Source organism: Crinia signifera, chromosome 6, assembly GCF_055691185.1.
Source record: "Crinia signifera chromosome 6, ASM5569118v1, whole genome shotgun sequence".
NCBI classification, from domain to species: Eukaryota; Metazoa; Chordata; class Amphibia; order Anura; family Myobatrachidae; genus Crinia; species Crinia signifera.
The window spans coordinates 240481470-240625648 of record NC_139222.1 but is presented as its reverse complement, the minus strand read 5'-3'; the positions used below and the strand labels follow the sequence as shown (position 1 = coordinate 240625648).

The 144179-nt window shown below is 44.7% G+C and overlaps 1 protein-coding gene across 5 annotated transcripts; it reads left to right on the top strand.

The window, feature by feature from the left end:
- Nucleotides 1–46154: 46154 nt before the first annotated feature.
- On the top strand, nucleotides 46155–128675 carry FGFR2 (fibroblast growth factor receptor 2). Of its 5 annotated transcripts, none has more exons than XM_083149175.1 (18): nucleotides 46155–46675; nucleotides 73909–74121; nucleotides 83887–84153; nucleotides 84614–84691; nucleotides 85314–85483; nucleotides 94705–94828; nucleotides 104950–105140; nucleotides 108360–108507; nucleotides 113149–113355; nucleotides 117320–117470; nucleotides 118303–118424; nucleotides 119672–119782; nucleotides 120153–120343; nucleotides 122572–122694; nucleotides 123814–123884; nucleotides 124716–124853; nucleotides 127159–127264; nucleotides 127405–128675. In XM_083149175.1, exons 2-18 carry the CDS (start codon nucleotides 73959–73961, stop codon nucleotides 127570–127572), a joined length of 2529 nt encoding a protein of 842 aa, XP_083005301.1. In that variant the 5' UTR covers nucleotides 46155–46675; nucleotides 73909–73958; the 3' UTR covers nucleotides 127573–128675. The 5 variants fall into 5 exon arrangements, with proteins under 5 accessions (XP_083005301.1, XP_083005302.1, XP_083005299.1 ...); XM_083149176.1 differs by having other exon boundaries at nucleotides 46156–46675; nucleotides 84611–84691; nucleotides 113149–113348; nucleotides 117319–117470; XM_083149173.1 differs by having other exon boundaries at nucleotides 46156–46675; nucleotides 84611–84691.
- The last annotated feature ends 15504 nt before the right edge of the window (nucleotides 128676–144179 follow it).

The following is a 144179-nucleotide window of genomic DNA, read 5'->3' as shown; positions in this document are numbered from 1 at the left end:
TCGCACAAGTGACCCGGCGCTTGGGACACATCTCTCGCACAAGTGACCCGGCGTTAGGGACACATCTCTCGCACAAGTGACCCGGCGTTTGGGACACATCTCTCGCACAAGTGACCCGGCGCTTGGGACACATCTCTCGCACAAGTGACCCGGCGCTTGGGACACATCTCTCGCACAAGTGACCCAGCACTTGGGACACATCTCTCGCACAAGTGACCTGGTGCTTGGGAGACTTCTCTCACACAAGTGACCCGGCGCTTGGGACACATCTCTCGCACAAGTGACCCGGCGCTTGGGACACATCTCTCGCACAAGTGACCCGGCGTTTGGGACACATCTCTCGCACAAGTGACCCGGCGTTTGGGACACATCTCTTGCACAAGTGACCCAGCGCTTGGGACACATCTCTCGCACAAGTGACCCGGCGCTTGGGACACATCTCTCGCACAAGTGACCCAGCACTTTGGACACATCTCTCGCATAAGTGACCCGGCGCTTGGGACACATCTCTCGCACAAGTGACCCGGCGCATGGGATACATCTCTCGCACAAGTGACTCGGCGCATGGGATACATCTCTCGCACAAGTGACCCGGCGCTTGGGACACATCTCTCGCACAAGTGACCCGGCGCTTTGGACACATCTCTCGCAGAAGTGACCCGGCGCTTGGGACACATCTCTCGCACAAGTGACCCGGCGCTTGGGACACATCTCTCGCACAAGTGACCCGGCGCTTGGGACACATCTCTTGCACAAGTGACCCGGCGCTTGGGACACATCTCTCGCACAAGTGACCCGGGGCTTGGGACACATCTCTCACACAAGTGACCCGGCGCTTGGGACACATCTCTCGCACAAGTGAACCGGCGCTTGGGACACATCTCTCGCACAAGTGACCCAGCACTTGGGACACATCTCTCGCACAAGTGACCTGGTGCTTGGGAGACGTCTCTCACACAAGTGACCCGGCGCTTGGGACACATCTCTCGCACAAGTGACCCAGCACTTGGGACACATCTCTCGCACAAGTGACCTGGTGCTTGGGAGACTTCTCTCACACAAGTGACCCGGCGCTTGGGACACATCTCTCGCACAAGTGACCCGGCGCTTGGGACACATCTCTCGCACAAGTGACCCAGCACTTGGGACACATCTCTCGCACAAGTGACCTGGTGCTTGGGAGACTTCTCTCACACAAGTGACCCAGCGCTTGGGACACATCTCTCGCACAAGTGACCCGGCGCTTGGGACACATCTCTCGCACAAGTGACCCAGCATTTGGGACACATCTCTCGCACAAGTGACCCGGCATTTGGGACACATCTCTCGCACAAGTGACCCGGCGCTTGGGACACATCTCTCGCACAAGTGACCCGGCGCTTGGGACACATCTCTCGCACAAGTGACCCGGCGTTTGGGACACATCTCTCGCACAAGTGACCCGGCGCTTGGGACACATCTCTCGCACAAGTGACCCGGCGCTTGGGACACATCTCTCGCACAAGTGACCCAGCGCTTTGGACACATCTCTCGCATAAGTGACCCGGCGCTTGGGACACATCTCTCGCACAAGTGACCAGGCGCTTGGGACCGGTTTTCTAGACTTTCATTTGTTTTACGTTTCGTAAATCTCTTCATCTGGTTTTCATGTGAGCCAACTGCATAAATTCCGGATGTAAAATGCTAATCCACCAGCGGCTCCTACATTAAACACAAACTCTTACAGCTTCAAACCCCAGCAGCTTTTTAAGGTTTGCACTATCCAAACAGGCAATGATCAAACGCACATAACCTAGAGCCTCAAACTTTTTTCCTTGTTATTCTTCATTTTTCGTAAAGTCCAGCAATTTACTGGCTGCTGATGGAGTCATCGGGTTTCACAATGCGGTAGTATTCCACCAAATTGTCCTGGTATTGCTTCATGTATGGGGCCTGAACAAGTAGCATACGCAGTACAAAAAATGAGTTTGGAACCAGTTTGACAAAACAATGTATTGCTTTGCTGCAGCCTATGTAGCATCTGTGTAATGTGCCTTTTAGTGCCTCAAGTCAAATGAAAAGTTCATGTAGTGAAACATAATACAACTGCTGTCATTGACAGGGGGGACGGAAAATACCCACTGTTGTGAAATCTCCAGAGATGGCCTCACACTATAAAGACAGCAGACAAGTCATGATGTGGATGGTACTGAACAAAGGACTATGGGAGTTATTCTGGTTCACTCGCAAAGGCAAATTCCTTCTCAAATGGACAAAACCATGTGCACTGCAGGTGGGGCAGATGTAACTTGTGCAGAGAGAATTAGATTTGGGTGGTTTTTTTTTCAAAGTGAGATCTATATTGCAGTGTAAAAATAAAGCAGTCAGTATTTTCCCTGCACAGAAACAAAATAACTCCCCCAAATTATGTAACATCTGCCCCACCTGCAGTGCACATGATTTTGCCCATTTTGAGAACCATTTTGTACTGCGAACAGATCCAGACAAGGGGCCTTATTCTGATTCACACCTTCTGGCAAATTCCTTCTTAGATGGACAAAACGTGTACTGCAGGGGGGCAGATGTAAAATGTGCAGAGAGAATTAGATTTGGATGAGTTATTCGCCTATATATATATATATATAGTCACGTTGCTGGTGATTCGGATGATGCACTCTGGGGGTTATTTTGGTTCACTCTTTCTGACAAATTCCTTCTTAGATGGACAAAACCATGTGCACTGCAGGTGGGGCAGATGTTACTTGTGTAGAGAGAATTAGATTTGGGTGAGTTATTTTGTTTCTGTGCAGGGTAAATACTGGCTGCTTTATTTTTACACTGCAATATAGATCTCACTTTAAAGTAAAACCCCACCCAAATCTAATTCTCTCTGCACAAGTAACATCTACCCCACCTGCAGTGCACATGGTTTTGTCCATCTAAGAAGAATTTTGCCAGAAGGAGTGAACCAGAATAAGGCCCTAGGTGCTTAGATTTGGCAGCAGAAAGATATTCCTGGATATTATATGAAAATATTGGTGTATAAGGATCAGTCCAGGTACTTTGTAACTGCCCCTGGGTGATTTTGCTATCCATCTACTATTTATGTATTGGGTGTATAATGTTTTGTGGTCTCTTTTTTTATATAAATGTAGGATGTTTTACTACTGTAAAGGTGCATACACATGATGTGATTTTGGCTTACAATTTTGACAATATTTTAAAAATCATAATTAATGTCAGCCAAAATCGCAGTGTTTGTACTGCTTGCAATCATTATGCGCTGACCGCGCAAGGTCACTATCGCAAGTAAAAATAGAGTGGAAAGCAAGACTACAGCGATAGGCCAAATCGCACATTGGACCTTCTTCAGGTCCATTGGCTAGTGGCGCTTTTTCGCACAGGGACCGATGTTTCTTCTATACGCATGCGGCATGTGCTTGTTGCGTGCCGCCACAAGAAGAGATTGTGGGTGGGGGCAGAGAGGGGTGTGAGGCGACGGGCTGCCCCATTACCATATGGAAACGCCCAGTGTTCTCATGGTAATGAGGCATGACGGACAGGTGGGGGGCGGGCAGCTGACATCACCAGATGTCAGCTGCCCCCCTACTTCCCCCCGAGCAGACACGCATCTGTAAGGTTGCTCTGAGGCAACCTTACATAAGCGTGAGCCTTCGCCATCATTTGATGGCTGTCAATCAGGCAGCATGTGCCCATGCAAATTAAAAATTTGCCGAAGATGCTTGCTGCGGGGGTTTGCACATGCGCATTATCACCTATGCACATGCGCAGACCCCCACCATCGGGGACGAGGATGAATTTGGACAGCTCTCAATTTGCCCCTATGTCAGCTGCAAATGGTATGCCTGGAAAGCGTTGTACATGTTTTTTTTGTCTGCGTGCCCTGCATGTTTATTGATGCACCCTGACTGAACCAAATTTATTTTCCTGTGTGGGACCTCCCGTTACAGTATGGTAGGTGGCCTACTTTATGGCTGTCCTTGTGGCCACCCCCCCCCCCCCCCCCCCCCCCCCCCACGTGCAATGTGTGTTTCATTTGGGGCCTAATTCTAGTTCACTCTTAGAGGAAAATTCCTTCTCAAATGGACAAAACCATGTGCACTGCAGGTGGGGCAGATGTAACTTGTGCAGAGAAAGTTAGATTTGGGTGGGGTTTTTCTTCAAAGTGAGATCTATATTGCAGTGTAAAAATAAAGCAGTCAGTATTTTCCCTGCACAGAAACAAAATAACTCACCCAAATCTAATTCTATCTGCACCTGTTACATCTGCCCTGCAGTGCACATGGTTTTGTCCATCTGAGAAGGAATTTGCCTCTAAGAGTGAACAAGAATAAGGCCCTTGGTCCCATGGACCTCTGCCAATGGGGGAGGGGGGGTGTGGTCGCGGGAGAAGACCAGCATTCTGGGAGGCTTGCCCCTCTTTCCGGGGGGCAGGGAGGGGGACCCGGTTTACGGGACCATCAGTATGGTCAGTCTTTACTGCCCATGTGCTGGAAATGTGTGCAAATCTGAATCTCCCATGGCTGCTTGTGATGAGTTCTGCAGCACGTGCAGTGCCTAAGTACGCAAGATACGCTCCGCAGGAAGGCCTGTGTTCCACTCTACCTGAGCCCCATTGTCATACAGTATTAATCAGTAAGGTGACAGAAAAATATGCTTTGTATATACAGTATTACTTTTGTATCAATGAGTATGCGTATCTTGCAAAGTCATATTGTAACGTTTATTACTTCTAAAAAACATCACCGAACCCCGAAATGGAGAAGAAATAGGTGACTGGCTCCCCTAGATTAGGCAGGTACAAATGAATGGCAGAATCCTGAACAATGTAAATGTAATTATGTTCTGCAGCTGTGATATCTGAGCTCATAATTATCCTGCCACAGTGTCAGAGGCATCAGACTGTGAACGTAATGAAGTCAGCGATTATGATGTCAGAATCATTATAAAAGCCTCTTTCAGGATTACATAAACAGGAGTATACCAAGCGGGGTTTTTTTAATTTGCAAATGTTTTCAGAGGAAAATGTGAGAAAAAGTATATTTTTCCTAGCTGAAAGTGAGCATGGAATTGTGAGGATACTTTGGTACAAGGGTCTTCATTGTGCCGGGTTTAGTAAATCACTGACGAACGAGACTGTTTGCTAATGTAACTATTCAGGCTACACATCTGACTGGATCTTCCCTACACAACAATAGGTGGAGTGCTTTTTATTGAGGTCATTTACAGTATATACTGAGTTTAGTGATTGCACAGTATATCATATGTATGATCAGGTCACTTGTATAAGGTAGGCAGTGGTGTAGCTAGGTTCCACGGTGCCCGGAGCAAGGGCATGTTTCGCGCCCCCCCCCCCTGATTTGTAGTAGGTGGGACCCTTGCGTGGCGAAAAGGGGCACAGCCTAACATTATACCACGCACCGTAATGCCCATTGCACATTTTAGCTAACTTTGTAATACCCATTACACATAAAGACACATGCCATAATGCCCATTACACATAAGGCCACACATGATGCCCATGATTGGTGGTGTGGGTGGGGGAGTGGTGGGTGCCGAGTTACTGCAGTTATCAGAGGGGCAGATGTGGGGTAGGTGCAGGTATGGGAGCATAATACAGACACAGCTGTGGTAATGGAGAGGCTAGAGCAGTGGTCTCCAACTTTATTTGAGTGTGAGCTACTCGAGATAAAAAAAAAAAAAGACAAAAAAAACCCTCCCGGAGAGCTACTAAAATGTATCCAATACTATGCCGCACACCATAATGCCCCTACACAATATGCTGCACAGTGTAATGCCCCTGCACAATATCCTGCACACATTATGCTACACCACAATGCCAACCACAGTAAAACTTCTAATAAATTGCAAATTACCTTCTTAGTGGCAGGGGTCAATACTCGTTGCCCAGGAGTCAATACTCATTGCACAGGGGTTAATGTCCATTGCCAGGGGTTAATGTTCATTGTCAGGGGTTAATGTTCATTGCCAAGGGGTTAATGTTAGTTGCCAAGGGGTTATGTCTGTTGCCAGGGGTTAATGCTTGTTGCCAAGGGGTTATGTCCATTGCCATGCCTCCCCTTCCCAGTCCCCCCAGTGATGGGAGGCTTGCTGACACTAACCGCGTCGGGCTGACACCCAGCCTCTGACACTCACCGCACAGGGATGGCCACTCCAGGCTGCCGGGAGACATTGTACTGCGGCGGTCTGGCCAATACCCAGCCACTGACACTGTGTGGGGCTGGCCGCTCCAGACTGCCGGGAGCTAGTGTGCTGTGGCTGCCAGGAGGATACTCTGCGCGGGGCAGGGTCTGGCTGCTCCATGCCCCCTTCGCCCTCCTCTGTATCTGCGCCTGAGGGAGCACACAGCGCTGCAGTGCTGTGTTTCCTGTCAGACGCTAGAGGTCAAATATGACCTCCAGCGTCTGTCTCCTCGGAAGTGAGGAGTGTGTGTGCACTGTGCAGGGGAAGGCGGCAGGCAACGGACACACAGGAGGGCGGGCGGACGGATGGACACACGGGAGGGCGCAGGAGGGCACAGTGGTAGAAGGCTGCCCTGGGGAGCGGGCGAGCAGGGCGGGGGAGCCGGTGGCAGAGCTCCGGCGCCAGGTGACATGTCTGCGCCCGGAGCATGTGCTCCACCGGCTCCACCCTAGCTACGCCTCTGAAGGTAGGGATGTGCACCGGCTACTTTCGCATTTTGGGTTTTGAGTTCTGATTACCTTCAGGTTTTGAGTTCTAATGGGTTTTGTCAAAACACCCCCTAAACGTTTGGGTTTTAATCGCACAATTTTTTTTTTTTTAGTTGCTCCTACGCTATATTAACCTCAATAACATTCATTTCCACTCATTTCCAGTCTATTCTGAACACCTCACAAAATAGTTTTTAGGGCAAAAGGTTGCACCGAGGTAGCTGGATGACTGTGATAAGCCACACAAGTGTATGGCACAAACACGCGGCTCATCTAGGAGTGGCACTGCAGCTGCAGACAGGATGGCAGTTTAAAAAACCAAGCCCCAAAAAGACCCCTATCTGGCTTAATCGTGTTTACCACCAGCCGAGGAGCAGTGGGAGATTCGTGCAGCAATGCAATAGCTGCACTGCGGAGCTGCAAAGGAGTGGAACCTACTGACCAGATATAACCAGGCGACGACCAGTCAAGGAGCAGTGGGTGATTCGTGCAGCACTGTTGTTCTGCAAGTGTGTATCTGTTTTTGTCAGTTTAATATCCAATAAGACCACTATCTGGCTTGATCTTGTTTACCACCAGCCTAGGAGCAGTGGGCGATTCGTGCAGCAATTAATGATTTTCAGCAGTGGGATTGGTCAGCTCTGTGATTATTACCACTTGAGCGCAAACAGTTGTATGTGATTAAAGACGACTCCACTTATCTCACATATCAATGACTCTCAGCAGTGGGATTAATGAATGGTAATGCAAGATGGAATTGTCCTTGGGCCCTCCCACCCACCCTTATGTTGCGGAAATAGGACATGCCCACTTTAACAAACCAAACATTTCAGCGACAGCACCTACAAAACTGTGGCTGAAATGATTGGTTTGTTTGGGCCCCCAGACAAAAAAAAAATTCATATGTCCCTGTATAAACTGGCTCTACAGAGACAAGATGTCATCATCACTCGTCATCCTCCTCCTCTGATTTCTCGCCCCCCTTCAGTGTGTACTTCCTCATCCTCACAGATTATCAATTCGCTGGACTCCACAATCACAGGTCCCATTATAATCTCTGGAGGCAATTCCTGGTCTTCATTGAATAATTGATCATTCATTTTTATAAACATCATCTTCTCCACATTTTGTGGAAGCAACCTCCTTTGCCGCTCACTGATCCGGTTCCCCGCTGCACTAAAAACTCTTTCTGAGTACACACTGGAGGGGGGACAACTCAGGTAAAATAGAGCCAGTTTGTACAGGGGCTTCCAAACTGCCTTTTTTCCTGCCACTACAGATAAGGACTGTCTGACATCTCTACTTGGATGCTGTCAGCAAAGTAATCCCCCACCATTTTTTCAATGGTGACAGCATCCAATGCAGCAACAGTAGATATGTCAGCAATCGTTGGCAGGTCCTTTAGTCAGGACCAGATGTCCAAACTCCCTCCTGCCTGCCCTGCATCCCCGCCAACGAGTTGTGGGGGAAATCGCAGCTGTTTCCTCGCAGCCACATTTGTAGGAGAAAATGAAGGAGGAGCTGTGGCGGTGTCACAGTCCCCTTTAGATGACAATCTCCTGACCAACAGGTCTTTGCACCTTTGTAGACTTGTGTCCGCCGGAAACAGCGACACAACATACACTTTAAACCGAGGATCGAGCACGGTGGCCACAATGTATTCCTCTGACTTTAACAGACTGACCACCCTCGTGTCCTGGCAAAGCGTATGGAGGGCTTCATCCACAAGAGCTACATGCTTTGCGGAATCGCAGTGCTTTAGCTCCTCCTTCACTTTCTCCAGCTGCTTCTGCAACATCCTGATCAGGGGAATCACCTGACTCAAGCTGGCAGTGTCGGAACTGACTTCACGTGTGGCAAGTTCAAATGGCTGGAGAATCTTGCACAACATGGATATCAGCCACCACAGCCGCTCCTCTGCCTATGTTGTAGGTGGCCGTGTAGGCTTGAATTACCTTTTGCTGCTCCTCCATCCTCTGCAGCATATAGAGGGTGGAGTTCCAGTGCATCACCACCTCTTGTTTAAGCTGATGGCAGGGCAGGTTGAGGAGTTTTTGCTGCCACTCCAGCCTTCGGCAGGCAGTGGCAGAATGCCGAAAGTGTACGGAAATTTTGCAGCCACATGCATCTCCTGCACACTCCTGTCACTTCTGATTAAATGCTGGACCACCAAATTTATTGTGTGGGCAAAACATGGCACGTGCTGGAAATTGCCCATGTGTAATGCCCGCACAATGTTACTGGTGTAGTCCGACACCACAAATCCCCAGGAGAGTCTACTGGGGGGGAGGGGGGGTGGGTGGTAAGCCACTGGGAGATGATTTCCCTCAGTTTCTCAAAGAGGTTGTTGGCATTGTGCCTTTGCCTGAAACCGGTGATACACAGCGTAGCTTGCCTTGGAAAGAGCTGGCGTGCAGGAGATGCTGCTGCGGAAGGCGATGCATCTAACCAGTGGGCTGTCACAGTCATATAGTCCTTAGTTTCCTCTGATCCCCTTGTACACAAGTGGACAGTGGGTACAGTCGCATTTTTCAGGGCACTGAGGACACTTTTTCTGACATCTCTGTATCGGGTATCGCCTGCCTAGTGAAGTGGAATCCAGAGGGGATTTGGTACCGGGGACACAATACCTCCATCAACCATCTAAATCCCACTCCACTGATGGCGGACACCGGACGCAGGTCTAACACCAACATAACTGTCAAGGCCGCAGTTATCGACTTTGCCATAGGATGACTGCTGTCGTATTTCGTCCTCATGGCAAGCGACTGTTGGATGGTCAATTGCTTAGTGAAAGACGTAGCGGTCTTACGACGTCCCATCTGGGATGATGACCGACTCCCAGCAGCAACAGCAGCAGCAGCAGTAGTAGGGTTAGCGTTGCAGGATCCTCCGGAGGAATCCCTGATAGAAGAGGAGTCACTCATGCAGGTGACATGGCCTGCAGCACTCCCCCCAATCCGGATCGAGGAGGAAATTGATGAGGAGGGAGGGTTGGCTTCCTCTGTATGGGTGGAAAGGGGGAAGGGTCCACAGACCTTTTGTTGTCCAGGGCCCCCACAGACCTTAATCCGGCCCTGCTGCATATACTTATCCCTGTTTTGATGAATGTGTATATTTGCGCATAAGACAGAACATGACTGACTGTATGTTTGCTACCAGTCCTCGGGTGGGATGCTCTAACATCCGCCGCCCCTTACTGCCCCCCCCCCCTGCCGGCTACCGCTTCGACGCTTATTGCATATGCGATTAGTAAAGCAAAGGACAGCTTCTTGCATTAAGACCTGTCCTTTGCAATGCGGTGCCGTCCCTGGACTTCCAGGTCTGTGCATTTGCAGAGTAACAATGCCGGCTGCGGGGCATGCTAGGAGGGATCTGTATTGTATCCCTCACACAGCGCTGCGGAGAGAAGCCCATAGGCTTCTATAGGGTATGAGCTGGCAATATCCTCCGCATTGCTGACTTGGCGTGCGGGAATTAGAGCATGCAAAAATGTGGGAAAACTCAGTTAATGGGGTTTTTACTGCATTTTTGCTTTAGAGCATCTTCCCCTTATTAGCGGTGAGCAGATCCGGAAACAAGGTCAGGCAAAGGGGACACCCAATGCACCAAATTGCCATATCCCCACCCATCTGCCCATCCGCCTGGATTCCTGGCAGGGAACCTACTCTAAAACACTCGGGTAACCCCCCTGGGCCCCGTCATCTGTCTGGCTAGCCATACTAATGAGTTTAGTGACATCACACAACACAGCGAACCACATATTGCACAATGCTGAGCCCTCCTATCTGCCATACCCTATTATATTGCATACTGAATATTACCTGTTTTATGTTTTTATAATAATAAATTACACATTCAATATGCAATGTAATAAAAAATCATCTGGTCAAGGGGGCCCCAGAGATATCAGTGGGTCACAAGCTTTCTGTTACTGCCGCTGGCTGTGAGTACATGCACCAATCTGATACTAGTGTATGTCCAAATATATACGCGTCCATATAGGGGGCTATTAATATAAACATACAATTTGATGGGTGATAAAAAGCACTGAGCTAGATTGTCTGCCCATTTTGTGATCGTATAATAATCTAAAAACCTATTTGTGGTCTCATGCATGTTTACATTGCTCTTTTCCATTGTATTAGCATCTACCACCTCTGCTGAGAGGCTTTTCCCCTTGTCCACTACTCTTTTACTGTAAAGTGATTTTCCTCAATTTTCCCCTCAGCACATGTCCTCTTGTTCTAATACTTCTCTTCCTTTGAAGAATGCTTCCTTCCTGGATCTCGTTAAAACCTTTGATATATTGGAATTTTCTATCATGTCCTCAAGGCATGCATTACCCGCACTGAACTTGCCTACATGCCCCCTTTGCACCCCAATTCTATTTCTTTGGTAGTAAGTGTGGTAGTAACTAATATGAGTATCCAGTCAACTAATGCAGAGGTTCATGTGGGTGAAAGCGGAAGCCTGTGCTGGCCCTTGATTTTACGCCAGCCACAGACAAATCTGCCCTTGCACCATCCTCATGCTACCATAGGTGCGTTCTGTATTATCATAGTCGCTAGGAATACAAGGGGAGATGTAGGAACCATAGATAAAAGAGTGAAGAAGAGCCGGTGCAGAAGACCATGGCAACCAATCAACTCTAAAGTAACATTTATCAATTCCATTCTATAAAATTCTACGTAGCAGCTGATTGGTTGCCTGGACAACTTCTCCACTGGTTAGCATCTCCTCTTGTCACTGCTTCATACATCTCCCCCTCAGTGAACAAATTGCCTGACATTATTTATCTGGATATATCCATCTGAATAAACCAAGCTAATAATTTGACAAACTGAAAAACCGCTCATCATAAATCAATGAAACAAAGTGCAGTATTGTGGATGATTTTGATAATTAGAACTTTATCCTGAATAAAATGTTATTTAAGCTATTACATTTGGTAGTGGTACCCTGTATACATTTTCCATCTCTGCGGATGAGATGATAAAAGGGCACCTGCAACCTAGACACTCTTGTAAGACTGATATAATTGGGTAGTGGGCTACACAACTGCACTTATGTCTGAATAACCGACACCTCACAATGTACAAAGCAGCCCATCCAGGCTGGAGCTGTCCCTTCCTGGCAGGACCCCCATCTTTCATGTCCAATCTCTGCGGTTCCCAGGGAGAGAGGGAGAGGATTAATTGTGTATTGTCTTGGTCCTGATGGCGTAATCCTGTGTGTGTGTGTACAGAGGCGGGAGGATAGGCCTGGAACAAAGGAATGGTTGGGACGGTTTTAGAGCCTCTCAGCGCTGCCTGGGAGATGCTTTGCGTTAAAGCTTCTATCAAGAAAAACACTTTGGCACACGAAATGTCAATGCTGTGAGGCTGGAGCCAGAGCCACAGAAACCTTGAGAACATCCGTTCAAGCACAATATAACTAACCCGTCCTGAAAGAAAAGCTGTTCTCTCTGAATTGCATTCACCCTTCCACTGCCAGAGGGCCCAGCGGAGAAGTGATACTTTCAGAACCCCCTGGCAGGGGGAAAATTACGCTCATCCAACACTTATCACCTCCAGGCACACCGTGTGTTTCTTCAAAGAGGACCCTATAAAATAAACCAATGGCTGTAATTACTTAAATCAATTAATGCTGTAATTGCAGGGAGAGGAAATAAAATAACAGACCCCCATTCATAAGTATTCTAATTTTGTTAAACAGTAAATAAGCGTAGACATTTTTCAAGTCATTTTTAAACATGACTTGTTCCAATATTATTTTTGTGCGTTTGATCCTCACGAAGTATAAACTGCAATATTTTAAATAAGTTTCAGAATCGGATTGGTTGCTATAGACAACTCCTCCGCATGTCTTAGAATCTTTAGTAAATCTCCCTCTTTATGTGTTCTTGTCACCGAGATACAAAGGAGGCAGCAATTTGGGGGATGAGCCAGTTTTCAGCCCATCTAGTCACCATGGTGGTAGCAATTTTCGTGGATGAGCCAGTAAACAACCATCTATTCAGCAGGAATTTATGAAAACACTATTATATTATATAATACATGTTGCTACTGTATTACTAGGCATAACTGTGCATGACAATTACATCTGAATTACATACATAATAAAAGAAGTACAAATATAAATATTAACCCCTTCCTGACAGAGCTAGTTTTTGCGTTCCTGACAGAGCCATTTTTTTCAAATCTGACATGTCTCACTTAAGTGGGGATAACTTTTTTTTGCTTTTACTTATCCCAGTGATTTTGAGATTGTTTTTTCGTGACACATTGTACTTCAAATTAGTGGTAAATTTGGGTCGATACAGTCTGTGTTTTTTTGTGAAAAATACCAAAATGTCGTGAAAAAATGGAAAATTTAGCGATTTGCAAAATGTTAAATTTTCTGCTTGTGAGACAAATAATCATACCACTCAAAATAGTTAATAACTAACATAGACCATATGTCTACTTTATGTTTCCATCATTATTTCAACTTCCTTTTAATTTTTTGGGACACTAGGAGGCTTACAATATGAATAGCAAATTCTCAAATTTTCAAGAAAATTTCAAACACTGATTTTTTTAGGGACCAGTTCAGTTCTGATGTGACTTTGAGGGACTTGTATGTGAGACACCCCCATAAATGATGCCATTTCAAAAACTGCACCCCTCACAGTATTCAAAACAGCATTTTGGAAGTTTGTTAACCCTTTAGGTGTTTCACAGGAATTAAAACAAAGTGTAGGTGAAATTTCAAAATTTCATTTTTTTTGCAGATTTGCAATTTTAATACATTTTTCTAAGGAACACAGTACATTTTACTAGAGAAATGTGACTAAAAATTGATTCCCCCAATTCTTTTGTTTTCAAAAATATCCTATATGTGGCCCTAGTGTGCACGTTGACCAAACCACAGGCTTCATAATAGAAGGAGCACCTACTTGATTTTGGAGCCTCCTTTTTATGAGATTATTTTTTAGGCACCATGTAGGTTTCTAGGCACCATAAGATGCTAAAATTTAGGAACCCCCCCACAAGTTACCCCATTTTGCAAACTACACCCCTCAGGGAATTCATCTAGGGGTATAGTGTACATTTCAAACCCCCAGGGGTTTCACCAATTGTGGTACAACTGGGCAGTGAAAATGAAAAATTACATTTTTTACACAAAAATGCAGTTCTGGCTCAAAATTTTTCATTTTCACAAGGAATGAAGGAGACAAAGCACCCCAAAATCTGTGCCCCAATTTCTCCCGAGTACGGCAATGCCTCACATGTGACCAAAAAATACCAGTTGGGTGCATGGCAGGACTCAGAAGGGAAGGAGTGATTTTTGGATTTTGCAGCTCAGATTCTGGTGGAATTTTGGTGGGTGCTATGTCGCATTAGCAAGACCCCCCAAGCACCAATACAGTGGAACCCCCCCACAAGTGACCCCATTTTGCAAACTACACCCCTCAGGGAATTCATCTAGGGGTATAGTGTACATTTCAAACCCCCAGGGGTTTCACCAATTTTGATACAAGTGGGCAGTGAACATGAAAAATTACATTTTTTTACACAAAAATGCAGTTCTGGCTCAAAATTTTTCATTTTCAGAAGGTATGAAGGAGAAAAAGCACCCCAAAATCTGTGCCCCAATTTCTCCCGAGTACGGCAATGCCTCACATGTGAACAAAAAATACCAGTTGGGTGCATGGCAGGACTCAGAAGGGAAGGAGTGATTTTTGGATTTTGCAGCACAGATTTTGGTGGAATGAATGGTGGGTGCTATGTTGCACCAATACAGTGGAACCCCCCCACAAGTGACCCCATTTTGCAAACTACACCCCTCAGGGAATTCATCTAGGGGTATAGTGTACATTTCAAACCCCCAGGGGTTTCACCAATTTTGATACAAGTGGGCAGTGAACATGAAAAATTACATTTTTTTACACAAAAATGCAGTTCTGGCTCAAAATTTTTCATTTTCAGAAGGTATGAAGGAGAAAAAGCACCCCAAAATCTGTGCCCCAATTTCTCCCGAGTACGGCAATGCCTCACATGTGACCAAAAAATACCAGTTGGGTGCATGGCAGGACTCAGAAGGGAAGGAGTGATTTTTGGATTTTGCAGCTCAGATTCTGGTGGAATTTTGGTGGGTGCTATGTCGCATTAGCAAGACCCCCAAAGCACCAATACAGTGGAACCCCCCCACAAGTGACCCCATTTTGCAAACTACACCCCTCAGGGAATTCATCTAGGGGTATAGTGTACATTTCAAACCCCCAGGGGTTTCACCAATTTTGATACAAGTGGGCAGTGAACATGAAAAATTACATTTTTTTACACAAAAATGCAGTTCTGGCTCAAAATTTTTCATTTTCAGAAGGTATGAAGGAGAAAAAGCACCCCAAAATCTGTGCCCCAATTTCTCCCGAGTACGGCAATGCCTCACATGTGAACAAAAAATACCAGTTGGGTGCATGGCAGGACTCAGAAGGGAAGGAGTGATTTTTGGATTTTGCAGCACAGATTTTGGTGGAATGAATGGTGGGTGCTATGTTGCACCAATACAGTGGAACCCCCCCACAAGTCACCCCATTTTGCAAACTACACCCCTCAGGGAATTCATCTAGGGGTATAGTGTACATTTCAAACCCCCAGGGGTTTCACCAATTGTGGTACAACTGGGCAGTGAAAATGAAAAATTACATTTTTTACACAAAAATGCAGTTCTGGCTCAAAATTTTTCATTTTCACAAGGAATGAAGGAGACAAAGCACCCCAAAATCTGTGCCCCAATTTCTCCCGAGTACGGCAATGCCTCACATGTGACCAAAAAATACCAGTTGGGTGCATGGCAGGACTCAGAAGGGAAGGAGTGATTTTTGGATTTTGCAGCTCAGATTCTGGTGGAATTTTGGTGGGTGCTATGTCGCATTAGCAAGACCCCCCAAGCACCAATACAGTGGAACCCCCCCACAAGTGACCCCATTTTGCAAACTACACCCCTCAGGGAATTCATCTAGGGGTATAGTGTACATTTCAAACCCCCAGGGGTTTCACCAATTTTGATACAAGTGGGCAGTGAACATGAAAAATTACATTTTTTTACACAAAAATGCAGTTCTGGCTCAAAATTTTTCATTTTCAGAAGGTATGAAGGAGAAAAAGCACCCCAAAATCTGTGCCCCAATTTCTCCCGAGTACGGCAATGCCTCACATGTGAACAAAAAATACCAGTTGGGTGCATGGCAGGACTCAGAAGGGAAGGAGTGATTTTTGGATTTTGCAGCACAGATTTTGGTGGAATGAATGGTGGGTGCTATGTTGCACCAATACAGTGGAACCCCCCCACAAGTGACCCCATTTTGCAAACTACACCCCTCAGGGAATTCATCTAGGGGTATAGTGTACATTTCAAACCCCCAGGGGTTTCACCAATTTTGATACAAGTGGGCAGTGAACATGAAAAATTACATTTTTTTACACAAAAATGCAGTTCTGGCTCAAAATTTTTCATTTTCAGAAGGTATGAAGGAGAAAAAGCACCCCAAAATCTGTGCCCCAATTTCTCCCGAGTACGGCAATGCCTCACATGTGACCAAAAAATACCAGTTGGGTGCATGGCAGGACTCAGAAGGGAAGGAGTGATTTTTGGATTTTGCAGCTCAGATTCTGGTGGAATTTTGGTGGGTGCTATGTCGCATTAGCAAGACCCCCAAAGCACCAATACAGTGGAACCCCCCCACAAGTGACCCCATTTTGCAAACTACACCCCTCAGGGAATTCATCTAGGGGTATAGTGTACATTTCAAACCCCCAGGGGTTTCACCAATTTTGATACAAGTGGGCAGTGAACATGAAAAATTACATTTTTTTACACAAAAATGCAGTTCTGGCTCAAAATATTTCATTTTCAGAAGGTATGAAGGAGAAAAAGCACCCCAAAATCTGTGCCCCAATTTCTCCCGAGTACGGCAATGCCTCACATGTGACCAAAAAATACCAGTTGGGTGCATGGCAGGACTCAGAAGGGAAGGAGTGATTTTTGGATTTTGCAGCTCAGATTCTGGTGGAATTTTGGTGGGTGCTATGTCGCATTAGCAAGACCCCCCAAGCACCAATACAGTGGAACCCCCCCACAAGTGACCCCATTTTGCAAACTACACCCCTCAGGGAATTCATCTAGGGGTATAGTGTACATTTCAAACCCCCAGGGGTTTCACCAATTTTGATACAAGTGGGCAGTGAACATGAAAAATTACATTTTTTTACACAAAAATGCAGTTCTGGCTCAAAATTTTTCATTTTCAGAAGGTATGAAGGAGAAAAAGCACCCCAAAATCTGTGCCCCAATTTCTCCCGAGTACGGCAATGCCTCACATGTGACCAAAAAATACCAGTTGGGTGCATGGCAGGACTCAGAAGGGAAGGAGTGATTTTTGGATTTTGCAGCTCAGATTCTGGTGGAATTTTGGTGGGTGCTATGTCGCATTAGCAAGACCCCCAAAGCACCAATACAGTGGAACCCCCCCACAAGTGACCCCATTTTGCAAACTACACCCCTCAGGGAATTCATCTAGGGGTATAGTGTACATTTCAAACCCCCAGGGGTTTCACCAATTTTGATACAAGTGGGCAGTGAACATGAAAAATTACATTTTTTTACACAAAAATGCAGTTCTGGCTCAAAATATTTCATTTTCAGAAGGTATGAAGGAGAAAAAGCACCCCAAAATCTGTGCCCCAATTTCTCCCGAGTACGGCAATGCCTCACATGTGACCAAAAAATACCAGTTGGGTGCATGGCAGGACTCAGAAGGGAAGGAGTGATTTTTGGATTTTGCAGCTCAGATTCTGGTGGAATTTTGGTGGGTGCTATGTCGCATTAGCAAGACCCCCAAAGCACCAATACAGTGGAACCCCCCCACAAGTGACCCCATTTTGCAAACTACACCCCTCAGGGAATTCATCTAGGGGTATAGTGTACATTTCAAACCCCCAGGGGTTTCACCAATTTTGATACAAGTGGGCAGTGAACATGAAAAATTAAATTATTTTACACAAAAATGCAGTTCTGGCTCAAAATTTTTCATTTTCAGAAGGTATGAAGGAGAAAAAGCACCCCAAAATCTGTGCCCCAATTTCTCCCGAGTACGGCAATGCCTCACATGTGACCAAAAAATACCAGTTGGGTGCATGGCAGGACTCAGAAGGGAAGGAGTGATTTTTGGATTTTGCAGCTCAGATTTTGGTGGAATGAATGGTGGGTGCTATGTTGCACCAATACAGTGGAACCCCCCCACAAGTCACCCCATTTTGCAAAGTACACCCCTCAGGGAATTCATCTAGGGGTATAGTGTACATTTCAAACCCCCAGGGGTTTCACCAATTTTGATACAAGTGGGCAGTGAAAATGAAAAATTACATTTTTTTACACAAAAATGCAGTTCTGGCTCAAAATTTTTCATTTTCAGAAGGAATGAAGGAGACAAAGCACCCCAAAATCTGTGCCCCAATTTCTCCCGAGTACGGCAATGCCTCATGTGTGACCAAAAAGTGGCAGGACTCAGAAGGGAAGGAGTGATATTTGGATTTTGCAGCACAAATTCTGGTGGAATGATGGTGGGTGCTATGTCGCATTAGCAAGACCCCCAAAGCACCAATACAGTGGAACCCCCCCACATGTGACCCCATTTTGCAAACTACACCCCTCAGGGAATTCATCTAGGGGTATAGTGTACATTTCAAACCCCCAGGGGTTTCACCAATTTTGATAAAACTGGGCAGTGAACATGAAAAATTACATTTTTTTACACAAAAATGCAGTTCTGGCTCAAAATTTTTCATTTTCACAAGTAATGAAGGAGACAAAGCACCCCAAAATCTGTGCCCCAATTTCTCCCGAGTACGGCAATGCCTCACATGTGACCAAAAAATACCAGTTGGGTGCATGGCAGGACTCAGAAGGGAAGGAGTGATTTTTGGATTTTGCGGCTCAGATTCTGGTGGAATGAATGGTGGGTGCTATGTGGCATTAGCAAGACCCCCGAAGCACGGTGAAATTATGAACCTAATATTCCATAGATGTGTGGTATATTTTAAAACACTCCTTTATACATAGGCCGGGTTTGTCGGGGCAAGTGTCACACTGGAAAATAGTTTGCTTTCTTATTCCCTTTTTATAGCAAACTTTGCACCTTTTTTGTGTCCTGCCCTTTTTTCCAGTGGAGGGGATTTCATCAGGAAAATGCTGCCCTGGTACAATACGGGGGCCAGTACTAGAAGTACTGGGGCCCTCTGCCTGCTGGTTCCCAAATATTAGGCCCTTTATGACTTCCTCTTGAAAGTGCATAAATGTCCCCCTCTGGCCGGTAGAACGGAATAGCACGTAAGCGTTATACAGTGCCATCTGGATGATATACACGGCCACCTTCTTGTACCAGATTTTTGTTTTCCGCAGGGCACTGTACGGCTTCAGTACCTGATCTGAAAGATCCACTCCGCCCATGTACCTATTGTAATCCAGGATACAATTAGGTTTTGAGGTGTGGGTACTGGTACCTCGTACAGGGACGGAGGTGGTACTGTCTCCGTGAATTGTTGTCAGTATAAGGACATCCCTCTTGTCCTTATATTTGACCAACAACATATTTTCGTTGCATATTCCCCTGCTTTCACCCCTTCTCATTACTTGGGCAATGTGCGTTTTTGGGAGGCCTCTTTGGTTCTTGCGCACAGTACCGCAAGCTGCTGTACCTCTTGAACCAAGGGCCTTAAACAGGGGGATGCTAGTGTAAAAGTTATCCACATAGAGGTGATAACCTTTATCCAGGAAGGGGTGCACTAAATCCCAGACAATTTTCCCACTAACACCTACGAGGGAGGGGGGGCATTCTGGCGGTTCAATTCTTGAATCCTTCCCTTCATAAACCCTAAACCTGTGGGTGTACCCTGAGGTGCTTTCACACAGTTTATACATTTTTATGCCATACCTTGCCCTCTTACTGGGAAGGTACTGGCGGAATTTAACCCTTCCTTTAAAATGTATAAGGGACTCGTCGATACAAATAAATTTTTCAGGGATGTACACCTCTTCAAATTTGGCACTGAAATGATCAATGACCGGCCTGACTTTGAATAGCCGGTCAAAGGTGGGATCATCTCTGGGTGGGCACTGTGCATTATCGGTGTAATGTATAAATTTAAGAATTGTCTCAAATCGAGTCCGGGTCATGGCCATACGGTAAAATGGAGTACTGTACAGAACATCTGTACTCCAATATTGCCTAATTTCTGGCTTTTTTACTATGCCCATATGAAACACCAGACCCCAAAACGTCATCATCTCTACTGCATCTACAGGGGTCCACCTAGCAAATGATGACGTGGGGTTTTGAGCAATAAACTGCTGGGCATATAAATTAGTTTGGTCCACCATTAAATTTACAAAATCATCAGAGAAAAATAATTTGAAAAAGTCAATTTCTCTGAGACCTGTGGAATCAAATTGGATTCCTGGCATGGCCAAAAACTCAGGAACCTGGGGCTCAAAATTGTCTGGTGGTGGGGTCCATACGAGATCAATTGTTGGGGGGGGGGGTCTCAGCTGCTCTACGGGGGCGTCTTTGAGGGGGTCCCTCATCATCAGAGGAGGAAGAGGAGCTTAAGGCGAATCCTTCAAATTCCCCGCTTGCATCACTGGCTGTGTCAGAGTCAGAAGCAAGCAGGGCATATGCCTCCTCCGCTGAATACATTCTTCTGGATGACTGGGATGACATTTGGGAGGACATTTGGGAGGACATTTGGGATGCCATTTTTATTTTTGTGTTACTGGTAGTGAAATGTTTCAACACGTGTATAGTGTAGGGGGGGGTACAAACTTTATTTCAACCCGGGGGATATGTAGTGTGTATGTAGTGCAGAAAAAAAAAAAATACTTTATACCAATAAAAAAAAATAAAAAATGAAGGGGTTAAAAATAAAAAATTGAAGGGGTTAAAAAAAAAAAAAAAAAAAGGTCCTGCGCCAAAAATTGAGCACAGATGTTGGTCAGTAACGTCTGTCACTGAACAGCGCTCAAAGGCAACAGGAATTTGATCAAAAAAAAAAAAAAAATAGATCAACCCTGTGCCGAAAAAGCTGATCAGTGATGTACGTCACTGATCAGCGCACAGTGGCCACAGGACACCCACAAAATCACAGTGTGTGTAAAAAAAAAATTAAAAAAAGACCCCACAGCACTCACAAAAAAAAAAAAAGGTGATCAGTGATGCGACACTGATTACCAGTGAGGTGCAGCAGGTGCACAACCTTTGGTGCAACTGACAGTGCAACTGACAGGTATATATAAAAAAAAAAAAACCTCTGCACCCCCAAAAAAGTTGCTGATCACCTCAGATATAGTGATCAGCACAAAAGGCGGGGGCAGCAGACACAAAATTTAGCACTCTCTGTCACTCTCTATCACTCTCTGTCACTCTCTGTCACTCTCTGTCACTATCTCTCACTATCTCTCACTATCTCTCACTATCTCTCACTATCTCTCACTATCTATCACTCTAGGACACTAAAAAACCTGCACCCCCAAAAAGGGGGGGTAGCAGACACAAAATATACACTCTCTATCACTCTCTGTCACTATCTCTCTCTATCTCTCACTATCTCTCACTATCTATCACTATCTATCACTATCTATCACTCTATGACACTACAGCAGCAGCACTGACAGGTATATCTATATATAAAAAAAAACCTGCGCCCCCAAAAAGTTGCTGATCAGTTAATTTATACTGATCAGCACAAAAGGAGGGGGCAGCAGTCAGTTATATAAAAAATATATAGCACAATCTGTCACTATCTCTCTCTATCTCTCTCTCTCTATCTCTCTATAACTATCACACTGCAGCAGCACAAAATATAGCACTCTGTCACTAGGCCTCTCTATCTATCTCTCTCTCTCTATCTCTCTCTATCTCTCTATCTCTCTCTCTCTATCTATAACTATATCACACTGCAGCAGCACAAAATATAGCACTCTCTGACACTATCTCTCTCTCTATCTCTCTCTATCTCTCTCTATCTCTCTATCTCTCTCTATCTATCTCTCTATCTAGCTATTACACTGCAGCAGCACAATTTCACAGCACAGGAAGGCACAAGTAGCAACAGGATCCAGGAAGCATCCAGCACACTACTAGGCACAGATCAAGCAGTGATCAAGCAGTGATGAAGCAGTGATCAGGTAAGTATGGAGCAAGGATCAGGTCAGTATATGGCGGCAGGTGGGCACGGTGACCGCACTGCACGCTATTCCAGACCGGAATGGCGTCTGCAGTGCAGTCACCGTTAGTTTAAACCCCCCTCCATGGCTGTGATTGGTCCGTCGGTCCGACTGACCAATCACGGCCTTTGGGGGCGGGCGGGGTGAGGTGGGGTGACACCAGTGTCACCCTTACACCCCGCGGTGATTGGTGCTGTACTTTACAGCACCAATCACCTCCGATCCCGTGTCACCGGCGAACGTTATTCGCCGGTGACACAGGAAAACGCTGTAATTGGCTGTTCACACTGAACAGCCAATCACAGCGATCGCCGACGGGGGGGCGGCATCGCAGCCCCCCCTGGGCATGCACGGACATGTCTGCTGTCAGGGACAGCAGACATGTTGAAACTGTCACCGCGTCTATAGACGCGGTGACAGTTTAAATCCATGACGTACATTTACGCCATGTGTCGGGAAGTGCTTCCCGACCATGACGTAAATGTACGTCAAATGTCGGAAAGGGGTTAACTGGTTTATAACATGAGATTAGCAAAGTGTGTTAGCTATTTTGGCCCAACTTTTACCTCTTTGCAAGCTTGCAGTAAGTATGGGTAAGGCTGGAACCACTCACTGCGCCACTTCACCAGTTTATGGAATTAACTTTTCTCACAGACACAGGTATTACTGGATTGCCAAGTGTTGTCGTGTAATCTTTACTGTAGGAAAAAAAAACCCTCTTCTTATAGGATCCGGACTATTTGTCTACAGCAAAAAGATAGACAACCATTAGGTCGAGACCATTAGTTCGACAAGCAAAAAGGTCGACATGCAAACAGGTCGACATGCAAAAAGGTCGACAGTGTCTAGGTTGACAGTCAAAAGGTCGACATGGTTTTGTTTTAGCCGACATGTGCCGACAGGCGGTATTTCACGCCCTACCATCCACTAGGGCATGGTGGGAGAATAAAATAGTGTGCCGAGCGCAGCGAGGCGCCGTGCCCGAAGCATTGCGAGCAATGCGGTTAACTTCAAACTGTGTCCATGACAACTGTGTTGACATTTGGGTAAAAAAACAGTGAAAAACCCCATGTCGACCTTTTCACTGTCGACCTAATGGTAGTGTCGACCTTTTTGCATGTCAACCTTTTTCCATGTTGACCTTTTTCTATGTCGACCTTTTTACACGTTGACCTTTTTGCTTGTCGACCTAGTGGTTGTCTATGTTTTTGCTGTAGATCTCTTGTCCCGCTTCCCTTCTTATATGGGAATAAGAAAACTGTGGTGAAGACATGGGCTGGGGACCTTATTCAGGTCCGTTCGCTGTGGTTGCTTGTTCGCACGGGGACCGATGTTTTGTTATTGCACATGCGCAGAAATGTATGTGCATGCGCCAGATGTGTGCGTCCATGGTGAACAATCTGTTCGCTGGGTGCACGCATCCATCCTTGCATGTGGAGGGGGGGGGGGACTGGGCCATTAGCATATGGGAACACCCAGCGTTTCATGGGTGTTCTCATGCTAATAGCTGGTGACGTGGGTGCAGGGGGCGGGCAGCTGACATCACCAGGCGCATGGATTGGCTGGAATTAATCACGTGACCGGCAGAACCGGCTTAAAAGGGAACTCAGAAGAACTTAGCGGTATGTCTTGAGAAAGGAATTTTTAATTAAAAACTCATAGCGCCTGGATACAAATAACCCCCTAGTTTTTGTATCACCAGATGTCAGCTGCCGCCCACTTCCCCCCGAGCGTCCACGCATATAATAAGTGTCTTTAGAGTCATTTTTATATTGTGTGCGCCTTCGCCATCATTCGATGGTCGACGACCATCGAATGATGGGGGTGGATACCGCAAGGATGCGAATGGATGTTACTGTGTAACATCCGTTCGCAAGCCCTGCGTGCGAATCCACCTTGAAAATGGGTGGCTGTCGGCCACCATTCGCAAGGCAGAGTTTGGTTGACTCGCAAGGGTGCGAATTCGCATCCAAACGAGATCTACCATAATAACCCCCCTAGATGTAGTCAACACTCTCAGGAGGGTGATGCCCTAACATTGCCGGGTACCTCCTTCTTTATAATAATGCACAAACATATGTGACTATTAATGCGATAACAGCTGTCCTTTGTGATGTGGCTCCGTCGTGGGTGGGATCCGTGACCCATAGGCCTCTCCCCCCCGGAGCAGGACCCCGGCGTGTTGGCATTAGTGGATGCTGTAAAAATCCTGAAAACTGGGTTTTTACGGCATTTTCGCTTTAGTGCATCCCACTATATTTGCACTGTTAATATTAGAAGCCCGACATATAGGGGGAAATTTACTAAAGGAAATTTGTAAAAAATAGGTGTAAAAATAGGTGTATTTGTATCCAGAAATACACTTATTTTTGACATTTTCTATCCCGAAAATACGGCAATTTGTAGTCGTATTGATGTGCTATCTATACGAATACGAATTGCCGTATTTTCGGGATAGTAAATTTCAAAAATAAGAAAAAAAATTCTGGATACAAATACACCTATTTTTTACAAATTTCCTTTAGTAAATTTCCCCCATAGTGACATCATAGCAGTTGGTGAAAGTGCAGCTATGACCTACACAGTGCACACTATTTTGTGAATGCAGCCAAGCAATCCTTTAACTACTGTAGGAACCAGTATGAACAAGTTGTCCCAAAGCTTTTGTTCAAACCAAATTAGAGCTAATCTCATCCCGAAGTACAGTCATGAGCTTCATGCTGAAAACATGCTTTGCAATATTTGAAAAACAGCAAACTAATGGTGCAGGTAAAGTGTTTACAACACTGTATTGTGTTATTTTATGATCAGAGGCGTAACTAGAACTTTGTGGGCCCCATAGCAGAATTTATAATGGGGCCCCCCCCCTGCCCACATTATGCGACCCACCTCAGTGCCCGCCATTACACAACACAACGCAATGCCCATTACGCAACACAACGCAGTGGCCATTACACATTTTTGCGACACACTGCAACGCCCATTACACAATATGCAACACACCGTAATGCCCATTACGCAACACAACGCAGTGGCCATTACACATTATGTGACCCACCACAGTGCCCGACCCGCCATTACACATTATGCGACCCACATATGCAGAAAAATACAGTAATAAAATATATTGCCCAGTTCACCAGATATATTAGATGATGTTTTTTTAGGGGTCCTCACTCCGGATGATGGATCTAGACTCCAGATCCCTTTGCACGTGCGTCCACAGGCCCACTCCAGGCAGCAGGCAAAGGCAGTGTCCCTGACTCCCCCCTCCTGAGTCTCTCCCTAGCGCAGCCAGTGGTGTAGCTAGGTGCCACGGCGCCCGGAGCAAGGGCATGTTTCGCGCCCCCCCAATTTGTAGTAGGTGAGGCTCCTGCTCCGTGAAAAGTGGGCATGGCCCAACATTATACCACACACCGTAATGCCCATTGCACATTTTAGCGAACTTTGTAATACCCATTACACATAATGCCACAGCCATAACGCCAATTACACATAAGGCCACACATGATGCCAATTGCATACTATAGAACACACCATAATGCCCGTCGCATACTAACACACCGTAATGCCCATCGCATACTAACACACCGCAATGCCCATTGCACACTATTTAACAAACCGTAATGCCCATTACACATTTAACACATAAGTGCCACTTACCTACATGCTTGATGCCAGGGGCTTCATGCTTAATGCCAAGGGGAACTGAAATTGATCGTTGCCAAGGGGGACTGAAATTGAGCGTTGCCAAGGGGGACTGAAATTGAGCGTTGCCAAGGGGGACTGAAATGTGCTTGCAGGGAGGGAAGGTGTGAGTAAATGATAGTGCAGAACAGGGTGGGTGAGATAGTGCAGGGTGGCTGGGTGGGACACACACACTAGTGCACAGCAGGGTGGGTGGGTGGGTGGGACACACACTAGTGCACAGCAGGGTGGGTGGGACACACTAGTGCACAGCAGGGTGGGTGGGACACACACACTAGTGCACAGCAGGGTGGGTGGGACACACACACTAGTGCACAGCAGGGTGGGTGGGACACACACTAGTGCAGGGTGGGTGGGACACACACTAGTGCAGGGTGGGTGGGGGACACACACTAGTGCAGGGTGGGTGGGGGACACACACTAGTGCTGGGTGGGTGGGGGACACACACTAGTGCTGGGTGGGTGGGGGACACACACTAGTGCTGGGTGGGTGGGGGACACACACTAGTGCTGGGTGGGTGGGGGACACACACTAGTGCTGGGTGGGTGGGTGGGGGACACACACTAGTTCAGGGTGGGTGGGGGACACACACTAGTGCAGGGTGGGTGGGACACACACACTAGTGCAGGGTGGGTGGGACACACACACTAGTGCAGGGTGGGTGGGACACACACACTAGTGCAGGGTGGGTGGGACACACACACTAGTGCAGGGTGGGTGGGACACACACACTAGTGCAGGGTGGGTGGGACACACACACTAGTGCAGGGTGGGTGGGACACACACACTAGTGCAGGGTGGGTGGGACACACACACTAGTGCAGGGTGGGTGGGTGGGACACACACACTAGTGCAGGGTGGGTGGGTGGGACACACACACTAGTGCAGGGTGGGTGGGACACACACACTAGTGCAGGGTGGGTGGGACACACACACTAGTGCAGGGTGGGTGGGTGGGACACACACTAGTGCAGGGTGGGTGGGTGGGACACACACACTAGTGCAGGGTGGGTGGGACACACACACTAGTGCAGGGTGGGTGGGTGGGTGGGTGGGACACACACACTAGTGCAGGGTGGGTGGGTGGGTGGGACACACACACTAGTGCTGGGTGGGTGGGACACACACACTAGTGCAGGGTGGGTGGGTGGGTGGGACACACACACTAGTGCAGGGTGGGTGGGTGGGTGGGACACACACTAGTGCAGGGTGGATGGGTGGGACACACACACTAGTGCAGGGTGGGTGGGTGGGACACACACACTAGTGCAGGGTGGGTGGGACACACACACTAGTGCAGGGTGGGTGGGACACACTAATGCAGAGATTATTAGCAGCAGCAGCAGCGGCGGTGCATTCCGCGAACCCGCTCCCAGCTCCCCACTGTGCACGGTCAGGTGCTGCTATTTAAGTCACATCTCCCCCTGGACCGCGCTAGCCAATAGGTGCTCGCGGTCCAGCAGCCAATCAACTGGTGGCTGCTGGACCGCGAGTGTCTATTGGCTAGCGCGGTCCAGCGGGAGATGTGACTTTTAAATATACCACGTCTCCTGGACGCCAGCAGCAGCAGCAGACCCGCGGGATGATGACGCTACATCTCGCGGGTCAAAGTGCACGGCGGCGACGGCGGCGTCGTCCTCCCCCCTGCCTGCCTTCTCAAGTTCTCCCCCGGCCAGCCCAGCATAGAGCAGCACACTGCACAGGCAAGCCCAGGGGGGGCCTGCTTAATGGCGGCTCTGTATATTGGCGGTCACGGTGTGCAGGGGAGTGCTTGCTTGCTGTCCATGGGGCCCGGGCCCCCCCACCCGCCGGGCCCCATAGCAGCTGCACCCCCTGCACCCACGGTAGTTCCGCCACTGTTTATGATCCTGCCCTAATTGTCTAGTGACAGTGTTCTATAACCTAATGTGATCGTATTATCACACATAATTACAGGGCTTTTGCATTTGTTTGTAATTCATCTGAAACCTAACTATGGGCAGCCATCTGGGAATAGGCAGGCAGTGTTCCATTGACATGCTAATGAATTGCATTTGCACTACTCTATTAATTCAAGAGCAAAAAGAGCCTGTGGAAAAAAGGTGGGTGTATTACATGTCTGTTTTTCTCGTCTTACACTCTACTAGTCATATCTGTTATCAAAGTAGGGATGGTCATATTTTGGATTGTTATAGGAACGCCAAATTTCAACTTCTAAAAATATTTGGCAAATAATGGGTCTGATGTAAGTTCGCAATCAAAGCAAAAAAACATGCAACTGTGCAACATCTGGCAATCTGGGCAATCTTGCTGCGCGGAGATGCTGAAGCATCCTAAAGGCCCCCATACATTTGTCTGACTTGTCCTAAGGACTAGTTGGACCTGATTGTCCTGGCAGCTCCCCGGGAGGGGTCACACGCGATTAGGCACTTCATGTGGGGCAGTACAGACGGTGTAATGGTTAGCATTACTGCATCACAGCGCTGAGGTCATGGGTTCGATTCTCTAACTGTGCAGAGTTTGTATATTCTCCCCGTACTTGCGTGGGTTTCCGCCGGGTACTCCGGTTCCTTCCCACAATCCCAAAATATACTGGTAGGTTATTTGGCTCCTAACAAAATTAACCCTAGAATGACTGTGTGTGCGTGTACATGTCGTAGGGAATATAGATTGTAAGCTCCACTGGGGCAGGGACTGATGTGAATGTTCAACTATACTCTGTAAAGCGCTGCGGAATATGTATGTGCTATATAAGAAACTGTTAATAAATAAATAAATGTGCCATGTTTTGCATGTGATTTATCACATGCAACTACTGGGGAGCTGCAGGCGGAGGGAGCAGGGGAGCGGTGGATGCTGGCGATGGGACCAGTGAGCGGGGGACGTCAGCGGACAGCACAATGGGAGCAGCTCTGATGAGTAGCCAAATAAATGGTGGCACACCGCCACCAGGGACCGGTCCACCATCCAATGTCCACCGCATGTGCTGAAAGCCATTTCCAGACGCTGTCAAAGAAATCAGGTTTGTGGTACCCTCCTCCATCACAATAATATAGAATAGAATAGAATTCCTTTATTCGTCTCACAATGGAGAAATTTACAATTGTTACAGCAAGGTTCAAGTACAGATAAGGGTGAAAATAGCAAATAAGATAAGAAGTCCAAACAATATAAATCTAGAATCTAAAGGTGCCCACACACTAGAAAGATCTGCGATCATAAGATGTGCGCATAAATTAGCCTTCAAATCTTTTGTCCGATCTGGACAAAAGATTTCAGGCAAGCGCACATCTTTACCAAAGATTTTTCTAGATCCCGTGTGCGTTCCTATGGATCTTTTGTTAAATCTTCTGATCTTTTGTGCAGCACGTAAGATTAGAAGATTTAGCAAAAGATCCACGGGAGCGAGCATCGGCCGATTTTCAACCGATTTTCGACCGATTATTGGTAAATATCGGCCGATATATCGGCCGATTTATCGAAAATCGGCCCAAAAATCGTTCTAGTGTGTGGGCACCTTAAGAACATGTAGGTCTCTACAGACCATGACAGTTGTACATTCTGATTGCAGCAGGTAGAAAAGACCTGCGGTACCTCTCCATTGAGCATCGAGGGTGAAGCAACCTATCACTGAAAGTGCTACACAGATCCGTCAAAATATTTTTGAGAGGGTGTGAAGCATTATCCAATAATGATGTTATCTTGCTGATCATTCTCCTCTCACCCACAATCTCTACAGAATCCAAAGGCATTCCTAGGACAGAACTGGCCTTCCTTACCAGCTTGTTAAGTCTCTTATTGTCGGCTGTTGAAACACTGCTGCCCCAGCAGACCACTCCGTAGAATATGGCTGATGCCACTACACAGTCAAAGAAGGTCTTCAGGAGCGCTCCCTGTACTCCAAAGGACCTCAGTCTCCTCAACAGATAAAGTCTACTCTGCCCTTTCCTATACAAAGCAGCAGAATTATCAGACCAGTCCAGTTTATTGTTAAGGTGAAAACCCAGATACTTGTAAGTTCTTACGATCTCAAGATCCATTCCCTGAATACTCACAGGAGTTGGGGGGGTATGCTGACGTTTCCTGAAATCAACTACCAACTCCCTAGTCTTCCTCGTATTGAGTTGAAGATGGTTCCCCTGACACCAAGTAGCAAAGTTCTGCACAAGTTCTCTGTACTCCCTATCTTCGTCATCTACAATAAGGCCCACAATAGCAGAGTCATCAGAGAACTTTTGTAGATGACAGGTTGATGAATTATATGTGAAATCTGCAGTGTAGAGGGTAAAGAGAAATGGTGCCAAAACCGTTCCTTGAGGTGCCCCTGTACTACAAATAATAGTATCAGAATGGCACTCGCTGGTCCTCACATACTGTGGGCGGTTAGTAAGGTAATCCAGGATCTAGGTGGTTAGATGATGATCCACCCCAGAGTTGACCAGTTTTTCCCCCAGAAGCATGGGCTGGATGGTGTTAAAAGCACTGGAGAAGTCAAAGAACATTATTCTCACGGTGGCCCCAGCCCTCTCCAGATGAGGTAGGGATCTCTGCATTAAATATATGACAGCGTCATCCACACCAATTCCCGGCTGATAAGCAAACTGCAATGGGTCCATAGAAGTTCTCACCAGGGGTCGAAGATAGCCTAGGACCAACCTCTCCAGGGACTTTATCAGCTGAGATGTCAGCGCAACCGGCCTATAGTCATTGAAGTCCTTGGAACGTGATGACTTTGGCACAGGTACCACACATGAGGTTTTCCACAGCTTTGGTACTCTCCTTTGCTCCAGACTTAGATTAAAGAGGGTTGCCACTATCCCACACAGCTGCCCAGCACAGGACTTAAGTGCTCGTGAACTGATACCATCTGGACCCTCAGCCTTCCTTACATTACACCTACTTAGTTCTCTCCTCACCTGATTTGTTGTAAAGGACAGGGTGGAGGCGATAGGGATAGTAGAGCTATGCCCTGGCTTGGGTGATTGAGGACACCGCTGTTGATGATGACAGTTAACCGGGGTTGAAGTGACAGCCTGATCAAATCTGTTAAAAAAATTGTTCAGATCATTCACCCACTTGAAATCCTCCTTAGGCTGGGATACCACATCTTTGAACCCGGAAATGGTTTTTAGATCACTCCATACTCCCCTAACATTCTTAAGCTGGAGCTGCTCCTCCATCCTCCTTCTATAGCTCACCTTACCCTCCCTAATCTTCCCCCTCAATTCCCTCTGCACAGATCTCAGCTCCTCCTTATTGCCTGACTTAAAAGCCCTCTTTTTATCTTTGAGAAGAGCCTTTATACCAGGGTTAATCCAGGGTTTATTATTAGAGTAGCACCGTACTGTTTTTACCGGCACAGTGTTTTCCACGCAAAAGTTAATATAGCCTGTAACACAATCCGTTAGACCATTGATGTCCTCCCCATGGGAGTCAATGAACACATCCCATGCAGTAGAATCAAAACAGTCCTTCAGGGCCTCCTCTGACTCCTCAGACCATCTTTTCACAGTACGTGTAGACACTGGCTGCCTGTTAACAATAGGCACATACACCGGTTGGATGTGTACCATGTTGTGATCAGATCTACCCAGTGGAGGAAGAGATGATTAACTGTATGCCTCCTTAATGTTGGCATATAGTAAGTCCAAAATTTTATTGTCCCTGGTGTTACAAGTGACGTACTGAGTAAATGTTGGCAAAGTGGCGGCAAGAGAGGCATGATTAAAGTCCCCCGAGATCAGAAGAAGGGCATTTGGGTACTGAGTCTGCAACTTGCTTACAGTAGTATTAATCACGTCACATAGGGTGAAGGCATCCAGGAGCTTGATCATCTTCTGTACAGTCCAGACCTGTCACCTGGGACTTCTTTGTGTCTCAGAAATCAGGTTCAAGATGCATGAGATTCATTTTAAGTCACCGCAAGCTGCAGTGGAGAACTCATCCAGCACGTAGAAGACATACTTGTTTGGGACTGGTCCACCTGCTTCACCAAGTGGTTGAACTGATGTAACTTTGCAAAGACTCTTTTGGTGAATACGCTGAAAAAAATATAATGTTCCCTTTTCATGTCAATAAAATGATTTTGGTGAAGCTGGATACTTATTGCACACCCCTGGTATAGTAATGTGGCTGCTGCAATTTATTCACATTACTAAAGGTATATCAGCACTTCAGTCAGTACACAGTAATAAACAGCCATCAATTAAGGCCCCCATACACTATGCGATTTGGTCCCGATTTCACCCGATTCAGATGGATCGGGCAGTGAAATCGGGCCAAATCGCAGGTATAAACACCTGGTCCGACCCAATGCGTGGTCCCATGCGCATTCAGTCAGAGTCGGGAGGTCGGACCGGCTGCACATAAGATTTGCTAAATCTTATGTGCAGCCGGGCAGGGGACACAGAGGCGGCGGATGCTGGCGAGGGAAATGGGCAGGGGGAACCGGAGCAGGGAGCTGTCAATGCTCCGTCCGGTGGAGGGAACAGGGGGGGCGGGGGACACTTCTAGTAGCGCAGAGGCAGCTGACGCTGCGGGGGACACAGGCGGCAGCAACGTAGAGGCGGGCAGGGGGAGCCGGGAGCTGTCAGCGCTGGAGAAAAAAAAAAGCCCATACAATGAATGGGCAGACTGTGATTAACTGAAGGCCCCCATACACTATACGATTTGGGCACGATTTCACCCGATTCGGATGAATCGGGCCATGAAATCGGCCCAAATCGCATGGTTTGACAGCCCCCCCGATCCGATGCGCGGTCCCGTGCGCATCGGATCGGAGTCGGGCAGTCGGACCGGCTGCACATAAGATTTCCTAAATCTTATGTGCAGCCTCCGGGCGGGGGACGCCAGAGCCAGGCAGGGGGAGAGCGGGCAGCGTCAGCGGTGACAGACGCTGGGGAGGGCGATGCTGGAGAGCCGGGCTGGGGACACAGGCAGCAGCGGGCGGGGGTGGACGCCGGTGAACGGAGCTGGCCGGGCGCAGCATGACCGGGGACGGGGAGAACGCTGCAAGAAAAAAAAAAAAAACCATTACAAATGAATTGGAAGCCAGTGATTGGCTGAGAGAGCTCTCTCAGCCAATCAGCAATTGGCTGAGAGAGCTCTCAGCCAATCACTGGCTTCCAATTCATTTGTAATGTTTTTTTTTTTACTTGCAGCGTTCTCCCCGTCCCCGGTCATGCTGCGCCCGGCCAGCTCCGTTCACCGGCGTCCACCCCCGCCCGCTGCTGCCTGGGTCCCCAGCCCGGCTCTCCAGCGCTTCCCCCCCCCCCCACCGCCCGCTGCCTATTTGACAGCTACAATGCCCGGCTCCCCCCTGTTGCTCCCCAGTGTCCCTCACCCCGCTCTCCCCCTGCAGCTCCCCGGGAGTTTTATATGATAAATCGCATGGCGATTTATCATATGCACAACTTGGCACATCAAGTGCCTTATCATGATGGAAACCTCCCGGGGAGCTGCCGGGGAAATCGGGTCCGACTTGTCCCTAGGACAAGTCGGGCTAATGTATGGGGGGCCTGAGCGCTCTCTCAGCCAGTCAGCAATTGGCTGAGAGAGCGCTCAGCCAATCACAGGCCGCCCATTCATTGTATGGGCTTTTTTTTTTCCAGCGCTGACAGCTCCCGCTCCCCCTGCCCACCTCTATGTTACTGCCCCCTCTGTGTCACTGTCCCCCGCAGCGTCCGCTGCCTCTGGGCTACTAGCAGCGCCCCCCAGCCACCTCGCAGCGTCCTCCACCCGCCAACTGGATGTCCCTTGCCCCCCTGCTCCCTCCACATTGCAGCTCCCCGGGAATTGCAAATGATACATCGCATGCGATGTATCATTTGCAAAACATGGCACATCAGTGCCTAATCGTGTGTCCCCCTCCCGGGGAGCTGCAGGGGGAAATCAGGTCCGACTTGTCCTTAGGACAAGTCGGACTAATGTATGGGGCCTTTAGAGCTTTTAAAGTGAAAGGCAATCATTGTGCATCAGCTTGTTTTAAAGGTGCATACACACTGTACAATTTTTTTGACCAATTTCGTTCATTTCAGCCATTAGATCTTGAATAAAAAACTTACTTTGACAAGGTGAATGCACAATGGCCCTTATGCTGGTTGACTCGCAAAGTAGCGGTATGTCATTTGCAAACTTGTGCAAATGCCCCCTGATCGCCCCCCCCCCCCCCCCAAGCGCCTCGGATGCTATGCAAGGATCCAAAGGTGCCCGCATAGAAGCCCTGCACATGCGCATAAGCGAAGTGCAGAGCTTCACCATCTAACTCCCCGTACGAACGTAGGGATGAGTTTGCTAATCAGAATCAGGGCCAATGTTCTTCAACACTAAAAGTAGACCACGGGAAGGGCTAGGTACTTGTGCATTTTCTGAATTGTAAATATGCATCACCAATAGTATAAAAAAATGTGTTCCCAAAACCATTGAGGAGGTGCACACTAATTGGTCAATAATGTCCGCAGTGTGTCATTTTTTTCTACTGACCTGACCTTATGGCAAGCGTACTGATCATGTATAGCATGAGAATGTAAATTGAGATGACTAGGTTACTGCAGTTTAAATAGTGGTACATTGTTAACTGCTGAGGTATCAAACCTGCCAATCACTCAGTATTTAACGTCATGCCACATTACAGGACACGACTTTTATGAAAACAGTTATTTGGCGTGAGCCGATAACGACCCCTTACCCAGGCTTGCATTTATAAAGAAACCCTTTACTTTTCCCATGAATGCTTTGGCAGCACTGAACTGTGTGCTGCCATGCCAATAAAGATTATCTGGATTTAAAATAAAAGCATTTAACAAAAATGGCTATTGACAAAATGTTGCTGCTGTCACATTTGGGGCCAACAGCATTTTTTCACTGACTAGAAATGTCATCCTGGTTTTGCTTGACAGTAAACAAATGCAGTCAGTTTCAGCTGGGGCTTGTATCTTTCATAATTGATATGATTAGACTAAGTGCAAATATAATCCGTGCAATATGATGGTTCACTCCCAAACTGCAGAGTAAGTTTTGTTAGGCCTTTAGAACTCCCACCCGAGTGATGGACAAATACTCACTTGTAGCCCCCAGCTCCCCAGTATTTTTTTTATTTTTTTGTAGCACAATGCCCCCCCCCCCCCTCCCCCCATAACTTCTTCAATGGAAGAGAAAAAGGCTAACATTAAGTGCTAACATTAGCCCGAAGCAGCCACCAACTTCCCCATCGCATGACCTCTTCCACAAGAAAAAGAGGTCATGCAGCGCCTGATATTAGTGGTAGAGGAACAGGAAGCCAGTACCATGAGGTCTCCCTTAGTTATTATTATTATTATTTTATTTATAAGGCGCCACAAGTGTTTCGCAGCGCCGTACAGAGGAACAGTACAGGGAGACAAAACTTTGCATAACATTGAATAAATAACAAAAGTAGAGTACAAATAAAGAGCACCACAGTTCAATACACATTACAGCTTAAATATAAGTAGTGAGGACTCAATTAACATACAACTAGAGGCTTGAGGCCAATGATGGAGATGAGTATGCAGACGAAGATGGTCACAGAGTGTTTGGGTATAGGAGAGTTGTGAGTGACATGGGAAGAGAAGTGGGCTTTGTCAACAGGAGGGAAGAGGGCCCTGCTCGGAGGAGCTTACAATCTAGTAGGAAGGGGAGACAGACAGATTACAAGAGGTGCAAGCAAGTGGGTGGTGGCTAGATAGCAGGATGTAAACAGGCAAGGGGTAGGAGAACCAGCTAGTTTATGCAGGACTAGTTTATGCAGTGGAAGGGTACGCTTTGATGAATAGGGGAGTTTTCAGTGCCCGTTTGAACCTTTGCAAGGTCGAGGAGAGTCTAATGGAGCGAGGGAGTGCGTTCCACTGAAGGGGTGCAGCACGGGCAAAGTCCTGTACTCTAGCATGGGAAGCAGTGATCAGGGTGGAGGAAAGACGACGTCGGCCAACCGTAGAGGCCGGGAGGGTGTATGAATGGAGATGAGGTTAGAGATATATGGAGCAATGGAATTAGAGATGGCCCCCTTAGATGACTCTCCACCGCTGTGTGCAACAACAAAAAAAGCACAATACTCAGCAAAACCATTTTGCACTGCAGGTGGAGCTGATGTAACATGCTCAGAGACATTTACATTTGGGTGGCGTATATTTTTTCTGTGCAGGGTAAATACTGGCTGCTTTATTTTTACACTGCAATTTAGATTTTTTTTAACTCACCCAACACAAATCTAAATCTCTCTGCACATGTTTTGCCCAGTTGTGTTTTTTGCTTTGCTAAAAAGCCTGAATTAGGCCCTGTGATTCCTCCTCGCAGTTTTCACTTTTGCCCAAAATTGGCCACACGTTGTGTTGTTCAGATCAGTAACCCATTTGGCCAGTTCAGGACTACAGTAAAGCACTGTTCGTAGATGGTTACATAGGCAAACTCGGGGGGAGGTTCTGGTTGTCTGGAAACCCCCCTCTATTTGGCTTATGCGATAAATTATGACAATAGCACTGGTATATAATATCATCAGTAGAGCTGCCGCCACAGCATGCAGTGTAAGGGACAGAGCAGAGCTGCTGCACATGCCTAGTGTACCAGCTTCTTCTACCACATTTACTGTATTTGTGGATCTGAACTCTCAAACATCGCAATGGACCAGAGAGCAGCTGCCAGGAGGAAGAGACAGGAGCCTTACCATGAAGTGGGAGATTGTGAGCATATAAAGTGCAGTACTGGTTCTGTTATGTTTATGTATTTATTTATTATGATGTTTAACCTTTTCCAGACCACTTATGTTATTTAAATGTTGGAAACAGCTTATAATATAGACCATTTGTACTGTCAAATATTAATACTGTACTCCATACAGTATACAGTGTATAAAAGACCAATTTTCTGAGCTGTTACCGCTCCCTCAGACTCACGTACTTACTCCAATGTGCTGCATAGTGGGAGATTTTGGATTCCATTTGGAAACCCCCCTCTAAAAATCCTGTGTTTGCCACTGGGTTATACAGAGGCAAGGTAGTAAAGAATCCAAATGTTTAGTATAAAATAATATTAGCGCACGTGCATGTTTTGGGGTCTAAGCAGTGCACTCAGTTTGGTATTGAAGTATGCGCACACAGTAACCCTTTCATTGTATTCATTCTACAAGTATTTATTTGTTAGCCCATGCTGAAGTGACAGGACTGAAATTGTAAATTAAATGACATTAAATCTAGCTATTAGGTTCTAGTATTTGATAATAAAAAAGCGGTTGGGCCAATTACTGAAATCACAGGGTCCATGTATACAGCCAGTTAATGACCGTAGACATATACTGTTGCATTCATTTTTCAGACAGCCTGATCAAAATCCAATCAATCCCCAAAGGATTTTGACCAGGCAAAAGGACTTTCTGAGCAGCTTAACGCCCTGTCTGTCTCGCATGCAGTCTCTGACTGTGAAGATAACTGGCTTTAGACACTGCCGTTTCAGACATCTGCCGTGGAGCCTTTAATCTTCTCATACTGAGCATATCATAATGTACATGGTCTGCTGTGATTTGCAGCTGCTCCGCTCTGTATGCAAACCTATACTTTATACCGTTATGATACAGCGGAAGAACTTACAGGTTCTACTTGCCAGAATATAAATTAGGGTCTGCGTGACCTCACAGCACAACTTGTATAAAACAGTGAAAATGTAACCAACGCCAAATGAATGCTTCCTTGTAGTAACAGGCAGAGGGGACATACATTCTGATATCTCATATCCACTGGGTATGGTTAAAAACTGGACAGGACAATACCCCCGGACCGAACATCAAACTCTGCATTTCGGAGCTTGTAGTGTCCGGTCCAGGGCGTGTCCTGTCCGGGGGGGGCTGCCTGTGACACCTGTCACTAGACAGAGGAGGAGGGAGAGAATAAAGCCTCCCTGTATGGTCCGGGAATTTAGCAAAATCCGGACGGTCCAGACCACACGGGGAGACTGTAATCTCCCCTTCCCCATGTCCCTGTTTAAAGCTATCACATGGACCCCCCCCAGACAGGGCACCACAAGCTCCGGACTGCAGAATTTGATGTCCAGTCTGGCGGTCCGGGGTCTTGTCCGGGTCCGGTTTTTACATAGTGCCATATCATATCACTGTCTCTGAGCACCTCTGGGAAGGGTGCAGCAATATACAGCGGGATCCATAATAAATAACAGGTAAAGCAGTAATAATGCAGAAGAAATTAGCTGAATAATAAATATTACATAACTCATATATCAACATATCTCAAATTCTTGGGGTAAAAACCGGACCCGGACAAAACCCCGGAATGCTGAACTGGACATCAAACTCTGCATTCCAGAGCTTCTAGTGTCGGGTCCGGGGGGGTAGGGGGGGGGGGAGGTGTCCTGTCTGGGGGTGTCCTGTCCAGGGGGCTGCCTGTGACAGCTGTCACCAGGGAGGGGAGAAGGGGTATAATAATAAATCCTTCCTGTATGGTCCGGGCATGTAGCAAAAACCGGAATGGTCCAGACCACATGAGGAGGCTTCCCTTTCCCCATGTCCCTTGTGAAAGCTATCACAGGCATCCCCCCCGGACAAGACACCCCCCAGGCCAGGGGCGCTGGAACGTTTTTAGGTTGGGGGGGGCAAGATATAATCTCATTTTGGCGCCCCCTAAATTGCTATATGTTACCCCCGGGCACTATACACACTGGCAGCGGCATATACACGTGGGCATTATACACAGGGCAGCGGCATATATGCATGGGCATTATACACAGGGCAGCGGCATATATGCGTGGGCATTATACACAAGGCAGCGGCATTTACGTATGGGCATTATACACAGGGCAGCGGCATATACACGTGGGCATTATACATCGGGCAGAGGCATATACATGTGGCCAGAGACACCAGGACTGACATTAATCCAGGGGTTGTCATTTACTCGGAAAAAGTGGAAAAAGTGGCAGTGTCACCCCCAAACAGATTTATGTGATTATGTCTGATTATGATAATCAGACATAATTACATAAACCTGTCTGGGTGTGAATCCAGGGGTAAATGACAACCCCTGGATCTGTCAGTCACTGGGGAAGGGAGGGTGAGAGGAGCTGCTTCAAGGGCTTGTCCTGAAGCTGCTTCAAGGCAGTGGCGTAACTTGAATTTTTGCACCCCCAGCCAAAAAAGTCTCTGACTTGGGGTGGGTGGGGGGGGAGTCCTATATTGCACACATATACATAGCACATCACACACACATACACAACTCACCAGTCACACATACACAACTCACAAGTCCCACATACATAGTGCAGTATATCACACACGCATAAATGATAAATAATCCTCCATACAGACCTTTGTCATTTGAAAAAATGAATGCAGCCGAACACAGCCCCCGCACTTACAGTACGTCCTGACTCCTGCTCACCTCGCACTCTGAGACACTCGGCGGCAGCTGTCAGTCAAGGCTCCGGGTCCATGCGCTGCTGCTGCATGCGGTTCCTTCCCGCCTATGTGGATGTGGCTCCGGCACCCCCTGCTCTGTGTATGCCTCACCTCAGTCACATTCGGCGCCTGGGTCATGCAACGTGGAGGGGAAGGATAGCTCTTTCCTTACAGGAGCCGGGGTGTCAGGGTGCGGGCGCTCTGCCTCACACTCCCGGCTGCCGCGGGGGCTGCGACATGATTGTTAAGCCACTGCTTCAAGGGCTTCTCCTGCTTTACTCTGCTGGGGGGAGAGCGGAGGAGGCTGGTGGCCTGTTGGGGGAAGGCGCGGTGCGGATGCTCCCTGGGAGCCCTCAACGGCTGCCTGTGACACTCGCCGCGCGGGACTGGGCTGCTGGGAGCTCATACACTGGCACCTGTACTGCACTGGATGCGAGATGAGTCTCCCGGCCGACTCACAATTAACTGACAAGGGGGGCGCCGCGCTGCACTCCGGGAGTTCCGCCACTGATCAGTAATATAGGTGGACGGGCGGGAGGCTGGATCAAGCTTAATCAGCCCACCGCCCGCCCGCCTATATTACTGATTAATCAGCCGCCCGCCCGCACAGCTGCTTTAGCGCCTCAGAAATTTTGGGGGGGGCAAGCTGCCCCCTCGCCCCCCCCGTTCCGGCGCCACTGCCCCAGGCGGAACACACACACTACAAGATCCGCAATGCAGAGCTTGATGTCCGGTCCGGCATTCCCGGGTCTTGTCCAGGTCCAGTTTTTACTAATGTGGGGTACACACCAGGACAATTTGGCCCAAAATGAGCCAATTTAGATACAATCTCGACCGATTTTATGCATATTGCCCATGTTTTGGGCCATTTCACTGCCGTTCTGATGCGATCCCGATCTGATGCACGGCCCCTGCAGCAGGTAGGATCTGAGAAACGACCATTGAAGTGGGTGCGGGTCGCGATCGGATCACGATCATATCAGATGCAGTTTCTAAACGGGACGCGGAATAAGAGCCCGAAGCGTGGCGAGCGGCCGCGGAATACTTGTAAAGTAATCCGTGTGCGCTCGCCACGCTTCGGGCTCGGTGGCTCGCCACACTATCTAAAATCAACTCCACGCCGACGTGGATTGTGGGGGTATGAAAAGGTCGGAGGAGGCGTACCGCCGCCCCTCGCGGGCTCGCCGCGCTTCGGGTTGGCGTTGATAGTGGGGGTGGCGTTGACAATGGGGGTGCACTTATCATTGTAAGCACCCATTAGGGTGCTTGTACAATGAAAAATCGCATCGCATGCCGCTATATTGCATGCGATGCAATTGCATAAGATGCACTGCGATCAAAATCGGGGGCGCCGTGCTAGGAAACCCACTAGTACCCACTGTTGACATAACGAGTGCATTCCTTTTTTGGCTACGGGAGACACAACCTGTATTTATTATTGTGTCGAAACTTATACCAAGTAAATAATACCTGTAACCATTTAATAAATCCTGCTAGTATGTATAATATATATATATGTTACTACAGGTCCATACACACTGGGTGATTTTTGCACCCCTGACCATCCATCTGATCTATAAGCAGGTGCATCCATACTGTCCACTGTGCACTAGTTTGCCACTTTCTCATATTGAAATCAGCACATACATGATGCATATGTACAGGCTGGTGTATGTCATACAGCCCAATGCAGACGCTGAAGGGATCTTTTGTACCAGTCTGCTCTGTATTCACAACCAAGCTGTACATCACTGTTGAACACAATGTCTACTGTCACCCCGATAATGTAAACAGGTCTGTAGGGGAGATCACAGTGCATATTGTGTCTAGAAACATCCTTGGTTCCATCCCAAGATAAATAAACTGTGTGGGGATCATCTCCCGTGCTATTTCCGCCACTGTATTTGTGGGCGCCCTATACGTCTCCCCACAGCTTCACTTCCTGTGTTTATTATTGGTAAAGTGGTTCTAAATGTTCTTTGTGCAAATGATATAAATATGTCTCTCTTGTGGGATAAAGCTGCAGCTTTTTCTGTGCTTCAGCCTATAATACTAGAATAACTAAGGAGCAGACGGTCGTTTATTTGAAATATTTAGTTGCAAACAGCGTTGCCAAAGAGTAATGAAAGAAAATGTTTGCATTATTCTAGGTGTTGGACAGGGAATATAATATTTCAGTGACTGCAGATAGGAGTAACTGTAGATCTGTAGGGTGGCAGCAATTGGGATTATTTTACCGTCTTGACAGTAAACACTTATTCGATTAGCAGTAATAGAGATCATAGTAACAGATAAGGATCTTGTGTAACAATAAGTAGGTCAGTGGGGACCTGGAGGCGAGGCGCTCTCCTGCTGATTAGCGCTAGATGCATCTCTGAATATTAACCAGAAGTAAGTGCTAAGACGTGTCAGAACAATGGTGGTTTTATTTCATCTGTACTCCCTGCACTTTAGCAGAAGAATAAAGGACAATGATTTGACGTAAGAGTGTGTTGCATCATTTACACTTATAGTATTTGTAGTATCCCTTATTAATTGTTCTATAGGCACATTATTTGTGACCGGTATGGGGCTTACTATAAAAAATGGGTGTGACTGTAATACAGAAAACGGGTTTTCCTGTATAATTATACATGCCTATAATTTACTAAACTGTATATAAAAAAAGTGTTCTAAACCTTCCATATACTACTACTACTAGTAGTAGTGCTCCTCATAGTGCCTGTAATGGTAGATTAACAATCATAGCTGTGTGTACTGTCATTGGCTACACTTTTTACATACACATTAAAGCAGTACTGTATGTCCATATCTAGGATTTGTAATAAGAAAAAATAAGTTATATCAGGATATTCCAGTTTCCAATATATGTGTACAATTCACTGGGACATATTACTATACTAATGGACAGGTCTGCATTATCTGCAACAAACCCCAAAGCACATACAGGTTGAGTATCCCTTATCCAAAATGCTCAGGACCAGGAGAATTTTGGATAGCGGATTATTCCGTATTTCGGAATATTTTAATATTTCAATGATGTATTTTGAGGTATCTTGCATTTATGCTGTAAAAACACAACAAACACATGAAATACACACAAATAAATATTATTTGTTCAAAAAACAAGGTTTCAAAACATGAAACAAAGTTTATGTACTATCTCAGGCACTGAATTTAAATGTCAAGCAATGACTGTCTTGCACATATATAGTGCCAGTTACATATCATGTCCTCAGTAGTGCCAGTTACATACTTTATCATGTCCTCAGTAGTGCCAGTTACATATCATGTCCTCAGTAGTGCCAGTTACATACTTTATCATGTCCTCAGTAGTGCCAGTTACATACTTTATCATGTCCTCAGTAGTGCCAGTTACATATCATGTCCTCAGTAGTGCTGTTACAGATGTCCCAGTAGTGCCAGTTACATATCATGTCCTCAGTAGTGCTGTTACAGATGTCCCAGTAGTGCCAGTTACATATCATGTCCTCAGTACTGCTGTTACAGATGTCCCAGTAGTGCCAGTTACATATCATGTCCTCAGTACTGCTGTTACAGATGTCCCAGTAGTGCCAGTTACATATCATGTCCTCAGTAGTGCCAGTTACATACTTTATCATGTCCTCAGTAGTGCCAGTTACATATCATGTCCTCAGTAATGCTGTTACAGATGTCCCCAGTAGTGGCAGTTACATATCATGTCCTCGGTAGTGCCGTTACAGATGTCCCCAGTAGTGGCAGTTACATATCATGTCCTCGGTAGTGCTGTTACAGATGGCCCCCGTAGTGGCAGTTACATATCATGTCCTCGGTAGAGCTGTTACAGATGTCCCCAGTAGTGGCAGTTACATATCATGTCCTCAGTAGTGCTGTTACAGATGTCCTCAGTAGTGCTGTTACAGATGTCCCCAGTAGTGCCAGTTACATATCATGTCCTCAGTAGTGCTGTTACAGATGTCCCAGTAGTGCCAGTTACATATCATGTCCTCAGTAATGCTGTTACAGATGTCCCCAGTAGTGCCAGTTACATATCATGTCCTCGGTAGTGCTGTTACAGATGTCCCCAGTAGTGCCAGTTACATATCATGTCCTCAGTAGTGCTGTTACAGATGTCCCAGTAGTGCCAGTTACATATCATGTCCTCAGTAATGCTGTTACAGATGTCCCCAGTAGTGCCAGTTACATATCATGTCCTCGGTAGTGCTGTTACAGATGTCCCCAGTAGTGCCAGTTACATATCATGTCCTCGGTAGTGCTGTTACAGATGTCCCCAGTAGTGGCAGTTACATATCATGTCCTCGGTAGAGCTGTTACAGATGTCCCCAGTAGTGGCAGTTACATATTATGTCCTCAGTAGTGCTGTTACAGATGTCCCCAGTAGTGGCTGTTACATATCATGTCCTCAGTAGTGCTGTTACAGATGTCCTCAGTAGTGCTGTTACAGATGTCCCCAGTAGTGGCAGTTACATATCATGTCCTCAGTAGTGCTGTTACAGATGTCCCCAGTAGTGACAGTTACATATCATGTCCTCAGTAGTGCTGTTACAGATGTCCCCAGTAGTGGTAGTTACATATCATGTCCTCAGTAGTGCTGTTACAGATGTCCTCAGTAGTGCTGTTACAGATGTCCCCAGTAGTGCCAGTTACATATCATGTCCTCAGTAGTGCCAGTTACATATCATGTCCCCAGTAGTGCCAGTTACAGATGTCCCCAGTAGTGCCAGTTACATATCATGTCCTCAGTAATGCTCTTACAGATGTCCCCAGTAGTGCTGTTACAGATGTCCCCAGTAGTGCCAGTTACATATCATGTCCCCAGTAGTGCTGTTACAGATGTCCTCAGTAGTGCCAGTTACAGATGTCCACAGTAGTGCTGTTACAGATGTCCCCAGTAGTGCTAGTTACATATCATGTCCTCAGTAGTGCCAGATACATATCATGTCCTCAGTAGTGCCAGTTACATATCATGTCCTCAGTAGTGCTGTTACAGATGTCCTCAGTAGTGCTGTTACAGATGTCCCCAGTAGTGGCAGTTACATATCATGTCCTCAGTAGTGCCAGTTACATATCATGTCCCCAGTAGTGCCAGTTACAGATGTCCCCAGTAGTGCCAGTTACATATCATGTCCTCAGTAATGCTGTTACAGATGTCCCCAGTAGTGCTGTTACAGATGTCCCCAGTAGTGCCAGTTACATATCATGTCCCCAGTAGTGCTGTTACAGATGTCCTCAGTAGTGCCAGTTACAGGTGTACACAGTAGTGCTGTTACAGATGTCCCCAGTAGTGCCAGTTACATATCATGTCCTCAGTAGTGCCAGATACATATCATGTCCTCGGTAGTGCCAGTTACATATCATGTCCTCAGTAGTGCCAGATACATATCATGTCCTCAGTAGTGCCAGTTACATATCATGTCCTCAGTAGTGCTGTTACAGATGTCCTCAGTAGTGCTGTTACAGATGTCCCCAGTAGTGGCAGTTACATATCATGTCCTCAGTAGTGCCAGTTACATATCATGTCCCCAGTAGTGCCAGTTACAGATGTCCCCAGTAGTGCCAGTTACATATCATGTCCTCAGTAATGCTCTTACAGATGTCCCCAGTAGTGCCAGTTACATATCATGTCCTCAGTAATGCTCTTACAGATGTCCCCAGTAGTGCTGTTACAGATGTCCTCAGTAGTGCCAGTTACAGATGTCCACAGTAGTGCTGTTACAGATGTCCCCAGTAGTGCTAGTTACATATCATGTCCTCAGTAGTGCCAGATACATATCATGTCCTCAGTAGTGCCAGTTACATATCATGTCCTCAGTAGTGCTGTTACAGATGTCCTCAGTAGTGCTGTTACAGATGTCCCCAGTAGTGGCAGTTACATATCATGTCCTCAGTAGTGCCAGTTACATATCATGTCCCCAGTAGTGCCAGTTACAGATGTCCCCAGTAGTGCCAGTTACATATCATGTCCTCAGTAATGCTCTTACAGATGTCCCCAGTAGTGCTGTTACAGATGTCCCCAGTAGTGGCAGTTACATATCATGTCCTCAGTAGTGCCAGTTACATATCATGTCCCCAGTAGTGCCAGTTACAGATGTCCCCAGTAGTGCCAGTTACATATCATGTCCTCAGTAATGCTCTTACAGATGTCCCCAGTAGTGCTGTTACAGATGTCCCCAGTAGTGCCAGTTACATATCATGTCCCCAGTAGTGCTGTTACAGATGTCCTCAGTAGTGCCAGTTACAGGTGTACACAGTAGTGCTGTTACAGATGTCCCCAGTAGTGCCAGTTACATATCATGTCCTCAGTAGTGCCAGATACATATCATGTCCTCGGTAGTGCCAGTTACATATCATGTCCTCAGTAGTGCTGGTACAGATGTCCACAGTAAGTTTTTAGCAAAAATATAATATATTTTTTTTTTCACTTTCTGGAATGTATGGTTTTCAGAATACTTTGGATAACGGATATTCGGATAAGGGATACTCAACCTGTAGTAACAAAGTTGTTGAGGTTGAAAAAAGACATAAGTCCATCAAGTTTAACCTATAAGATGGTGTAAATGACCTGGAAGAGGTCATATTATAACAGATACCCAATGACCCATAATGGTTATCCTATTTACAGCTGAGTAAAAAAAACAAACGTGACATATTTCAACCTGATAATAAGCCACCCTCTTTGCACTCAATAAGTAGGCAAGTGATAATAAAAGGACATGGCAGGTATTGGCTATCCTGACGTCACTGGTGACATCAGCATCCTTTACCTACAGCTAGCTTATACCTTCCTCACATGCAGAGTGCAGGGGGAGCTGGAGGAAAGAGACGGAGAGAGAGAGCCAGAGCGCACATAGCATAGTAATTCCAATACAAACACCCCATCTCTCTCCTCTATGCGCTGCTGTGAGCCAAACCCTGCCGCTGGGAGGGGAGCAGGGAACCGGCCACGGGAGGGGAGGGGGGGAGGCCGCTGCTTGTGAAATGCAGAGGACAGGAGATGCAATTGGACAAGGGGAGGACTAGAAGTTCAGGTTTCAGACAGAGGGGAGTGCCCAGGGAGGAGGCAGGGGCTGGGAGTAAGGGGGGAGGGAAGAAGTCAGATACACTTTCCATTGCTTTCTATACAGGGGACTGCACTGCTTGCACCTAATGTTCACTTGGAGACCTCTCTGTCTGTGTGTCCCTGCTGGAGATCTAGTACTCAGTGCATTACTGCTGCTGCTGCTCTGAGGATGCTGCTTGGACTGTGGGTGACTGAGCATTAGAAGTTTGGATTGTTACAGAACAGAGACATCCACAGGGAGAGAACACAGGACTCCTGTAGACTTCACTTATTCACTGTGGATGGGGGTGATCTGGCTGCTTCCCCTCTTGTGCCCCACACTCCCCGGCTGCTGCTGCTGATGGGCCCTGGTGTAGGAGGATTGCGCACACCGGGCTGCTCTTCCCTTCTGTCCGTGTACTGGAGGTGCTGAGAGACGGGATTACTGCTGGAGACTGCTGGAACTGAACTTGGGAATCTGTCCCCAGAGGGTTACTGAGACCTCTGTGTTGTGTCCTGCCAGGCACACGCCTGCTGCAAGACAGGGGGATCCTCTTACAGCACAGGCTTTCCAGGTAATGCGCATCTGCGCCTCCCATGTGCGCAATTACCCCATCAGCGGGGAGCTGCGGTGCGCAACTTCTCTGCTGCTAGTGGCTTCATGCCATTGATTCAGCATGTATGTGTCCAAGGGTGGTAGGACCTTACCTGCTTTAATACAATCTCAGATCTTCATAATGACCTGTTTTAGGGACTCCACTGGTTTATGCGGGGCAATAGGGTACCGTTTATAGAATTTATTTTGGTACATTTCATTGTATTTCTCCCGTGTATGAGGCTGGGCAGTGACAGTCCTACGTGGCTGTGGCTTGTTCCCTACCTGTGCGTAATCTGCATCTGTCTGGTACACGTGGGTGATAGAAGTGTAATTGCTGAATAGTGGAACAATGGCAAAGGGAGGTCCTGCAATGTCCTACTACTAATAGGACTCCACTTTTGTGCTCATGGTTTGTCTTTTGTGTATTGTTATCCTATGGCTGCAAGTGTTTCTGTTATGGGATTACCTATAAAACCATCAACAACGTTTACCAGGAAGGGTGCTGCTGCAGCACCTCTTGGGTTTTCCTCCTCCCATCACCAGTTCTTATGTTATGAGATGTCACTCTATAAATTATATCAATTGTCCTATAGAAATTCCAACTTTTTTTTTTTTCTTTTTTTCTTTTATTGGTTTTGTGATCCGGTTTCTCAGGTGTGATCATTCCTCACCTACCTGTGTGCATGGTTAGGGAATGTCAGTGCTGGAATGTGGCCCTGGCTCCCACCAGTTCTGGACTTCTTGTGCAAGGGGTTAACCGCTGTAAGGCGCCCCAGCTATTGCATTCTTCATTTCAAAGATTTCTTGTTCTGAATAGGTTAGACGAACTGGTTATAAAACTGTCTTAACCAGTGACAGATTTACGCAGTCTGGGGTGAGTATGGGAGAACTGCAGGATTTCACTCCAGTCTGGGGCCTGCTAGGAATGTTGCATCCCTGTGTAGTGTAAACCTATTTTCTCCCTCGGAGGCCTTTTTATGTTCTTCATTATAACAAAGGAGCTCAGTTTTTTTGTTAACCATTTACTCACCCAGAAAAATCTATTGCCCAAAAGTAGAAAGAGGGTTGCATAGGCACATAAGGAATTAAAAAAGCATTGTGTGAAATCTATTTATACTAGGGAGTCGTATCCATGCCTATTACCCTATAGATGTAAGCTTGCGAGCAGGGCCCTCATACCGTTTTGATTGTCTCTATCTACCCAGTTTGTTTTATCACTGTTTCCAATTGTAAAGCGCAATGGAATTTGATGCGCTAGATAAGAACCTGTTAATAAATTTAAATATATAAAACCTTGGAGAGAAATAAACTACAACCAATCTGCTCCCAACTGTCATTTTTTTTAAAATACAGCCTTTAAAGTGACAGGTGATTGGTTGATACTGCTACCTTTCAGTACTTTTGAACTCATAACTATTTACAGAAACCAGAGAAAAAAAGGTGACTTCTTGGAAATAAATTAAAATTAGCATCTGAAAACTTGTCCAGAGTATCCGATAACTCGTGTATCATGTTGCATCTTTAAATGGTTACGGGTATCTTTTTATGTTTTCATAGAAAAAAAAAATTATGCTAGAAATATTTGTTCTACAACGGTATTTGGCTGCCAGGCATTCAACTACAACTCCCATCATCCTCAAGTAGCCACAGTATGGCAGGGGAGCAATATATTTGGAAAAGAGCTACAAAAACTAAAAGCCACAGGTTGCCTACCTGTAATCTAAACACTGGTGTGAGTTCATTAGAATGCGCCTCAGGAGTTGAGTAACATATGCCAACTGCCACAGTTCTAGTGTGTTCTATGTTTGGATTCCTACAGTGTTCTAAATGGTTCTTTCAAGTGTTTGGGGAAAAAGTGCTACCTAATTAAAGTAATTATCACTATTCTCCAAGCCGTAAGTCCCAGAGTGTTTTGCTGGAAAGGAAAAAATCTGGAAGCTTTTTGTATGAAATCCGTATTGTGCCGAAGCTGCTGAATGTACATTGTGTTCTGGCATCTGGGGACTGCAGTGGTACATTTGTGTGAAATTTTGCATTCTTAACTTGCGTAGTGAAGTGAACGTAATGGCTGTAGTTCCCTTCAGATGGCATTGTAACTTTTAATGGGGGTTGCAAAAGATCCTTGATTGGTAAGTAGTGAGTGACTGAGAAGAGGCAGCCTTACTTCCCGGGAATGCCAATTAAAATGTAGATTAGAGGTATTTTGTGATCTCTGCAAAGCTTTAGAAATAAAATCTATGGTGGGGTGTTGAGGGAGGAGGCCTGATCTTCTTGGAACCAAAATGAGAAATTCTATATGGGATTTGCAAGCACAATTTAAAGATGATGAGGGCACTTTGCCTTCTAGGGATTTAGCAGGATCGGAGGAGCGAGGGGGTGAACCCTTTTTTTTTTTAAATGGAGGTTTGGGAATAGCTATGTTAAAGAGGACCAGGTTGCATAAGAAGATGTTGTTCTATTGAGAAGGGATGCACTTAGAATTCTGACCACAGAAAGCGACTGGCTGAAGTGCTTACAATGGGACAAGCACTCAGGACGGAATGGGACTGTTCACTGTGATAGTGACAGATGTTCTCTTAAAGGATGTACTGTACTCACTGCTGCATCTCTTTCCAGGAGACCTTTTGACCATGTTGGTAGTGGCACCATTATTAGCATATCCTTGGACAGCTAGGGTGCACTCTTACATGTGGTACTGCTGGAACACTTCAGTTTGATTAGGCTTGACCTAGCTTTTTTTGGAGTCTATGATTTTGTAAGCTTTGGAAGTATTACAGGATTTTGACACCCCAAGACTCTTGCCAATGTAATTGGGACACAAGTGTGTGTGTGTGTAATATCTTAACATTAGCACACGTGGTGTTACTCTTAGCAACCAATCAAATGTTAGCGCTTAATCATGTACAGTCAGGGATGTGTCTATCCAGATCACTAGATGAGGCGACAAATTAAATCTCTCCATATTTATATAGGAGCATTGTGAACATTAGAGGACAACTAGCCACCAGGTAAATACAAACAATTTGGGGGCAGATGCACTACTTGGAGAGAGATAAAGTACCGGCCAATCAGCTGTTTGGCTGCTACTTTATTACCCCCCCCCCCCCCCCCCAAGGCTTAGTACATCTGCCCCTTATAGACTTTATTTTTATTTTATAATAGATTCACGTTTTCCTTTACCCTTACACATTTTTCTGTATACATCATTGTAGAATTTTAACTTGTCTGTCTGGTGTAAAGGGGTTTGATATATTTAATATTACATATTGACTAGTATTCTCCACCCTGAAATGGACAGATGTAATGTAGACACTTGCAGAGAGGGTCACTACACGGTTGGGGAATGTTTTTGTTCAAGTGACACTTCTTGTGCTAATCTCATTAGTTAAAGAAAACAATGCATTATCAGGGGTGGACTGCCCTTGTTTTGTTTTCTCTAAACGCATTAATGAACACAGTTTAATTGTATTAATCCTTTTTTTTTTTTTTCTTCCTCATTAACTACAGTCTCTCCAAAAACCTACTTTTGCTCTAGATATTTGTACTAGCATCAATGTAGCTGTTTTATAAAGTTTGGTTCACGTGCAATACAGTTATTCTGGGCTGCCCAGGACAAGGCTGGGATACTGTTGTACTTCTATCATTCTCCTGGGACATAAGCTGACCATACATCAGAGCGAACAGCTTGCCATTCGGAGCGTACACAACTTCCCTTGTACCTCTCTGGCATCTCCCCGGACTCAGGATAGAACTTATGTGGGTAATTTCACATAAGATCTTCTAACGTACAATCTGCAGCTTTAGCATACTGGTCGTCCGCAGCATCTTTAGATCTTACGTGCAGCACATAAGATCCACCTCCCAACCTGCTCGCTTACGCATTGTATTGTGATTGCACCGAAAAAGGCCTTACGATATGCATATAACTGATCATAAAATCGTGCATTCGTACCTCAAATCGTTGTGATGTATGGTCATCTGTAGTCTAATCTAATGGCCATTTAAACTCCCTTTTAATTGTATGACAAGTAGTTGGTTAATATGGCAAAGAATCCTGCCCCGAGCACGTGCTTATATGCCCCAAATACCTGGAATGTTAGGTTCTCCAGTATGTGCTCTGCAGCTTATTGATGTCCTCTCTAAATAGCTCATTGGATGCATGAACTTTGTTTAATTAATCAAATGTATCGTATTGCAGATTAGATCTATCTATCTAACGCACACACACGCGTGCCTTTTTGAAGCAACTTGCTTGCTTGATTCCTTTAAATGCATCTTGCAAACCACTGTCCTCAGGAATGATTGTGTAATGCAGTGGTTCCCAAACTTTTTTGATTCACGGCGCCCTAGAGCATCAAAATATTTTCAAGGCACCCCTAGGCCAAATGCTTCTAATTGAGAAATTCAGATTATTATTTTTTTTTTAAATGAGGTGCATTGTGTTTATATGTCACAGTTATGTGGTGAGGGACAGGATTTGCTTCTGTTTGTCCACATATATTATGATTGGCAGCCACCAGCACTGGTTTTGCCTGGTACATTGACCAGAAATAATATGAATTGATCCTGGTCCACCAACCCAAGGCACCCCTGCAAGTGTCCTGAGGCACCCAGTTTGGGAACCACTGATCTAATGTACTCATGAATTATGTAATAAACCTCCTTGCAACTCTGAGATGTTCTATACACTCATAGCATTTATTATCAATAATGTTTTGGAGTTTTCAGGTAACTGATTCCCCTGTAAATTCCTTTTGTTGGGTCTAAAATCCACTAAAAATATATTTAAAGTGACCACACTTAGCGTGCCGTCCCGGTCCCCACCTTACGTCTCTAGCGGAGCTCCTCACAGTGCAGCTAAGCACACACTGATGTTTGTTTATTGCGAGTAAGAAGGCATATAAAACACTGCGGTTGTGTGTTTTGGATGTGTATAAAATGTATTCTATTTGACTGTTAACAAATGACATGTGGAGAAGCATAGGTAAATGTCCCTTACCTGCATCTACATCGCACACTTACTGTGTTTATCAAGTGTGGAAAAAATCCACTTAAGCACACAATCCAAATTAAATTCATTTCTAAATATAATCTTTTACAAAGATATTAATTGTCACATCTGTGTGTGGCACAATTGTTGGGAGAAATGGGGCCTGCATACAGCACTGCACAGCGATGTGTCAGTGTGTGCTGAGCGATCTGTCAGGGTCTGTGTTCTCCTGTGAGAATACTGGCCCTGGGTGGGATGTACTAAGCCCAAAATGCAGTAAAACCCCTGTATCGCATTTTCAAATTGACCAAAACCCGACCGCACCGTCTTCAGCAGGCAGGGTATCGCCACCTTTGGGTGGCGATACCCTATAGAAGCCTATGGGCTTCTTATCACTGCCTCTGCCGACCGACCCCCCCCCCCCTCTCCCCCTCCCTCTGGCTTACCTTGCTGCAGGTCCTCCTGGACACGGAAGGTAAACATCTCCCTGGCATGAGGGGAGGAGGAGGCACCCATGGAAGTGACTGAGACCCCCCCCCCCCCCCGCACACCACATTACAGGTATTGCGGCGGGCCACCATCACCGCAGTGCGATGCTAGCCGCATATGTTAGTACGCGGCAGCCGGGCGGCGATGTGTATGAACACATCCCAACCCCTAACTGGCAATCTGAGTAGATTTATGCTGCATGCAGGATCTTAATCCTTAATCTTAATCACCCAGCAATAGTGACGCACCATACAGAGAGCGATGTAGGGTCATTTTGTAAGTGATCTAATCAGATTGCTTAGAAAATGGGCTGAAATTTCCCCGTGTGTAGGCCCCAAAAGACTTGTTTTTGGATGCAATTAGCCACCTATTGCCACCTGGGGCAATTCAATTGCACGGCGCAAGAAGCCCACAGACTGCACTTAATACAGATTTCTGTTTGAGCCATTCAGAGGCTCTTTCATAGATCAGTGGTAAGTACAGTCGGTCTATCTGCCGCCATCACGGTGCTGCAGAGATGTTAACCCATGGCTCCGGTCACTTATCCCCGGATCTATGGGTTAATGCATGTAAGCACGCATGAGGAAAAGGGCTTCTAATTTAATAGCTCCAGGTGTAAAAGTCTGAGGCTGCAAACACTTTTCCTTGCACGGGTAATTGAATCTGGCTCCTTGTGGTGATTATGTCTCTATGACCAAACAGCTGCGATAAATTACCTTTTAACTCTGCATATAGTTCTAGATAAGAGGTTTCTTATTGTGTATATAATGTATGTATGTATGCGGGCTCCCCCCAAAAACTCATCATCTATAGGTTATTCAACATGTGGTACTGCACCTTCCAACTGGCCATGCCACAATTTTACTACTAGGACATGCTAAAACTGTGGCAGGGCATGCTGGGATATGTAGTTCCCGATCAGCTGGAGTTTCCATCTTGAATAGCCCGTGCTGTATAAACTGCACAAACAAATGTCAGTTATCCAACACGCGAGCGTGGAAACCTAATGCTTTTAGTGGATTTGTCAGTGATTCTGTAAAGATGGATTTTGTTTAGCCTTAGGTGTTCGGCGCTATGTCCCATTAAGGGAAGGATGTGTTTGCATGAAATCTAAGTCATTCTGTTTATATTTCTAAGCTGATTTGAGATTCCTTGAATCACTAAATGTACCCTGCCCCCTCCCTTTTCTCTGCCAGAGCCATTCTTAGCGGCCAGACTCTGAGGTGTGATGGATGGGCTAGTGACTGGGATGTGTAAATTCCTCTGGTCCCTTTAAGTTGTCCCCTGAAAGTGAAAATAAAACAAACAGATATACAGTAATGATCTCCAGGTGCTAGAAGCCCCACTTGCAGTATATAAATGAGTTAAGTAATGCAATCACATTCTGTGTGCAGACAATTGGCGTTTACATTGTATATAGGCCGTTCCTTTATGTGCTGCGGGCTAATGTGGAACATTAGGATGTCAATAAGGGCAAGCAGGAGCAGGTTAGAAACTTTGGAGGTCATTCGGATTGACTGGCCAGGCTGCGGATTTCGCAGCCTGGTGAGTCCACCAGACGCTGCCCGCCTCCCCCCATCACACGCCACGATCCGCTGTGCGGCTGCGAATGGATGTTTAGCATAAACATCCATTCGGAGCCTTGGGTGCCGGGGAGAAATCAATCGATGGTCGGCAACCATCAAATGATTTCTCCAGCGCTCGCCGATCTGAGGTGGTGTCCCAGATCTGCTGCGCCCTGTGCCGGAAGTGGGCGGGCAGCTAACGTCAGCTGCCTGCCCCCTGCACCCACATCAGAGAATTATCATGAGAATGTCCAGCACTTTCATGGGTATGCTCCCCTGGCCCACCACCCCACGCCCCCGGCCGCACTGTTGTGTAAGACCGCCTGGACTCTCACACACAGCAACTATGCACATGTGCAGTTGCTGAAATTCGCTCCCCTGCGAGTAAACCAGAATAGGGTCCTTCTGTATAGCAATGGTTTATTTTCTCCATGTACTTTTCTCTTTCTACATATTTGTCATTACTCTATGTTCCTGCAATATTAAGATCCTTTCCTGCAGCGGGCATGTTCTAGATAAAATGTTGGTAAAGGGAAATGCATTCATTAAAGAAAGAGGAATCAAACAAAGATAACGATTGATGAGTAATTAAATATTTTGTGTGAAAGAGCTTTCCATCTAGAAAAACATATAGCCGGGGTGCTGACATTGCATGGGGGCGGGGCAGAGCAGCGGTGCATCATCGGGGGGGGGGGGGGGGGGGCAGAGGAGGAGGGGGGGGGGGCGGCAGAGGAGGAGTCAACACTTGGAGCTGACAGCTCTGCCTCCTCCATAATGTGAATGGCACCTGGGTGGCTCAACCTAAGTTGCCCATTCACACTGTACCTTGACCCAGGTCAGAGCTGTGTTCAATCCAGGGTTGAAATGCCTGGTAGCTCGACCTGGGTTTGTGACTTAACAACCCAGCTAAGGGGTATGAGGCAATATGAAGCATGGTAGTGTTCATTCTAGCAAAAACCCATGTAGTTCCTCTTGCCTGCCTGGGGTGTCGCTGTCTGCTGTGGTGTTTCTAGCACAGGTCTGGTTTGCATATCAGTGCTGATATACAGACCACACTGTGCTAGAAGAACTACAGAAGACAGTGACACCCCAGGCAGGGAAGAGGAACTGCATGGGTTTTCAAAGATAGCGGGTGCTAGAATTAACACTACATGGTAAGCTTACGTGGTACACTGATTGAGGGTCCATGTCAACATTGACCATAAAAAACAAACAAACCTCATGTCGACATTTTCATGTGTCAACCTTTTACAGTTTGACCTTTTTTGGCTGTTGACCTAGTGCATGTTGACCTGTTGACCTTATGATGCACACACAAAGATCATATTGATGGCCAGATGCACTAAGCTTCCAAAGTGATAAAATGGCGAGTGATAAACAGCCAGCCAATCAGCTCCTACCTGACATTTTTCAAACACAGTCTTTAACGTGGCAGGTAGCAGCTGATTGGTTGTTTATCACTCTCCATTGTAACACGTTTGAAGCTTAGTGCATCTGGCCCTTATTCTACAACATATGATCAATATGGTTTCTAAAAATACAGTTAGACTGTATAACATTGAAGGAAACATGGGTTAAAGAAGAATATAACCTTTTTATGAAATAATATTGAGAAGGCTAGCAAGTAACAATGGATCCAGTGTGTCTCACACTTGGAGTGGGTGTTATTTTATGTGGGGAACTTAATGTTTTGCTAATAAAGTTATTGTTGTTTCTGCTGAAGTGCTAACATGGACGTTAGTAACAAGGGAGGGTATTGAGTAACTTTATGACCGGCATAATATGAACGTATTGTTATTCGTGGACCACCACCACGCCGGGGCCATAGTGTCACTTTGTTTTGCTGGAAGGAAGGTATTTGGCTATTTTCCCTGCCAAATCTCATTGGTCTCATTTCTTCACTTCAGCCAAGTCCTTCTGGCATGGTCCACTGTGTGCATAGCGCACAGTGAGATGGAGAGAAAACAGGGAGTTGGTGACTGGGACTGTGGGCCCTGGCCTGAGTTAAGCAACCTGTATTTGGATGTAATTAATCACTGGCAGGTTGACAGTTTCACACTGGAGCTCTGGTCTGTGGTAGACATGGAACTGGCATTTGGGGAGGACATAAAACAGATCCTGATCTGACTGAGAAAAGATTTTGCAATTAGAGCAGTTGGAGGCTGAGGCAGGTTTAAGGTAGCGGTAATAGACTCTTTCTAGCAAGTTAATAAAATAAAAAAATCCAAACCTACCTCCTTTTACTAAGTGGTTCATATTGGCTGTAGTGGATGGGAAACTGCTACTGTCCCAGAATCCCTAGGCCCTGGGGGACGGCCACAGTGGGAGGTAAAGTATCTGCCTCATAGCACCTAAATTCCATAAGCACTAGGAGAACTCTTTTTGCATATGTCTCATTGGACCAGTCAATGAGGGATCGTGTGACACTAGTGAATCTACACAGTCTGGTGCTAACATAGGTGCAGATGTATCAAACCTTCTAAAGACTGGAGAAGTTGCTCAACCAATCAGCTTTTACCTATCAGGTTTTAGAGCACTGGTTCCCAACCTGGGGTACAAGTACCCCTGAGGGTACACTGCAGACCGGTTGGGGGTACTTAAAATTAATAATAGTAATGGCGGAAGGAAAGTCTTCCGTTGCTGTGGAGATGAACCATTTTACATCACTTCCTGTTCTCTCTGCAGCGTCATCAGCGTCTCCTCATGCTTTTGCCCAACCAGCAATCTACTGGGAGGCTACACACGCTGCCCTCAGACATCACCGATTATCTGGCACCTCTGGAGGAAGCAGTGCCATTAATTCACCTTAGCGGGAACCCCGGAGACAGTACGCAGCCATAGGCCATACACAAAGGGACCCAATTCCTGACTGCACATTACTCCTCCAATACTCCTAAAATAAAGACACGCCTAAGGATACGGGTACCACTCACTTCCACTCCAGTCATAAGTACTGTACTGTGAATATTTCCAATTGAGAGGAGGGCGTAATCATAAATGAAAAGCCTCATCAAGGGGTAAGGGAGAGAAAATAGGTTGGGAACTGCTGATGTAGAGCACAGGTTCTCCAACTTTGTTCTCAGGACCCTACACAGTTCAGGTTTTCCAGTTCACCTGTGGATTTTGGGGTAGGTAAGAATTTGTATGTTAAGTGTGTCACTGGTTATCCACTGTATATTGCAGCTATAAGCAATGTATTTTTGGGGATGTTTATTAAGTCTCTTGCCAGGACAGATATGAACTATTCCTGGTGTAGAGGGAAAAGTAAAGCGACTGCTTGCCTTTTATATTATTATTATAATTATTAACAGTTTCTTATGTATCGCACACATATTAGGCAGTGCTTTACAGAGATTATTCGACCATGCATAGGGGGTTATGAAGATCCCTCTCCAGCAAAAAAAAGAAGAAGAGGAAACCAATAAGATTATATGAACCAAGCTCAGAAAACATAAATGCGTGAATAACTTGCCGTTTTGCTGCCCACATAGAAAACAGTGGTGACAGCGGTTCATGTGGGCACCTGGTGGTACTTCAGTTAAAGCCTGAAGTATTTGTCCTATCTACGTTATTAGTGTCTTCATAGTGAAACCAAGTTTATATATAAACGGGATATCCTTAAAACCTGCACTGTAATGGCGGAGTATTGGAAACTCTGCATTAATGGGTTAAAAAGAGTGCACCATTCACATTAAGCGATATTCTCATGTTAATTTATGATGGGACCATATTGCGGGGGGTTGTGGGGGGGGGGGGGGGTATTATGGAAATCCCGGATCCTCTTTTGTCAATGCTGCCAATGATCAGCCCAGAAAATGTAGGATGAGCGTGTCCAGGGAGTCACTCTGTAACATCCGCATCAGGCAGGTCGTAAAGATGTATCATTTGTAGTTGGTAGAATACACTATGCAATTTGCTTCTGGTCATTGGTGACCTTTTCAAAATTAATTTGCATGTACAGAGGACGTCGCTAATGAGCTGCATTGCATTGCGATTATTAATGGTCCTTTTCAGCAAATTTGTTTAATATCAGTCCACCATCGGACGCACATTGCCTCCTTGAACAGTCCCTAGCTGGCCCAAAGTTTCCCGTGTGACGGTCATGTTGAAACATGTTCTTGATACCAACTCTTTGTGTGGCTTTAGGCCAGAAGTTCACACCCTGGGGTGCCACAGGACACTTGCAGGGGTGCCTTGTTTTGGTAGTCCAGGACCAACTCAAATTATTTATGGGCAAAACCAGTGTTTGTGGCTTCCAACCATAATTTTAGTGGACAAACAGGAGTGAATCCTGTCCCTTATTACATAATTAAACTTCTGAATGACATAAACACATTATTCATTTTTAATATTTTTTTCCCCAAATAAAAAAACAACAAACCCACAACTTTGGCCAAAAATTGGAATCTCTACGGTGCCGTGACTCGGAAAACTTTTAAAACCATTGCTTTAGGCCTCTTCCCGGACTCCACCCAGAAGAGCCCAGGAATTACAAATGCTGGTTCAAGTAATACCGATGTTGTACACACTGTGTACACCACCAAAATTGCTGTAGCAAAATTTAAAAAAAGCTAAACTGTAATCTACTACAAAATGAATTGTTGAGGCTTTAGTAAGCAAGCTAACAGCTTAAATAATATGTTTATGGGCAGAATGCAGTAACATCCGAAGCCCCTCTCTGCCACACGACGCCGGCTACCGCATAGATAATAATGGAATATGCACTGACATGCGACTTCTATAAAGAAAGTGTAAATAAATATAAGAAAACTACATCTGTTTTCCCGCTTCCCTTTATACAGTTATTTACAAACCATGCACCTACTTTTCCTGAGTGGTAAATACTACGCTGCTCTCTAGAGTGTTTGCAATCTTTCTGTATTAATAGAACAATGAAAACATATCAGTAACTACAGCCAATAGAACCTGTTGATATGTTATCAGAACTTGGAGCTAGTACCTGTGTGTAAAGTGCTTATGACCTTCATTTAGTAGCATTTATTAGTTGGGCAGTCCCGCAGTGCAATTTATGTTGTTACTGGCGTTAATGAGAGCTAATAGGCCAAGACACAAGCTGTCTGTGGTGTAAATCGGATTGGGAGTAGACTCTGTGTATTCTGTGCATGGTACAGTATGAAGCGCATCCCTGTGCTCTTCTTTGCTGTGGCTCCTGCCAGCACATTGATGTGGGTATGTTTATGCCGTGTGTCCCAGACTGCCCCAGCAGATGTTACATATGGAGTATAGAAGTTCTGTCTTCACTTGGAGCCATCTGAGGAATTGGCTTGCTCAGCCTTGAAAGGTTTTGTAAAACATTTAGGAATCATTTCCATGTGAGTCGAACAATAGTCCAAAAAACACAGCAGCCTATTTACCAGTTATGGCCGTTTTGATTTGGTGTAGTTAATTAAAGGTTTACAGCTGCTTTTGCGATCTTGAATGATGTGGTAATAAAGAGCCAGATTTATAATTGGGTACATTTGGCATTCGCTTCCAGCCGCATAGGAGAGGAACATGCCTTCTTTCCGACCGCTCTGTCTTTTATTTATTGTGATTTGGCCGTTTAATACCCCATTTATTTCAGTTTTAAGGGGTGTATTCAATCCAGCATTCCGACTGTCTAAACGTCCCAACTATCAGAACCGCAATCCGACAGCACATTGACAGTCGGAATTCAATGTTCCTGCGGTTGAGTCTCGATAAGTCCATGGAGCGGCGAAAACTGACGCGGATTGTCAAAAAACAGCCGTGAATTGGACAATCCACGGCAGTTTACGGCAAAACAGATCTGGCTTTTAAAAAAAAGTTGGATCTGACGCCCTTCAAAGCGGTCATTAACGGCCGAATTGTATAGGTGAGTGCTCAGATTGAATACCCCATATGGGGTAGATTGACTAAAACAATTGAAAATTGAGAAGTTAAGCTGTTGACTAGCAACCAACTGGATTTTAGTTTCATTTTTCTAGGAAATAACAGGGGGTTCTATTTACTAAATGTGGATTTATAGATGTGGAGATGTGTCCAACCAGATTGTAGCTATTATCTTCTAGAATGTTCTAGATCAGGCATGTCCAAACTATGGCCCTTCAGCTGTTGTGAAACTAATGCATTCCCTAATAGCAAAACTGTGGCAAGGCATGATGGGACTTGTAGTATCACAACAGCTGGAGCATGATAGTTTGGACATGCCTGTTCTAGATAAATAAGTAGAATCTTATTGGTTCCTATGGGAAACCTGAACACTTCTATAAACCAGCACTAGAGTATATACCCCTAGACTCTGATTGCTATGGACAATGCAATACCTCCTGTGAGACATCCTTATGGTCGCCATGGCCTATATACAAATGCAAACTGGTATTTTGTTGGCTTATCCATTTGATAGGAACTGGTGACCACACCGTTGCCTCTATGAAGCTTGTTACACACTGGAACAATGTGTACCTGAACGATATGGTGTCCAACATAACATACTGTGCGTACACATCAGAATGATGTATTGACGGGTGGAACTATCCCACATTCTGTACTTCCATTATTTGGTTGGCTGTGAAGCATGGCCAAATGGAAAATATTACGAACGACCACAGAAGTGCGCAGCTTGGCCATATGCACTTAATGATCTGCCTAATAGGTTGTACCGATTTGGCCAAAAACGTCACATTGAGGCAAGATCGCACCAGTGTGTACCTAGCTTAAGTAAAAACAGGCCCACTTTAAAGCTTTTAGTTATGCAAGGATCTAGGAGAAGGGGTCATTGTTTTGTTTGATATAGAGACTTCAATTATTAGAAAACTTTTGACAATGCGCTGGTCATAGCCGTAGAGTAGAAGAAAGAAGTAATCCTTTTAAGCCTATTAGAAATTAAGATAAATTTACTAGAATGCAGATTACACATTATCGGATATAAAAATAAAAGCCTGGTATAAAGGATATCTTTCACTCTTCGGCTTGAATCTCCTGGATAGAACGGACTCGCCCAGCTTGGGTTCTCCGGAACAGGTCCGTGTTCCTAGATATTATGTAAATATTAATCCACATCTGCAGGCCTGGTACAAAACAACCTTTTCAACCTAGAGTAGAGATTCGGTAACCTGTCTCTTGCAGCTATGTGCAGAGGCGGGGGTCATGTTTCACATAGCCTCAGCAATCAAGTAACATAGTTACAATTCCTGAACAGGAAAACATGTACCATCGTCAAACTTACATGATTGCATGTTTTTGTGTTTGTGGGCTAAATTTAGTTCTCAGAAAAACTCCTTTGTAGGAATAAAGTGGACACCAGTGGGGGGAATCTCATTGAGGTCTGAACCAGAACTGAGTGTATCAATGAAACACTGTTTATAGTGAGGCATCGTATGGAAGTTGTGTAGGACAACTTTTAGTTTTTTTTGTTTGTTGTTGTTGTGTTAATCATACACAGGTGAGTTTAATTGATTGTTGGGTCAGTTATTATACCACCTGTTTTTTTACGAAAATAAATCCTGAGAACATGACCTGTTGAGGGCACTTAAGGACTGGAGTTGAGAACCACGGCTTCATGTTCTGTACCGTTCAGGTATTTTTGGTGCTGTATTAGACTAAATCACTGTATGTTGTACAAAATCCTTCATTAGTGTGACTCTTGAGCAGGTACAGTACTAGACCCTGTAGATAGTGTCTATTCGTCATGCTGATATGTAGGGGTGAAGTTTCTCCCTCCAGGGTAGAGGGAGAGGCCGCAGATTGACACTTACAAGGGTGCAATCACATGATGGAATTTAGAACTTTTGGATAAGTGTTGAAATATATTTGTGATGAATGAACAAAGAACATTGCTTACAGAGTTATTACAGTGGAAATATAGACTTTCATGAAAATTTGACTTTTGAGAACCAACAGAAAATGTGATCATATCTCTAGATATATCCACTGACAGCTTTATATATAGTTCAGTCCAGGGTGTATCTCCCTCTTCTTCTTTTTTTGGCTTACTTTTATATCTAAACTTTTTTTTTTCTTTTTTACTTACTAAGCACATTTTATTAAAGGGCCAAGAAAATGAAAATGCTTTTCTCCTATAAATAAAATAAGTACTAGGTCCCATTATCTGGTACATAAGTAAATGTTTCCATATCTTGATGGAACTAAAGATAGTTGAATTTATATTTACATGTACTGTACTGTGTTGTCTAGTACAGGTACAGGTTTAGTATCCCTTATCCAAAATGCTTGGGACCAGGAGAATTTTGGATAACGGATTATTCCGTATTTCGGAATATTTTAATGAAACATTTTGAAGTATCTTGCATTTATGCTGTATAAACACAAACAAACCCATGAAATACAATAAATATATATAGATATATATATATATATATATATATAGATAGATAGATAGATAGAGATATATATATTTATTGTATTTTATTTGTGCATAAAACAGGGTTTCAAAACATGAAACAAAGTTTGTGTACAATCTCATGCACTGAATTTGAATGCCAAGCAATAATTTTCTTGCAGATATTTAGTGCCAGTTACATATCATGTCCCCAGTAGTACTCTTACAGATGTCCCCAGTTAGTTTTTAGCCCAAAAAAAAATTTTTTTCTCACTTTCTGGAATGTATGGTTTTCGGAATTATTCGGATAACGGATATTCATACTTAACCTGTAGTATATACTATTCTAGTATGCCCGGTTTGATTAAAGGTAACTTAAGCTTTGGTAAGCACAGGCCAATGAGCGTAAGGGCACAATGTCAGACTTGAACCTCTGTATTTATTTAACAGCTTATTTAGCGCAGCAAAATCCGTTGTGTAGTTTTTTTGCTGAATCTGAAAAACCTGGCTACCAATACTAAAGGTGGCCATACACACGCAGATTTAACAAAAACATGGTTATGGATGAGAGCAAATGACAGTTGACCATTTGCTTGGAAATGCTGGAAAACTGACACTGTCACTCATCCATAACCATGTTTTTGTTTCAGCCAGTCAGATCTGAAGATAAATCTTACTAGTGTATGGGCACCTTAAGAGTTAATGGTGCTTTTTGTACTATATATAGTACATTTTGCAGCCAGTTGGGTCCAAAATTAACCAATGCAATGCCAACATTTCAACATGTAGACCCCCATACATCTGATGGAGTGTCGCAATTTCCCGATCTACTGAAACCTGTGTTGGGGATTTGCCAATACGGAAAACCTTTTGATTCCCCGATTCGGACCAAAAATGGTTGGGATCAGCAAATCGGGGATTTTTAATGAGGAATTTTGCTGATTCCATGACAGATCGCTAATCCTGAATGGCCACAGATTGGTGGTTCCTGATTGCATTGGTGATCAAGGAAATGGCAGGCTATAGGGATCTTAAGGGCATAGTTTTTGTTCTGATGGTAGTGGGTTTTTTTTAACTATTTTTTAATTGCAGCATTCTGATGTTTGCCGGCATTAAATAATAAACATTTCTTGGTGTTGCGATAGCCCGCCCCCAGCCAGCCACACTGCAGATGTGTGAGATTTTTTTCTGTTGAATTGTTTTTATGCGATCTTAAGTTACCATCCCATCGAATGTTCTGATGTCAGATGCCCAGCCATCATTTGTTGGGGGCTTCCAATGTCCATCCATACTTTGTGAAAGCCAGACACCCCCTGGAGCTGGGGATGGTGCTGCACTGTTGCTGGTAATACTGCAGAACGCAGCACAAGGGGAGGGGTTATCAAATCTGCCTTACTGAGTGGGCGTGGCTTGATGCAGGAAGTGCTCCAGCGCACAACCAGGAACAGTCAATATGGAAGAGAAGCTAATTATCGAGTCGGGTAAAATACAGGGGAATGTGCTGGTGGCTGCTGGGGATTAGGATAGGGGCACAGAACTGACATACTCCCTTCCTGTGAGCAACATAACCCCCTACCAGCACCAGGCATAGCACCAGCTTGCGATATGCTGGCTCATGTAATCATGATTCTAAAGGCTAAAGTATAGTAACCAGAAAGAAGGGGTTTGGACTATGAGTAAGAACTCTAGAGAACAAAAGGGTAGTATAGTGTATAACTATCTTATGTATAACTTAACAAAGTAAATACTGCTGCACCCTTGTATGATGTCCGGATGAACCATTGGGTAAGTGTGTGTGTGTGTGTGTAAATCCATCTCTAATTCAGTCTAGCACCCTGCACCTTTCAAAACCTGTGCAGTTCCTCTTTCCTGCCTGGGGTGTCGCTATCCTCTTTGGGGCATCTAGTACAGTCTGGTCTGTGTTGAGATGCAGGCTACAGTGTGATAGACACCACTATAGACATAGACACACCAGGCAGGAAAGAGGAACTGCATGGATTTTGAAAGGTGCAGGGTGCTAGAATGAACACTACTCTGATACTAGCCAGGGCCCCCCAGCCGTTAATTCCGAAACTCTATTTCAAACTCATGCTTAGTGTGAAACTACTCTATAAAGCCCAATCTGTCCACTATAAGCGCACACACACTATGTGGCTGTATGCCTGATGACCACACACTGTCAGATCAGTCATCACCAACTGCCTTTTCTGCTAGTCCCAATTGTTGTTGAGACAAGTGGTTGTAATTACCAAATTGGGTTTTCCAAATGACAGTGTGTATTGGCAGCTGTTTCTATCGTCCACAGCAATAGGCCAGATCATTTTTTTTTTTCACCATGTTTAGTTAATTATTCAAAGTGCAATTAAATGTGTTGCGAGGTAGGTTTTCTTCTGCAATGTCTCAGGTGTAACGCTCAAATCCGTGGTTTAATTCGTGGCTGTAAGCGTATAGTCCTTTTTACTGTAAAATTCTGCACTTTTCAGTAAATGGCTCATTACAATTTTAGCATACAGTCATTACCTTGATTGGCTTAATCAAGTAATTGCTATTTAATGGAAGCATTCCAGAGGCATATATGTCATAAGAACTATGCCAACGATAATAAATAAATCCTAAAGGCTGTACTTCTGTACCTTGCAAGGACAGTCCATGCAGTATGTATCTGATGTTCATTGTGTCACTGATGGAATTTTGTTTTTAAAGGTTGACTTAATCATAAAGCAATTAGATGTGTGAGAAAGATGTAGTAATGACTGCTAACGAGGCACACTGGCCCTTATTATCCCTTCGCATTCTTATTCATATCCGTTTGCACGGGGGACTGATGTTGGATGTATGCACATTTCTGCGCATGTGCATGTGGCCACGGCATACAGGCTGCATGCACCCAAGACAGCAGACGGGGGGATGGCGGTGGATAGTCACACCCATGGGGAACACCCAGTGTTTCATGGGCATTCCAACGAAAAGGCTGAAACTTGGCCTGTGACGTGGGTGCCGGGCGGGCAGCTGACCTCACCGGATGAGTAATCTGAGAGTAACCTTAGATGTGTGTGTGGGCCTTCCACATCATTCGTCTGGTGGAATTGCAAGACTGCGAATTCACAGCCTTGCGAATTCACAGCCTTGCGAATCAACCAGAATAAACCCCCCTGTCTCTATCCACTGCTCCAACACCTCTGAGGCTCTGTCCCCCATCCACCCTCCCCCCTCAATGTGAAGACCCATCCCCTTTGATGTCATGTGCACCCCTTCCCATGCTTTTCTCCTCCTGCTAGGTTATGGTCTGTCCCAGCTCACTCTATGCGGCCATCTTGTAAATTGAGCAGTTATTAGATAATTATTTAGATTTGGTATAACTATTATAGTATTATCTGCGCAGTGGGGCATAGTCCCGTTTCTCATTTATCTACATAGATGTAATGATCACTTTAATAAAGGACCATTTTGAATTTTTAAGCAGTATATGAGGGGGCACCCAAAGGAAACTAGTCATGTTCTACAGTGCAGGGCGCTTGAAGTGTCGGTGTTGCGAGGGAAGCTAGCGCTGACTCCAGTGATTCTAATTTTGTGATGGCTGATTCAAACGAACAACGTGCTGCTGTGAAGTTTTGTTTCCTTTTGGGAAAAAATGCGGCAGAAACGGTTGTTACGCTACAAACCACTTTCAAAGAAGCTGCCATGAGTAAAAAGGGAGAAACATTTCTTCTCAAATGGACAAACCCATGTGCACAGTAGTTGGGGCAGATGTAACATGTGCAGAGTTAGATTTGGGTGGGGGTTTTACTTCAACGTGAGATCTAGATTGCAGTGAAAAAATAAAGCAGTCAGTATTTACCCTGCATAGAAACAAAATGACGCCCAAATTTAATTCTCTCTGCACAAGTTAGACCTGCCCCCTACAGTGCACATGGTTTTCTCCATTTTAGAAGGAATTTGCCTTTGTGAGTGTACCAGAATTAGGGCCTAAATGTTTCCCTTAAATCCAGCTATCTGGTTAGTTCTGCAGTATTTCTAAACGTTTGCATTGCCATTTATTTAAATAGCGCACGCACTTTACAGAAAGTATTTGGCCATTCACATCAGTCCCTGCCCCAGTGGAGCTTACAATCAAAGTTTCCTACCACATGTACATACATAATTGCATACCCTCCAACTGTACCGATTTAGCCGGTACAGTACCGTTTTTTAATGGTCTGTACTGGCTAAATCTAACTGTACCGAATGTACCTATTTTTTTTTTTTTTTTGTAGCCAGTGCCTCTGGGAGTTGTAATTTTGGAAACTGTCAGCATCCAATCAGAGTGAGGATGCTACAGTGAGCCACTGAAAGTGCGAGCGACTTGACCAATGAGGGCTGTGCTGGGAAGAGTGATGTGAGCTGCAGCCAATGAAGCGGCTAGTTGTAGGCTGTGTGGGCGCGTGTGAGACTTGGTGACAGTAGCCAAGTCTCGCACACTGTGACTGTGCGCCGGGTGTATCGGTCTGTGCAGGCGAATACGGGACATGGCTGCAGAGCTGGATGAGATGCCAGTGCCCTGCGCCAGCTTCTCCCTGATACCTTGACATACTAGAGGCTTCCTAGTCGGGTGTGAAGGCCGCCCCGCACCTGATGTGTGGTGACCGGGTCTGGGTGCTGGGGAGTCCTCCCCGGGGTTAGGGTGGCATGGTTAGAACATAAAATCATGCTAAGCAGGGGATACGGGGATGGGGCAGCCAGGCAAGGAGCATGGAATAAAAAAAAAATGCACAGTACACATTCGGAAAGGGGGTGTGAACACGCCCACTTCCCCTGTGGCCATGCCTACTTCACACATGGCCACACCCCCTTCCCGAATGTGTACCGATTCCTGCCCTTCAGATGTTGGAGGGTATGTAATTGGTTAATTATGGGTGGTAACCGTAGTACCTGGAGGAAGCCCACATAAACTCCACACAGTTATGGCCAAGCTGGGAATGGAACACATGAACTCGTGCTGTGAGCCATGGCTTTTTAGTGAGAACCGCTTAAGAAATGTATTGATAGTTCCATATATTATATGTAAAATAATGTTGCCAGAGAAACAAACGGATAAACAATGACCTTTAATGATATTGGCGCTATGCAACTCTTTTTTGTTTTTTTATTTAGAGCTTTTTACAAACTACTCTGTTTACCAAGGCAAATGTCATATTAGTCACGAAGCATCTCTCCCGCGTTCCTCAGGAGAAAGCAGGAAGATAGAGTTCTATTTACATATATAGCTTACAAAAGCAGAGTCTCCAGAGACGGTGAACAAACACAGCCACCTGGGCACTTACATTCCCAAACGTTTCTTCCTTTCACCTTCTCACAAAAGAGGCTTTTGACTATTGTAACACACAAGCCTTTGTGCCTTTTGTGGTAGTCTGCTGAAGCATGTTGTGTGTTTGTGGAGGTGTGTGTATGTGTGTGCTTAGCGGTTGGAATGTGGGTAGGTTCTAACAATCAGAATTAATTGACTCTTTTCTCTATGCAGTTAATGTCCGTCCCTTACTGCACGTCTGACATATAAACTTGCACTCACTATATTTGTAACCGAATTGGCAAGGCCCTTTCTAAACTGTGCTGACCAGAGGCTCTGTAGCTAACGGTTGTGTGTGGATATACAGATGGAGCGCTGCTCGTTATTGCAGGCGCTGGTGCTTCCATCGACAGGGTGCGCAGGAGACATGCGTGCTCCGTGATGACTGAGCACCCCGCCCCCATTGCCAGTCCCCCCCCCCCCCCCTCTTTAACCCTGCCAGTCTCCCTGAAGCGGAGACGGGCAGGGCCCCGCCGCCCAGCTGCCGAGAGACTGGGATGCGCGTCCACGTGAGACGCACGCGCATCCCAGTCTGACGGAGTCCCTCTCCGCCGGCGAGAGCCGAGCAAGAATGAGAGGGGCTCCATCTGTATAATAATATAAATATGCACACATTTATAGAACTAATAAATATCAAATAAAATGGGTGACATTTAATAGGATGAGAGATTTGGTAAGAAAGATTTTTTTAAAGCGGCAATAATTTACACTGCAAAATCAAACTGGTGTTGCAGTGTAAATGATTGCCGCTTTAAAAAAAACAACCTGTTAATTTCTAACTAAATCTCTCATCCTATTACATTTCACCCCATGTGTTTTTGTCTTCAATACAATAAGTTGATACGGCTGATTCAGACCTGTTTGCTAGGCTGCGAACAGGTCAGCGATTCCCACATCCACTAGCTATCACGCGAGGTTATGTGTAGGAGATCACACGCCCTCGCATGCAGCCGAAGATGAAAGAAATCGTTTCATGGTCGCCGACCGTAGAATGATTTTTCTCCCCTTCTGCGATAAGTCAGCCTGAACTGACTTTTATTTCCACCGGAAATGGACGAAAAGGGTGCGGGAGATGACGTCATATGGCATCAGCCGCCTGCCCCAAGCAGTCCTCAACCTGTCTGGGCGTTTCCCCTGCTGCCAGTCTGTGCCCACCCCATTCCCTCCCCTACCTGTGCGATCACCTCGGCGCAGGGGTCTGCACATGCGCATGTGGTCCGAATTAGGCCTTAAAGTCATTTTGGTAATAGAAGCGGTATCCGGGTGGCGGGCAGACAATTTTGAGGTTGGCCGTCAACAGGTAGACACCAAATGGTCAACATACACAAGCTTGACACAAGCAAAAGGTTGACATGGGAAAGGGCAACACATGAAAAGAGGTTGACGTGAGATGTTTTTTTTTTCCCCACAACTTTTTATTTATTTTTTTCAAATTTTTGGGACTTTTCTAATTTACCATCCATGTAGGCTATATCTGGTTAAGTGTCATGTGCGTTGGTAGCAGAATTAGGCATCTGGCTGAAACTATGGCAAGTGAAGCAGTACACTAATTGTGGGTCCTAGTGTTAAGGTGTTACCATTGACCCCAACAAATGAAACTCCTGTCAAACTTTTGCTGGTGTCTGCGTTTTGTCAATGTCTATCTTTTTCTGACGACCTCGATGTTGTCTGTGAGCTATACCACACCCAATAGAAGGAAATTAAAAGGAAAAGTATATATAGCTCATATATACCCACTTATTTCTGCCCAAGTGTTTAAAAGCCCACTGCTTTACAGTCCTTTTATAAAATCAGCTCAAACTCCACACCATGTGGAGATTTTTTTTTTCAGTACAAGCCATTATTTATATTAAGGGGTTCGCGGCCCCAGAGAACAGGCAATTTATTGGGGATATCCATGCTGGCTTGCCTTTAGGAATAGTCCCACTAGGGCTAATTGAGCCCCCCCCCCCCCCCCCCCCCCAAAAAAAAAGTTAATCCATAATCAAACGCAACAAAATAACTTTTTTTTTTTATTATTGTCTGTGCATTATTTTAGGGATTTATTTTTTAGCACCTGGGTCCTCTCTACCCCCCTTTTTAACAAATCACTCAGAAAATCCCTGAAAATGCACCAATGTTTATTAAGCCACTGACCACCGATGATTGCACAGCGTCTATTCGGTCAGATTGGGGGGAACTCCCAACTGCCTTGCAGCGGGACACAGACGGCCGCGGGAGGGACGCAGGAACGTCCCCAAATATCGGGACGTTCCTGCGTTGGGAGGTATGTACTCTGTGTTGCCCTTACTCGCATTGCACATTGCAGGTTATCAGTTTGGGCAGCCAGGTGCAAACAGATGTTATCATCCACATTCCTGGAAAATGATTTGTGCAGAAAAACACACAAGAGTGTGACCGAGATGTGCAAACTATTAATGAACTAATGAATTGTAGCTGCATTTAGTTTACAAAATATATAACACCTTGCCAGTCCCTGCATGTAGGCATATAAGATTCCTTAGCAGTTTATAAGATTCTGCACGTTGCTGTGTTACAAAGTACATTTGGTGTCAGCATCCCAATAAAAAAATTCAAAATCGTTTTTTTTCCCTTGTACGTGCCTATACTAGAAGAAGCCGACTCTCTGTATTCCTAGCTGGGGGTGGGGGCTGTTGGGAAACGCAGCTGTAAAAACTCTGCAGTACCGCTGTAGGTTCTGCAAACAACATCTTGCACTGGAATCCCAGCTCTGTTTGCCTGATTCAAGCTTCCAGTCTCCTATTCCCTGATCACACCACTTGATTTAAAATATGGTCACAGGAATTTGAAATAGGGCATAGTACAGTATGTGTGAGTTATCTTTTCATTATCCTACACCATACACCAATATATGTGGCGAGTGGTGATGTCATCATCTATACTTGAGGTGTAGTAGATATGAGTGGAAATATGGACAAATTTGAGGGGGAAATGTCACACTTTCAAAAGGAAAAAAAGTGGAGTTTGTAGCAATCATTCATCTAGCACAGGGATGGCCAAACCGGTCCTCGAAATCTAGCAACGGTCCATGTTTTCTAAATCACCTATCTGGTGTGCAGCTTAGTCATTACTAACTGTCACATTTTCAAACCTGCTGCATTCATTCCTACTATAGATCCACAGGTTGCCTGATATACAAGAACTGTTGGTAGATCTTGAGAACAGGTTTGGCCACCCCTGATCTAGCACATTCCATTGAATGGTGGCTAGAAGCTGATTGGTCATTATGACCAATTTGTTTTACAGTTAGATCTCTGAAAAGGTCACTACATCTCCTCAGTTGTGTGAAGAGTTTTGCAGAACTAGTTTCTGATCTTTGCATTCTGCTTCATTATGCTGCACCATATTGTGCAAATGGAATTCTTCTAAACTCCTAGTCTATTTAGAACTAGAAATACAATTGTCCGTTCTTTCTCCGGTATAGTTGGGTAGGACCAGGAACACTTAAGGTGCAGAATGGTTGTTCAAGTTTCTCTGTAGAGTAGTGATGTCATTCTGGGTAAATAAAACTTCTAGTACAAGAGTAGTGAGGTCACTTGTGTTACCTGGCTTATTGTCATTGTGACAGGGAAAAACACCTGGATGTGACATTCCTCTCCTTCAAGAAAGCACTGCAGAATATGTGTGCGCTATATAAATAACTGATGATAATTATAAAACAAACAACTTATTTTGTTTTAAATTTAAACTCCCCATTATACAACAATTGTTCTATCCTTTTACCCTAAAACAAAAATGCTAGAAGATACCATATATATAATTATACGAATAACTGACCTTTTTAAAACACTGTCTATTTATTTGTCCCCTTATGAACACCGATCACCACAATGAGCTAGGGTCAGTTCACTTAAGATGCGCGCCAACTCGTCTATCAGTAAATGCGGAAATGTGTCGCTCTACTCTAGCGCCATATTTTGTTTGAAGCCCCATAGGGCTGAGTTATAAAATGTGAGAGGGGAGCGCGTTGAAGTGCTGCAGCCGGCAATTTGCCCTGCTCACGCCTAATAAGTTACAGTAGGTCGAAAATTGGTTTATAACTATAAAATAAATAGAAGGAAAATATTTTATACGACTACATTTCTCCTCATTTCCTTTCTGCTTATATGCAGGATGCTCATCCCTGATATAGGGTCAGATGCACGGAGCTTCAAAAGTGATAACATGGAGAGTGATAAACAGCCAGCTAATCAGCTCCTACCTGCCATGTCACAGGCTGTGTTTGAAAAAATGTCAGGCAGGAGCTGATTGGTTGGTTGTTTTTTTTTTTATCACTCTCATTTTATCTCTGTTGAAGCTTAGTGCATCTGGCTCTTATCGCTATGGACACAAAGCTGATGTCTGAGTATCTTTCACCATCTAGTTACATCCCCCCCCCTCCCCCATACATGGTCTGGATTGAACTCCCATGACCGGATCTAGCTATTGTAGTTGACCGTATTAATAGAACTTTCATATGTACTGGCTAGGAAAGGCAAAAAGTTATTTTTTGCTTGTGATGTCATTAGTTTACATACATTTTTTATCTGCAGGATTATAATAGCATCCTACTGCGTAATAGATCTATGCTTTCTCGATGTCCTGTTTCGTTATGAGTCCCTTGTGATCCTTCACACTATAGCTGTCCTTGGATACTCCCATCCCTTTCCGGCACCACATAAGACATTAAAGCAGATGTTCCCCTGAGCATTTAGGAACTGTGCAAGTAATGGCAGATAATGTGACTTAACCACTCTCCTCCTGCCCACTCTCCAAATAGTCTAGTTCCCCCCCCCAACTCGTATATTTAGTAAAGCCGGCCACACTTCGTTCTGAGATGAAAGCCTCTCACCACATCACTGTATTAGAAAGTTGATCTATATTTTTGGAGCAGAGGAATTTTTATCACGGACATGCGGCAAGTTGCTGTTCTGCGTGTGGTTTGTTTGCTTTGCAGAACTACCACCCTAATAAAACTGGATTAAAACCTCTCCACTGTTCATGGAATTTAGGAATGATTTAGGAGATCGGATTATAGTGTTTGGTATCTTAATGTTTAAGTTATGGGTTGGATTATTTTGCTTGCTGCCAAATGTGAGAGGGGGGAGATCAGAGAGGTACAATTTTGTCCAAATTGTTGGATGGAATGAAATAACTTTGTGACTATCTACTTTAGAATCAGCAGCATTAAGGCTAGTGTTCCCTATAAGCTTCTTTTGCACCCTGTCTTTTTTTTAAATCCTTAAAATGCACCCTGCCCTTTTTGTGTGTGGCACTGAGCGCCCTTCCGTTACCCCCCACCTCGATGACTTGCCAATGAAAACTTTTTGGTGTGTGCCATCTTTTGTAATGGGTATTACAGTGTGTGGAATAATGTGTAAAAGGCATTACAGCATGTGCCATAATGTGTAATTGTCATTACGACAGAATATGTAATGGGCATAGCAGAGTATGAAAATATTTAATGGGCGAAATCCTAGTGCAGTGTGTTTGTTTTTTTTTTTTTTGTTTTTTTTTTTTTTATATATGCTTTTGTTTCTAATGTAAAATGTGCCCTGCTCGGTGGTCAGCAAACTGCCCTAAAAAAATCCTAGCGTGAACACTAAAGGTGGCAGGAAATTAAGATGGGCTGAGGTTCAAAGACAGTGGCCTTATGAGCACCTATTACCTACACACAATGGAGATATTAATTATTATATTGGTACTCGTGTATTAGCAGGGCGCCCACTAAGCAAATAGCTTAGTGCCCTATTCTGCGTACTGAGATTGCATGCAATGCGATCCACGGCCAGGGGGTGCTGTGAAATTTAACCATCGCATGCGATCTCTACGCCCACATAGGTAGGCAAATTGGGCGCCCTGCTAATACACAAGTACCATTATATTTATATGATGCCAAATGGGCTCTTAAGTGCCATTCATAGGGGTAAAACAAAATACATAGGTATAAATGCTACTTAGAAAAACAAAATATCCATCCAGTACTCTGACGTAAAATAAATATTCAGAGAATGCAGAATGTCAGATCGCCAGAATTCCTATGCATTGGGGTAGAAATTGTAACCACATTATTATAGATGCCAAAAATTCTTGTCAATATTCTTGTATAATTTAGGAATAATAATAATGTATTTGCTTGTAAATATAGTATGTATGTATGTATGTATGTATGAATGAGCATCAAGGGCACTTAAAACATAATGTACTTATTAATTGTATAATGTGAAGATCCAAGAAGTCATTGTGGAAATAGTATGCCCTAGACCAGACGTTTTTACCTCCATTTCTCAGGTACTCTTAACAGGCCATGTTTTCAGGCTTTCTCTCTGTAGAAACAGGTTGGATAATTGTTGAGCAACTTAACTAAATAACTGACCTGTGCATAATGGAAGAAGCCCTGAAATAATGACCTATTGGGCACTCGGCCAGTTATTTTAGTACTCCCTACAATTGAATTATAGGTGTACAAATGAATGTCACAACAGTAGATCGAGATTCTAACGTTGTTGCTGATCTCTTGCAGGACCTCTCACATGGTATTGGGGACCACGTAGTGGTGCTTGCGTCCCATGCATGCTCACAGCCAGCCGGATGGGGTTGTTCTCGGTGTGGCGCACAGGACAAGCAAGGGGTGGGTACACTGACGGTATGCTGCTGCTCTGCCTGTTTTTGGTCGGCTTTGTGATTGCTCGTCCATCTTACAGTCGAGGGGAGGACACCACTGTGGAACCAGAAGGTAAGAATGAAACCAGTTGTTGTGAATATTCTTATACAAGCTGTGTTACTCTTTACTATAGTTTTATATTATTATTTTACTGTCGCTTCTTTTAGTGCTAATAACCTATGTTGAATAGGTTTGCATTGAGGTTGAACATATAGGGTGCTATTTAATTGTTATAGTGCACCCAAACTCCCCTTTAAAATGACGGGAGATCGTAGGGTGGTATTCAGTTGATCTAGTCCTCATATTGCGCTCATTATCATAAGGTTTAGCAGCGCATTTGTTCACCGCCCCTGGGGATAGCGAGTTGAAATGCTGGTGAAAAACAGTTGAATACCGCCCATAAGGGGCTATTCAATTCTGGATTCCGACCATCGGAATCCCAGGCCCTTTTTGTCCCGCTGGACAGAACCTCGACAATCAGAATTCAATGTTCCGAGTGTTGGCTGGAAAGTGGGCGTGTCAGCGAAAATGGCTGAAGATTGTCGAAATCGTCTGAGAATTCGACAATCTGCAGCCATTTCCAACAAAATAGATCTGATTGGTTTTAAAGTCAGATCTGTTTTGACGGAATCTGCCTTCAATGCTGTCGGAAACATTGAATAGGCAGCGGCCGCTATTTCCACCGTTAGAATTGAATCCCCCCTCGTAGTCTCTACTTCCCTTTCCATGACGGCTCTGGTATATACTGGGAGGTATAGCTAACCTTGTTGTTGGATGATGCAATTTCATTACCTTATCCCAAGTCGCTGGCTGATTTTGAGAATGGAACATGTTAGCAGCTAGATGTGTAACGCTTGTTTAGAACTTTTTATAGCAAAAGAAAATAAACGTTGAACATAAAATACCCATTCATTAGTTTGAGGCATGCATCATTTTTGTCTTTTTAATTTTCTTTTTTTTTTTGGTAGCCTTATTTGCTATTTTGTAGCAGTTTGCTATTTTGGTTTTTAGAACCGCAATTCCACATTTCAGGTAAACTCACTACATTGATGACATACTGTTAGGGGAGGTGTAAATATAATGACGACAATATACCACTATCATGGGAAACCTCCAACCTCCCCAATTATGAGAGAGCACCAAATCTCTAATCATGAGAAATTCCATTGCAGTCTGCCACTTGCAAAATCTGCCTGGGGGGAGGCTCTGATTAGAAAAAAAAAGAATAAGCCGAGGTTGCCCTGCAGGCGACACTTTGAGATAGAAGTGCATCAGAATATAGAGTTATCTGTTCCTCTTTGCATTCCGGGCTGTCAGTCTGTCTGCGATGTGCAGGTATGGTAACAATGTTGCCTGTCCTGTTTTAGCCTCTGCTGAACACACCTGGATCAGTGTATGTATCCCTCCAGTATCTCAGTTCTTGGATGAGCAGGTAATACTCACTGTGCTGTAGTACCAGAGTAAACTTCTGGAAAGCATTAATGAACTTAAAGGAATAACATGATCATAATAAAAAAATATGCTGATCTTCTATCCGTATGTGTTTGGAGAGACATTTTAAGGTGTCAAATTAAATATTTGTTTCTTTGCATATCTTAACAATTGCAGTTTTGTTGTTACAGCCAGGGCCGCCAAGAGGTATGCAGGGCCCCGGTAAAATTTGGGGGCATGGCCTAATCACGGGAGGTGTGGCCACCTCTCGTGATTAGGCTACGCCCCCAAAATGTTCAAGATGGGTGAGCTCTCATGCTGACAGTGAGATGCTCATGCTGTGTCTGCTGTCAGCACAGCACATGCTGTGGGTGTGTGCTGCTGCCAGGGAGAGGGGGAAGGGGGGGGGGGTGGGCGCAGACCAGGGCCCCCGCTGGACCTCTCCAGCAAGCCTGTGCCCGGGTAATTAGTACCCCCCCCCCCCTCTCGGCGGCCCTGGTTACGGCCTCTGTGTATGGGAGCAGAATATTCCAACTGAATTGGCTTCCATCGAGGCATGTACGCACACCTAGAAATACAAATATATACACAGTCCTCCACACACACTGTACTGTCATGTTTTACAGTAAGCCAGGAACAAATAGATAGAATGTCTTACTAATAAGTCACAGCAGAGATGAGAACGTTCTAGATCATTGGTGTATTTGTAGGAGTCTTTTCTAAACAAGCTCCTGCATGGAAGTAACTGCTATGGGGCTAATTGGATAGCCCCGGGTGGTTTAATTAAGCACTTAATTAAATAATTGACACAGTCCGTGTTACCATGGTGCATTAGTGGCTTTTTTCAGCTTTCTTTTATATTTGGAAAGAGTTTCTTCAAAACCAGCCACCCTTCATTACTCCCTCAGGGCCTGGTTCAGAGTTAGGTATTTTTTCATATGCAGGTAAAATACAGGCTGTTTTTGCATGTAATGAAGCAATCCTACTTTCCTACTCTCTCGGAACATCTGAGTCTCCTGAATCTTGGGTGGCTCTCGGAAAGATCTCCCTATTCTAGAACTAGAATCCCTGAGGAGAGCTAGAACAAGTTTCCCGGAAGAGAACGAAAGATTATATGAATTAAGTAAGGCTCTCGTACTCGTTGTGTGAGTGCAGCCATGTTGCAAACAGTATGTGCTTCATATGAGGGGCCAGATGTACTAAGCTTGAGAAGCGATAAAATGGAGAGTGATAAACCACCAACCAATCAGCTCCTACCTGTCATGTTACAGGCTGTGTTTAAAAAATAGAAAAAAATGACAGGTCGGAGTTGATTGGTTGGTGGTTTATCACTCTCCATTTTATCACTTTTCAAGGCTTAGTGCATCTCGCCTGATGTGTTTAAACCCTAGACCAGGGGTTCCCAAACTTTTTCGAATCTCGGTACCCTAGAGCAGGGCTTGACAATTTTTTTTAGAATCAAGGAGCCAGGATGTAAGTGTAGGAGCCAGAGCTAAAGATGCCCATACACAATGTGATGCACACTATGCATTTTTATTTAGATCTAGTTTAAAATGCAAAAAATATATGTAAAATGAAGTAGATTGTGCTTCTTAGGTTCAGTTATGTGGTAAAGGGCAGGATTTGCTTCTGGTTGTACACATATTTTATGATTGGCAGCCACCAGCACTGGTTTTGTCCATAAATAATTGATCATAAATAAGTTGAATTGGTCCTGGACCACCAACCCGTGGCACCCCTGCAAGTGTCCCGAGGCACCCCAGGTAGCCACGGCACACTGTTTGGGAAGCACTGCCCTAGACTGTTGTGAAATTTTGTTTTTAAACCAATTACTTGAGTCGGGAGACAAATCCTTTCACTACTTGTTTTGCATTATTTGTTTTATATGTTTTCTTGCTACATAAAGTAAAAATTTGTTGTCCTGACAAGAAACTTGTAAATGTAAAATCATAATTGTCAATCAAACAAGTTGAAGTGTTCAGTCAGCTGCCTTATAACCCTGTCTGGTGAAGAATTATGTGATTATTGGATTTAAAATCAAATTATACCAGAATCAAAATTAGAGTGAAAATAGCTGTGTAAGTGCTAAGAAATACTTTCCCGCTCTTGTGATGGACAGCTCTTCTACTTCTGACCTCATTGCTACCTGCAGGCGTATATGACATATTTGTATTTTTCTCATACATACCTTTCATGAGATATTTGTTTTTGGTGTTTTTTTCCCCTTAAGTTTCTCATTTCAGTCAAGCAATATTAACTTAAAGTATAAGCCTGGAGCTGTAGCAGACTGGTCTTAAAATCTATTTTCCCTATGCTTTAAGTCCAGAACCACCTAATTGTTAGACTAACGTACAGTGTATTCCTTTATCTCAGCAGCAGCGTAATGATTTTTAGTTTAAAATCTACATCATGTGCACCAAAATTTCCAGCTTAATATGAGTGGTATATGCAATATAGAGTATAGTCTCCTTTTTCATGGACTTACGACCATAGTCAAATTATCTGAGTACAATGTTTGGATAAGTCTAGCTGTATTATTTATTGCATATTTGTCTTAAAACATTTCTTCTAATGGTACTTGTGAGTTATCCGGGCGTCCGATTTTTAAATCGGGTCGGATCGGGACATCGCATCGCATCGCATGCGACCATCGGATGCGATGCGATGCGATGACCCGATTTTTCCATAGGAATCAATGTTAAAATGGACTGAGTCCATTTTAACATGGAATTCAATGGGAAAAAGGGTCCTTTTCATACCCCTACTATCCAAGTGGGCATGGAGTTGGATATAAACCTGTGGCGAGCGTAGCGAGCCACCGAGCCCGAAGCGTGGCGAGCGGACACGGAATACCGTCCCCACGCGGGGCTCGCTTCGCTCGCCACGCTTCGGGCTCGGTGGCTCGCTACGCTCGCCACAGGTTTATATCCAACTCCATGCCCACTTGGATAGTAGGGGTATGAAAAGGACCCCTTTTTCCATAGGAATCATTTTAACATTGATTCCTATGGAAAAATCGGGTCATCGCATCCGATGGTCGCATCCGATGGTCGCATGCGATGCGATGCGATATCGCATTGCATCGCATCTGATTGTATGCCTTAACTTAAGGCATACAATCAAAAAATCGGACGCCCGGATAACTCACAAGTACCCTTCTAATGACTATTTTGGGGAAAAAAAAATTTCAAATATTTTTTTAAATATTTTTATTCACATACTGTGAAAGGTCTAAATTGATTATGTGGACATAGTCAAACTATCTAAAGTAAAGAGGTCAACATGGATGCAATGGTGACATCATACTGACCTTTTTTCCTGTTTTGGGTAGTCAACGGGAAGAGTGGACGGGGAGCACAATAATGGGAATTGCAGGCCCTTTAAAGAGCAGTCAGGGCCAATATGATGGGATTGATGAGAATTTAGTGTTGGCATAACCATGTTGACAGAACGTTTATGTCGATATTCTGGTGTCCATATCAACTGGACATGTTACACCCAATGAGGCATTATAATGGCTGAAAATGCTCCGCCAATGTCATGGCCTACTAGTAAGCTGGGTACGCACCTAAAGATTTATCTGTCCAATCTGTCTGATGGGCATAACGTTCTGTTAATATATGGGAGTATACGACAATCAACCATTTGCATCCAAACAATGGAAAACAGAAACGGTAATTCAGACAAATTGGGTTAAAGCCGTTTTATTTAACAGACTTATCCCAACAATCATTTTTATCCATTTTCAAGCATTTGAGAGCAAATGGTTAATTGTTATTTCCTCCCATATTCTACCAATTTTTTTCTCCCCACCATAAAAATAGTGTCCGTGAGTCTCCGAAACACTGCCATCTGCTGGCAGAGAGTGAAACTATATCTCTTTCCTCTTTCTCACACATGCACAAACACAGAAGGTAGACTAACTTTCAAAGCTTTTGCTTGGAGCGGGCTTACTAGTTGGATAGATAAATTGTTTTATGTGTACCCAGCTTTACAGTCATTATGGGAGAGTAGACACCCTTTTTAAAAACTATTAGTTAAGTAGTATGCAAGGTGTGACTCCCTTATTGTAGAAGTAAATGTCCCAGCATGCCTTGCTATGATAGCTGCTTACAGGACATATTGCAATTTGTAGTTTTATGGCTACTGGTTGCCCAAACTTTGCTTTTTGTAAATCTTGAATTCTACATTTTGCACTCCGAGCAGCCCTTGCCATATTACTTTTAGCTGTCTATCTTCCAAAGCTTTTTAAAATGACTATTGTGTACTGCGGAGAATATAAATAGCATTGGGTATGCTGGCAGATACAAAGTATTTCTGGTGTAATCCTCCAAGAACAGCTGCCATGCAGACACCTTGGTTGTAAAAAAAAAAAAAAAAAATTACCTTTTGCCAAAGTTATGCACACGGAAAAAGCAGTGTAATAAAAAGAATTAATATGCAATGGTAGATCAGACACAGACGCTTAGCTATAATATGGGTAAACCTTTTGGGTAAAAATGAATGTAAACCAGTCTGGAACTATTACAGTACCTGTGTAGCATTTTTGTACCACTTTTTGAAACTTCTCATTGTGAGCATTGACCCAATATTTCCTTATACACTTTATAGGGGAAATACCTGAGGCACTGTGGTGTCACTAATCTCAGTTGATAGGTTGCAGTAACATGACTAAAGATTGTCCCACAAAATGGCCGCCTTTACCATGAGTAGTTTTGCCCTTTGCCCTTTTTTTTTCCTTCTCCGTTATTAAACCTTCTTTCTGTGCTATGTGGCCTTGCTAAAAGTTCTGTCTGTACTTGTAAGCGGGGGCTGTAGTTTAACTAGAGGAGATACAGCACCCAGCCCTGTGTAAACACACTTATGTAAACAGGGAGAGCTTTGCATTGAGAGGAGACCAGCCATGACCAAGTACAGCGTGTACAGGTATTCTCCTGGCATACAAGAAGCCTTAATGTAACTATGTTCCTTAGTTAAGCTTCTATAAGAAAGTTGGGTTGTGGGTGATATGCTGGACATGCAGGCTGCCGGACGATCTCAGTGGTTTTTTTTTAAAAATAAAGCGGTATTCCGCAAAACTAGGCCTTGCAAAGGATTGCCTCTTTTAAAAAAATAAAAAAAATAAAACAACTTTAAAAAACCGAGATCGTCCGGCATCCTGGACCTATGGCAAGATCAGACCCGATTTATATTTCTCCAGTGGTCTTATTACACATTAATAAAGAAAATGTCTACCTCACAAGGTGCTTTTAATGTATGTGCATTCCAAATATGGGGAGAAAATGCTGATTGTTTCTTATAATATATACTATGTTGTGATATATACTATGATGACTTTGATGTATCAAGCATTGAAAGAGGGAAGTGTAAAAATTTGAAAACTTGCACATAGCAACCAATCAACATCTTCTTGGTAAGCATTAGTTGATAATGCTATCTAGAAGCTGATTGGATAATATTGACGACAGCTCCACTCTTTTTCATTGTTTGATACATAAACCTCTAAATCTTGTCATCCACAAGTAACCTGTATAGATACTGTACGTCTGATGAGGAAAAATACGAAGGTTACTTAGACCAAATAAGCGTTCTAAAGTAATTGGACAATTACAGCCAGCATTCTTACTGATAATTATGATCGCTTAATAATGGAATGGCTTAAGTAATTTCTTGTATGACCTAGAAAGTTCTACAGGAACTTTGTCTGCTGGCAACTATGTGTTTTATAGCTAGAATATAAATAATAAAAAAAATATATATTTTATTTATTGGTGAAAAATTATGTACAGCCAGATGTACCAAGCTGTGGAGAGTGATAAAGTGGCAAGAGATACGATACCAGACAATTGGCTCCTAACTGTCACAGCACAGACCGTTTAATAAAAAATTACAGGTAGGAGTTGAGTGGATGGTACCAAGGGGTGTGTGTTCTAAGAGGGCATACACACGGGGTGATTTTGTTTTTTTTCTAAGCAATCTGAACACTTAGAAATTAAGCACAGATCAATCCGTGTGTATGCCCTGTAGCGATGGTGATGCGTGGTCCCATGCTTCGCCATCGCCTGCTAAGCACTGGTTAGCACAGATTGCTCAGCACAAATTGCTGTTGCATAGCATGTGTGTATAGCGTTGTGTGCTAACCTAGATTGCTTAGCACAGCACAAAGAGAGAGCGATAGTAGCATCCAACCAGATCCTTTAATTTTTCAAACCTAGCCTGTAGCAGATGATTGGATGGTACATTGGAGCAGATGTATTACAGCGGTGCTTAGCGTGCTGCTATAATACTTCCTGAAGAGAAGCAGGAAGGGACACTGAGAAGATGTATTGACATCATCTTGTCTGCCGAAGCGGTGGAGCGTAATCGCACCCCTCCAGCGATGTCCCCCTCCTGGAGACAGTGCATCAGTTTAGACTGACGCGCTGTCCCTGGCTGCGTGGCCGGCTTACTGAGCATGCGCGAGATCTCGCTATTATCGTGAGATCTCGAGCACAGCCCAGAGCCAGCAGCAGGGTTAGCGTTGTCGCTGCAGTGGGGATAGGACAGCACTAGCCCTGAGCTGACGAAGTGGCTGGGGCGGACTAATGCCTAGAAGACTTGTTAATACTTCGCCCTGGCCGCTAATTGCTGTGAGGTTTGGAGGGCACAGCCATGCCTAGCGTTACTCGGCGGGCTGTCCCTAGCACATGTTAGGTGCTAGGTTAGCTAGTAATACATTTGAATTTTTTTTATCCCCACCAGTTAATACTGCCCCATAATCTCTCACAAATGCTTAGTGCACATACTGAACTGTTTGGTGCTAGGTTCTTTATAAATTAATACCGTTATGGGAGAGCCTGTCAGTGTGGCACTGCAAGCAGAATAAAGAATATTTGGTATGAGAGAAATGGTTCTTCTACATGCCCCCATATTTTATCTCTACACCCCAGAAAATCACACAACCTTTCTCAAAGCCTTACATTCTCCACACAGCTCACTGCCACGTGTGTCGTGTTTTTACGTTTTCTACACGATAAACCTTGGAACCGTAGATGTTTGCTCATGCATTGTAAATGCAGCTGAGACCTTTTTCTTTTTTTGTTTGGTTCACTTATGTTTTCAGCAAGCTTTTCGTTCGACTCGATCTCCTTCTTTGGGCATGCATGCAAATTGGGAGCACAATTCACTGTTAACTTTAGTGAATTCCAAGGGTATATAGGGAGCTTCTCAAGTGTCAGCTGGAGTTAATTAAAAAGCATCGCAGCTTCTGGCGAAGAAAGGGTTAAGGGTAAAGTGAGAGCTGTAAGTGAAAACCATTTCAGCACACAAATTAACAGCATTGTGCTCAGCGGGCCTCATGGAAAGCGCATCATTCCTGAAGTCCATTTCATTTTGTACTACATGGTAATCCTTACCAGGTTCCTATTACATTGCCCTCATAACCAAGCTAGCTGGTACTTCTTAACTAAAGTGCTTTTGCCGAAGCCTTGAGCCGCGGAACATCTTTTACCCATTAGCACAGAATACTTTCTGCTACCCAAAAAAAAAAAAAAATCCAAATATTTTCTAAAATGAAGTTTCCTTTGCACCATATGAAGTTAACTTACCATCTTTTACAGTTGCCTTATGTATGTGGTCGGTATTACGTTGTGTGTGACACATATATGCGGTTCTGTTTTCAGAACTAGTTACAAGGGTATTTGACGGGGTAGTCTATGTATAATATATATGTATGTATTCTATACTGATCGTTATAATAAATATAAAAATATAGTCACTTAATTGTTAGCTAGGAATCTCGACATGAATAATGAGAATCAGCATTTAGAGTGTTGCCATTGGACATGTCAGCAGCCAGTGTCGACACCTAAAGTAAGCATTAGGGCAGTGATGGATAACCTTGACACTCCAGCTGTTGTTGAACTACACATCCCAGCATGCCCTGCTACAGTTTTACTATTTGGCCATGCTAAAACTGATGCAGGGCATGCTTGGATGTGTAGTTTAACAACGGCTGGAGTGTCGAGGTTAGCCATTACTACATTAGGGTAAGGCTGCTGTTAGGCATGCACTAAAAGTGTATAGGAAATACCATTGTTGACATGCCGACTGCCTGCGTACACAATGTTGAAATTGTGAACGATGGCATTCTCAGTGTTGCAAAACTGAACACGCCCAATCAACAGTTGGATAGCCGAATATGAATGTTAAGCAATTTTGTTTTGTGTGTTTGTTAGATACGACTTGAGCCTCTTGGTGTTGCTACTACCACAGTGCATGACTTGTGTAACCTCACTAATCTCTGCATAGCTTGTATACCAGTAAGTAGGGTCTGCACTGCTTGCTGAGTGGATTTTCTGTGGGTGCTTTACTGACATTTGGTGTCTTTCCTTTCTCTGCTGCTTCCCCTCTATCCTTCCAATGCAGAACCTCCAACCAAATACCAAATCTCCCAGCCGGATGTTTTTACCGTTCTCCCCGGCAAGCCACTTGATCTTCACTGTCCTCACATCGATGCGTCCCTGGTGACTTGGACCAAGGATGGGGTGAAATTAGAATCCGGCAATAGGACGGTGATTGTCCTGAACTACTTGCTGATAAATGAGACGTTCCTCAGGGATTCAGGGCTGTATGCCTGCTCAGTGCATAAAGGCGCCCAGAGCAATACTCATTTCTTCCTTGTGAATGTCACAGGTGAGTGACTGCAGAATAGAAGTGTAACCAATCAGAGCGTAATACATTGCATGTCATCGTCATTGTGTTGCTGACAAAGAGATGACAATTTGTCTCTGCAAGCGAGGTTTCCCAATAAGAGTCAAAGAAATGAGCCATCCAGGTCCTTTTCAGTCCTGAATGTCATGCAAATTTAAATGTGCTTGAATAATTTACCCCAACAATTTCCTTTTACCTTGTGGGATATCCCAGGGTTCCCTTAGGATGGCTGAACGTGTTTGTAGAGAGCGTCAGTATGACTTGCACGGGGCGGCGGTGTACTCCTTGGCTTTCCAGCATTGCACTCGTAGAATTATTTACTGAGAGTGTTGCTGTTTGTTCTATGTCTCCCTGTTCACATTAAGGTTACCGATGCACAATGACGAGCTTGATTTTCTTTTAGAACATTGCTGTTTACTGTGTCTTGTTCCTGTTTCAGAAGCCAGCTCCTCTGGAGATGATGAAGATGACAACGACAACGATGTGGCAGACAGTGTCACCAGTGACAACAATAATATACGTAAGTGTTTCACTACGTGTGCCGCGGTTTTGTCGACAGTCTTTGTTTTCTTTAACCATTTTATGTCTGTCAATCCTAACCGCTAAAGATGGGCATTGTTGCCTTTGCCATGAATGGCAAAAGTGCAACAGTTCATCGATAGTGTAGTACTAGTCAATGGATGACCATCGATGTTTTTACATATAGATGGTCATCCATTTTCTTTGATTGGTCTGTGGGACAATAAAAATATGGGGGCGGTGCTTTGCGGGTATCGGGGGTGGAGCTATGCTCCATGTCCTGGCACCATTTGGGAAAAAGGAAAAACTAAACTATTTGTTTACGCTTGACCTAGATGGTGGGAAACCATCTGGTTCTCCCCGTCAATGGCAAAACTATTTGACATTGGCCATAAATCATCGATTTCTAATCATCGATGGTCAATGGCCATACCTACTAACGGCCTTGTTCATATTGCTTTGACCAATTGTGTGTATTATCTGAAACTTGACCATTCCACTTGAACTCTGAAAACTGAATGAATTTACTGAAGAAGTTTGCAAAATGCATCACTTTTGACCAGAGTTTTAGACACCAGTAGCAAGCAAAAACCAGTAACAAATATGGCTGCTCTTGCTTGTAGGAGCTCCTTATTGGACAAACCCAGAGAAGATGGAGAAGCGGCTTCATGCTGTTCCAGCTGCCAATACAGTGAAGTTGCGCTGCCCGGCTGGGGGATACCCAACCCCTACCATGAGGTGGTTAAAGAACAACAAAGAATTCAAGCAAGAACATCGGTTTGGTGGGTACAAGGTAAGGAGACCATTTTGTAGATTAACACATTTTAACCAGGAAAGTGGTGATTGCTAACGCTGTACAAGTATTGGAAACTTCAGTACTTATTTAATATCTGGGCTCCCATTTTTCTTATGAGACCACGTCCCCTCGCGGGGCTCGCTGTGCTCGCCACGCTTCGGGCACGATGGCTCGCTGCGCTCGCCACACTATATAAAATCAACTCCATGCGTGGTTGGATAGTAGGGGTATGAAAAAATGTGGTGCATTTAACATGGGAGCCCAGATAATACATAAGTACCGAAACTTCTAATGGAACAATGACATGCACGCTAACAATCCGCTTATCGAGGAACTAGAGACACAAATGGGTGTCTAGTACACCATCGATGTGGCTGGTTCCTAGCGTACAAGTACTGCATTCTTGTGAATTCTGGTTCAAAGCCAGAACGGCTTCCGTGGCTGTGTCTGCGGGTGATGGATGTACTAATGTTTACTTTTAACACATACCACCAGACATATGTAACAAACTGAGATTTTCCTATAAAAAACAAATGTATTTGTAACCTAAACAACAGTAGATCGTCAATCTTTTCTTTATAGTGCTTGCTCCGAGAGCAGTCTGCATATATGCTGGTAAATAAAGCTGTAGTGTTTAAAAAAAAAAAAGTGTTGTTTAAAACTATATGCAAGAAAATAACTTGTTACTAATCTAAGAAACGGTCTGGTGGGATGACCGCAACTGTTGTCACGATTAACAGTTCTCCGACTAGATTTTTAGCAGATATGATCTATTCGAATACTGCCTCATTGTGTGGGGACCATAAAAAGCGGCAGGTGCAGGGCAGTTATCAGGACAATATAATCATTACCATGTGCAATAACTCTTAATAACCGCAATAGTTTAGATATGATGCTCTCTTGTTTAGGTGCGTTGGGACCTTGATCGGCAGAGAGTTGTTTTAAAAAGTAAATACTTTTTGTCTATTAGTAGATAAAAAGTGAACAGCCACGAGCCAGCTGTAGTCACGATAACATTAATGGTAACTAAATTTTGGAGAATCGGGATGTCTCCATGGTGTAAAAGAAATCCTGTTCTAAAGTTCTGGAAATGCTCATGACTCCAATCTATTATCACTAGTGCTCAGACACTTGAATGTAGCAACTATGACAGACCCTTTCCCTTGAATGTAGCAAGTATGACCAGCTAGCAGTGGGAGTGGATTCAGTTGAACTTGGGGCTCGGTCACAGCAAAACGAAGCTTAACCCTTTGCGTGCCAAGTGAATTTGCAAAATAGATGTGATAATTACCATGCAAATATTTTAAATCCCCATAACGACCTGTAATGTTTTACCTTATATAGGAAATACTATATATATATATATATATATATATATATATATATATATATATATATATAAATATATATATATATATATATATAAATTTTTTTTTTTTTTTCACACTTTTTATTTGATTTTATATAACAAATGTGAGGGACAATGGCATTTGTAGCGGATGTTTTGAACATTTTTCTTTAACTCCTTGTTCATGAACTTCTGCATGTATTGTATTGCTAAAGTGAATTAATGCATATAGTTTGTACTGCGATCTAAAACTCCCACATCACCTATAATGATTTGGAGGATGATATTCGGAATGACCCCATTAACACTTATACATCGACCTCCTGTTGTGGTCCCTGCAGTGTCAGATTGCTGATCACTGGTCTAACTACTCTACAGCAAGTGGTTATATGCCGGAGTAATTGCATTCTCTTAACCTTTCTTGGCATGTAAATGTAGCAGTTATGCTGATCCTTAAAAGCCCCGCACGGTGATATGTGCCAGAATTGCCAGGGATATGGTCACTGAGCGACCATATTCCCGTGTGTACGGGGTGATAGTCACTGTGAGCGCACTCCCGCGCCCAGCCCTGGGGTGGTCGCTTGTCGCAGAACCTCTGCTCAGCGATCATATTGCTCCGTGTGTATAAGAGTATGGTTTGTATATTCCGTAATGAGAGCTCACTATTGCTTTGTCCTACTTATAACAATGACCATTATCATGAACACAGCAAGAACTACTGCAACTTTCCAAACTATGGCCCCCATTCAGCAGTGTCCGCAGTGCAGCTCTGCTAATGCGATCACTAACTATGCAAATACAGTAGGAGGCATTAAATACTTCCTTACTGCATTTGCAATCCCACAGCTGCAACCTGGCCAATGGTCGTGATATTCCCCGCAAATTGCCAGCTGAGTAAGCCTCGGTTTACGTCGGCTGCCCATTGCTGGGAAACTTGCAAAGCCCAAAAAATCTGCATCTTTAGAACCAGTCCTTGGCCTCGCCACTTATGGTAAAAGGGGGAGTTTCTGGCAATGCTGGCCACACCCCGAATGCAGATGAAGGAGGGCTGCCTGCAATCACACAGTTACCGTTCTGCCCATGCACAAAACAGGGACTGTGCGGGTTCTAGATAATCAGATATATGTACTAGATCCAGAAATCCTTCACAACATAGTCTGTGATCTATGGAAGAACTTTTTATGTTTTTAAGACGTTTTTTTAGCAAAGCATAGAGGAGATAAAGCATTAACCAATCAGCTTCTCATACCCCTTTTACACAGCACCAATAACCCAGGTATTGCTGGGCAGTTACTGGGTCGAGGTGCAGTGTGAAAGCACCAAACTGAATAACCCGGGTTGACCAATTCAACCTGGGTTGTAGGAAGGGTTAAACCTGGGTCGCCCTGTGTATAATGGATGACCTAGGTTCTGTTTGAAAAGACCGGAGATGGGATGTCTGACCTGGATTAGCAATGTAAAAGCGGTAGAACTCGCTTTACAGGCCTTGAAAAATGACAGCTAGGAGCTGATTGGTTAGCGCTTCTTCTCTTGTGGTGGTTTGATAAATATGCCCCTAATACCCCTTTTACTCCAGCCTAAATAGCCTGGGTTTTTGCATGGGAGCGCACAAAGACCCGGGTTTTCTGGTGGTGGCACCAATCAGAATAGCAGTTTGCACCCAACTAGATAAAAAAGGAGAAAAAAAAACCTACCTGTCTATCACGGCATCTTTACATGTTTAAATGTATTGTGAAATGTATCCTAGTGTTTATACAGTGAGAATACAGGATAACGGGCTGCTAACATGACATTGTAGATCTCCTAAATGACGGACCACCCGATCAGAGCAAAAAGCTGTCTCTAGTAAGATTCAAGACTTTATAAACCTTGTTCCTTCTACATAGCCGGAATCTAAATGCTCCACAGTAAAATGTGTGATTGGCCATGTACTGTAGCTCAGACTTTAGTGGCATTGAACAGGTTTTATTATTGCAATAGTACAGCATTTACGACCACGGTCTCCTGTACACTCCTTGAGAACAATACATTTACTAAGCTCATCACTCCGGCATGCTTTTACTGTGCTGTGGGCTGTGTAGTGTTCACATGTGTTTTTCTGTGCCTTTGTTTATGTTCACCCATGAGTTCTTAGGCTGCTGCGTGTTGGTACTTGTGATGATGCCTGTATGTTTTCACTGCACATTTTTATAGCAGTATGTAAGTGCTGAGCCCCCTCCGCAGGCTGGTCTCCCTCGCCGTCTGCAGTGCATATGCAAGTACTCCTGGGTGTGCGCTCGGCAGCTGCTGTGTGTGTTTTCTCCGGTGTAAATTACTGTGTTGGACACACTTTATCCCTTTCTTTGTATTGTGTGCACACTGTGACCTGTCCTTGGTTCTGTTTTATTTACTTTTCATTATGTTTTACTTCTCTGCGTGCCAAGACGTAGCAAACGCTCTGTCCGTTTCTCAGTAGGATAATGCATTTCTTGTCCTGGTACTGTACATCCAGTATAGCGTTGGAAATGGGCACAGTGATACAATTATAGGTGTCCGTGACCTGAAAGCACAGATGGTCCTGATATTTTTTTTTTTCATCTCCACGTTCTAACTTTTTACGCAATGCAGATCATTAAGGAAAAGTTGACCCCCTGTCTCATAAAGGCTGATGGAAATACGTTTTCTATAAAGTGATCCTCATACCTTGGGTTGTGTTTGGTCTTAGATTCTGTTACACATTCCAGTATGATGGTCTTTCAAACAGTGATGTCATGCTGGAAGTGGGAGGGGGGTCTGCTAATTGGGTACATATGGACTGGAAGACGGATTAGGCAAAGTCGATAGATATTTTTTAAAGTCAAACATTTATTTATTGATCTAGAAAACCTTAGGGAAAGCATTTAACCAGTCCGCTTCTAATGCTGGTTACACTGAAATGATACCCGGGTGCGATCAGTGACGCTCTGACTCGTGGACTGCGGGGAAATGTTTTCAGGTTCTCAAAAAAGTTAAAAATGAACAAATGGCATGTGCATTACCCAGTGTATGGGCACCTTTAAACATACAGATGGGTGTCAGTATGTGGATAGTGCATAGAGCTAGATATGTGTAGCGTAGGTAATGCATACAGGTAGGTGTGGTTGTGTCAGTAGTGCATACAGGTAGGTATGAATGTGTGGGTAGTGCATACAGATTGTTGTGTGCACATGGGTTGTGCATACAGGTGGGTGTTAGTGTGCACATGGAAATTGTATACAGGTATGTGTGATTTATATGTGATATAGGTAGATGTGTGCCTGTATAGTGCTTACAGGTAGGTGTGACTGCGTGGATAGTGCATACAGGTAGGTGCGACTGCGTGGGTAGTGCATACAGGTAGGTGTGACTGCGTGGGTAGTGCATACAGGTAGGTGTGACTGCGTGGGTAGTGCATACAGGTAGGTGTGACTGCGTGGGTAGTGCATACAGGTAGGTGTGACTGCGTGGATAGTGCATACAGGTAGGAGTGACTGCGTGAGTAGTGCATACAGGTAGGTGCGACTGTGTGGGTAGTGCATACAGGTAGGAGTGACTGCGTGGATAGTGCATACAGGTAGGTGTGACTGCGTGGGTAGTGCATACAGGTAGGTGTGACTGCGTGGGTAGTGCATACAGGTAGGTGTGACTGCGTGGGTAGTGCATACAGGTAGGAGTGACTGCGTGGATAGTGCATACAGGTAGGTGCGACTGTGTGGGTAGTGCATACAGGTAGGTGTGACTGCGTGGATAGTGCATACAGGTAGGAGTGACTGCGTGAGTAGTGCATACAGGTAGGTGTGACTGCGTGAGTAGTGCATACAGGTAGGTGTGACTGCGTGGGTAGTGCATACAGGTAGGTGTGACTGCGTGGATAGTGCATACAGGTAGGTGTGACTGCTTGGGTAGTGCATACAGGTAGGTGTGACACACTGGGTAGTGCATACAGGTATGCATGTACATGGGTGGTGCGCACAGGTTGGTATCATTGTGTGCATAGTGCATACCAGTAGGTATGAGTGTGTCTGACTGGCGCCCACGGTTATTTTTGCCAGTGTGCAATGAAAAACTGGAGTGCACCTTTGATCGCAAGACCCAACGTTTTCCTTGCCCCTCCCAAAAAGCAAACTTGTTTTATCCGAAGAAAGCAGGTTTAACATTAACAGAATTCTGTTCCCACATCTGCTGTCCCCGATAAGTCATTCCCGCCACAGCCCTTTCTACACAGTCAGGTTAATGTGAGTAAATAGAGGGCTGAGCAAACAGTTTAATCGCTGGGAATTGGCTGTGTACACAGCGCTGATTGTAGGTGCCCTGGAATGAAGGGCAAATGTCCTGGAATTCAGCAGACCCGCTGCAGGCCTAACCATTTCTATGGCCTTGAACCTGCAGACACCTTCTGGCGTATAGTGGAAAGGTATTCATATTTGTATGGCTTGTCCTCCCCTATACTCATAATGATAAGTCGGGATTAAAAGAGATCACTGTTGATTGACAGTGAATGGCTGTAATGCATTTAATGGAAAGACAGGAGCTGGGGTAGGAATTATTACACTTGTCATCTTACTGTTGGGACATGCTGGGCTTCATCCTCCTGGCTGATTTGATTTCTTGATTTTTGCATGCCTGGGCGACACCGGTAGATTATTCCTGAGTGACCCCTTATTTAGGGATTAACAAAGTCTCTGGAATGCAATTTTACTATGGAATATGACTGATGCTCAGGTAAAAGTTTAATCTTTTAATTGGTGCACTTGTGGTAATCTGCAAGGATGCAGAGCCAGGACACTCTGTGGAACTACAAGTTTCAGCACACCCACACAGGAGCCAAGATTTGTGTAATATTGTTCTAGTTCGGGGATGGGAAACCTTCAGCCCTTCAGCTGTTGTAGAACTACACATCCCAGCATGCCCTGCAACAGTTTTTCTATGTGGCCATGCTACAACTAACAAGGCATGCTGGGATGTTTAGTTCCCCAACAGATGGTTGTCCGAAGGTTCCCCATCCCTGCTCAAGTGAAATGCTGGCTGGAGGGAGTATAATGTGCTGATTAAACTAATTATTATTATTATTATTATATAATAATAATAATAATAGTCCTCTTTAGAATAAGGTGATAGGTGTTTGTTTTATAAATATATAGAAATTTGTTCTAAAGCCTAAACCCTTTTTTGAGACTCTCCATTCGCTTCTACAGTATATGCAAAACCTGAAGCAACAATTCCACCTTGGAAAGGACACTTGGAGCCGATGCATAGTCAGGATTCCACCGATCAGAACTGTCCCTCATCACCCTAAAATTATTTCTCAGAATGAGCTGCTGACACAGCAGACGTCTCTGCTGAATAGGACTTTGTGTGCACTGAAAGGCGGCTCGTTATTCCATTAAAATAAAGCGATACCTGTTCTCCCTTCCCCCCACTCCATGGCATCACCAGCTCCACTCCCTCCTCTGCATTCCTTGGGTCTCCCTGCAGTCCTTTCTAATAGATAGAAGTTATTAGACTGTAATTACATTGGGACAAGTATTAGGCAGCGCATGTTTGTGTAGGGTTAATATGTATTGTAGACAGAAAGCAGCAGACAGCGCTATCTCAGGATCATTGTGTAGTAGGGACACATGGCAATCATAGGAGCAGTATGTAGTTTATATCCTATGGAATACGTACAGGCTGTGCAATATATTGTCACAGACACAATACTGCATATAATTATAGCATCAAATCCCCCGTTTTATCCATTCATTGTGTAGAATATTGGTTTAAGATTTCAATAGAGGCAAATATTTTAGGCATATTGGCCCTTATTCTGGTTCACTCGCAAAGGCAAATTCCTTTTCAAACGGATAAAACCATGTGCACTGCAGGGGGGTAGATGTAACACGTGCAGAGAGAAGTAGATTTGGGTGAGATATTTTGTTTCTGTGCAGAGAAAATACTGACTGCTTTATTTTTACACTGCAATATAGATCTAACCCCACCCAAATCTAACACACTCTGCACAAGTAGCATCTACCCCACCTGCAGTGCACATGGTTTTGTCCATTTGAGAAGGAATTTGCCTTTGCGAGTGAACCAGAATAAGGGCCATTGCTTAGGGCAGATCATTTATATTAGACACCATTCATTGGTTTTTCTGTTTTGCTTATTTCAAATTCAAACTTTTTAAATGAGCAGAAGTTTAGTATTTAAAAGTACAACATGTTCCCCTCATTAAAATGTACAGTATTTCAGTCACCGTTTAATTGCCCTAATAGTCTGTTCTTTATTAAGACCGTGAGCGGTTTAAGTCTGGGTCACCATTTTTTTTTTCTGTTAGTTGGAATCCTTAGACCACAGGTTCCCAAACTCGGTCCTCATGACCCAACACAATGCATGTTTTGCAGGTCTCCTCACAGAGGGCGGGATGTACTAAAGGGAAAATGCGGTAAAACAGGGGTTTTACCGCCTTTTCCTATTTACCATTACCCGTCCGCCTCAGAGGGTGGCCTATAGAAGCCTATGGGCTTTTATCGCCGCGAGCCCCATCCCCCCCCCCCCCCCCCCCCTCCCGTCCTCCTGATCTCCTCCTCCCCCAGCAGGTGTCACAGCCGGGAGGACATCCGGCTGCAGGGGGGAGGAGGAGACGCAGGGGGACACTGGCAGCTGCCGGGAGGTGACGGAGACCCCCGCAGACCACATCACAGGTATAGCGGGGGTCTCCGTCACCGCAACCCGATGCTAGCCGCATATGTTAGTACATATGCGGCGGCTGTCAGGCAAAGGGCGGCGATGTATATTATATACATCCCGCCCAGAATCACAAGCGAAATAATTATCTACACCTGTGGATCTTTTAAAATGTGTCAAAGAGTCTCTGTGGCCCTGCCAGGTGACCTGGAAAACGTGAACTGTGTGGACCGAGTTTGAGAACCCCTGCCTTAAGTTTGGGCAGATTAGGAGAAATTTTTTTATATAAGGGTTAATTCTTATCGCAGACAAAGTGGCTGAAGTTCCTGGCCGCTGTGGAAGCCTGCTTTGCTACTTTATGCTAATGCCAGTAGCCATTTGATGAATGCAAGGTATTGTGTGTGTGTGTGTGTGTGTGTGTGTCACCCCTGTCGCCCATTGATTTTACGCCGGCTGTTGCAACGATCATCATTAACATTGGATTTGCACCAGCCCAATGCTAGGAGTAGGAGATCTGTCAGAAACAGACTCCCCTTCCTTGCATGCACAACTGACAATCGGCCAGAGCATTTGACCCATGACACGCATCAGAGTGGTCACGTATGATCACTTTCCTACTGCACAGTTAATTCACTGATGCATCCTCAGTCATGGAAAGACCAATCCAGCCAAGTTCCTCCTGTTTCTAAATAGGACGGGCATACAATATACAATATGTAAACTTGCACGTGCGCTGTGTGCAAAAACACACCGTTTGCTCAAACGAAAACAGATCCATACTACCCAAACTCAGCCACATAGTGCATACTTAAGCTGCTCGAAAGACCCCATAGGTCCACCTAGAATGAAGCACACAACATACACTGCTCATCTGTGATGCTCAACTCTAGTCCTCAAGTATCGAAGACAGGTGGAATCATTCCACCGGTTACCACTGACAGAAATCCTAAAAACATCACCTGCTTCGAATCTTGGAGTTTAAGGTGGACAACCTCTTGTTTAGCAAAAGACGAAGAACTAAAGGTCAATCGTCTTTGAATCAAACTCCACCTTTCATGTGATTGCTCAGATTTCTCTTGTTTTAAAGACTTTGTGAATAATACATTTGACTTGTCCCCATGCAAATTCATCTGTGTAAATGAAGGGATTGGTTAGTTTGCTTTCGGTTATTAATATTGTGTTTTATCATTTCTCCTGGTCTCCCCAGGTACGTAACCAACACTGGAGTTTGATCATGGAAAGCGTTGTCCCATCTGACAAAGGCATGTACACTTGCATTGTAGAAAATGAGCATGGGTCTATCAACCACACTTACAGCCTGGATGTCATAGGTAAGGAATTACCCCCCATCCTCCCAATATTTGCTGTAATTGAGGAGCAATGTATAACTATACGGATGTAGACAATTGAAATGATCAAAATATCAGGGATTGACTTACACAGAAACAAGACAACGACAAATTCTATAATGATAACTTGTACTTAATTTCTATATTGTTTGACAAATTTTGTTTAGAAGAAAGAGAAATTTGTTAAATCCAGTGAATTTCACTAACACGGTGTTACGATGGATCTTTTGTGTCCCAATCCTACACTGCTTATTATGCAGATAAAGGGGGAGATTCTCTAAGAATCTCCGCCGCCCATCGCATTTATAATTATCGCATATGTTGTAACATATGCGATTATTAAGGCAAAGGACAGCTCTTGCGTTAAGAGCTGTCCTTTGCGGTGAGAGTCGCCGGGTCCCAGCAGGTCCCGGCGGTTCCCCCCTCCCTCACACACCCGGCGCTGCTGCTGCTGCGCCGGGCTCTCCTCCTCCCTGCACCCGGAAGAGGATCAGTGCAGGGAGGAGGTCACAGGTCTCCTTCACCGCAACCCGATGCTAGCCGCATATGTTAGTACATATGTGGCAGCATCGCGGCGGCTGCCAGACGAAGGGCGGCGATGTATATTAATACATCCTGCCCATAGTGGGGAAAAGAAGGTGAAATTCCCAAATAAGAGTCTAGAAGAACGAGTAAGTCGTACACTAACTCTCTAAGCTCCTGTATTAGTAGACGGGAAAATAGAACCTGCAGAATATCCAAAATAATTAGGAGACTGAGAACCGTTATCCATCTGCTTGCAATAATTTGGAAATGTAACAAACTGGGTCGCTGATTGCTTTCAAAGACTGACCGAGTAATATAAAAGACAAATGGCTTCTTGTCAAGCCATAATAAAACACAATAACCTGGGATGCCGATTCAGGGTAGGAGGGCAGTCACGCGTCTCTCTGCAGCATCTCGGTGCCATGAATGGAAATCTGTGCCCATCCAAAGTGGGCCATCATCCTGGAATATAGAACAAATCGGTGATGTCAGAATACTTAATGACCACTTTAATCTATGACTTCCAAACTTCAAACCTGACAAACTTTCACAGAGGGCGGCCAGGAGCCGAGGAGGAAAATTCCAAACAAGTCTCCAGGAATCGGCCCCTTTTCCTGCCAACCTGGGCCCAATAGTGCCATGTCTTACACAGTAAATGAGGTTATAGCAGTAAAGCGCTCACATTTCCACAAAGGATTGCTTTGTATGTGGCTATATATCCCTTTTGGTGTTCCTCTGTACCATTTTCAGGTATAGATTTCGCCCAGTTTCATATGTTTGTCCGCTACAGACTCTGTGTTTTGCCATATTTTTGCATTTGATAAACTACACGTTCCACCTACCACATAATGATGTCCTTATGCATCTTTGACGGTGTGATTCTAGTCTTTTCCCACTTATTTGCAAATGTCACCAGGATGAAGTAATCCCACTCAGATTATGGAGATATAATGGTTAGCGGAATATGATGCCAGTAAAGCTGGTGGCTGCTGTTTTTTTTTTTCTTAGTTCGTGCTTTATGGCTTAAGATGCCCATACATGTACCATATACTGTTGCGATCCCCTGATGGTCATGTTGGGGGATCGGGGATATTTAAACTGTTTTTATAATCACAATACCGGATCCTGGCACAGATTGCAGAATCTGCCATTTTTTTAATATGCCCTATTTCCCTCGCTCTTCCAGCGAATCGGCATCATCGATGCCCACCGATTGGCGTATCCTGTCGGAAGATCAGTGCTTTCAGTGGATCGGATGATCACACCCACTGATGTATGGGCATCTTAAGTAGACGAGATTGCTGATATACTATTTTCTTAGCTGAACAGCAAAAATACATTCCTGGTTTCATTAAAGGTTCCAAACCCATCTGTGATCAGTATTTATTTTTAAACTGCCAGGCTCTGTATTCCACCATAACATTTTGGGACCTTCTTGTCTGCTACCAGAGCTGCTGTGATGCCTAGTTCAGTTCTAAGAACAAAGAATCCGCTTCAGGATTACCGATCACTTTTCCATAGAACCCAGTTTGCACTGATAGTGTTCTGGTTCGAGCAGCTTGATACAGTACAGTAGCTTTACCTTCTACCTGCAAGAGTGTCACCACCTGGCACGGAAGAAGACAATCCTGATATAATATAAAAAAATATAACTAAGTCATGGACTTTATTTATGACAGACTTTACTACTTATATATCACCGGGTCGATGCTCCCCAAGGTTTTGGAGATGTTGTCCATGCTCTTGACCATTTAGTGCTTGTGCGGGCCTCTATATCCTTCACTCAGACACACTTGGTGAGGTGTGTAGATATCCGAGGCAGTGAAACCGCTCCGCATGCCGTATAACATAGAAATGCACTTTGTGTAAGGCCAGCTGTGAGGAGAGCCTGTTACCTGGCAGTGCTAACAATGGGAAAGCTCACCTAAACCACCGACCCTCTCCCTTGCATTCCTAGATTTTGCCATGTGGAAGCAAACACAGATGGACACTGTTAACCACCTAATCCAGAAGCAGATTCTCCTCTACCACATGCAAGCAAAACCAGTTCATTTTCAATGATATTTACGGTCATGCTGCTTGCGTCATGCAACCATGAACTAATTAGCCTCCCTAAACTCTGATATTACTACTAAAGCTGTCACACACGTACCTGGCCAAGATCCTAATCTCTGTGCAAGCTACCGCCCAATCTCGTTATTCAACATAGACCTAAAGCTCTTTGCAAAGATTGTGGAAACCAGGTGAAAAACACTCTCTAATGCATCTGTGGGCATCAATCCTCGGGTAACTCTGTAGTCCTTGTAGTGCCCCCAAGATGGCCGCCTGCTCTTGTAGTATGGTTTCCTTTACTGCACTTTCTTTGAGTCCTTTGAGTTCAATGACATCTGGTACGCAGAAAAGACAGTCACGCAGCTGAAAATAAGGGGGCATGACTTTGTGGGAAGGGGGCATGGCCTTGCGGGCCAAACTTTTTCTTCACACCAGGGCAATTTCCAGAATTCCCTGAGATGGCAGGTGACAAGAAAATAATGCAGCATGTACTGTCACAATGCGGCTCTTGGCTCCTTTCACTGTGGAAGAGCTGGCATTCCGCAGCCCCCAGTGACACTGCTGATGCATGTGTTTTCAGCGGACTAGATCTTTCACTGAAATAATTCAGTTAGGTGAATGAGATTCATTGTAAGGCCCAAACAAGTTACATTGGCTTATAAATTCAGTTGTTCGTAGTAGTGGTAGTAATTTAATGTAAGAAGCCATATACTCCAGCTTGAGATGAAAAGTGTTTTTGATAGCTGTGTTTTATACCCTTGATTGGCGTTTTCATTAGCCAGTGATGAGGGCTGTATTAGAACATACAGCCCTGGCATGGCAGAAGCATATGAGCAGAGCCAGTTGGCACAATAATGCACTGTATGATATCGTGCAGCGTGTAATAATGGATCAGCCAGGTGTATGCCTGTGGTTCGCTTGCCAACCTGAAGCTTATGTTAAAGCCTTTCCTGATTTCAATGCAGACAAAGAGATACAGGATACAATCTAAATCCTGCTTTACTACATGATAGCAGGAAGGAAGCGGAGAGTGAAATGCTCAGCAGATTTCTGTGCATTAAGGATGCCCACCTCTACCGGACAGTGTTCCAATAAAAGCAAAAAGTGTACCATTCCGAATACTGTTATTTATATAGCGCTGTTCTCCCAGTAGGACACAAAGGGTCAGATGTATGCCTCAACAAGTGCTAAAGTGGAGGTTGATAAAGATGTATAAAGTACCAGCCAGTCAGCTCCACTGCCATGCTACATGCTGGGAATGGAAAATGACAGTTAAGAGCTGATTGGTTCTTTATCTCTCTTTAAGAACACAAGATACAAACTAAGCTGTACAGAGAAGAGAACTAGTAAGCCCTTGGGTTGTGTTGTTTTAGGAACTAATGAAATGCATGGGTGAACAGGAAAGTCCTGAGTCTGTTTTTGAAGAATTCTACATTGGAGGCCTCTCGAACAGTGCCGGGGAGCGGGTTCCATAGAGTCACAGTTGTCCTGCCCTGACTTGTCTGTTTGGCAGGCAGGGAGAGGTTGTTGTCATTGTTCAGGTATGGTTAGGTTAGATGGGTTGGAAGTCGTGACGTGACGTGCAGATCTCTGGGAGCTGGTGGCATCGTTTTGATCCGTGATTGTTGCCGCTTGTAACATGGTGCCGAGTGCCAGGGAATGTGCCACGTGTACAAGCTAAAGATCTGTGGGCAGTTTAAGCTATTACTAGATGATTTTTACCATTCATATGCTTGCAACTTTTTTAACTTCACAAATTTGCCAGAGTTCTGCAACAAAATATTAAAACATTTGTGACTTTGCTCACGTAGCAATCCCTTACAGACCGATTGGGATGTGATGTGTTTAGCATCCGTGAATGCCTAGCTGATCTGGGTACAGTCTTTTTTGTTTTTTCATGTTTTCGGACTATGGATGACAATTTTGGTCTGTATCCGATCACTTTGTGCTGAGAACACAGCGTTCCGGGCCATGGTGTAAAAGCAGAGTGTGCAGCGTTATTCAGCTCCCATGTGACAACTGCTGGAACTGCGAGCTCAGTGTACACAGATGGGATTGTATATATGGCAGAGTGCTACTTCAATCCATCGGGCACAGAAGGAGGCTGATCCTATTAATTGCTTGGACTACTTATTGCAGCATAATAGATCAGAGAGCTGTTAAGTGCTCCATGAAAGCACGTGATGGCTGTGCTGCCCAGGTCAATTTGTGGCCCTTTCTTTGGTCTTGTCCCAGCTTGGCCTAGTAGTATTTCCCTCGCTGGCCCCCTTTGCCCAATGTGCTTCTAGGGCAAAGGAAATGAAATCCTGCTGCTGAGCTCTGAAACCCTAAGCTCGGCAAGTGAAGGAAAAGCAAGAAAATAAGACTTGTAATAACACTGTGGCTGCTCCCACAGGAGGCAAAGAGAGGGTTGTGGGGGAGCTGTAAGGTTCCAATTATGCTGCAGGGATCATATGCAGAAACCAGGTTTTTTTTTTTTTTTTAAAACAAAGTCCACTTCCTACAAAATGTTTGAAAGGAGAAATGAAAAGGAACATAGATTCCAAGCCAGACTGCACTAGGCAGGACTTGTCGGCAGGGAGGAATTTGGATTGATGACCCCTGAAAGCCATATACAGTATAGAACGGCCAATGGTACTTGGTGGGTGGTGTCTAGCCTTTGACACTGGACCACTGCAGCTTCTTCCGGAATTACAGCTGTACTTCTCCATAGGACTGTAACGGACCCGAAGCATTCTATTGGTTATAGAGAGCGTCCCAAGCCTGCGGGTCTCACACGGACATCCATTTTGGTTTTTGTAAAGTAGCTCTTTACTTTTCCATTTGTATCTATTATTTATCACCAGTTATTTATATAGCGCACACATATTCCTCTGTGCTTTACAGAGAATATTTGAACATTCGCATCAGTCCCTGCCCCAGTGGAGCTTACACTCTATATTCCCTACCACATGTACACAGACGTTCTAGGGTTAATTTTCTGGGAGACAATTAACCCAACAATATATTTTTGGATTTTGGGAGGAAATCGGAGTACCCGGAGGAAACCCACACAAGCACAGGGAGAACATACAAACTCCACACAGTTACATCCCTGGTGGGAATTGGGCCCATGACCTCAGTGCTGTGGGGCAGTATACACCATCTGCGCTGCCCCCTTACAATGGAAATGAGCAATAAGAAGCAAATAATGTGCTGTTATTATAATTAAACTGATTGCTGGAAGTAACCCGTAATTCCTATGTAATCATGTTACTCCAAAGATTTTATTTGAACTTAATTTTTCCACCATTAGAAAAGTCTAAAAATGTCGTCTTTTGAAAGTTTGAAGTTTCATTTGTAGTGATATGATAATCATGACCACAGATACCAGAACACATTAATTTTAATTAGACAAAGGGTTAGAACATGGAATTCAGAAGACCTTTTTATTTCTTGGGTACAATGTTGTGTAATTGTCTGTAATCCATATCCACAACCCGCTGCCAAGTGAATGGGTTTAGTGCTGTAGTATTGGTTTGCTGTGTACTAGAGCAGTCTGTTTTGGCTGTTGGACACAATATAATATATATTGCATTCTTTTTCTAGAATATTGTCTGTTTTAAAGATTTGTCTTGGGTAAACTGCAGTATCGACCTTTCAGACGTTTCAGAAATATATGTTTAATGGGATCCTCCACCAGCCACTATGTATACATCTTAGAGCTTCTTCCATGATGGCTAAATGATGTTGGCATCTTCTAGAGCAGACATGTCCAAACTATGGCCCTCCAGCTGTTGTGAAAGTACAAGTCCCATCATGCCTTGCCATAGTTTTGCTATTAGGGAATGCTGTAACTATGGCAAGGCATGCTGGGATGTGTAGTTACACCACAGCTGGAGGGCCGCAGTTTGGACATGCCTGTTATAGAGAATGTCAGAGGAAGTATTTTCTGTCAGCGTATTTTCTGCTTGTAACGAGTGGGGCGCAGCACATCTTCTGTTAGCAGAGGGTTAATAGAATAGGCCGGCTGAAAGGCTTGTTCAGGAAAGGATGCTTTAATAGCCAAAGATGGGCTAATGGCTTCAGATAGTGTTATAGGAGGTTGTGCAGCTGTCTATCTGCCACCATCCTCATATTATGCTAAGCCTCTCAGTAGACCGGGAAAAGGCCCCAGAGGGTTGTTTAACTTACCCTTCAAGCATTTCCTTTAACACCCCCCCCCCCCCTTCTGCTAAAGATGCATTGTCTGCACATTGCAGCTGTAGGCCTTTCTCCCCCCTTTCTTCTATATCCTAACAATCACTGTTATCTGAATGCCCATCACCTACATCCCATAGTGCCAACCGTTCACTGATTTGATTCATGAAAATGCAGATTATAAGTTTGCTAGGAATCTGTGACATAGCTGAGACAATGTGAAAGTGACCAATCAGTTTGCAAGGAACAAGTAAGAGCCCCAGTGATGGCCAGGTTACCTAGGCGACAGGCGAGCTGCATTCTCCTAAATAGTTGTTGAGACCAGAAACCATGGTGCATAAGAGAAGGGTACTACAGTGCGAAGACCATTTCCTGTGTGACACTTACTTTCCAACTATAGTCATTATTCAATTTGTAAGAACTGTGCTGAATGCCGTGTTTTATGATACAAATGATATTTGGCTCGTTATAGTAACTCACTTTTTAAAATGTATATTTCCTGTAAGAATATGGCAAGCTGTTGCTGTCACTTTCTATGCCATTTTATTTTAACCATACATGCTCCTCAATAGTTCAACAACATATGTGCTTGGTCACTGTCCACTTACATGAAATAAAAGTATAGCCTGTGTCAGCTGCACTCGCTGCTTGGACCGGTACTCAACAACTGTCTGACACCTATAGAAATAAATAGATCTGTGACATATACGATCTTATACTATGGTCTTCTTTTGGTAAAAGGTGGCAACCATTGGTGGCAAAGAGGCTGTATTTGCAGTCTACCATAGAAGCTTGAGTTTGATACTTTGGGCCAGATGTATCAAGCTTTATAAGTGATAAAATGGAGAGTGATAAACAACTAGCCAATCGGATCCTACCATCCATTTTTCAAATCTAGCCTTTAGCATGACAGGTAGGAGCTGATTGGCTGGTTGTTTATCACTCTCCATTTTACCACTTTTTGAAGCTTGATACATCTGGCCCTTCATGCTACCGTGAAAATGTAACCCACACCAGCCACCGTAGTAGTCATCACTAGAATTATACTAGGGGACGTATTGTTATCACTTGTTATTAACAACAAACAGTGTTCCAACCAATCGGTGTCTTCTCAATTTTAAACAACCTGACAGGATCTGCTTGGATGGAGCACCATTTATCATTTGTAACCAGTGCTTATAAGAATATCACTTTTTGTTAACTCAGCCCCTGGCTTACAAGAGATCTGACAGAAAGTCTTCCCTTCCCCATACATATGACTCCCATGGAGCTTTCTACCGATCAATTCTGAGTCAGTCTTATCTGCGAATGCGCTGTATGCATCAACTCACCGTTTGATCCACGAGACTCAAAATCAGCCCATTGCGCAGTTTCCCAAACACTGCCATTATAGCCCAGATTTTAAAAATATCCATGCTTGAGCACAGGTGACTTATTACCTCAATCAATGTAATTTAACCATATGGACCCAAGCAAGGATAGCCTTAAATTCTACAATCCTAAAAAAGTTTAGGTATGTAGATTTTTGCAAGCAACCTCACACAAAATCAAATAGGATAAATGTACCTCAGACCACAAATCGGGTTCCTGTGCCTAGCACAGCCCATGTGAGCGCAGAGTGAGCATTTTAAGATTCCTATGCATTTTTCCCCCTTTCTTTTACCCTTTTACTCTATTTAATAACACGCTGCAAGTAAAACAAGGTTGGTGCTTGTGCAGAGGCTGCCAGCATTACGTCAGTGTACCAATTCCCCGCAGAGTGCCAGGGAGAGCAACCTGCATGAAAGCCGCCTTTGTTCCAAGGAGGTGTGCTGGCTTTATACGAGGCTGCTCTGTGGATGTCTGTTTGTGAAACAATTTATTGGAACACGGTATGTGTGTGTATATGGAAGGCGCTCCCTGAGACTGGATACTCTGCTCCTTAACACCTTCAGTGCCAGGGAAGTGTACAAAGTAGTTTTAATGATCATTTTCCTATAGAAATTGGTTTCTGGGTCCGTTCGGAGATGAAAAAAAATGTTTGTGGCATCCTGGTCATTGTAGTCCAATAGAAAGAAGAAGGTTTTCTGTTTACCAACACAGTTACCCAGAAAGAATTGTTTCATATTTAAATATTTTGGAAGTTTTAAATGAATAAGCGGAGAACGAGTGTAAGCTATTGTGTGCCCAGAAATCCTCTGATTGAAAAAAAAAACCGGGTTCTTTAGCAGTTGTGTTACCGTAATGAACCAAGATACCATTTAAGCCAGGCATGTCCAACCTTGGCCCTCCAGCTGTTGTGAAACTACACCTCCCATCATGCCTTGCCACAGTTTTGCTATTAGGGAATGCTAAAACTATGGCAAGGCATGCTGGGATGTGTAGTTTCACAACAACTGGAGGGCCAAGGTTGGACATGACTGATTTAAGCAAAGGTTGGTTATCGGATGAGTTTGGCAAGAGACTGTAGGAGACTTGGCAACGCCTGGCATACTATAAATGCCCCATTTTTCTGTCTGCAAGTATTATTTATTAGTGTATGTCATGTCTGCAAATTAATAACAAACTGGTTTAACCCATTCTGGAATCATTCGCTGGCTTTGTGGATTATAGAACCGTACAGGTTAAATGGAACACTCCCAGTCACAGGTGACAAACAACTCTTGGCACTCAGGCACTGGGTATGTGGGCAGGGACTTCATGCCCGCTGCTACTTCTGTGGCCTGTGAAAACTACCATGTTTTCCTTTTGTCCTCCTCCCGGCAGTATCTTTTGAAGCTGGAGTTCTTTCCCTCCTCCCCCCCCCCCATTACTTACAAATACGCATCTCCCTCCCTTTTAGCTTGGCACTGATTTTGCTACAGGGACCAATGCCAGGAACTTAACAGGGTTACAGACTCGAGTTACTCTCCCCCCTCCCACCAGCCCCTGCTTCCATGGCATTTGCACCCTTGTACATTTATTTTCTAACATGTAGAACTTTTGAATAGTTATAGTAGGAGTGTGAACGAGTGATCGTTAATCAATTTCCTTCATAGTAATAATAAACTGTTTCATGGTGATTAATTTTTTTTTTTTTTTTTACGCTTTGATACAATGTGTTACAGACATTTATCCAAACGGTAAACATTACATTACATTCAAAGATTAATGGTCGTATAGCAATGTATGGCAGAACAACACAAGGACAGTTAATATATTGGGTGTTTTGTGCCAAATTGTCCATGTACTTTTCTGATTTATCATAGGGTGTTCTGTACGTAATACAAGCAAGTCTTCTGATTGGCCGTTGTCTGGTCTACGTACAGATTATAATTTTTTTTTTTTTTTTAGTAATAATTCTGTGGATCTTTACTCTCTCCCAACAGAGCGCTCCTCTCACAGACCCATATTGCAGGCTGGTCTTCCTGCCAATACCACCGCGGTCGTAGGAGGGCATGCTGAATTTGTTTGCAAAGTATATAGTGATGCCCAGCCCCACATTCGCTGGGTGCGATATATAGAGCAGAACGGGAGCCGATACGGAGTTGACGGGATGCCATACGTGAAGGTTTTGAAGGTAAGGATTAATATGTTGTCATTACGTTCTGTATTCGTTTAATTTATGATGGCTTTCCAGTCCATTTATGTTGTTTCTGTGTGGATAAGCCGTTGCTGCCTTTCAATGAAGATGTGTTTAAGGACACTGATTTCAGTAATTTATTGTTTCCCAATTGGCAACATTCCGGCATTTGGGCCAAACATGAATTTATAGGGGGGGGGGGGGGGGGGGGGGTATACTCAATGCAGGGTCACGACTGTCGGGATGGCCGGACAGCCGTGACCCTGTCCCGTTCTCGACTGGCTCGACACTGATTTGAATCCCGCCTGCCGAGCGCCGAGAAGGGGGTGTGGCCAGGAGGAGCGGCTGGAATTGGTGAAGCTGCTTGTAAAGGCGGGCACGTTCTACCGAGATCCCTGTTCAATGCTGTCGGGGGAGACAGCAATGAATAGGGCCCGCCGCTATTTCCCCCATCGGGAAAAGTGGCGGGAGATTTGAATACCCCCCTAAATAATGATGTCTTTTCAGGTTCTGGTCACACTTGTGGGACCAAACTAGCCATCAATCTGGCTACTATCCACACATGCAATGAGCCTTTATTTCTGTATTGTAGATGTGTGCACAAATTACATATATCCTCTTTAATGAGTGTGTGCTGTGATCTGGATGCACTCATGCGCAATACTGGATTTAAAAAAGAATATGGTCAATATATGTAAAACTACAGTGAATAACGTCTGTAAAGGAGGAGTTTTGTCATCACTTATCATTTAAGAGTTTTGATGTCACCACCACAGTGCTGAATAGGAAACCCTTGTGTAATAAGGAATCATGCACACCTGCTGTAAATTATTATTGATATTGGAAATATAATCTGTATCGGGTGAGCTGAGTAAAAGCACTGTGCCTACAGACTTTAGGGGAGATTTATCAAAGCTTGTCTGGAGATACCGTAACCACCAATATTCTCATTTTTCAGGTTTTTACAGATAGATTAGTTGATGTTTTAGCTCTCTCCAAGGACCAGATGTATCGAGCTTCAAAAAGTGATACAATGGAGAGTGATAAAAAGCCAGCCAATCAGCTCCTACCTGCCATGTTACAGACTGGAGCTGACTGGCTGGTTGTTTATCACTCTCCACTTTATCACTTTTTGAAGCTTGATAGATCTGGCCCTTAGTCTTGACCTACCCCTTTGTTGGTTTTATATGGTGGCCAAATCCATCTGAAATTGCAATATTAATGAAAAAATCACTAGTGAATCCCATGTGGTCTATACATTTTTTTGAAAAAAAAAAAAGAATATATATATATATATATATATAATTTAAGTTGCTGCTATTTTATCATATAATTGCCTATATTTAATGGATCATTGAAAAGAAGATTAGAAGATTGTACTTTTACAATAGACACGGGTCCTACAATTGGACATCTCCAACCTACTATGGTATTATATTTCCTGTAGTGATCATGCTCTGTTATGTACCACACCATAAGATGTACAGATGTGTCCATATACACCTCTCCTCAAATCGTGATATATAGCCACGTTTGGCGTGCCACAGGTTTTCCTAGATTGCTGCGACGTGACTTTTTTTTTCTTTAAAATATGCATCTTGATCTGAGAATTTTATACCATTTTTTTTGGCGACAGAAATGCCAATTCTAAATACTTAGTACGCTATTAGCGGACGGAGACACAAAATTCAGGAAAAACTGCCTAATTTAGGTACAAGAGCGAAAGACAGAGGTCTGGCTAAAAGGCTGATTCATAGGTGGATGCCGTTTTTTATTTTATTTTATGTGGATGGCCGATGTTTTGTCTACTGCGCAGTGTGGATATAGACACCCGGTGATTGACAGGAATAGTTACGTGAAGTGGTGAATAAAACGCAGGCATGTCACAACCAGTCTGGGATTGTGTTGCCTCTAGCGGCTGGGTACTTGTTTCCTAAAAAACTGCGTCCATCGCATGCAACCAAATCACATGCGATGCGATCGACGCGATTTTTACATTGGAACCAATGTAAAATGGTCCCTGAGACCCAATCTTACATTGGGTCCAATGTTAAATGCCCTCCAGACCCCAATTTTCATTGTATACCCACCCTGATGGGTCAAATGGCCCCCCATTGTTAACGCCACCCCACGATGAACGCCAACCCGAAGCGTGGCGAGCGCAGCATTACGCGTCCTCCGACCTTTTCATACCCCCACTATCCACATCGGTGTGGAGTTGATTTTATATAGTGTGGCGAGCCACCGACCCCAAAGCGTCATGAGCGGCCACGCATTACTTCACAGGTATTACGCGTCCCCTGCGCTCGCCACACTATATAAAATCAACTCCACGCCGACGTGGATAGTGGGGGTATGAAAAGGTCGGAGGACGCGTACCGCTGCGCTCGCCACGCTTCGGGTTGGCGTTCATCGTGGGGTGGCGTTAACAATGGGGTCTATTTCACATACAAATTACCCATCAGGGTGGGTATACAATCAAAAATCGGGTCTATTGGACCATTTAACATTGTTCCCTATGTAAAATCCGGTCCATCGCATCGGTCGCATTGTATGCCATTATAATGGCATACAATGGACCCGATTTTACATAGGAATTTAACATTGAATACAATGCATTCAATGTTAAATCGCGTCGGTCGCATTGCATGCCATTATAATGGCATGCGATGGACCCGATTTTCTAATTATCGGGGAAAAGGCTAAAAATAGCCAAAAATCGCGTCGGTCGTGTCCATCGCATACCTTAACTTAAGGTATGCGATGACCCACGATGGGCGCAGTGCTAGGAAACAAGTACCGCGGCTGCATCTTCGGACGCAGTGGTTCTGGCCCCACGTCTCAGTTGTGACAGATTTCTGAGCAATCCTAGGGTTGTACACAAACAGCAGATCTGAGAAGCGGGCGGTGGTTGGCTCAATACTAGCTACAGCACAGCTCCTGCGACATTTCCATAACTTCTCAGATTTGCTGCACATGAAGCAATAGCAGTGAAGCGAAGTTTGTCCTCCTCTGAATCTGACCCTAAGATGCACAACTGAGGAAAAAGTATGTGAATCACTGAATTAGGTGGTGTTCCTTGTTGCACCGGGTGTCTCTCAATGTATGGCACAATAAGGATAGGCTTATGTGGACACATCTTTAGAGAGAGCCATGCACCTTAGACAGCAGTGACAGCTCTATGTTTTTCTTCCTGTGTCGCCTGCCTGTTTTTAGCACTCGGGAATAAACAGTTCCAGTGCTGAGGTGCTGAATCTGCACAATGTGACAGAAGCAGATGCCGGCGAATATATTTGTACGGTCTCCAATTATATTGGACAGGCTAACAAGTCAGCCTGGCTCACGGTGGTGAAACAAGAACAAGGTAACGTCTCCTACCGCCGCACACAGGCTGCAAATGTGCTCTTTGTGCTTCTGGCGAAGGTGGCGTTGACAAACAATCTGGAGATGGTGTTTTGCCGCACTTTAAGCGGCCATGGAAAAAATACCCACAGGGTTACAGGATTTCACTGACAGACACTCCCTCCTCTTTTATATATCTTCCTATACTGTTTCCCCTTATTATTATTTTACACTTTCTATTTTCTATTCTTCAGCTAAGCCACTTTTCTCCCTTATTTACTTTTTTCTTTTTACTACTTTCCCCCGTCACCTGCACACATTTGGGGCAGACATTACGCTGACTGAGCCAATACTCCGGAGAACACCATATTCCGTTTACTAGGAATACAGTGGCGGTCTTCAGGTTCCATTCCCATTAATGCCTGAATAAGGCCTGGCCAAGCTGTGGCTCTCCAGCTTTTCTAAAACTACACATCCCAGCATACCCTTCTACAGTTTTAACATTCCCTAATTGCAAAACTGTGGCAGGGCATGCTGGGACTTCTAGTCTCACAACAGCTGGAAAGCCATATGTTGGCCAGGCCTGGCCTTCATCGTGTCTGCTTTTACTTTGTGTAGGAATGTGTTTTCCTTGGGGAACTTTGTCCCTGATGCTACTTATCAGAACATCCACTTTATCCAGAACATTGAAGGGATAGAGGAATAAGCGTTTGTTTCTGGATTATACCCAATCAGCACTTTGGTATAATTTAGGAATGAATTGATTAATCCTATTGGATAAGTGTGAAATGACCAATCTTTTTCTTTCTTTGTACCAAGAGCTGAAATCCTTCCTTGTGGGTGTCATTTTTCCATGTTCTGTGATTGCATGTAATCAGTGGTGGTTATTCCTGGTGAAGGGACATGTGCACTCATCTGCACGCTATGTAATCAGAATGTTTTTTTCCTTGGTGACTCTTTGGTGTATTGGGTCTTATGGAGAAGGTGTGTGTGGAATGCAACGGAGATCCCCGGAGGTCCATGGTTCGAGACATCTCCTGAGCACCTCTCCACACGCGTCCTCCTCTCATTGGACATTGCTTTTCTTCTCTTTATTGCCATCCTTCTCTTCCAGGCTGCCGGTGTTAACATTACAGATGAAGAGATAGAAGTCTTATATGTCAGGAATGTATCTTTTGAGGATGCTGGGGAATATACTTGTATAGCTGGAAATTCCATTGGTATTTCTCAACATTCTGCCTGGTTGACGGTTCTGCCAGGTATTATGATCCTGCCTTGGGTTTCTGTCCTTCCCTCGTTCTCCTGTTGCCAGGGGTAAACCACGACTACTCTGCTCCTGTGTAGAGAGATTCCTGCTATGCTTCTACACTTTTTAGAAACCATATATAGTAGCCAATTGCAAGTGAACGTGTTGCCAGTTACATTTCATTTGCCTATTGTGAAAAACAAAATCGTTCAATTTAACATTTCAGTAGAACATTTAACTTCTAGTGGTTTGGAGCAGGGTAAGGGTTTACCTCAGGGTTACCTCCGTTTCCGAGTTCTCTGATTGCACGGCATGCTTTCTTCATGCAATCAGGGGAAGATGTTTTTTCCTGCATGTTTTAACCCCTTTCATTCCGCTCAAAGAAAGGGTTTAAATCATAGTCAAGACAGAACATCTCTGGTGTGTGGGTATCCTCAGTTCTCCTCCTTGTTCCCTATGGACTTTTCAATCTGTTTTTTTTTTCCCTTTTTCTTTTCCTGCTGTAATAATGCTTTGCGGGACAGACAGCTACTTGCCATAGTAAGGTAATGTCACTCCTAATGACTGTAGCCACCTGCTGTGCAGTGACTACAGAAGTGTTGTATGCATGTAGGTATGTATGTGAAGCATGGGCGATGTATCTCATTAATATGGATTTATATATTTATGGGTTACACTTAGAGGGTGAAGATTTATCATTTTAGCAATATAGATAATTTTGCAATCTAATTTTATTCCACATCTATATACAAACAACAACTGCGCTTGTTTGCATCACAACTTTGTAGAAGCCTTTCATTGGTACACCATGTGATTGTTTACACTCTTTGCCCAAACCTGGTACCAGGAAGCACATTTAGATACTTCTCATCAATATGTTTTTGTACTGGTCTCTGATCATGTCATTGTGGCTGGGAGTCCTTCCTCTGCCTTGCCTGCTATTGGGCATTGTTACTTGCCAGAAGCGGCAATGCATGATGGCGGTGTTTATGTACTAAAGAGCCACTGCTCATCTCTTCATTCCTGTAAGGAGAGGTCAGGTGTTTCTGCTGTGCCTGCCGCCCCCCTGGTCTACAAAGGTAATATAAGATAGGCTGGAAATGATACTGTGCATGTCATCCTCCTGGTTAGCAAAGGTAATAAAGTAAAGCCCCAAAATGGAAAATGTGATGATCGTAGTAAACCGTGACAACCGTGTGTGTGTGTATCATTGAGGAATCTGCATAAACCGTAACATACGCTTTCTAATACCGCCCCGGAACTCCTGCAAAAATAGCCAATGGGGAGTCCAGGGGTGGTCTTATTGCTGACAACTTTGTGTGTGACTTTTTTTTCATAAAAATGCATCTCATTCATGAAAAGATGCAAATATGATGCACAAGCAGCTTAAACTGATTAAAATGATGTGCAGCATTACTGTATTGTGTGCGGCCGCGGATGTATCTGCATACTAATTGGTACGTTAGTGTTTTCCTGGAAACCACTGTAAGGTAGCATTCCTGGAAAATTACTAAAACTAATTTAGCATTTTGTATGCAGAATATAGGCATGCCACATAACAACATTTTATTCAGCATAAGCTACCAGTGTGTTTTTTTCTTTTTATGCACCGTTTTGTGACTAAGATGCAGTTAAAGGGAAAGTCACACCACTAGAAGTGTTGTTTAATGTGCAAGAAGGCTAGATGTATGTGGGCGCATCTGTTAGAAAAGTGTAAACCACAGTGCTTCGCTAAAACTCTAAGGGGCACATTAAATTGTGGTATTGGCCAAACTCTTTTTCACCCCCTCCCAGTCATGGTGACCCACCCCTCCCTCTGTGCGCAGCACCCCCACCCCGCTGATTTATATTCCCTACCCATTGGATAAACTACTGCAGCTCTTCCGGTCTTTATGGCTCCTTCTCCTGTGATCCCAGTGCTGTAAAGTCACCTGCTGCTATGCAGCGCCACTTTACTGTACCGGGGTCACAGGGCAGCAGGAAGCCCCGGACACTGGTATTCTTTAAAATAAATAAAAAATGTTTACACAGTGATCAGCCCGTGTTGACATACAGCTGATCACCCTCGCCCGGTTCCCGCACAGCTTTTTCTGCCTAGCTTTTTTTTTTTTTTTAGAACATTTGCCCAGATCGCCTTTCCCATTATAGGTATGGGAAATGCGATCTGCTTTCTAAAAAAAAGGGAATTAAAGGTTTTTTTCACAAAAACTGTTCCAAAAGCCCTTTAATACATTCAGGTGACACTAAAATAATATGAGAAAGGTGTGAAAACAACACGTTTCACATTATTTTAGCAACAATAATGTTAATAAATGGGCCTCTAATACTGCTTTCACATTGCAGAAATGGGTAATGACACGGTATTCTTAAATGGGACTTTAAAACGGGTCTGAGCCTTGAGACCTTTCACATTGCAGGGGAAAACCGTTTTAAAAATCATTTAATACCATTCAAAATTCAACCCGTTTAACCCCCAAGGGACACGTTTCAAGCCATTGAAATAGAGCCATTCACACTGCCTAAAAAACGGCTTTAAAACGTGCTTTTTAACCGTGTTGAAATACCGGTTAACTTTAACCGGTAAATCAACTCTGGCACTTTCACATTGCAGCCTTAAACGTTTTAAAATGGGAAAAAAACGGCAATATACCGTTTTAAAAGTTCAATGTTAAAGGGGTATAAGTGAAGCCTATTACACTTATTGCTATAGTAAACTAAAATAAATTTTAGGTACGCTGCAATATAATAATGATTGTAGAGGTTAACCACATATAGAAGTAAGTAACTTTAATAAAATATTATGTTTTGAAACCTGTATCTGTCACCATGAGCTTGATGCACCAAGCGGTGAAAAAAGTGACCAGTGGAGAGGTTGCTACAAATCTGATTTGAGGAAGCCTTTATTATGAAATGATTGGTAGAAGCTGATTGGTTACTATAAACAACTTCACTGATCCACTGCTTCTCTCTTTTTTTTTTTTTTACTGCTTGCTCTATCAACCCCTCTGCACTTGTTTAACCTTAACAATTTTTTGGCCCAAAATCCACTTGGAACTCAGCAGTTTATTTATTAGCCCAGTCCCATGGCTGCTCCATTATTGTACCAAGATAATATAATCTGTAATGGCAGAAGCCAGCTATTAAACGCGTATAATTGTGTGTCACTAGGCTACACTCTGAAAATTACACTCTGTAGGACAGTTGGAGGAATACACTTAAATCACTTTCAAGTATATTTGGTGTGTGTGTGTGTATGTAGTGTGTGTATGTAGTGTGTGTGTGTGTGTGTGTGTGGAGTACAGCTGTCAATATTTTAGAGTCCTGTTTATATTACATACATAACCTGAATGCTACCATGGATGCCCCCACTTTTTTGCATGAACCATAACCCTGTTCTGCACTGTTGATCATTTTCAGGTACAGAGGCCCCCGTGGAGGAAAATAATTTGCCTTACTACACCGAAATTGGTATCTACATTGGCGGAGCCTTTATTATATTGTGTTTTATCGCTGTCTGCGTCGTCTGCCATATCTTCAATGGAGCAAAGAAGAAGAAAGCACTGATAGGACCACCTGTAGTCCACAAGCTCAGCAAGAGAATTCCACTACACCGCCAGGTAACAGAAAGTAGATAAAGAGTTCCAAAAACTTTATGCGCCGACCAACAGCCGCCATGTGCAGTAAGGTTTCAGAGCCGTACTTCAGTGTAAGAGTAGCCCATCTAGATAAATGACCGTTTGAGTTGAGGTATTAAATTAGAAGAAAGCTATCCTTTTAAGTGAAGAAAATAAGGTTACAAACCATATACCTGGAGTAATCGAGGTGTTTGTTTAAAAATATATTGAGTTCTTTGTTTGTACCATCCCTTTGCTGGGAATCACCTCCTTTTTTAAACTGCAGAGGCAGTCAGAAACGGCAGCCTATCACAAGTCTTGTAAGAGGCTGGTGGTTATGGTAGAAAGCAGTGGTGGCTCCAGAGGTAGGGTGGCAGCACAGTCCAAAATTCAAACAGGTGCAACACCAACTGCCAGGGAGTCAGCTTTGAATGGCAGTTAGTAGCAGTTGGTGAGGCTCTCCTATCTGAGTTGTAAACTGCACTGCAGCCGCACCTCTGGAGCCACCACTGGTAGAAAGGGTCAAACCCCAAATGGTCAAAGTGGACAAGTTTGACATCGACAAAAGGTCAGAGTGGAAGTGGTTGACACATGAAAAGTCGATATTTTGTTAATGGGGTTTATTTTATTTTTTTGTGTCAGTTTGTAGATTTTAACACATGGACCTCAAATGTTTGCACATTTTGTGCTCCTAGCATGGCTCACTTACTCACCTTTCTTTGGGCATTTTACTGTTCCCTATCACAGTCCACATGGAACAGTAAAAAAAAAAAAGCACAAAATGTAAAACACTCATGTAGACCTTTTCAAGTATCGACCATTGGTCAACCTACTGACTGTCAACCTATGGACCGGATACTGAAACTGGTATATTTCCATACAGGAGCATGACTTGGGATGGTCCATATAGTTTGGAATTGTTTTGAGACACTCACTGGTGGCTTTGAGTACAAAGACACTGATCGACCGATTCTATAAAATGTTGAGCATCCCTTTGGTTGTGCTGCATGACCTCGGGAATTATGACTGTTATTGGGGCATCTCCTATGTATAGGCGATGGCTCCAGCGTCTTGTTTTTTGTTTTCACCGCCACTCCCTATAACCTCCCCAAACCGTTCTATGATTGTTGATCACTTTGGTTTTAAATCCTCTCTGCGGCCACTATTGCAAGACTTACAGGCATTCACAGTCAGCTGATAATCGCTTAACTGGAAAAAAAAATTATTTGTGTTTGCATCTTTTTCCGAATCAGGCCCAAAGTTTTTTTGTTTTTTTTAATCTTTTTGTGTTTCTTGGGTTAAATAGGGGGGAAAAAAGATCAGTTATTGTACATTTAATGTGAATATTTGCCCTTGTGGAACGTGTGTGCCATTACTGTGGTTCCTCTGATAGATTGGGTTAACACGATAATAGAAACTTGCATCTTTTTACATCACCAATGAATAATGCACTACTTCGGAAGTATTCTACTTGTGAAAATGTGCTTTGGGGTAAAATACTGACTAAAAATATACCGCAAATGGCTGTAACTGTCCTTCCTTACACTAGAACCCTCTATTCCTACTCTGTATGTTTGAAGCAAGCCAACCAGGTATGAATTGGCCACACCCATGGTTTACCCATTTAGGGGCAGAGCTGAGCAGGAAGGGATTGTTTGCCCGTAAGAGCGGTTCCAGCAGTGTACCATCTATGTACATTATTTGTACTTGTCCCAAAACTATGGGGCAGATTTATTAAGCTTGTTTAAGTGATAAAGTGGCTGGTACTTTATCACCGGCCAATCAGCTCCTACCTGTGAAGTTACAGGCTTGGTTTGAAAAATGACAGGCAGGACCTGATTGGCCGGTGATAAAGACCAGACACTTTATCACTTCATCGAGCTTAATAAATCTGCCCCTATGTTCTTCGCTTTGGTGCTGTCCTTCTAGTGGCCCTTTCCTTATGGCCAATATGTTTGCTACAAAGGTGGAATAACTCATTTCCTACTGTGGCTTCCTAGCAGTATTTCCTTTACCCTTTAATTCCTGGCCCTTCGCTGTCCTTTGTAATGAGGTAATATCCAATACAATTCACTTGTGTCCAATAAATTAAGCTGATGTTTGTTTCTGTAGATGCCACCCATGCGAGGGGATGTACGTGAACACATCCCCTCTCATCTGTTCTCTCCCTCAATGGTTTCTCTCCCCTTTGGAAATAGGTCAGTCTGAACTGGCTTATTTCCTTCGTTGTCCCCCAAAGAGGGATGGGCGCTGACATCACACAACGTCAGTTGCCTGTCCCCGGCAGGCATCGGGCCACGTGCGTTCACAGGGAACCGCCCAGTGTTTTTCATGAGGACGCACATAAAATGCTGGGCATTCCCATGGTCATGTCTCCGGTGCTCCCCTAACCCGTGCAAATGCATCGGCAACTGTAATTAGTCACCGAAGGCATTGGTACAGCGGCTCTGCACATACGCAAATATGCCCATGCACAGAGCCGCACACTCTGCCCCCAGAGCGAATACGCCGGGAACCGATTGATCCTGAATCAGGCCCTATGTGTACGCTACATTTGATTGAAAGTGAGTATTTATAATTATGTGACAGTGACGTTCAGTCATCAGGACATGTTTAGCACATTAAGGGCTGATTTTAGAGTTAGGAGACATATCCAATATCTTGGTACTTAGTTTGTGTTGGGGAATTACCATTTTGTGCTGCAGAGTGCAAAATGAAGAACAGAATTCAGATTTGTGATTGGGGCATGTAAATCTAGAGCTGGCCAATAGGTGCGAGCAGAATGCAGTCATTGCCCCAGATGAATTGCACCCATGCAATGGCCAGCTACAACTCATTTGCAAGCTCGAAGTCAGCCTCCTAGTGTCCTATACCCGTCCAGAGGACTGTAATTGTATTGTTCTTATGTTTAGCGATCAGATATTGCTGGGTAGGTGCAGTATCGTATGTCAGCAAATAACGGATCACATACAACATGTACGGATTTACTCCTCCAACAGCCAAGTGTCTCAGGGAAGTATTGAGGAGCCATCTGGATAAAGATGCCCATTTTTCACCCTCTTTAATACCATGTTTGACCATGCTCACCTTATTTTAATTTGAATTTATGACTTGTTGTTGCACTTACACACTGTTGAGGTGATATTGTCCTTATTGGATTATGTTGTTTGCTGCATTAGGACTAACTCTGATCACGGAGTTGCATTTCCGCATGACACTGGTTGGGTTTCAGGAGTCTTCCTGAACTCATTTACCATTAATGCTTTGTTATTGTTATTTTCCTGTTTTTAAAGGGCAGCAGTAACAGGTAATCATGATATGGGCTGGAAGCACCACATGTAACACACACCGGTTTAGCCATGCTGGCAGTAATCAGATGACGCAGCGCTCTAGTACACCTGGAGCCTGACATGTTTTCTGATTCTGAGAGTGTAGGTACAGTAGACATGACAGACCTTACAGCTAAAAGTGGAACTTAAATAAAGAGATGCGCGAGTTCCATACTACCCGGATTTACTCTGTTATCAAAGCGGGATCTTATTGGCTATCGGCTGTCACATGTTTTTAGCCAATAAGATCCTGCTTTGAGAACCAAGTAAATCCATATAAAACCTCTAGTTAAATAGTCCAGGATAGTTATCCATTAGTGTGAAATGAAGCCGATCAGAGCTGAGAGAATGTTTTTTAAAAGGACAGGAGCTAAAAACGGGAACATCTTTGAGCTGTTGGACCTACGGGTTGCAAATGGGTCACAAAAATTAGTTTAAATTTAATTAATTTTGCATAGTGCATGACTTATTCTTTTTTATATATATATCCCCATTTTGTGGTTGTAATTAATACCTACATATTATCTGTGGAGATCCTTGTACTCTTGCAAATATGAGTTCTTTGGCACATGGTGAGCTGGCTTTGGGATTTTGGCATTGCTGCTGCCATTGGACATATGTCACATGACTGCTTGCTCTTGCAGGTGTCCGCTGATTCCAGCTCCTCTATGAACTCCACCACACCGCTGGTGAGGATCACTACCCGGCTCCTGTCCAGTGCTGACACCGTGCTGCTACCAAATGTGTCCGAGTATGAGCTGCCTCATGACCCAAAGTGGGAGTTCCCTCGAGACAAGTGAGTCCTTATGCACAACCCTTCTATATCCCTTCTATAGCTGAATGTTTGTTCTGCCTTTTTTCAATCTGGAGAGAAATCTGTAAATGCATCTAAGAGATTATGGGGGTTATTCTGGTTGATTCGCAATGCTGTTATTTCGCAGTCTTGCGAGTACGCCCAAACCCGCCTTTGCGGATGGTTGGCTGGTGCCACCCATTCGCAAGGGCGATTCGCATGTAAGGGTTTGAAAATGGATGTTACACAGTAACATCCATTCCCAGGGCAGGGGGTACCTCCCACATCTTTCGATGGTCACGACCATCGAAAGATGTGGAAGGTGCACGCATATGAAAAGTAGCTCTGAGTAACCTTACATATGCGTGCACGCTGGGGAGGAAATGGGCAGGCAGCTGACATCACCCCAAACCCCCCCCCCCCACGCGTCACGGCCTCATTAGCATTACAATGCCCAGCGTTCTCATGGGAATGCACATGAAACGCTGGGCGTTCCCATATGCTATTGGGGCTGCCCAGCCCCCTCTCCGGTGTTGGGTGCGTGCACTCGGCGAACAAAATTTTGCCGTGGGTGCACATACCCTGCATATGCACATGTGCGGAAAGGCACATGCGCACTAAGAAAACATTGGCTAGCTGCGAATCGACCTGAATAAGGTCCCATAAGTAGAGTGTGTGCTATACTAATCCTGGCAATCTGCGTAGCCTACATTTCTCCTATGGGAATACTGTTGAATTGGACACTTGCAGGCTAGCAGTGGAATATACTATTATTTCCTTTTTTACAATAGGGAACTTCTATTAATGATTTACTGTTTATTGATCATGTCTGTAGGCTGACGCTGGGTAAGCCCCTTGGCGAGGGCTGTTTTGGTCAAGTGGTTATGGCAGAGGCACTTGGGATTGACAAAGACCGCCCCAAAGAGTCCGTGACCGTTGCAGTGAAGATGTTGAAAGGTAAAATGGGAAAGGCATTGCTCCGTTCTCCCTCCCCTGACTCTAGATAAATGGTGGATACAAACACATACATCAATATAATTTGTTTCTATATACTCTATATTGCTCTCTCCTTCCCAAATTAATTCTCATCCAGCAGTGGCCAAAATGTCTCCTGCCCAAATAATGCTTTTGTTACCTTTAACGTTTTCCATCCACAGTAATAGTACAGATGTGCCCGTTTGGATTTACGCGGTTGTTAAGGCCAAATTAGCGCAAGATCTTTCTTATTTGCTATCCTAGATGCAGGAAAGCCAGAACACCAATAACATGCTGTTTTGGGATTCGGGTAAATCCTGAACCTGCACATAAATAACAGACATTTTGTATAAACTATACCAAGCTAGGAATACAATCACGCTACTGCATATAGATATTAGTACTTTATCTCTTTCCAGACTTGGATTTAGCTCCCCGTAGTGTGATCTGAGGAATGACTATACAATATGTGCTGATAGGGGGCCAGATGCACTAAGCTTCAAATGTGATAAAATGGAGAGTGATAAACCACCAGCCAATCAGCTCCTACCTGCCATGTCACAGACTGTGTTTGAAAAATGTCAGACAGGTGCTCATTGGTTGGTTGTTCATCACTCTCCATTTTATCACTTTTGAAGCTTAGTGCATCTGGCCCAGGAACTGTCTGTGATCCTATTCCGGCTACAATTATTAACATTCTACATATTGATTCCAAAGGTTCATTATCGTTCTAATGTTTAGTTAATTAGCATGATTGCCCGATCTCAATGCGGCCGGATTCCCCCAAACAGCGAGGCTGGTGGCTAATACAAGGAGACCGCTGCATTTAGCCTTAAGCCTCGCTGTTTTAGCGGCTGCACATAGTTTCCCTGACATGGAAACGGTGTGCAGGGGGTCAGTTGAATACTGACTGTGCGAACGGTGACAGCTCGCAAAAAAACATTGAAGTACCCCTTTTTCTATATGTATAATGTGTTACCAGCAATATACCTAGGCATGATTCATGAAAAAGTGCCTTGTATGGAAAATCTATATATATAAATTTATATGATTTTTCTAAGTCACTGCGGGGTTCTGTGCCCATATATAAATATAAGTTTGTTAATCATTTCTACAGGTTGATGAAATCTTCTAATATGCAGAATTATTTACGGGGGGGGGGGGATTTTGATGTAGAGTTAATAGGTTGTGGTTCTCTTTGATTCACACTTGGGGTTCTCTCTCGACAGATGACGCCACGGAGAAAGACCTATCAGACCTGGCCTCTGAGATGGAGATGATGAAAATGATCGGAAAGCATAAAAACATCATTAACTTGCTGGGTGCATGCACACAAGGAGGTAAGTTTCCTAAACACAGAGATGATGCTGAGCAAGTCTCTAATTATGTCACCAGTAATTACAGGGCATGTGCAGGTCACCAGCATGGAGAGAGTAACAAATACCCTGTAGCGTTGTATAGAGACGGAATGCAGCCTGTAATCGCCACTCTGTGTATATACACCTAGCATTCAGGGGCCTAATGGTGACTTGTGCAACCTTTCAGTTTTATCTCCATCCTGTTATTAAGATACAGTTTAGCGACTGTCTGTGTCATTTTAATGAACACGTTTAGTGGCTGTCTGTGTTGAATAGGAGTCCTTCGATGCCTTGCACTCTGTTGTTGTGTGCGCGGGACTTATTCTGAGCCAGAAATGCGTTTTCTCTGCAGGTACTTTATACGTTATTGTAGAATATGCTGCTAAGGGGAATCTGCGGGAGTACCTGAGGGTCCGGCGCCCCATTGAGATGGAATACTCCTATGAAATTAACAGGGTGCCGGGGGAACAGATGACTTTCAAGGACCTGGTATCGTGTACTTACCAGCTGGCCAGAGGCATGGAGTACTTGGCGTCGCAGAAGGTATAATAAGAGTGAATTGTACGTGGGCGTTCTGTTTCACAGCTGTTCAGCTCTATAATAGCGGACTGCTGGCAAAGTACGGTCATTACTCGTAATAATAATTGTCATCTGTTGCATTGAGTAAATTCTGTACCTGTGCATTATCTTTTAAAAGGAAGACAAAAGAAAAAAAGTCTACCACAAAGCCGTATTAAAAACATACAAAAACACCTACACATGCCTTGTGATAGAAACATAGAATTTGACAGCAGATAAGAATCACTTGGCCCATCTAGTCAGCCCCTTTTTTAAACATGTTACCTCAAACCATATTTGATCCTTATTTTTTGGGGTACTTGTGTACTAGCACGGCACTCATCGCATCGCAGACCATGAGGCATGCGATGCGATGTTATACAATTTTAAATTGTATACCATCGAATTGTATGCCATTCTATCTCATATACAATGGTATGCAATTTAAAATTGTATAAGCACCCTAAAGGGTTTTCCCATGTTAAAAGTGACCCCTATAAGTTAATTAAACGTGTTGGGTGCTTACTATGTTAAAAGCACCCCTAACAGCACCCCCACTATCAACGCCAACCAGAAGCGTGGCTAGCACAGCGAGCCCGCGAGGGGCGGCGGTACGCGTCCTACAACTTTTTCATACCCCTACTATCCACGTCGGCGTGGAGTCGATTTTATATAGTGTGGCGAGCCACCGAGCCCAAAGCGTGGCGAGGGGACGCGGAATACATGTAAAGGAATACTCGTCCCCTCGCTGCGCTTGCCACGCTTCGGGCTCGGTGGCTCTCTGCACTCGCCACACTATATAACTTCAACTCCACGCCGACGTGGATAGTGGGGGTATGAAAAGGTCGTAGGACGCGTACCGCCGCCCTTCGCGGACTCGCTGCACTCGCCACGCTTCGGGTTCACGTTCATAGTGGGGGTGGCGTGGGGGTGCATTTAACATTGTAAGCCCCCATTAGGGGGCTTATACAATTTTAAATCGCATCGCAGTGCATTGGGTGTATGCCATGCTATGCGATTATATGTCGTGCGACCAAATATCGTGGGCGCCGTGCTAGTACACAAGTACCTTTTTTTGTAAGGCTATCGATATGCCTATCCCAAGCATGTTCAAATTGTGCTACTGAATTTGCCTCTACCACCTCTGATGGGAGGCTATTCCATTCATCCACTACTCTTTCTGTGATGTAATTCTTCCTCAAATTTCCCCTGAATCTTCCTCCCTCTAGTTTCAGTGCATGTCCTCGTGTTCTGCTGCTCCTCTTCCTGTGAAGAATGTCTCCACCTGTAAAAGTTTCTATCATGTCCCCCCTTTCCCTTCTCTGCTATAAAGTATACATATTAAGATCTTTTAGTCTTTCCTGGTACGTTTTGTGATGTAGGCCATGCACCATTTTAGTTGCCCTTCTTTGTACAGTCTCTAATGTATTTATATCCTTCTGGAGATATGGCCTCCAGAACCGAACACAGTACTCTAGATGAGGTTGTACCACTGACCTTATACAGTGATCGTAAAGCAGCTTTTGGAAAAGCTATTTACCTGCTATTTATTTTAGCTGCCCTATATCATGTGAGGTCTTAGGAATGCTACTCTGGAAGTTCACATCCCCACCCTTCCCAACCTATGACTTAAACAGGCAGCCAATAGATCGGTTTCCTTCTAGACACATCAAACCGGATCCCTCCCAGCATCCTTCATGGTGCACTTCACTCCGGGCATGTGCAGATACAAACACCAACAAGACTCCAGGTCCTAAACCCGAAAGTCATGGCAAAGGAAGCTAAAATCTTTATGCATACAGCACTAGTATACACAAATATGCATGCAGAGAGTGGCATCACAAGCAAAATGCAATGTCTTTATGCTCCAGAATAAAATACTTTCTAACCTCCCCCCCCCCCCCCCCCTTCTCTCCATAAAGTAGCAACAGAACCTTTACAAAGTACTTCTGAAAATAAACAATAGGGTGGAATTCACGTTTAAAGCAAGACCATTTTAAACTCCTAAATGTATTATGCTTATTTGTGCTGAATAAAACGGACATTCGGCATTGGCTGCCTACAAAGTGCGTAAGGACATAGAAACATAGAATTTGACGGCAGATAAGAACCATTTGGCCCATCTAGTCTTCCCCTTTTTACCCTTTTATCTAATACATTGAATAATATGGTCCCATGCACTAATTTATCCCTGTAATTCTTTTCTGTCAAAGTGTATCCACCGGGATCTCGCTGCTAGGAACGTGCTGGTCACTGAGAGCAACGTCATGAAGATTGCAGACTTTGGTCTGGCGAGAGATGTCAACAATATAGATTATTATAAAAAGACAACAAATGTAAGTCTGTTACCCTTTTCACACCGCACTTGTTAAACGGTATATTCCTGTTTTTTTCCCATTTCAAAACGTTTAAGGCTGCAGTGTGAAAGCGCCAGAGTTGATTTACCAGTTAAAGATAACCGGTATTTCAAAACGATTAAAAAGCAGAGTCCTACACGTTTTAGTGCCGTTTTTTATGCAGTGAGTGGCTCGGAAACGGTATTTAGTAAAAACAACAGATTACAGACCTGTGATAGGCTGTCCCCTGCATTCTGCCTTGAAACGTGTTCAGGGGATTAAACGGGTTGACTGATGTGAATGGTACTTAAATGGTATTTAAAACTGTAATCTACTGCAATGTGAAGGCTCAGACCCGTTTTAAATACCATTTAAAAATACCGGGTTTTTTAAATGTTTAGGCAGTGTGAAAGCGGTATGTGTGTAATGGGTGTGTGGATTCCCCTTCTGTCATTTTGGTGTTTGTGTTTTCATTGGCAGACAATAACCTGCGATGTTTGTCTGTGTGTCATATTTATTCATTGACCATAGAGATTAAAATGTTACGTACTTGATAGAAATTATGGCAATTGGGTTAATATATATATATATATATATATATATATATATATATATATATATATATATATATATATATATATATATATATATATATATATATATATATATATATATATATATATATATATAAAATGGAGAAGGCCTGGCACTCCCGCAGCTGGGTCCGAATACCCCGGTGCCTTCCAGGACAGGTAGGTAGAGGAATGGAAGAGGCAGCACTCAAATGGGATTTTTCAAAAGTGTATTGTGGCAAAAAATAGGACCAACGTTTCGGGGTCTTAATCACCCCTTTGTCAATATATATATCTTCAATCTAACAACGTTTATATGGTTTGAGTTGGAATGTTTCTGAGCACTATGTTGCTGATCTATAATTTTAATATTCGACAACTATTTCGTAGTTTTAGATGTTAACGTTTATAACAAGGTGCGACATCTACAGAGAGCTCTGCTTTCATGCAGGTTGGAACCTGCTGTAGATGTCGGCCTTGTGTCGTTATAACATGTGACCCTTCTCTGCAGTATTTTAGCATCTTGTTCTTTCTGGGTATTTTCCAGGGCCGACTCCCCGTTAAGTGGATGGCTCCAGAAGCACTTTTTGACCGGGTATACACTCATCAGAGTGATGTGTAAGTCATGGATTCATTTACACATGTCCCTGCTGTTGGTGCGGTTGATCTCCTACACAGACAATTAAAAAGTAACTTGAAGCTGCACCTGGTTCGCCGACCTCCCTGGGCCATCAGTAGCTGTGCGGCCCGATGCTGGGGAAACAGTGGGTCTGATTCAGGTTGGCTCGCTAGGCGAGCTCATGAATCCCCTCAGTACCATGCGAAGGGATGTGTTGTGCGTACACATCCTCGCGCATGTGGCCGCAGGGGAGCGAAATCATTAAATGGCCAACGATTTCTCCCCCCTTCAGTAATAAAAGTCAGTCTATAATGACTTTTATTTCTGGCGCTGTTCGCCGAAGATGGGGTGGGCGCTCACATCATTTGACATCAGCCGCCAGCCCCAAGCAATCATTACCACGCCTGCTTCTATAGGGGAACGCCCAGCGTTTTTCTGGGGACGCCCATAAAACACTGAGCGCTCCCCTGCTGCCGCCCCCTGCACGCCCCCGGCCCTCCTTCCCTGCAGCGAATGGCCCGGCAAGTGTGTAACTCCCCTTAGCCATTCCCTGCAGTGGTTTCCACATGCGCAGAAATGTGCATACGCAAACCTCGGCCATTGGGGCTGGGGACGGATTCGGATCACAACAAGCAATCCTGAATTGGCCCCAGTATTTGTGTAACCTAAGAGAATCAATTGCAAGTTTTGTGTGTAGAATTATTTTTGTTGCTGATCAGTTTGTGTGTGACTTTTTTTATTTTATTTTATTTGTCTTCATGTGTTATTTAGACAAAGCTATGTGACCAATTAGTGCATTAATGTGTGCCCTTTTCTCCTACTGCCTACAGCTGGTCATTTGGTGTGTTAATGTGGGAGATCTTCACTCTGGGGGGTTCTCCTTACCCTGGCATCCCTGTTGAGGAACTTTTCAAACTGCTAAAAGAGGGTCATCGGATGGACAAGCCAGCCAACTGCACCAATGAGCTGTAAGGAATAGTGTTTCCTGTGTCATTAAGATGTTCGATTGCGGTAATGAGTGGCAGCAAACATTGCTAATTATCCTCTGTGGGCTGAGAGACCATATAGGCGATGCTACTGACCAATAAGTGCCTTTGCCTGACCAGTTTGAAGTTCAGATTCATTGGACTGAGGGGTCCTGTACATCTGATAAGTGCTGTATACAGTATTACAGAGGCCAGTATCTACAGAACCACAAACGGTTTTATGGCTGTATTTAATTCTGATGTAGTCACTGCAATAAGACATTTGACATGGGTCTGTTATCTAGACTCCATTATACATTTGGCATGGGTCTGTTATCTAGACTCCATTATACATTTGGCATGGGTCTATTATCTAGACTCCATTATACATTTGGCATGGGTCTATTATCTAGAATCCATTATACATTTAGCATGGGTCTATTATCTAGACTCCATTATACATTTGGCATGGGTCTATTATCTAGACGCCATTATGCATTTGGCATGGGTCTATTATCTAGACTCCATTATGCATTTGGCATGGGTCTATTATCTAGACTTCCTTATACATTTGGCATGGGTCTATTATCTAGACTTCCTTATACATTTGGCATGGGTCTATTATCTAGACTCCATTATACATTTGGCATGGGTCTATTATCTAGACTCCATTATGCATTTGGCATTGGTCTATTATCTAGACTCCATTATACATTTGGCATGGGTCTATTATCTAGACTCCATTATACATTTGGCATGGGTCTATTATCTAGACTCCATTATACATTTGGCATGGGTCTATTATCTAGACTCCATTATACATTTTGGCATGGGTCTATCATCTAGACTCCATTATACATTTGGCATGGGTCTATTATCTAGACTCCATTATGCATTCGGCATGGGTCTATTATGTAGACTCCATTATTGGACAACCTAAATGTATCCCAGGGTCAGAGCCAGGGGCGTATCTAACTATTTTGCCCCATTCCCCCCCCCCACCCCCCGCACATTTTTTTGCACCCCCCCGCACACATCTAAACTGCCCCCCCCCCCCCCCCCCTTCTTACCCGTACCTGCACCTGCGGTCTGCGACTCGCCCGGCTCTCTGCCGGGACCTGCCTGACCGTCATGGTCCTGTCCGGGTCCTGCTGCTACAATAAAAACTTACTCTTAGAAAATGGTTGCCCCCATACTGCAGACAAAACTGTCTGCAGTATGGGGGCAGCCATTTTCTAAGAGTCATTTTTCATTGCAGCAGGAGCCTGCCGGGACCGTGACTGTCAGGCAGAGCCGGGCGAGACGCAAACTGCGGGTAACTATAGCCCCGCAGCCCCCCGGCGGCGCCCCCAATTTCTCTGCACCCCCGCCACCGCGGGGGCTGCGGAGCTATAGTTACGCCACTTAGAATGTTGCTCTGACCAGAGTTGTGATTAGTTTTTATTATACCTAATTTGACAAGTGATTAGCACCCTCATCATCGAAGTATACTACATACATATAATACATACTAAAAAAAATATTTGTATTAATATACCACAAGGGATATTTTTAAGGTTTTTTGGATTTTTTTTTGCTTTTTTACATACTTACCCGATGGTTCCTCGGCGGCCTTCAGGAACTTCTTCAGCGGTCCCAGTGGTGCATTGCGCAAGTTTGTAGGCGCGCCGGTGTCGTCACCGGTGCAATGCACTCCTGGGACCGCTGAAGACACCGCCGTGGACATAGTAGGACTTGGTATGTATGAAAAAAAAAAAGGGTTAAGGAGGGGGGTCCAAAATATTCTGGAAAAAAACCCACTGTTTTTGAAATATTTCGGATAAGAGATCTTCGGATACGGGAGATTCTATACATCATATATGCAGTCCTCTAGAATAAGACAGTTATGTTTTTTTATTTTTATTTTATTATTATTATTGGTATTCTGCTTAGCTTTGATTTGTTATATATTATAGGATCCAATTCCAAAAATGATTTAATAGTATCTGCCGAATCTTTTTAGAAATTGTTAAAAAAAAATTCCCGTTGTGTAATGTCCGCGTTTCCCATGTTGGAAGAATTCTATTTGCATATGTCTTTGCTATTGGCCTGTCTTTTAATTACATCATCCTGATCAATAATGGTTGTTGGTCTCTATGCATTTACATTTTCTGTGTCTTGTCTATGTCTATTACCAACGGTTCGGCAATAAAGTGGTTCTTGGCAATATACTATCTGCCTTGGCACATGCATAGAATGTATTGATCTACGAAAGTATAATATGTCCTCCTGGAGTGTTCGTCCTGACCACGGTTCTTACTCTTGGCAGGTACATGATGATGAGAGACTGCTGGCATGCCATCCCCTCTCACAGGCCCACCTTCAAACAGCTGGTGGAAGACTTGGACCGAATCCTCACATTAACCACCAATGAGGTGAGAGAAGAAAGATGTTTCTCGCTGGCACTTAGAGATTTCATAAGAAGTTCAATATTCTGGATATGACTTGTATCATTAATCATGTTCTGAAATCTTGCCTAGGGAATTCATTTCTCATTCTTCTACCTCCTCCACAGGAATACCTCGACCTCAGCATCCCTCTGGAGCAGTATTCTCCAAGCTTCCCAGACTCCTCGTGCTCTGCATCATCGTCCGGTGACGATTCTGTATTTTCCCCCGACCCTTTGCCACATGAACCCTGTCTCCCCAAATTTCAACATGTAAATGGCAGTGTAAAAACATGAGGCATCTTGCGTTCTGCAGTCCACTTCTGAAGACTGCCAATGACATTGACCCATCCTGCAGAACGCTGGAGAACGTGGACCTTGTCATGGAAGAGCACCCACGTGGTGGGAAGAGAACACGGGGCACACCCCACTGTACTTTCTCTTGCAAAATCCCAGTAATGTGGGCATCAAAGGGCAGGTGACGGGCATGGACCTTACCTGGGTAACACGTGTGGGGAGAGACACAATAAAGATGTGCCTGGTCAGTGAAAGGAGAATGTGGAGTGCCATTTCAGGCATGGCAAAGTCCGCTACACGGTGTCTACACAATGATCTTCTATGGACTCAAGGCCAACACACATCTCTCGTCCTTCTTGTTAATTTTGTAATATTGTGAGAAATTACTATATTCCTTCACCCATGTCCCTTTAATCCTTCACTAGAGCACATAAACAGCATTGTCGCTGTTGGATATAAATGTAAATATATTCAAAATATGTATAAATATATATATTATATATTTACAATTAATTATTTTTTGTATTGATCTAAAAAACAGTAATAAAATAAGCAAAAAAAAAAAAAGAAGAAGAAAAAGTCCTTTCTATGCGGATAGGAGTATTCATTTCGGTCATACTCCGGTCTAGCAGAGAATGGATGGACAAGGTAGATCTTCGGGATTAATTCCTTACCATTTTTGTAGCACTAAAACAAAGTTGCAGAACGTGGGACTGCCCAAATACCACTCTGCAAGAACGTTTTTATACTAATTCTTTTTAAATGATCCTGAGATATCCTATTGTGTTCTTTATGGTCCAGAGAAATCCACAGAACATTCCAGGGGCCACTGGGCTTAAACGTGCTAAGAAATGTGTCCCCGTGGTTGATGTGGTGTAAGAAGAAGAAAATGCACCTAATGCTATAGAGAGTAAAGCTTATGAAGACCTTATTGTAAAAAGATTTATATGATATTTATGCTATAAACAGAAAGGAATGAATCTTTCTTTAAAAGAAAAAAAGTCTATTTGTTTCTTTTCACTGCAAATGAAATGTAACTTTTGTAAGCGGGGGAGGGAATGGGCAAGGTTGAATTTGTAAATAAAAAAGAAAATGGCTAATTATTTACTTCTTTAGTCCTTCCTGCGCCTCTGTAACTGGGCCGTGATTGGGAATACTGGAAGCTGGGATAGTACTGTACATCCATTCAGTACATTGTTCTGGATATTTGATACAACCTAGTGGTGTATTCAGTGCGTCCGGCAAGGGGGTTAAACGGCAAAGATCGCCGAAACAAGTGATTTAACCCCCGTGCTGGCTGCTCACCCTACTCAACGCTCTGGGGAAATCCTTGCTGTCAGAGGACAGCGACGTTTCCCCCAAACAGCGAGGCTCGCAGCTAATGCAGGGCGCCCGCTGCATTTAGCCGCGAGTCTCGCTGTTTTAGCAGCTGCATACGCCGTTTCCCCCTCGCTCCAAAAACCTAGCGAGGGGGAAACGGCGTATGCAGGGGGTCAATTTTCACAGTTCGCAGAAAGCATTGAATCCACCCCCTAGGGTTCTTTTACTGTCACCAGATACTTTGAGTTTATGGACTGTGTAATAAGGCCTCTGTCGACTTTTTGACTGTCGACCTTATGCTTGTGTTGACCTTTCAGCCATCTTGACCTATATCATGTGTCAGCCATCACCGGCCCAATGCATGTCGACCTTAATAGGGTCGAGCTAATGACCTATCCTGCACATATTACTCATGATGTGGAGGAGATTTATCAAAGCTTGAAGATACAGCTCATAACTGTCATATTTCAAACACAGCATATAAAGTGGCATGAGCTGATTGGTTAGCACTTCATCTGGTAAATCTCCCATGTAAGTATTGTAGAGCGGTTCTGGGATATACGGAGAGATGTATTGAGCCTTCTAAAAAGTGGACAAGTTGTCAAGAGCAACCAATCAGCATTTACCTATTATTTTACAGTATGTACACGATCAGGGCTAGCTAGAAGCTGATTTGATGCTATGGGCAATTTCTCCACTTCTTAGATATACAGTAGATCTAGAGCATTGGTCGCCAACTGTCTCTTGCGAGCTACTGGTAGCTCGCCTGAGCAAAATGGGTGGCCCGACCACTATTGCCCACCTGCAGCATCCAGAAATAGAGATGCAGAGATCCAGCAACCCATGCCCTTCCTCCGCTGCCGCCAGTGCTGCTCCACCATTCAGTCCGTCATTCTGGAATGCTCTGTCCTCTGGCGGGTAGCACTGGTGGGCAGGGGGTCCCTGCCCGCCAGCGCTACCCGACAGAGGGCAGAGCATGAGGTACTGAATGGTGGAGCAGCACTGGCGGCAGTGGAGGGAGGGCGTGGTCTGCTGGATCTCTGCATCTCTATTTCTGGAAGCTGCAGAAGCAATGCCCTGGAAGCTCCCTCCGAGGAGAAAGACTCATGAATAGAGAGCAGGGCGCGGGTTTGGCTGGTGGTAAGTGATGTCCTCTGTGAAGTTTAATCACAGATCTCATTCTGTGTCGGCATCACACAGAACCCTGCAGCGTCCATTGTTCTATTAATATGTAATGTGAGAGTGGTGCCAGCTTCCCACAGGTGGGTGAGCACGGTGCAACCCATCCATTAGCTTTCACAATTAACCTTTATGATGCCAGCGAGGCACCAGCAGTGATGTACATCTTACACCTGTATTAGGGTATGGTGCCACTGCCTACTGGAGAACTTCTAATCTTTCAGCCCATGTGACTAAAATTGAGACCATAGAATTTATACATTATTAATGATAATATTGGACATTTCAGTAAAATATCTTATGTATTAAGTGACGTATTTTTTATTTTCTTTATATTTTTTTTACGTTTGTCATAAATGGTGTTCTCATTGCTTTGCATACGTAAGTGCGGCAGGGGGCGCTGCGGCGAATGTGAGGTCCCTGCGGTGGATGGGAACTAGTTCTCATTCGCCGCAGGGACCCCTCCGCTGATTTCACATACGCAGCAAAAGACCCCCTGCCCGCCAGCGCTACTGTCTGGATCCCTTCCCTGCACTGCACAGATAGGGGGGCTGGGGATATTATGCCTCTGTCTGGGGGGAAGGGTCCCTGTGGTGCCCACAGACCTTAATCTGACCCTGCGGAGGGGTATGGGGGAAAATGCAAGCAGTGACCCCTTGACAACAAGCAATAACCCCAGTGTGTCGGGCATTGCGGTGTGGCATAATGCATTCCTCCCAACTGTATCGATTTTTGTGGGACATCCCCTATTTTTTGGGATGGTCCTGCGGGGATAAGTCTACAAGCAGTGGGTCAACATGACAGGTCATTAGGTTGACACAAGCATTATGTTGACATAGAGAAGGTTGACATGGGGTTTTTCACTTCTTTTTTTGTTTGTGGAGCCAACAGGTGTTATTTCATGCCCTACCATCCACTAGGGCGTGGTGGGTAGGGTGACCACCTCATCCCTTTAATTCCGAACACATATTAATTACACAGGTTCTGTGGCAGTTTAAAACCAGGCAAAATGAAGTTTTGAAGCCAGCCACAGAACCTGTGTAATTAATATGTGTCCAGAATTAAAGGGATGAGGTGGTAACCCTAGTGGTGGGAGAGTAAAATAGTTTGCCGATCTTAGCGGGGCACCGCGCCCGGAGCATGCATGTCGACCTAATGCTTGCGTCGACCTAATAAACTGTTGACGTAACCCATGTCGACCTTCCTGCATGTCAACCTTCAGTTATGTCGACCTGATGCTTGTTGACCAACATGCTGTCTACCCAATGATCCTTCCCCCTTTAGGCCCCCTGCTTCAGCATTAAATCAATAGCAAAATGTAATAGCCCAGTGGTAGCCAGCCCTAGCCCTCGAGAGCTACCAACAGTTCACATTTTCCAGACAACCTAGCTGCTGCACAGCTGCACTCATTAATCACTGACACATTTGAAAAGATCCACAGATGGAGCTAATTAGCTCACTTGTGATTCTGTGAGGCGACCTGCAAAACATGCACTGTTGGTAGCTCTCGAGGACTAGGGTTGGCTACCCCAGCAATAGCCTGTCCGGGTATTCCTGCGAGTCTGCTCGAGGTCAGTATAGCCTAGTAAATGATTGCCACTTTCAAAAATACCAGTGCACCCTGCAGACTATTACATTTTGCCCCAAATATTAGATTAGAAATATCAGTCGCTGATTAGCAAAAATCGCTATTAGACAATTTTCCGCACATGGCAGCGTGTGTGGCTGTGTGTGCGCGCTCTTAAACTGTGTTCTTTACACCTGCAGTGTGTGTGTGTCCAGCATTATGGAGGGCAAACAGAAGCCTTATTTCATTTGTGTGCCTTTTGTGACCCTGAAGCTCTTTTGAAATGGGTACCCTTAGGGGTGTGGTATAGCACCCAGACAGTAGGGATTCCGACGGTCGGTATACTGACATCCGAATCCTGACTGCTGGTACTCCGACAGGGGGCTTGCACATCGAAGATCCTTGTGGGCTCACTGCACTGCGGGTTCAGTGGTCCGCTATGCTCGCCACAGGTTCTATTCTCCCTCTATGGGGGTTGCGGACCCCCCACGACGGAGAATAGCTTCTGTAAGACGGGATCCCAACTGTTGGGCATTTAACAGTCTGGATTCTGATGTCTGTATACTGACCGTCTGAATCCCGACTGTCGGGAGGTCATCCGGCACCCGCCCTTAGGCATCGTCTTGTTTTACGAGTGAAATGCTCATAAAATAGAGTTATTCTAAACTGGGACCTGGTATTTACGGAAGAAGTGGAGAAATTGCTACTTTGGTGCTACGCTGTGCAGCAAACACACACACAGGCTGTGCACTGAGCTCTATAGTAACTGCTGAGGAAACTACATAGATCTCCTGCTTGTGTTTACCATATAACTTGACAACAGTGGTTGAGACTGTGAAATATCGCTGTCTATTGTTGGGTATGCAGTATGCATATTGGTGCCAGTTCTTTTGTAGTTATATAACCTGCCGTTGCTGCAAGTCCAGTGCTTATTTGTTAAAAATGTATCTGTATTGTTTTAGAGCCTCACCCTGCCTACAAACTAAGCAAACCTACTCCAGGCAACAGAAGGGTGGGAGGAGATGGGGAATTAAGGACTAGCTTCTAGGTTGCAAGAGGGAGGGAGAGAGAAGAGCGTGTCTAGACGCGCTCACCTGGCAGGCTCGGTACTCTATTTAGGCTGATCTCAAACTGTTTATGAAATCAACAAGTTACTCGAGGAGAAACAACTTTGCTGTACTGGGTTCAAGTGTAAAATTCCCTTCTAAATCAGGCAGCCATTTTGTGCCTATGATGTCATGATTACTTATATGATTGAGTAAGGCTGCGTTCCTATGTAGGTACACTTTTACAACCTCAATTGGGTGGAATCTGGATGATACGTTATTAGACAGTAAATAGGTTGAAAAGGTCAACATACTGTACTAAATGGTCACAATTTTTTTTTCACATGGTTTCCCAACATCTGCATTATTTATTATCCACGTGGGCTATGACTAAGAATTCAAACAAGATGGCCCCCGGTACATGCCCAGTAGAGATTTTGGTGACCATCTTGGGATAGAGCACGTAGCCTCCCTTGTGGACAAGAAGACTGAAGTATGCATAGTAGTAGTACTCTTTCAATATCTTGAAGGAAGTAATGGTGGCAGACAGGCCACCAATGGGCCAGCGAGACGTCACATGTAGAACCCCACCTCTGTGTCCTGCTATGATATTTAGTCTGGTTTTTAGAGAATGAGGGAATCTCCAAATTCTGGATTTATTTAAAGAAAGCCGGGTATTTAAGTCAGAATTGCTCTGTTGTTTGAACCAGGTTACAAGATGTTATGTGTTTTACACCGCACCTCGATCCAGGTCGGTGAAGTAATGACCCGGCAATAACCTGGGTCGAGGATGCAATGTGAAATGGGGTATTAGGTACTAGGAAGAATTAGGGTTGAAGATAGGACCCGTTTACTTACCAGAACACGGGTGATGACCACTGCAGCTGGGACCAGATGAGTGACAATTAGGGACAATGGGGGTTATTCTAATTTCAATCTCCCCTGCAAGTACTCGCAGGGGAACGATTTTTCATGAATGCGCATAGTCCTTTATTATTTTATTTATTTATTTGTGAGTCAACCAGAATAAGGGCCCATATGCAGACCCTTTAATATTAGGTCTGCATTTCATCAGTGTCCACAAGAGGAATGTTGTTATGGCTAATGTTGACATTTTGACCATGTCGATGATTTGTCAACATCATACGTTACCAGTGAGTGGCTTCACCTGTCCTCTGAACCCCTAGCTCATCCACTCGGTGAAAGGAGTTGCAGGTATGTTTTGACTGATGATTAGCTAGTGGCTGGTTAGCATTGATTGGCATTTGAGAAGCTCTTGGTTGCACATGTGAATGGCTGAGTGCTATGTGGGTGGTATGAGGGGACTGTGCTTGGCATATGAGAAAGTTGAGAGGTCTGGGTGGCATGTGTGTGTGGTGTGTTGGAATGCATTAGGGATCCCACAGCATGTGGGCAGGATGGAAAATCTTGGTGTAAGTGGTATTTTGGGAAATTTTATAGATGTCCAATTCATTTGGGGGCTATTTTGTAAATAAAAGTGACTGGGCTGTTCTTTTGTAACTTGGAGGACAGCGTTTAAACACAAGTTTTCTCAAAATATAAACCTTGTCGTCATCCTGTTTTACTTTTATTTACTCAGTGCTGCCCAGACTGTTCCTGTGCATAGTGTTGCTCAGGTTTGTACAGGAGGGTATTGATTCAAAAGTCGCAGAACATCCTTTTGTTTCAAAAACTGCAGGAAAAGGGAAAACTGTCTTAGATTCAAGATGGAGCCCATGTTTGGCACACACCCTAAAAGATAGCCCACTTCGCCCACACCTTACTGGAGTATTCGCTTTTCCCATTTTCTTCACATTTTTTGAAACAAAAGAGTGTACTGCAACTTTTGGATCTCCCTGTATATATACAGTACATTGAATTAGTGACCGCGGCGATTCTCAATAAAATAATACAGTAAAAAATTATTGTCAGTGCGGCACTTAGGAGGTAAGGCTAGGCTGCAGGGTGGGAAGATTATCTATAGGCAGCAAGGTATGACGTTTATTATTATTTTATTTATAAGGTGCCACAAGTATTTTGCAGCGCCGTAGAAATGGGAAGAGAAGAGCTGACAACAGGAGGGAAGAGGGGTTTGGCTGCAGTGTGGGGAGGGGTTGCCTGTGGGGAGGGATAGGTTTGGGGGGAGAGCAGGGGTATGGTAATATACCTGACCCCTGTTGCGATTTCCTCCATCGGGAAGCCAGCGTGGGTATTCTGACTGCCAGCATCCCCACCGACGATCTTCTGTTTATATTCTTATTGTTTATTTACATGGTGCCACAATGTTCCCTAGTGCCTAACAGTAATATAAATAAGCAAAAACACGATGACCTACAGTATAAGGTAACTTAGGACAAGTACATGGTAAATACAGTTGTGACACTGAAGTAATTATTAGGGTGGTAAAGACCTAGAATTAGCTGCAGTTGCATGGAGTAAAAATAAGTAAATCAATTAAAAAAAAGGTACTCTTTACTTATCACGGCGCCCACGATTTTGATCGTGGGCATCGCAGGTAAAAAAAAGGTACTCTTTACCTAGAACGGCGCCCATCGCGGTGATCGCGACATCGCGGGCAGTACATAAACGGCCGCGACGCGATGCCCGCGATCACCGCGATTTTCCCATAGGGAACAATGTTAAAAAGCCTGATTGACCGCGATTTTGCATTCAATGCCTCAATGCCCGCGATTTTCACATAGGAATCAATGTTAAATGGGCTACAGAGCCCAAATAGGCAGAATTAACCCTTAAATGTCCCCCCATTTTTTGTACGCCACCCCACGATCCACGCCAACCCGAAGCGTGGCGAGCGCAGCGAGCCCGCGAGGGGCGGCGGTACGCGTCCTCCGACCTTTTCATGCCCTACTATCCACGTCGGCGTGGAGTTGAGAATAGAATAGTGTGGCGAGCGGACGCGGATACCTTCACAGGTAAACGCGTCCCCTCGCGGGCTTCACAGGTGTCCGCTTTTCGCCACGGATACCTGTGAAGCCCGCGAGGGGACGCGTATAACTGTGAAGGTATCCGCGTCCCCTCGCTGCGCTCGCCATGCTTCGGGCTCGGTGGCTCGCTGCGCTCGCCACACTATTCTATTCTCAACTCCACGCCGACGTGGATAGTAGGGCATGAAAAGGTCGGAGGACGCGTACCGCCGCCCCTCGCGGGCTCGCTGCGCTCGCCACGCTTCGGGTTGGCGTGGATCGTGGGGTGGCGTACAAAAATTGGGGTGACATTTAAGGGTTAATTGTGCCTATTTGGGCTCTGTAGCCCATTTAACATTGATTCCTATGTGAAAATCGCGGGCATTGAGGCATTTTAAAGTAAAATCGCGGTCAATCAGGCTTTTTAACATTGTTCCCTATGGGAAAATCGCGGTGATCGCGGGTACACGATTTTTATGTACCCGCGATTTACCCGCGATGCCCGCGATTTTTTACCCCCGACGCCCGCGATTCTAATCGCGGGCGCCGTTCTAGGTAAAGAGTACCAAAAAAAATTGCGGGCATTGAATACACTAAAAATCGGGTGCGACGTGACCGACGCAATGCCCGCAATTTCCCATAGGGAACAATGTTAAATGTCTCAATTGACCCGATTTTCATGTTCAATGCCTCAATTGACCCGATTTTTCCATAGGAAACAATGTTAAATGGCCCACAGAGGCCAAATAGCCACCCTGAAGTGTGAAATGGCCCCCACAATTGTTAACGCCACCCCACGATCAACGTCAACCCGAAGCGTGGCGAGCGCAGCGGTACGCGTCCTACGACCTTTTCATACCCCCACTACCCACGTCGGAGTGGAGTTGAGAATAGAATAGCGCGGCGAGCCACCGAAGCGTGGCGAGCGCACGCGGATACCTTCACAGGTAAACGCGTCCCTTCGCAGGCTTCACAGGTATCCGCGTCCCCTCGCGGGGCTCGCTGCACTCGCCACGCTTCGGGCTCGCTGCGCTCGCCACACTATTCTATTCTCAACTCCACGCCGACGTGGATAGTGGGGGTATGAAAAGGTTGTAGGACGCGTACCGCCGCCCCTCGCGGGCGCGCTGCGCTCGCCACGCTTCGGGTTGACGTTGATCGTGGGGTGGCGTTAATAATTGTGGGGGCCATTTCACACTTCAGGGTGCCTCTGTGGGCCATTTAACATTGTTTCCTATGGAAAAATCGGGTCAATTGAGAAATTTAACATTGTTCCCTATGGGAAATCGCGGGCATCGCGTCAGGCGCGTCGCACCCGATTTTTTAGTGCATTCAATGCCCGCGATGGGCGCCGTGATAAGTAAAGAGTACCAAAATAAAATATATGGACTATTGGATATTGGACTATAACATTATGGCCCTTATTCTGGTTGGTGCGGCCGGAGCCGCACACGGTGCTCCGGCCGCACAAACCAATCCCCGCCCACGAGACGGATCGCCACGGCCGTCCGTACACGGACGGCTGGCGATCCGCATAAAAATGGTGGGGCGTACGCCTCCACCATGGTGGGAGCTGCCCCCTGCATTCGATGGTCGTCGACCATCGAAGGCAGGGCCGCACGCCACAGCAGCTCCCGCAAGCTGAGACCACACGGACAATCGTCCGTGTGCTAGCTTGTATGGGGGCTGAGAGCTGACATCCGGCGACGTCAGCTTTCCGCCCCCATCAGTGGCGTCATACCCTGATTAGCATGCATACGCCCCGCGTTTGCATGGGAACGCCCATGAAACGCGGGGCGTATACATAGGGAAATGAGGGTATGAAGCCCCTCACGCCCCTATACGCCCCCTTTGCGGCGGACGAAATACGTCTGCGGCGAATGGGGCTGCACATGCGCAGATTGACCTCTGCGCATGTGCAGACTAAAAACATCGGCGGTACGGCCGCACGCGGGCCGTACCGTCCGATTCAGAATAAGGGCCTATATCACATATGTATATGGGAATAAGACACCACCTCTTGCTGGGAGACAAGTCACAGGTGCCAGAACCACTATTGTATAGTGTTCCCAGCCTTCGGGGAATTTAGTGGTTAGGCTGCCACAGAGTCATTAAATATTAAATATTCTGCAAACCATTTATAATCGGTTAGCGCATATAGAAATATTGGGGTTGTATAAATAATTTTTTTCCTCTCTTAGAATATATATATATATATATATATATATATATTCTAAGAGAGGAAACACCACATGAGGAGAGAGGGTCCTGCTCGTGAGAACTTACATACAGGTGTATATAAGCAGAAGCCATTTGCAGATTATTGTGAGCACTGAATTTGGCGTGCAGGGCCTGATTCAGAGTTGGATCAGGGCCGTAAAATGTATATAAAATGTATATACACGGCGCTGTCATTTAATATTGTAGTTCTGCTGCTTTTGTTCTATTTTTGCGGCCTGGCTGCTCTCTAAAGTGCTGATATAAGCCAGGTGGCAACTTGACAAAGCCTATTGGGCAGGGAATAGTTCCCACATCCCAATTTTAGCAGTTCCATCACACACTGACTGCCTTGGGGTCTCTTCCTGTTGCATCTCACAGATGTGATCATGCTGCCAGGCAAAGGAAATGCACAGAGCTTTGTGCCGGAGACAGCTACAGTTTGGTTCTATATTGTGTCCCAGTCACTTCTATGAATACCAAAGAGAGAGACAGTTGGTCATTTGTTAAACTATTCCTCCATGCCCACCAGGTGTGTTGTGAATAGAGCAATAAGTCATTAGTAGGAGAGACTGTCTGTCCTAAGAATGCAGAGTATGCCATTTTTATATTCTTATATTACATTACAAGTACAGATCATCCTTGGGAAAATATTACTCCTGGCACTTGGCCCAGTCACTACCTGCATCTACTTGCTCACATCAGTCTGATGAGGGCCAGACAAAGAATGAAGGACCTGGCTTAACCCCATTCACTGTTCAGCATTGAAGAGATGAAACGCGTCGGTACATGGAATTCCGGCAAATGCTTTGAATGCTACCAAGAACGTATCAGTTATATGGATTTTAGACTTTGAGCTGCTATGTTGTTTCAGGTGTGAATCAGTACTACAAAGGATGATGGTTATCGTTTATGGGGAATGCTGATGGCAGAGGCTACCATTAGACTTGAGGCTCTTAACTCATAGGTAGAACATAAGGGGCGAAATGTAATAGGGTGTGATTTTTGGACATGTGCGATTTTGGGTCAAAAACGGCCGAAATCGCACATTTTCCGAAAATCGCACATTTAATAGGTTGAAAATCGCTGTAAAAAAATGTGCACTTTTTACCGCGAAATCGCACTTTTAGAAGTGCGATTTTTAGTCACATTTCAATTCGCATCCAGATGTTTTCCCATTATAAAGTATACAACTCGCAAATGTAATAGGGTGTGATTTTTGGTAAATGTTACCAAAAATCGCAAAAAAAATAGACCAGGTTCTGACAGGCGAATTTGACAGAACCATGCACAGATCATTGAGATCTGTGCATGGTCCTGTTAATAAAAATGTGTAAAAGTGTTTTTATTTAAAAAAAACGGCGTAGGGTCCCCCCTCCTAAGCATAACCAGCCCCGGGCTCATTGAGCCGGACCTGGTTCCAAAAATACGGGGGGACAAAAAGCATAGGGGTCCCCCGTATTTCTGAAACCAGCCCCGGACTCTTGGACCGGTCCTGGTTCCAAAAATACGGGGGACAAAAAATCTGGGTGTCCCCCGTATTTTGAAACCAGCACCGGGCTCCAACAGCCCGCGGTGTCATGCCACAGCCGGGGGACACTTTTTATACAAGGTCCCCCGGCCAAAACATGAGCACCGTGGCTGGTCAGCCTTGGACGGGGTACCTGGAGGAGTGGGGACCCCCCCAATAAAGGGGGTCCCCCCCCCCCAGCTTCACCCGTCCAGGGCTGAAGCCCGGGGCTGTCACCGGCGTCCGTGGCCAGTGGACGCCGGCCTGATAGGGTTAAATCCATCATACGTTACATTGCTTTATACCGGAGAACTACAAGTGCCAGCAGACCTCCCCCGCATGCTGGGACTTGGAGAACCACAAGTCCCAGCATGCAGGGCATTAATGGGCCCGCTGGGACTTGTAGTCCACCTGTAAAAATAATGTTTATAAAAAACACACACACAGAGAAGTAAAAGTTTATTACACACACACACACCTCACTTTTACACCAGCGTTACTTACCATTCCTGGATCCAGCGCTGGTCTGGCTGCTTCACAGCCGGCTCCCCACGCACTGACAGTCAGCGGGGAGAACCGGCTTTCTCCGTTGCCTCTAACAGCTTCTGTAGCGCTGTCCGAGTGCTACAGAGGCTGAGAGCACGATTGGCTGAGCTATGCGTCTCCATGGAGACGCATAGCTCAGCCAATCAGGACTGAGCTATGCGTCTCCATGGAGACGTATCGGCCAATCGCGCTCTCAGCCTCTGTAGCGCTGGAACAGCGCTACAGAAGCTGTTAGAGGCAACGGAGAAAGCCGGTTCTCCCCGCTGCCTGTCAGTGCGGGGGAGCCGGCTGTGAAGCAGCCAGACCAGCGCTGGATCCAGGAATGGTAAGTAACGCTGGTGTAAAAGTGAGGTGTGTGTGTGTGTAATAAACTTTTACTTCTCTGTGTGTGTGTTTTTTATAAACATTCTTTTTACAGGTGGACTACAAGTCCCAGCGGGCCCATTAATGCCCCGCATGCTGGGACTTGTGGTTCTCCAAGTCCCAGCATTCGGGGGAGGTCTGCTGGCACTTGTAGTTCTCCGGTATAAAGCAATGTAACGTATGATGGATTTAACCCTATCAGGCCGGCGTCCACTGGCCACGGACGCCGGTGACAGCCCCGGGCTTCAGCCCTGGACGGGTGAAGCCTGGGGGGGGGGGACCCCTTTATTGGGGGGGTCCCCACTCCTCCAGGTACCCCGTCCAAGGCTGACCAGCCACGGTGCTCATGTTTTGGCCGGGGGACCTTGTATAAAAAGTGTCCCCCGGCTGTGGCATGACACTGCGGGCTGTTGAAGCCCGGTGCTGGTTTCAAAATACGGGGGACACCCAGATATTTTGTCCCCCGTATTTTTGGAACCAGGACCGGTCCAAGAGTCCGGGGCTGGTTTCAGAAATACGGAAATACGGGGGACCCCTATGCTTTTTGTCCCCCCGTATTTTTGGAACCAGGTCCGGCTCAATGAGCCCGGGGCTGGTTATGCTTAGGAGAGGGGACCCCACGCCGTTTTTTTTTAAACTTTTTTTTTTTTTGCACAAAATCGCATTTATGAAAATGCGCACATTTTCATGACTGAAAATGCGCACATTTTTATGACTAGAAATCGCGGCAAATCGCATTTTTTGCCGCTAATTCGCATCTCATTACATATGCGAATTCGCGGCAAAAAACAAGATTTTTAAAGGTGCGATTTCTGGCGAGTTTGGAACTCGTCCAAAAATCACACCCTATTACATTTCGCCCCAGGTGTCCACTTTATTCCCGAATGCAGGTTGGTGCATATCTCGTGCCCCCATGTGTAGGCTTTCTTTTCTACTAGTCATTATCATCCGTGCTACCTGCGCCATACTGCAGATGTGTCCTAATAAGATGTATTTAACCTCTGTTGTATCTTATAGATAAATGATGGAGTATTATTATCCTTGTGCACCACTCACTGTTGCAGCCTGTTATGTGGTGCCTCGGTCTTCCCTTGGACCGCAGTACAGTACACATAAGGGGCAGTACGGATGGTGTGATGGTTAGCATTACTGCCTCACAGCGCTGAGGTCATGGGTTCGATTCCCACCACGACTCCATGTGCGGAGTTTCTATATTCTCCCCGTACTTGCGTGGGTTTCCTCCGGGTACTTCGGTTTCCTCCCACAATCCAAAAATATACTGGTAGGCTAATTGGCTCCTGATAAAATTAACCCTAGAATGTCTGTGTGTGCGTGTACATGTGGTAGGGAATATAGATAGTAAGCTCCACTGGGGCAGGGACTGATGGGAATGTTCAAATATTCTCTGTAAAGCCCTGCGGAATATGTGTGCGCTATATAAGAAACAGTACTTGTGTATTATCACGGCACCCATCGCATCGCATACCAAAAGGCATGCGATGGTATGCGATATCGCACGATGTTGTACAATGTCATACAATTTTTAAATTGTATGACATTGTATATGGCATACAATGCCATACAATGCGATGCGATTAAAAATTGTATAAGCACCCTAATGGGTGCTTACAATGTTAAATGCACCCTAATGGGTGCTTACAATGTTAAATGCACCCCCACGCCACCCCCCACTATAAACGTGAACCCGAAGCGTGGCGAGCGCAGCGAGTCCGCGAGGGGCGGCGGTACGCGTCCTACGACCTTTTCATACCCCCACTATCCACGTCGGCGTGGAGTTGATTTTATAAAGTGTGGCGAGCCCGAAGCGTGACGAGCTGTCGCGGATACCTGTGAAGCCCGCTTCGGGCTCGGTGGCTCGCTGCGATCGCCACACTTTATAAAATCAACTCCACGCCGACATGGATAGTGGGGGTATGAAAAGGTTGTAGGACGCGTACCGCCGCGCGCTCGCCACGCTTCGGGCTCACGTTTATAGAGAGGGGGGGGGGGGGGTGGCGTGGGGGTGCATTTAACATTGTAAGCACCCATTTGGGTGCTTATACAATTTTTTATCGTATAGGGGGCAAAAATCGCGTCGCATGCCATCGGGTGCATGGCATGCAATGCGATGAAAACATCACGCGATCTATATCGGGGGGCGCTGTCATAATACACAAGTACCTAAAAAACTGTAAATAAACAATAATAAAAGTTAGAAGTAGGTCACAGGACACAGGTGCTCATTTAAACATATATATGCAATTTATTAATTAAATGCTATAAAAATGGCAAACTTGTGAAGACCAAAAAACTTTAAAAACATTGAGTTTAAGATTAACAAGATCAACATTTGTAAGTTTTTTGGGGGTTTTAACAGGTTTGCCATTTTTACGGTATTTTATTAATAAATTGCATATATTTTGAACTGGGAGCCTGTGTCCTGTCACCTATTTGTATATTTCCTATTGTATCATAGCTGCATACAATGCCCGGGTCCAGGTTACTCGTGCGTTGGGGATAATTCAGACTTCATTGCAGAACCGTGAATTTGCACGTCGGCTGATTATCGATAGATTGCGCATGTGTTGGGCCCATAGTACACGTGTGTGAGGCTGTCCTGCGATTATAGCCTGTTGCTTTTTGGATTGCTGACTGTTCACAAGGTGATTGAATCAGGCGCCTGGGGGTTGTAATTGGTCGTTACATGGGAGTGCCAAAAAAACCCAACACATGCGTGCCAGAAAAAATGCTGGCAGTGTCAGAGAAAACGCAGACATGCCCAAGTGATTTAGGGGAGGGTGTGTGACATCAGCAACAGGCCGAATATACATGTATTCATCGCAGCCACCGTCAGTCGGTCCCGACAGCTGTGACACTGGCCTGTTTTAGTTTTGCTCAACCACAAATCACCAGGCAGGATTCAATCTCCCGCTTGGCGGTCGGCAAAAAGGGGGTGTGTCCACGTAAACGGCCGTGGATTGTCGAGATCCGGCCGTGATCGCAATAATTCATTCTTGGTCCTGTTCTGACGATCTGCCTCTTCAATGCTGTCGGGAGAGACAGCATTGAATTGCGCCCACCGCTATTTCCCACATCGGGATTGAATACCCCCCTTTGCCTGCAATAAGTGGTGATCAGTGTAAAAATGAATCAATGGTGAGCGGCTAACCAATGGTTTTGAACACATTCACAAAAAGATTTGCAGCCATACACATCTACTCGCACGGCAATCACATTGATTCTCAAAGCGGAATTTCACTCTGACGGGGCGACGTCTACCTGATCACCGGTCTCTGCAAATTTGTGGCCGTGTGATCTGCTTTGAATTGTCTCCATTGTCCTTTTGTCCCATTGGTGATGTAAATAAGAGGCACATTCGTGTGGTGTGACGCTTGGTGTGGCTAAGTTGTTTGTCTAGAAATACTGTATATCAGGGTTGCCGACTTTTACAGTTTCCTCTCCGGGAGAACCGGGAGACTGTCAACATCACTTCTGGGGGCGAGGCCTGATGGAGACATCATCAATCCCTGCCCCCAGTGATGCAAATCCCGCAATATGCGGGTCTCCGATGAGGGGGCAGAGCTAAATATGCCCGATTTGCATATTTAGCCCCGCCCCTTCCGCCGAAACGCATCGAATCACGGCAATTTCAAGCTTCTGCCAACAGGTAAATGAGGGAGGGGGAAGGGGACCGCCGGAATCCAGGAGGGATGCCCACTTTTCCGGGGGGGCCGGGAGGAGGACCCGATTTTCGGGATCCTCCCGGCCATTCTGGGAGGGTTGGCAACCCTGCTGTATATACTTGTCTCAGATCTGTCCTGCTATGGTAAGTACATGGTTAATTTTACCATTTATTTATATTTTACAGATTTGGGATTTAACTACAATGATGAAGACATGTAAATAGAAGTGTGGTTGGCTGTTTATTTTCATTT

Excerpts from the sequence above, each read along its gene's own strand:
- FGFR2 (XM_083149173.1), top strand. The coding sequence starts at position 73,959 with ATGCTCACAGCCAGCCGGATGGGGTTGTTCTCGGTGTGGCGCACAGGA. Across the intron at positions 113,356-117,319 it reads ACTACACCGCCAGGTAACAG|TGTCCGCTGATTCCAGCTCC; the intron begins AAAGTAGATAAA and ends TGCTCTTGCAGG. Across the intron at positions 127,265-127,404 it reads TCACATTAACCACCAATGAG|GAATACCTCGACCTCAGCAT; the intron begins GTGAGAGAAGAA and ends CCTCCTCCACAG.